Genomic DNA, 121,288 nt, shown 5'->3' on the forward strand with positions numbered 1-121,288 from the left:
CCCGTACTTTTAAGGAATAGAACAACCTTCCTGATGAAACTGTATCTATTACTGACATAAATAACTTTCGCAAAGCTTTGGCTGGTGTCGTATAAACTCTGACGATTTTGTTCTGCACTAATGTATTTTTGTCTTGGCTAACATTGTATACACGGGATTAATCGTTTATGTACCCGTTTCCTTTTTCTCCATTCTTCGTTGTATATTTTCTGCCCACTCCCCTCTGCAATGACTGCAAGGCCCTGAGGGTAAAATAAAATAAATAAATAAATAAAAAAGTTGCCTGGAGATGCCCTGATGGCCCTCTCAAGCCTCTTTAATCCTCGTTAAAATATGACTGTTTCATCCATGTTTCCTGAAGTCATAAAACGGGCATGAAGAATGCAGCCTAGTTCGTTCCGTATTCTCAGCGGAGTTCGCATAGCGTTTCGTCAACCTATACACCCGATTCCACAAACAACAATCCCAGCGCTGTGCAACGTGCAGGCATTTCTTTGCAGCTACTCACAAAAATTGAGTGCGCAGCGCCGGCAGCAATAAAGCGCCAATTCTGCTAAGCGGAAGGCCCCTGCCGGCGGTAACGGCTGCCACATTGTGAAAGGCAACAAGCTACGCGAAAGCGTCTTACTGTGGCAGGTCGGGCAGATTTTTTTTTATCTGTCTTCCTTGTCCACTCTACTATTTGCGGCCGCACTACGGTGTTAGCTGGAAATGTTTTCATCAAGAAACTCTCGGAAGAAAAGTAAATACCAACTCGAGAGTCAAAGTTAAGCGGAAAGCGGTGATTATGATCTAATTTTCGGCGTTTGAGGAACAAATAGCTCAAAGCATAAAACGCAGAGGGGCTTCTGGAAGAGCGGATCCGTTTTTCAGGCAGGTTGCGCTAAGAGCGTGCCAAACGTTACATGAGGAGGATAACTTCTCGCGGCGGCCAGAACGCAAGCGGAACGGGCAGAACGAAAAGGAAAATGACGTAAGCCCCAGCCAACCAAGAGAGAGCACGAGACGGTGGAGACAGGAAGGCGAAGAGAGGAAGACGTGATCTTTCCTCACGTATACACTGAAACAGGAGCTTGATGCTTTTTAAGACAATTTCTTTTGGTTTATTTCGTTTTCGTGAGCACTGTTGTCGTCCGTGCAAGTGTTCGCCATGGTGGCCTGTATAAAGGAGGCTCGTATCGCTACCGAGCAGGAAGGAAAACAGACAAACTGAGGGGAGGAACAAAGAGAGAGAGAGAACGAGGAGAAAAAGAGAAATGAAAACTCTCGTGGGTCCTAAGCCGAGGCGCCTCTGTGTCGGCACAACGCGCAGGAAGCCGCGTTGGTGGAAGTAAATGCTCCGAAAACTTGCGGCAGAGAAGGGGCTGTGGTGGCAAATATTTTCTTTCGGAATTAGTGGCGTGTATTAGGGCGCTCAAGGGGCTCTCGAGGCGACGCCCGTGTGGCGGCGCTCGGCAAACACGGCTACGTCGTCACCGGTCTGCACATGCGCGTGTACTTGATCGACGACGCGGAAAGCTTTCGGCGAGCTCCCTGTGTGGTTCTCCACCAGCGTTGCCTCTCTCCGTTCTGTCGTGGTCCTTGATATCCTGAGTCCCGAAGCCTGGCTCTCTTTGGGTTTCCCGCGCTCAAATATCGGTCCATTGTTCCATACAGAGCTGCCCATGCAAGTGCGACCAAGACGCCGGCAGCTGGCTTCCTTCCCCTCCCTCCCATCTATTCATTCTCTTTCCCCACTTCACCGAGTTTGCGCGGTGCGCCCTGGAAATAAAACGACGGTTGTTAAATAAACGATGAAAAGTTGCGAGAACACTTTGTTAAGTAAAGTGTTGAGAGGGGAAGCCGAGGACACTATGCCGTGACGACCCCCGGTGGATGTGACGTCACACCGTTCTTGTGGCTACATTGATACCCAAATTATACATCTTTCGAGGATCTTAAGTGTTAATTACGCTTAATTACACATTTCTCCATCTAATTTGACACAAATCCGACGGTTTTCCGACCATTCTGCGAGAATTTTTACTATGCCGTGACGACTTCCGGTGGATCGAACGTCACACTGGTCTCGTGGCTATATCGACGTCCGCGCTATTTCGACGCAATATCGACATTTTTGCCTATAAATAATTACCTAATTAATCTACAGTCATCAACCTTGGCTTCTAAATTCATTTTTTTCTCCTCTATCTAAAGGTGCCATTGGTTTTCGTCTATCTTTTTTAGTTTCCGAGTTGAACGCGTGGGATACGCTTTGTTAACGTACGACAGTATGAGCCATTAAAGGCTTTCGCCTTAATAAGAACTTTATTTTCTTCATCATTACGTGATGCAGGAAGCGTGCAGAACGAATAGACAACACTCTAAGGGATTTTTCGTCTTTTAGGGAGTAACTACGAACGTTACTTTCCCGGAGACGACGTGTGGTGAGTTAGTGGTTTTTGAGGCAAGGAAATGGCGCACTAACTTTCTCACTCCGCGGTAGACACCTCAACCGCGCAGTAAGGAAAGGGATAAAAGAGGGAGTGAAAAAGAGAGAGAGGTGCAGTAGTGGAGGGCTCTGGAATAATTTCGGTCACCTGGGGATCTTTAAAGTACACTGACATCGCGCAGCTAACAAAGCGCCTTTTGCGTTTCGCCTCCACCGAAATGCGGCCGCCACGTTTTAATTCGAACTAAGGTACTACCTCTTTCTAATAAACACACACTCATGAGCATACATCAGTAGGCATATTAGACTACGTGATCACCACAAAACGAAAAAGGGTAGCGTGTCTGGGCAGTGCATCCTAAAAACTTATTTAGAAGCCACTGGTCTGACTAGCAACACAAGGGTCATGATCTCAATTTTATTAATAATGACCTATGATCTCAATTTTATTTGCAGTGTAATTATTTTACTTTACATCCTCGCATGCCATAATAAAATTTGTGTCATGCTACGGCATCATTACCATGATCTAACTCAAGTTTCACTTATTTTTATTCCGCAGCTCAATGCCTGACGTCAGAGCCTCTCGGCCAATCAGGATTTTCTCTACATGCGAACGCCAACAACGGTGGTGGTTTAACCGCTCAACGGGAGGTTAACGCCATCGCGTAACAAGGTGACGGAGCGGCACTTCAGATAAGGTTCGATAACGTGGTTTTATCACCAACCATTGTTGTTGCGGCGCTGCGTAGCATTCCACTCAACGCTTCGTAGCATTCCACTCAGCGCTTCGTGCCAGAGCTCTCTGCAGTAACTCTAATTGCTCATCTGTACCAGGTCTGGACGTAGTCCAAGTGTGTACTAGGACTCAGATGTATCCACAGCACTCTTCCTTAATATAAATGCACTGTGACAAGTGTAGGTCGCGGCGATATTGAGGTTTCAAGGCTATATCTGTCATGGAACCATGTTTCATTTCCTTCTGACGCCGCTTGTACACATCCCTCTTGATCAGAACCCAAAATTCTGTTTTGTTTTCTTTTTTTTTACGATCCACGGCACGTAACGTGCGCAAGCAAAATACCGTTTCTGCTAAGACCTGCGCTGGCATGCGTTACGTTCAGCTCCGCAGGTAATGAAGGAAAAAAAAAATAAACCCAGCCGATAAGCAATGCGAGCGTCATCGGCTGACGCGTAACGGGGCGGCACGTTGTGCCTGTTTCGACTTGATAATGTGCGCTGACGTTATCTATGTATATGCCCAGCTCCAAGTCAGCGGGATCCCACAGTGAGGCTCGAGCGACGCCTAACGCCACCGTCGGATCGGTCGAGCGCAGCCTATACACGCACGGCTGAACATGCGTGTGCCCGAGACAACAACAAACAGAAGAGGAGGGGGAAGGAGGGGCGACTTGGGATGAAAATATAACTGGACTAAAACAGTAACGAGTTTACATTTCGGGGTCAACAGTTTCTAGAGCGTTTTGATAAAGTGCACTGCAGTTATCGGCCTAGTCCTACGCAAACAGCAGCCTGTTATTTTGAAATGCGCAATCAGCCATCTGTATTGTCACATATCTGTGACGGAAGTCAATGAAAGACGCTGGGAACTTATTCGGCGAAATTTTGTTTTCTCTCTGAGACTGGGGAGCGCTAGGTTCTAGGTAAGGGAACAACACACACAAAGAAACAACACGAGACACGAGCGCAACACGCAACACGAGTTACACGAGAACCTAGCGCTCCCCAGCCTCAGTATGCTTGACCCACTAGCCCCCTACAAAGCTTTATTGACGTTTATTTTCTCTCTGAGCTCGGCGGTGCCTATAGTAGGAAGTGCACGCGGTGGTAGTCAAAAACCGAGGGCCTTATTATTATGTCTCGATTAATTTTGTGTTCATATTAGTTTTGATCGCCTGCCATTAGTCTAGTCGGCTCTCCCAGTGACGCAGGCCTGCTGCAGGGGTTGGCGTCACGCTGACTGGGACCGGAACACGCCTACGATGTCGCTCACTTGCACAACGTTCCCCGTTCCCATGCTACGCTGGCGGATCGGCGCCGACGCTGACGAATGGTGGAGCACGACGACGTGTCCGACACACCTGACGAGGCTTATCGGAGATAATCCCGTCTGCAGTGGTTGCGCGACCGAGCGGCTGAGCATGCACACTGTGGCTCAGCCGCACTGGATGCAGCGGCAGCCGAGCGGTTAGCGGTGCATGTGATTGATCGTTCGTTACCCCCTCACCGGTCGCCATTGACACGATTGTGAAATAGAACAAAGCGAAAGAAAAATATCAGGCAGTTTAGCACGGCTAAGAGCGTAATACAGTGCAGTAGCACCAGTTACGGTGGGCACTCAAGGTCCTTACGTGTTATAGGCATTTGACATAAAGGCCTTTACCAAGAAGGCCTTCACCAGACGGCTTCCGTTCTAAAGGTCTTCACTCCTAAAGACCTTCACCCTAAAGACCTTCACGATGAAGTCACCTACCTTGAAGGCCTTCACCCAGGTGAAGGGCTGCCAGGTGTACATATATGGCTGGTTGCCCACAACGCCGTTACTCAAAAATTGCAACAAAATTCGGCCCCAGATTTTCCGTTGCACTCTGCCGCGCAATGGGTGAGAACGTTTGCGGTAATGCGCCAAAAACATCGACAGCAATCTCGAACACGATAGAAATTGGTTGCACGTGCTTGCAACCACTCCTGAGAAACTTGGTCGCTCTAACGCGGCAAAGGTGCGTGCCGACGGCGATGTATAAAGAATATGGCCAAATTAAACTATGCAAGAGTTGAAACTTTTATTGTTAAATTAAAATAAAGGCGAAGTCTTCTGCTGCCGGTGTTGTCCCCAGGGCTCCAATGGCCATGGCTATTTTTCTTGCTTGGGACACCAGGTTACGCTGGGTCGTAAAGCAAAGCTTCGCGGCACTAAACATCAGTGATGTCCCGTTCGGGGAATTTTCCCTTTCTTTTATCGAACTCCAGGAGTAAAATTCGGCAAAAAAATAATTTTTTCTGAAGACTGCGGTATTTTAAGAACTTAAGCCGTCTCACTTTTTCCAAGCTGACTGGCAATTTTCGAGCTGCTGGAGGGCAATATGGCCTGAGTTAGATTTTTTTTGTGTAATTGAGTTACTTTTTGGTTATGGCAGTAAGCCGTACTTACGACCATACCGCATTACCGTAGGGCAGGGTTAATTGGACATATATGGGAGAGGCTCTTATCCGGCAGTGGGCGTAGCCAGACTGATGATGATGATTACCGTTCTCAGCTCGTGTATTCATAAGCTGGAATCGTGGATGCGTCGATTTCAATGGAAAGTTATTTGTTAAGTGCAACAGTTTGTCACTTGTTTCCCGAATGATGCTGCAATCAAGTAGTACTGTTAGTTCCAGCCAGGACTGCTTCGAAATGTTCACACTAACCGGTCACGTTGTCAGGTCACCGATCACTACGCGTAAAGTGCTAAAATATGGTTTCTAGTTTCATTCCAAGACTACGTAGCCGGTCACATTCGGGCCTGTTGAGGTTTCGCCGCAGCGGTACTCCCGAGGCTTCCTGGCACGCACACAGAAAGAGCAAAAAGAAAAAAAAACTGTGTTGAGGTTGAAGTCCTCTAAAGAGTGGTATACGATAACGTTAGGTTTCACATTTGCGGGAGCTCCTGTTGCAACGTCTCTTTGCGTTTGAGCCAGTTAGTTCACAATTTTCGGTCCATCAACCACCATGTTCGGACTGCTAGCTGGAGTAGCGGGTCTCCTCGATGCTGTGACAGTGGTGACGTTTGCATATATAACTTTTTTTTCTCTGATTTTTTGGTTTCAATTTTGTACCTGGGTGGCTGTCTAGAAACTAGGTTTCTCGCATGCTGCCACCTGCCACGGTGGGCAGGTTGTGATGACGTCATAAGGTTACATGACCTCTCTCAATCAATCAGAGTGGCGCACCAGGGCAGGTTTTGATGAAGTTACAAGGTCACACGGCCTCTCTCGACCAAAGAGCGAATTTCGTGATACCGAACATCGGCGTGGTTTCGGTGCGACAACTCTCATGCTACGGTACTGATGCAATCGCATGAAAACATTATCGCCTGTCATCGCGGCCCCTGTTGTTTTTTCACGACCCACCAAAGAGACTGGGGCAGGCGAAGAAAGTGTGAGTGCCAGAAACCTGCAGTGCTGAGCATAAATGCATTCGAGTACCACAATAATAAGCGCGACGCCCTTGCTGCAGTTTACGCGGAGAGTGGCTCTCTTCATTGTTAATAAGTGCCATGCGACGTCCGGCACACAAGGGGCAAAGACTCGCCCGTGTCCCCGAGGTACTCGACGTTACCCACGCCGGCCGAGAGAATAGATTCGGGGAGCACTTTCCTCTCGACGGTTATCGGCGTGGAAGGTTTGGTGCGCAAGCCGCGAATGCGTACGTGTTTGCTTTGGCCGCCCCACGCTGAGTGAGGGGGGGTATATCGACTGAGGAGCCTGTCATGGCTGTCCCAGCTGATCCGTCGCTTGGGTTAGCCGCGATGATCGTCGCAGCCACAACAGCGCCCGGAAGCCACTCAGCGCAATAAAAACATGGGAAGGAAGAAAAAGAGAACACGAAAATGCTCGACATCGGCGTCGCCCGGGGGTTCAATATGGCTTCCCTGTTCCTTCAGGCCGCATATGTGTTTTCCGCCTGGCCTGCTCTGTGCGTCGCATGTCAAGTGCAGCGACACTAAAGGGAAATCCTGGCTGGGGATTGCTTCTTACGCTAATATTTAGCATTATTTTTTTCACAACGGCCTTAGTGGTTTGTTTCCAGCGTTCAGGGAGGCAGACCGCCAAGATTCTGCCCGTTCCCTTTCTTCCTTCTGTCTACTACGTTCGAAGCGACCACAACGGATGCTGTATGATTGTTTTGCACGTTCGCACCAGAATCAGTACATGTCCAACTGTGGACCACCTCCAACTCCGCTTTCCTAGCGGAACCTCATGCATCAGTAAAATCTAAACGCACTTTTCCAGCTTACCCGTTTTCTATTTGCAACAAAGATAATAAAACAGATAACAGAAAGAAATGCGCGGAACGGAGGGAAGCAATGGCGAAGCAGTGCAGGTCATTGTGTGGGAGGTGGCGGGTTGGGATCGCCGCCGGAAGCGTTGAAACCAAGTTGGTCTGGCCATTTAGTGCAGCCTGTGCGAGAAGAATCAAGAACAAAACTACTACTACTACTACTACTACTACTACTACTACTACTACTACTACTACTACTACTACTACTACTACTACCACCACCACTACCACCACCACCACTACTACTACTACTACTACTACTACTACTACTACTACTACTACTACTACTACTACTACTACTACTACTACTACTACTACTACTTTGATTGGACCCACCGCTTTTTCTCAGTGGTTATGGTGCTCGGCTGCTGATCCCGGCCGCGGTGACCGAATTTCGATGGAGGCGAAATTCTAGAGGCCCGTGCACTGTGCGATCTCAGTGCACGTTATAGAACCCCGGAGCCCTTCACTACGGCGTCCCTCATAGCCTGAGTCGCTTTGGGACGTTATACACCAATAAATCAACCAAACTTCTTTGATTGGAAGCAAGTCCGGACGCCACTACTGAACTCTAACAAGGCCAATAAACAAAACCTAATTTACTTGTTATGAAAAATTGCTTACCATCGGGCCATATGCGAAGAAATACTTCTTTTGTGTAAAACCGCGGCATCTGGTTTCCAGGAAACTGCCAGTGGGTAAGACAGGCCTTCGGCAAGCTATTCTAGGTAGAGTGCGCTCTCTTCGAACGCACATGGACCAGCGCCCGTCCATGTGTCTTCTTTCAGTCCTCGTCCAAGTTCGCGCTGTTATTCAGGAAAATCTCGTAGCAACTCGCCCAAGCATCCGCTTTAACCTCTTCGAACGGCTCAGTATGCTGCTTGTACTGGTGGCGCTGCGGTAGAGACGCTCTACGCGTAAATCTGCACACAGTAGCGGGTCTAGAGCAAGAGTTGTGGACCAGTTTCCCGACTGCTGCAAAAACCATCAATGAGCGAAATGCATTTGCAGATGGTTAGTTGAGCGCTTGGAGAAAAAATGACTTCACTGCTCGAGGAGGCTGCTGAAGAACGAACGCGGTTTCAAGAAGCCACTGATAGCTTAGTTTATTTTAGAGTCGTCTATGGTTGCATTTAATTGCCTGCTCAATCACAATCACTTTAAACTAAACCCAATGCATTATCTTAAATAACCTTGTAAGGCACTCATCGCGAATACAGAGAGAGAGAGAGAGAGAGAGAAAATGGACGGAAAGGCAGGGAGGTTAACCAGGCGATGCCCAGTTGGCTACCCTACACTTGGGGAGGGGAACAAAGGGCAAAAAAGGAAGAAGAGCAGCATTAACATACTTAATAATTCACTATCCCATCCGCGGTGGTCGCATTTCGATGGAGGTGAAATTCTAGAGGCCCGCGTGCTGTGCGATGTCAGTGCACGTTAGAGAACCACAGGTAAAGGGAATTTCCATAGCGCCTCCACTACGGCGTCTCTGATAGCCGGAGTCGCTTTGGGACGTTAAACGCCATGAACCAACCAATTATTGTCATTTGCAGTTGCTCATTGGAACAAATTATCGGGAGAAATGGGGAAGAGTACATCTGTAGAAATATTTGTCAATAAAATTCCAATATATGCCAATAAAGCGTGTGCCAGTGCAACACACTCAGTAAAATTCACCCCACACTTTACGCACACAGTTGTCCGTGCTGCCATGAAAAACCTACACTGTATCACATAACATGGGAATGTCAAAAAGTCGATGTCGTCCCAGTTACACCAAACCCAAGTGCGGAGCAATGGCAGGGTATGCTCTCCAGCGTCTGCCGCGATGACCAGATCTCTCTGATACGGCGAGCTCAGCTGACGGCAGCATCCAGCGGTGCCCTTGAATAGGGGCAACCGACCGTTGCGCCGATGGACTTATCTGAACCGCATGAAAGAACTTGCGCTTGAGCTAAATAAAGTTATCCTATCCTATCCTATCCTATCCTATCCTATCCTATCCTATCCTATCCTATCCTATCCTATCCTATCCTATCCTATCCAATAAAATTAAAGACTTTGGATGTTCCCAGTTGTGTAATCCGTGACCTTTTGGTTATTTTGTCTTGCAATATGCGGCAGTTTTTTTTTCGCTGCACGCGCGGCATGATAACTTGTTCTGGCTACCAATCAATCTTTTTCATGTGCTTTTCAAGTAATATGTCTGTTTTGTATCTCATTTTTTCTCTGTATCCCTACTTCTGCGTGGGCCCGAGATGGGCCTGCCGTATATAAAATAAAATAAATAAATAAAATAAATAAATAAATACTAATCAAATAACAAATAAATGAGTAAATAAATAAATAAATGGATAATAATTAGACAATAAATAAGTAAATAAATACATAGATAAAACTTTATGCGGAATGCTGACTGACTTGAGAGGTAGCAAAATAAAAGCGCACGATCAACGAATATCACTAGCCCATCCCTGAGCTCTTAAATCAGAGACCAATACGCGAATTCCAAAAGAACGCAATGCATGCGCGTTGCATTCAGTGCTGGCTAAAGTCTATAAGGATAGCTAATAAGGCAGAAAAACGGAATATATCTAGTTGTGCAGCTGGAAAAGCAGCAGCCAGCGTCCTGCACACACTTCAGTGGCTCTTTGGGCGAGATAAGAAACAAACAAGAGCACTTTGAGCAGACGACGCCTGCACACGCAGAATTTAAGGATGCTACACATGTCGCAGAGGCTGTGTATAAAGAAATGCAAACAGAAGAGGAAAAATGGCGAGATGAGCAAGACGGTCTCGTTTCCCCGCATAGGCGTTTGTATCACAAGTGCGGCCGCACAGAACGAAGCATTCCGCCACCGGCGACGGAAGACCGCAACGCAGGCTGGCTTCGCGGCATGCGCGAGTCTCATCGTTCCGAACCGGAACAAATCGCGACGGTATTTTTCTCTCGGGTCGGCTTCCCAGCGTCGCCAGAACCCGCGCGCAGCTCGGCGCCGGCAGCGGCGACGCATGTATAATAACAGCGCGACGACGCTCCGCAGCGGGCGTGTTTGCAGATTAACGAATCGCTGCTTTGCATAGGCGCTGACGCAGAGATTCGCGTGCGCGGATATCGTCGCGCGCCCTCAAGCACGCGCCGCTTCTTCACCGCTGCGCCGCCGCCTCTGTTTCTGCACGCGCATTTGCTTTTTCGCCTCTTTCTTTTTGTTTGTTTCTCGACACGGTCGCGGGCGCTTACCACAGCGCTGCTTCTTGGTTTTCTCAATCTGCTCCCGAAGCTCGTGGGTACGGGCTTGCTCGCTTTTCCTATTTTTTTTTTCGAAACGCGACAACTCCCGAAAATGCTGATTTCCAAAAGCTGCGTCCTTCATTTCTGTGATGACGGTGCGCACCGTGCGCAAACTGGGTAATGGGGATTTGCCTCTTTATGGCTCAAAAGCTGTTCGTGCGCTTACTGGGAGATCGTCGTCTGCTTTGCCTTTGCGATCGGATTCCCATGCTCTGTGAGCTCCGGGTTAAGCGCCTCCGCTACGAACTGCTGAACACGCGTGACCCAATTGTACAGTTCAGTGGGCCGCTCGGAAGCTTGTTGCGTCTCTGTATACGAAACAGCGTCGGAGGTATGCAAGTGTTGGTGGTAAAGAGGACTAGAATAAATGGGAGCGATACGAATGCCTTGTTTTCTTTTTTTTGTGCCGCATACTTTTGTAAGCTAGAAGAACATTATATGCATTAGGCTGTGATTCGTAAATGCGAAGTAGTATCACGTTACAGGGGCTCTAAAAGGGGCTTTGAATAAAGGTTTGGAATTCCTGATACTTTAAAGGACGCTGCTTCACGAATATCCTCCAGTATGAATTTTGTTAATGTGTTTTATAGAAGCTGAGTTAAACGAATTCAGAATTTGAATTTCAGCGACTTCGCGCTTTTCCCTCTCCTCTCGTCACTTTTTGCAGGCGCTGTTCCGCCGGCGCCACCGCCGACGCACGCGGGAATTCCCCGGTGGGCGGACCGTCCTGACCCGCCGGAGCAACGCTGCTGACCGACCGCAGCCTTGGCAGCTGTGTGACGCCTGAAAATGTCTAACCAATAGCCATCTCTGAACAAATTACGCAGGTACATGCAACGGAGGATAGCGCGAGCATGAAAAAGTCACCGGAAAGGAGCCGCCAACTTTCATGCGCGATTATGGGTTCGGTGCTGCGTGTAGAAATGTATTCTTTGGCTCAGGTGTTGATGACAACACAATATAGTGGTTGAGCGAGTAATGTACAGTGATGTACTCTCGTCAGAAGGTGTTTCAGAGCCCTTTTAATAGTCCAGGGTTGACTAAAATGAAAAAAAAAAGAGATCAATTTTTAGTTTTCTACCAATCTCGAATGCCGAAACCATCGTGAACTCTATGCAGCAAATCGCACTGTTTTCAGGCTATCAGTAAAGCTACAACAGCCCAGCTTTCAAAACCAAACGGAGCGCGTGAACGCCCGATTTCTTTAGTTTTCACTCAGCAGAATTTCTGTAATGAAGAATGATATCGATAGCAATAGTAAGAGATTTTCTAAGCTCAACTGTCTCTTTAACCGTAACAGCAGCTTGGGCTTGTTGGTTCTTAATCTTCAAGTAACAGCGCAAAAAACATGGACGGGACACATCGAACAAGAACACAGAACGGGCGCTGCTCGTTGTGTCTTCTCGTTCTATGTGTCCCGTCTGTGTTTTTTGCGCTGTTACTTGAAGATGACTATTTAACAGCCGTCAGGCAAACGAAAAAGAGTGTTTATTTATTCAGATACCTAAGGGCCCGTGCGAGCATTACATAGGAGGAGGGGGGGACAACAGTGGAAAAAATAAAGCAGTACAAAATTGCAGTAAATACAAAGGCCTTAGCTGTAGACACCATAATGAAATACACATCAAACACGCACAATATAAAGGCAGATAGCAAACATTCATGTTCATCCGAGTGCATTGCTTCTAGAAAAAGATATAGAAAAATGGAAGGGTCAAGGTAACAACTCGAGGTAACGTTACAAACTGGTTTCAAATTTATCTTGATCGTTGGCTCGTGCAATGATGCCAGAGAGCTGATTCCATCGACAGATGGCGAGGAGGAGAGGCGAGCGAAAAAAGAAAGTAGTTCGAGCAAAGGTAGATTCGAATTTCAGTTGGTGATCAATGCTCGGAAAAACGTGACGGCCCGGCGTGATAAGGCACATAGCAAAGGAATAATGAATAGGATGTAATTTCTGGAAAAATGAACAGAATGGAAGACATTCTCCGCCTTACGAGCAAAGGTAAGTTGAGATGTTTTTTATCTCCATTACGCTCGATGTTCGTGAGTAAGTCTTGGATATAAAACGGGTGGCATTATTATGCAAGGACTCCAGCTTCGTTACGAAGTATGTTTGATGTGGGCTCCAAATCAAGGAAGCATATGTTAATAAACGCATCTGTGCGGCTGTTTCACGAAAGATTGGATGCTAAGCGAAGCCCTAAATAGCTGATGGTAGGTACTGATTCAATGTTCACATTGTTCAGAGTGTAATGGCATGGTACTGGGCTAGAAGTTGTGGTAAATGTAAATCCTTTTGTTTTTGAGGTGTTAATTTCCATTTCTCATTGTGTGCACAAGTTATTAATCATGTTAAGGTCTGACTGTAAATGATTTGTGTCGGAAGGATCTCCTATTTGTCTGTATATCACGCAGACATCTGCAAATCATGTTACTGTAGACTTTAGGTTATTACTTTAGTCATTAATATAAACTAAATATAAAATAGGTCCGAGTACAGACCCCTGCGGGACTTCGGATTTAACGTGGGATAGGGACGATGGATGACTATTTACAAAGACTGATTGGAGGCGATTAGTCAAGAAACTTCTTAGCGTCAGGATAACCTTCGACTTTATGTTAAGATTATCAAGAGTTTGGTTAAACGTATATGAGAGACTTTATCGAATGCTTTCATGAAATATATAAATACGGCGTCTATTTTAGAATGAGCATGAACAGCATAATGGAATACAGTAACTAAGTCGGACAGTTGAGTCTCGCAAGATTGAAGGTTTAGGAAACCGTGCTTACTGGTAAAAAAAAAAAAAAGGGGTCTTGCTTCACCAGATGGCCCCTTATAGCAGATGAAATTATATGTTCTAGTAATATGCAGGTAGTGTTTTTATCGGGATGGGTCTGTAATTTGATGGACTAGAAGCAGATTTAAAAACCGGTATGACACGATCAATTTTCCAATCGTTTGCGACACAACCCGCATCAATTGACTGCTGAAAAAAAAAAGCGGCTAGGATGGGGCATATTACAGGCTTTGTTACTTTCAGTAGTTCAGGGCGTATTCCATCGAGGTCGGGCGCCGAGTTAGCGAGAAGACAGTCGATGGCTGCGGAGGATACGCCTTCTGGAGTGACAGGTACGTCAGGAATTCTTCAATGCAGCTTTGGGAATTGCAGGTGAAACGGTGAAGTGCTCTTATCAGTGAACACTGAGCAGAAAAAATGATTCAATTTTACCTCAGGTGGCAAGGAGCTTCCCTTCTTTAGTCATTGGTGCTAAGGGCTGTGTACTTTATTCTGGAATAACAACCCGCCAAAATTATTGGGTTGTTTTTTAACATATTTGAAAGGTCAGCATTGTAAAACTTATCTTTCGCGGTTTCAGTTTCCATTTTGCAAATCTGCGCATGGGTGCCGTGTTTATTAAAGTATTTTTCAGATGCTGAAAGTTTAGCTTTAGCGAACAACAGCTTCTTTTTATTTATGCATCGTTTAATGGTCCTCGTGAACCATGCGCTTTCTGTAGATGTGGGGATGCTGAATTTAGGCGCATACTTGTCTTTTACAAAGTTCACGAATAAGACGCCAGTTTTCATTTGCATTCCGCGATGTAAATGAAAAAGTGTATGGTACGTTTTATTAAATTAAGGCACGTTTTACTGCCTGCTGTCCCTGGCTCGTGTGAAGCGTTCCATTTCTCCGCCAGTGTGAAGTTAGTTTAATTTTGATTTTGACTGGGCAGTTCGAAAACATACCTACGGCTATTTGTGCCCTGACAACGACCACTGTCCCGGACTCTGTTCAAAAGAAAGATGACACTTGGTGTGCGGACTTTCGCCAGACAAAGAAAGCGCCTTTTTTTTTTCCACAAATGCACGCCCAAATCAGTTCCTAACACCCTAAAGCTTGTTTTCTAGCAACTAGCTCAGCCAGAGCTTCTGATGAATTCTCACCACGGGCAAACCCAAAAGGCTGACCAGAAGGATGCCTTCCTTAGCATGCACATCTCCGAATTACCACCTTAGATGCAAATCTCACATCTGATATGATGGCAGCATAGTTCGAGTTAAGGTCCTGAAGGCATCTTCAGGAACATCACCAATCTGCTGCATCTTGATACGTTGTTTTATGAATTGGATCGTTGTCGAAGGTATACTTCACTTGATCACAAAAAAGTCCATGGAGTCGAAGCGACTATCAAATCAGAGTAAAACAAGAATCATTCAATAGCACTGGTAAAACGGACACTGGCAGTGCGCGCAACGCTTGTGACTGCTAAATAAGTGTTTCAGTTCATGTTGTTTCTGTGGAAACATTCAAACTGAGCGAACCTACCTTATTAAGGGGATCCACGAGCCATGGTATCACCCGACGAGTAACGCACCACAAGTAGCAAGCACGGCAGCGTTTATTGCGGGCTAAGAAAACAGCACGCCGGTGGGTGGTGATCCTCCATACCTTCTTTCTTTTCCCTCTCCCCTACTAGTTAACCTGCCAACTTGCACCTTCCTATTATTTTTTTAAAGATGAAACAAGCATCCAATGGAATGGCTAAGAAAAACTAAAAACAAATACAAATCACCTCACACAACGAATCGCATCCAAGAGCTTTCGCGCAAATTAAAGGAAGCAGTAAAAAAGGCGAAACACAATTATTTAAAAGTCACTCTGAACAATTTTATCAAGACAACACCGAACCAATTCTGAAACTATTTGAACAAAAGGAAGTGCCAGTGTAGTAACCTGGCCCCCGGCGATGCTTTGAAACAGGCCAGCAATTTCAGCGAATACTTCAAATCAGTTTTCGCACTTGACAATCATGCTACACCAGTCTCAGAAACGTTCGTTACCGGTGAGGTGAAAAAGCTTGATGGTATTGCACTTTCAGAATCGGGGATATTTTCATTATTGCTAAATCTTGACTTTAAAAAAAAGTCCTGTGGTCCTGATAATATTTCTGAAGCGATAGGCCGAATGGGTTTTGAAATATTCACTGCTCATTTACACAAAATCTTTAAGACAGATACCGAACGATTGCAAAATCGCCAAAGTTGTCCCTGTGTACGAATCAGGCGATCGCTCTAACCCCTCAATATTTCGCCTGATATCACTCACATGCACTGCATGCAAAATGCTTGAGCACATCGTTCTTGAGCATATTGTGACCTTTATCGAAGAATGCAACATATTGACTGCCAACCAACACGGCTTTAGGAAGGGTCTGTCTACTACTACACAACTACTGGAAACTATTCATGACCTGACATCAATTATCGACAAAAGTGAGCAAGTAGACAAAATTGCTCGTCCTATCTAAAGCTTTTGATTGGGTACCTCATCCTAAATTAATACATAAACTTAATCACTTTCTGGGCATAAGTGCAAGTACAAACTCGATGCATTCATATCTCTCAGGCCGACTTCAATTTGTCCAGTATGAAGGTCAATCTTCGAAACATGTTAAGGATAACTTGGGGGCACCCCAGTGTACTGTTCCGGCACCTCTACTTTTCCTTTCATACATAAATGATACATCGCACAACAGGGACACCACGGTTGGCATGTTTGCAGATGTCTGCATTATTTATAAAGAAATTAAGGACCACAACGATCGTATCCTTCTAAGCAGCGAATTGATTAATATAGCAGACTGGTGTCAAGCCTTGCAGAGGACCATTAATTTTGAGCGAACAGTGGCAATGTCACTGAATAGGAAGAAAAGAACCTAAAAAATTCTCTTATAGAATTGATCAAACCGAATTAAAACCGGTGGATGAATATAAATACATTGGTGTTGTGCTGTCTTCCGACCTAAATTGGAGCAACATATCTCTTAACATAACATAACATAACATAACATAACATAACATAACATAACATAACATAACATAACATAACATAACATAACGTAACGTAACGTAACATAACATAACATAACATAACATAACATAACATAACATAACATAACATAACGTAACGTAACGTAACGTAACGTAACATAACACAACATAACATAACATAGCATAACATAACAAATAACGCTCTTACTGCGCTTTCCTCCCTCAAACGTTCTATTCCGCCTACATACCCTGTTACTAAGTTACTCGCTTACACATCCTTGATTCATTCTATAGTTGAATACAACATTTTCTGTTGGTTCCCTTACACAGAACAATTAATAGCGAAACTAGAGGGCTCCTAGAGGAGGGCAGGTCATTATATCTATAATTAGAATAAATATAGAAGAAACGACTCTCCAAGCGATCGCCTTTATCAAGCGTGTCTTCCCACCATCAGCAGGTGAGCCCGTTTGTTACGCCTGAACGTTCTTTACCAAGTTTTGAGTGGATCCCTTAACGTAGACGTAGACCAATGCCTGCCTCCTTCATTATCAAGAAACACGCGCACAAAACATTCTAAGCATTTCACAGAATTTAGGTTTCATTGTGACACATTTCGGTATTCTTATTTCCCGCAGGCAGTCAGGGAAAGGAGTGCACCAAGAAATGAAATATCAAGCAGCCCGTCACTAAATGAATTTCTATGGACGTAAAGTACAGCCCATACTTCTTGACCCTTGTCATGTATTATTTCTTATAGCATTTTCATTAGTGTTATCTTTATTGTTTGAATATTTTCCAGAAAACACCTCTTTTTGTTTCGCAGTTTGCCTTGTGGAATAGTGGTATTGTACTATCGGCGACAAAAGTGGTATACTCCACGCAGCGGGAGCTGGAGCAACGGAAAACTGCGTTGCAACGCCATCTACAGGCGGCATCTGGTATCAAGACACCCAATGCGTGACCTTTATTATCAGTAGGCATGTCGCTTGTCTCGCTTCAATGTTTCGTGCTTTTGCTCGCCAAAATTTCCGCAGTTTTCCGTTGCTCAGTGTGGAGTATACCACTTTTGTCCCCGATAGTACATTGTTATTTAATACATGAATGCTGCCTAGAATGTATTGTCGGCATGGCACACGAAATAGTGCCTTGTTGTGTGGCTTTGTTTCTTAAGTTCCTATGCCTGCATTTGTTCCTGCATTTTTTGCGCGTCGATTTCGCCCTTCCCTCTAACAGCCTCTAATGGGGCTAACAGTATGATCAAAATAAATAAATAAATAAATACTATTTCCTCCCAGAGTCGACAGCATTTGTCCTTTAGCATATTCTTCGTCGAGTCTCCCTTTCTGTGGCACTTTATAAGCGCCCACGCGTCGGTGGATACGGCCCCGTGAAGACCCTGTCTCACTCGTCTGAAGCTTTGTTTGCACAGTTGGAAAAACAGGGAGCCCTGTCTGGCAACAGTTGTTATCCTAGTACGGTGTTCGTTTCTCTGCGCCCGCTGTGGTCCTCGCGGCTGCACATATTCAGACATTGTCTCGAGACGAACTACACGGCGAAGAATCGCATTCTTTGCTCCACATCTATAACACTTGGATGCGCGGGGCACGTTTGGTTTGGCCTGCATCAGTTGCCTTCATCTGCACTGCAGTTGCACTGCTTTACGCACCGCATGGTAACATCGTGTTTCCCAAATGCACTGCAAGATTCGCGGCTGTGCCTTCCAATAGCTGCCGGGAAAAACCTTGCACAATTCCTCTCGCGAAGTCCCTTCCGGTTTGCTTTCACGAGTATATATGTATATATCCTGGGTCGAATATCATCTTTCGCGATCCGAATGGCCACGCACAAGCCTTCACGGTGTTGCTGGTCTTGTGCCTGTATTGTTGGGATACCCATGAACGTTGCTTTGCTTCACGCCAAGTGTGATCGCCATTCGCGGCCGGCTCCAGTTAAGTCGCGACGAACCGAGTAAATGAAGAGAGCGGCTCACAGGGCGCTGCACTGAACGGCAGGAAGAAGGGGGACTGCCGGCGCCTCTGGCGGACGATGATTGAGTCGCCGGCGAGCCGCTTTTCATGGGGCGTCGTCCCCTTGCTCTCCTTTCAATGGCGCGTCGCGCTTTTATTCGCGGCCGAGGCGACGAACACTCGCGCGTCGCTGTGTGTATGCCTCGGTGCCTTATTAATCTTCGCGTTTCTTCCACGTCGCGAATGATGCGCTCCTTCCGCAGTTGCCCCTTTTGTTGCGGGTGCGGTTGTTAGCTATGTCGATTTCTGATGCGACAGGGGGCTCAATTGATATGTACGGTGGGCGACGAAGGAGAACTCAGGATTACCTAGGCAATCAGACTTGCGCTAACAAAATTGATGGACCCTTGGTATGGGGCTGACGGCAGTTGCAACTTCACATTTAGGCGGAGGGCGCATGAAAGGAAGAAATTAAGAAAAGAAGAAAGAGAGAAGGAAGGTAAGAGAGAGAAAGAAAGGAGGAAGGAGAGAAAGAAAGAAAGAAAGAGGTAAAGAAAGAAAGATATAAAGAAAGAAAGAAAGAAAGAAAGAAAGAAAGAAAGAAAGAAAGAAAGAAAGAAAGAAAGAAAGAAAGAAAGAAAGAAAGAAAGAAAGAAAGAAAGGAACAAGCAAGTAAACAGCGGAAGAACGTACAGCTTTTGTCAAAAGTGACCAGGCTGCACGTTTTTCTTCTCAGTCGTATATTAAAGCTATTATGTAAGCCCTCAAGCTCTAAGTCTCTGTATGGTAAGAAGAACCCCTGTTCTCACCTTCAAATAACTTTTCCGTCTTTAGGGAAGCCGTGCGGGCTCTGTTATACGAATGAGAAGCAAACCTTGGAGCCTGGTTACTTTTGACAAAGACTGTACGTACGTACGGACGGACATACAAGCAGGCAGGCAGGTAGACATACAAGCAAGGAAGTGAGCAGGCAGATAGCATGTTTGCAAGTTACATGAGAGAGTAACTATTGCAGGAAGCGCACATAAACGAATACTGGAACGACCAATTAGGGAGCCATAAACACTGGGATGGCATTGCAGTATATAGACGGAGAACACTCCGTGCACAGGTCTTGCTCACCTCCTGGGGAGTTCTGGCTGACCTCCGGCACTTCTAGATGACACACACAAACCTGAACTCTCAAGAAATCAATGTCATGCGCATGTTCCGGCTGCTAACCAAGCACGGGAGCGGGGCCCGACAACTTTGAAGGGAGGCGAAAGCTTGCCCATGTCGAAGTCTGAAAGCTGTCCCAGCGGACATTTCATTTTGTTATTGTAAGGCCTCGCGTGGGCGGTATTGCATAAGAGAACATTTACTTCTTTTTCATTTATCGAATTGGCGTTAAGAATGGCAAAGCTTTGATGGTCTGGCACCCTCTCTCTTTCTTTTATGTTTTTTACCTTTTCTGAGAGGACCAATAAAAGGGTTAAAAGGGGTAAAGGCAGAGGCCAGCGCTCTCCGTCCAGGGTCATGCAGGTCACTCGCGCCTCCCAGGATGCGGGACCAGGGTTGGGAATAGAGGAAGCGCCCAGTGGATTCGGAACCCGCCCATAGAATGTGGAAGAAGGTGCGTAGAGTCTCCCATTAGAGCAGTGGGCGGTAGCGGCTGGTTTACCGTGTGGGGAACTGTGGCGTGCCATGAGCAAGTTTCGGTAGGGGTCAGTTCGGAGTCGCCGCCAAGGGGCGACAAGGCAAAACAAAATAGTAAAGACAAACGTGCGCTGCTTTGTCGGATTTCACTCCAGACCTGTGTGCCTGGAATCAGGAGGTTTCAAGATATGCTTTATTACCCCTCTCCTTCGTCCAGTAATCTGCTTCACTGATGGTGCAATAGCTCTCTGTTGTCCCGGTAAAAACAGAGAGAGAGAGAGAGAGAGAGAGAGAGCGTAATTAGATTTTTGCCACTGTGGGTGGTTTCCTAATTCAGAAGCCTAGCGCTGGCGCGATATCCTGTGCGCGGTGCGCTGTACGAGCAGACGCTGGGCTTTAACCCATCGGCAGAATTTTTTTATTATAGCTGAAAGCATGATTTCACCACAGCTCTCTTCCAAAGCCAGGTTTCGTATAATTACGTTTTTGTCACACGTCCTCATTAGGTACGGTAAAGCGCAAGCTCATTCTCTAACTTACTAGGCGGCATTTCTTGATCAAAAGACAGCAACAACCGCAGCATGCAGTAGGGACGAATTTCTAAAGTGAAACTGCATGACAGCCAGTTTAGCAAATGGAATCGATGCACAACCCGCGACACTCCAAACGTGCAGTCACAATAACAGATGACGGCGCTCTGGCGAGACAAATATTGCTCCATCTCACACTCCCGGTGACTGCATGATCACGCACATAACGGCAGCGCGAGCGCCCAGCTCTGATCGTCCCGCCAAGTACTCGCGCGCTCCCTCCGTGTCGGCTTGGTGCGAGCGAGGACGGCAACAGCATCATACTTTACAAGCGCCCAGCGTGACAGCCGGCAGCAGCACGGGCCTTGCAGAACAGCGGGGCGCCGGACCGCACGACCCGTGACATCGTTGGCGCAGGCAGCGACATCGTGGGCTTTGCCGGAGCAACACCGGGCGCGCTGTTTCCGTGTCGAATATTAACGAGCTGCAGCGCCGTGTTTACAAACGGCCTTGCACGCGCGCTAAGCAGCTTTGCTCCGGCGGCCGCGCTCCGCTCAGCTGATTGGTAAGCGACGGCTGAGTGACAAGGCTGCACGAACGGGAAGATAAGCGCCGCACAGCATCACCAGCGTGAACTACGCGCGGGAGTGAAGAAGAGAACAAATGCGACTGCCTGAGATACATACCTGGGGTATGCAGGAGGGATGTCACATACGTAAGGACACTTAGCAGCGTAAACCCACCACTGCAGACTTTTTTCCCCACGTGGCCACCGTTGATCATCTCTCCTTCCCGCCACCGTGCAGTCGCTGCTCGCAGGTTGGACTGGAGCCCCAGTGCCGCACCCAATCGTTTCCCTGCAGGTATCCGAGACGGAGAAACTGGTATATTGAGAATACGCTAATGCGGGCTGCGAAACTTGCGAAATAAGGAAGAGCACTTACTTACAACATTCCCTAAGGAGTGCAGGGCGGTGCTGGGCTGTTCGTCTTGGCCCCTTCAGGCCGGCAACCATCTGTTGGAACGCTGAGGCTGCTTGCACTCGGGCAGATAAAATGACCTCAACATGCTCGGGAGAAAAAGCTGGCAGACAGTAGCTTGCTCACTGGTCAATAGTAGCAGTTTAGTTTTTCTGTTGGCATATACATATCTGCCGTTACCTCTTAAACCTGGCGTACTGTAATAACGCCACAAAAAAGGCGTGATAAAAAGTGCATGGGGATCATAAAACGTGATGCAACAAATCTGGGTTAGTATTGGTTGTACGTTTCGATCAGTCAGCGAGTTGCCGACGATGCTAGCATATCAGCAAGCTGCTGACGAGCATACTGGCTTCTTCGTTTAGCGGACATCGCGACCTGCCGAAACGAAGAAAGCTCCTGTAATACTCCTTTTGACAGTTTAGACCCTCTGGCAATACACTTGCTCCAAATTTATGACCGGAGGAACGGCTAGACCTCGATACCGTACGAGAGAGCACCGTGCCTGCGACCTCCTTGGTTCCACCGTAACCACCCACGTTTCGGAGAAAAGAGAAAACCGCGCGGACACCTGCCGCGGGACAGTAGCCCCGAAGGGAAGAGGAGGAACCCCACGCGATTGGGGCGAAGAAGTACGTTGAAAGGAGCGGGGAGTCAATGAGTCGAGCTTGGTACGAGCGGACGCCGCGCAGCGGCTTAGTGGACGGACATTAACCTAAATTTAACCGTTTATCAAGCGACCTCAATGAATAACTTTTATTACAGACAAATAGCATTTACTAACAGCTTTTACACTGATCACCTTCTCACTTTCTTTGAATGTGCTTTCACCGTGGCCTTCAAGTAAGTAAGTCTCCTGGAAGGTGGACACTAGTAGGTTGGAGATGCATCTCTAGCCTACGGGAGCATTCACTTGAGGGTGCCCCGGAGGAGTCAGCTTCCGAGCCCGGATGGTGCTCGGAAGGTGGAGATTTCACGGAAATACACAGACCGCAGGGTTGCGCCGCTACAGGACAATAATGCTAACGCAGAAAAAAAAATTCAGGGGGCACTTTGACTGTCTAAAGTGGGTAGAGGCGGAAGCGTTTCCCCCACCACCTTCGCTGCTTCTGTGGCACTGGTGGCGTCACATATAATTGAGTACTAATTACTAAGTGATGCCAAATCACTGATTAATTGTTAATTACTAATTAATGCCTGAATACTAATTAACTGATAATTAATGTCGCTTAAGCTCCGCCTTTAGGAGTGGAACGCGACAGCGCGTTGTAGCGCTGCCAGGGAGTCCACCTAACGCCACCACCCGTTCGGCGCGATGCCTTGCCCTTTGAACGCAACGCTTTTTGAGGAAAGGAAATGGCGCAGTAATTCTCTGTCATCTCAGTGGACACCTGAACCGCACCGTAGAGGAAGGGAGGAAGTGGGAGTGAAAGAAGATAGATAAAGAGGAGCCGTAATGAAGAAAATGAAAATTGTATTTGAGGAAAGGAAATTACGCAGTAACTGTCTCACATATCTCGGTGGACACCCGTCAAAATTCAGGGGGGTACTTTTTTTACCTAAAGTGTGGTCACTGATGTGTGGTTAAGATGTTAAGCTTCGCCCCTAAGAGTGGAACGCGACAGCGTTTTGCAGCGCTGCCAAGGAGTCCATAGAACGCCATCGCCGATTCGGTTCTACGCCTCGCTCGTCGGTAAATCGGTTTTTGAGGAAAGGAAATGTATCTGTCTCTCATTTGTCGGTGGACACCTAAACCTCGCCGGAAGGGAATGGAGGAGGATGAGAGTGAGTGAAGACACGTATTCACTAGACGCGCCTTTGTTCATTCCAAACCATCGAGCTGGCATGGCGGAGTTCCCTTTTCCAGAATCTATCCCAACTGAAGAAGTTGGAATGGTCGCTGGAAGCGAGGAGTGCTATAGCCATGTAAATAGTCACATATGTTGTAATTCACTGTATTCCCACGCCTTTGAAGGCAATAAAGAAAAAAAAAAAGCTGGCATGGCGGAGTGGATAGCATGCTCGTCTCTCACGCCGAAGACCGGGGTTCGATTCCTGAGCTCGACCAATTTCTTAATCGGTTTTATTTATTTATATGGCCTGACTAGTAAAGCTAATTATGCTAATTGGGTAATTAAGCAATTAGCTAAGCTCAGTCCCACTTACTTGGAGCATCACTATACGATCCCTTCAATTGGTTGCATGGTCACTAGCCAAAGTGCAATTGGCCCCGTTTGATATTCGCGCACTGTGACGTCACGACCGTTTCCACGAATTGAAAAGCGTGACATTTTCTGTCGACAACTGCTGCTTACAACGATGAGACATTAAAGGCTTCCGCCTTAAAAAGATGATGCAGCAATCAGGAAACTTGATACGAAAAAGCTGCGGTGCCGTTCAAATTCTCCCCGGTGATTGCTTTGACGCTTTTATCTAAGCCGAGGCTTCGCACACATGACAGAATTTTTCTGGGTGGGCGAAGGTGGGTGGCTTTTCTGGAGGGAGCAGGTCAGTGGGACGGAGAGGTGGATCAAGGGTGTCGATGGGCGGGTGGGCATCTCTCTAGTCAAGGGGTGGTGGCAGTTCGGTGGGGCTCATGGAGGGTGAATGCTTTGCAGACAGATGCTTCACAGATATAACGCCTGCATTTTCGTCAAGTGCTGCGGTTCGCTGCCACCGCAGTAAAATAAAATCTGCCCAACTTTTAATCATCCTCTTCCGGGCGTAGGAGTAATAGTAGTAGTTGAAGTCCTGTCGGTGACACCAGACCCCTTTTTCGGGGCATGTGGTTTGTTTCTCTAGCCAGAAAGTTTGTTCGGAGACGTTGGGAGGCGAGCTGAAGAGGCGTGAGGAGATAACTGTGCCGTTAGTTATGGCGTGACAACATCGAGTTTGGAACAGGTAGGAGAGGGAGAGGCGGCTGCTCGGTTACTCAAGCTGCCCTACCCTCTCGTCTCGCTACGCTCGAGCAGATACAGTCAGGTATGCGTGGTCTACAACAGCAAATTACCTTGCTCGTTCACTGGTATACCCCACACAAGAAGAACACATCATTACAGGTTCCTTGCACGGAGATGCTGGAACTGGGGCGCCTCTGAACCACCTTTCTTATTCTAGCCCTGAGGATGTCAGTCCCATTTTAAGACAGCAATGCAATTCGCGCGTGTCTACGGCGTGCGTGTTCATGCGTGCATGTTAGGGCGCGGTGCGACTCCCCACTCACCTTCTCACGCAGGTTCTTTTGTAGCGCTGCTCTGCGTCTACTGTTGTTCGACTTCTCTACTGCCAGTTTGTCGATGGGTTAAAATTTCTTTTTCATCTCCAGCATACACGGACACTGCTGTGGCAATACGCAGTAACTCGGCTGTGGCAAAAATAGCCACCTCTGCCACTCTGGGACGGTGGTGCACTCATCCTCCCCTTTCTTTCTTTCTGTTCGCGCGAGCTCCCCCGTGCATACACTTAGGGCTGCAAGTTGTCTTGACGTGGCGGGATGCTACGCACTGTGTATTCTTTTGTTGTCAGCCTAGCAACTCGCTCCGTATCCCTGCCTGTCGCTTTGGCTGTCTGAATGCGAGCGCGCATTTAGATACACGGAGGCGAGCTATTGAGGCGGCCTCTGGCGTATCTTTTCGGCCATCAGTCATCGCTGCGTCGATACCAACCCCTGGTGTGCGTTGTTCCCCTTTACTTCGCAAACACTTCGGCACTTCTCTTGCGAGCCTTGCCGTTTACTTTGCAGGCCAGCCTGCAGACTCAGGACACCGACCCTTTCCACTTGATTTTTTTCCGACCTGGTCAATGCATCCCTCTCTCTATCGCGAGCCCCTTCGATGCGTCAGGACGCTCTCCAGAGAGAGAGAGAGAGAGAGAGAGAGAAATAAACAGGAAAGCTCAACACGCCCACAGCGAATAAAGGCAGAGCAGCTGACAAATGTGTTACGCGTGGAGTGCCTGCTCGTGAAACGGGAGCAGAAGGCATCCACCCGTAACGTCTTGATTGCGAGGCCAGGAAAACAAAAAAATCAGGCGAGCAACGCTACTAGGCAAGCAAAAACCGGGAGTAAATTCGCGGAATGAAGAAATCGGAGCGCCGTCTGGCCGTTGCTGATGAATGAGTGCGCTTTAGCAGCGGGCCGCGCCCCAAGCTTGCGCGCTGCGGAGAGATATCGCGGAGCTCCGAGAAAAAGAACTTCGCGGCGGGGCAAACAGCGCGGCGCCGCTGAAACACGAGCATCGCGAGGAGGCTGCCCGAGCGGGCACGTATTCGAGCGGGGCGATTGATGGCTGCGCTGCGCGGAGCGATCATTCAAGATTCCATGACGGGCGCTTATTATAGCGCCGGCTTGAAATTAGGTGCCCGGAAGGCGCCGACTGGTCACCGCGGTGCAGCTCCGAGGGATGCGCGAGCGGAAGCTGATGGCGATGCCGGAAGTGACGCTTTTCCAGACCTGCGCCGATCACTTGCGCACTGCGCGGTGATCGACGTTTGTTTGTTTATTGTGCTTAAGACAGTACAGAAATAGTGCCAAGGGGCCGGGGCAAAAGGCGATAGCAATGAACGCCTGACTGGGCCAATGTCCCTACAAAACTTGCAGCACAAATAGCACACACATAGGAATGACTGCAATTATAGCAAACTTGCACATGAACAGAGGCAATCTGTCGATTACAGAGGAAATTAGAAAGAGCAGGATTGAAGCCAACACTAAGTAGTCAAATTATACAATTGTGTAACCTAAGCATAAAATAAATTGACAGGATGTTGAAGCCAACACTAAGTAGTCAAATTATACAACTGTGTAAACTAAGCATAAAATAAATTGACAGAATGAGTTGAATAATAAAATACAGAACCAGTCAGGGGGAATCTGAATCTTATTCGCATGTGAAGACGAACAGTCGGCGCCTCTTTGAAGAGTCACCTGCCTGAGCCCACGTCACCAAAGGCTTTTCTGTTCAGTAATCGTGAAATATTAGCCATATCCTTGCAGCAAGACCCAAGATTCCCAACTATCATTTTTACTTTACCTTTTTGGTATTCTTCTTTATCTGCCAACCAGGAGCGCCATACTGATGTCCGGCCCTCTCATCATGTTTATTATTTCTCTTAATTTTCATCAGTTAAGCCATCCCAGAAAAAAAAAAGTTATTATTTACCTTCATACTACTGTCACGTTGTAGTGACGGCAGTCCAGCGGTCAGGAAGGCCCCAACAAGTCTTGCAAACGAAACTCTTTATTTGGCTTGACTTGTGCCCGCAAAAGAACTAAACAGCACGGCAGCGGCGTAAGCAACAAACGTGCTCGTCAGTTGTCGAACTACGAAAGCCCGCCGCTCGCCGCATCGTTCAATTCAAAGCCGGCAAGGAAACTTCAAGATGACAGGTCAAAAGTAACTAAAGTAATCTGGAAAACTTAGATGCAGTTATTAATGGTTGTGATCAATCGAGATTAGTCCGGTCGCTTCTCGCGTCACGAACAGAAATGATAACGCCCCTTTCCTGCGGCCTTGAGCGCGAACGAACGGACACTACAATGATACGTGGCAATACAATAACTCTCCTTAGCAGCGGTTCCAATGGCTTCTGCTCTAAAGTACAAATAATATTTCTGTGTTTATTTTTCTTTTCTTTCCTGGAATGGAAGATCCTTATTATTATTATTTTTTATTTTTCTACTTCGTATTGTATTAAGCACACAATGCTTAGTGGCGCAGGCGCGGACACCTTTTTTTTCAATTCTTTTTTCTTAGTCCCACCAAAGTATTAGCATTGTACGAGGCAGTGTTGTGGGAAGGGGCCTACTCTCAGGGTCATATAGCTTGCTATGCGTACTGTACGAGGTATTACGAGATGCAAGTACTATGTAGAAAGCCATGACGTCATACCTGGATTGGGGGAAGGTCGGGCGGAGTTGTTTTTAATGTGACCATACAGTCCTACCCCACTACTATGACCCCAGTTAATATGGACGACTCTAATTATGGACATTTTTTCCGGGGTCAAAATTTTTCAGTGTATTTTCGCCTCGTTCATATAGAAACTTGCTGTCCGGACAATGGACATGGTGCAAATCCACAGAGGACACTGGTGGCCATGTTATTATGGACTGCGAAGAAAGCAATACCTTGATTTTCCCAACCAGAGCTTTCTTTTCAAGTACATTTTTTTTTTCAATTCAATTATTCAATCATTTTATTTTGCTTTACCACAAGGAGGGAGCAGCCACAAAAAGCTACCGTTCTCGGTTCCTTGACGTGGTGGCTGCCCCTACAGGTGATGGCAGCAGCAGTACATACGCCGAGATGCAGTACAAAGAAACGTGTACATAGTGTTCATGTATACATACCACATACATAGCTTGCCTTATACACAGTGGTTAAGAAAAATCAAATGAGGACTTGGTATACATATGTAAAGATATATAAGCAGACAAATGGGAAGCATCATGTATAAAATATCATGAAGCGAAAAGAAAACACGCACTTGAAACAATAACATTCAAACAAAAATATTTCTAACGTCTTTCTTCGACCTATTGGTAATGTCAATTTTGTTCAGTTCAAAATTATTTAGCATTGATGGAAGGGTGGGTGTCAAGGACTACAGAGAGTAGTTGTTACGGGGTAAAGGAATGTGCCACTACTCGGGATGGTGGGTATTGTAGAGCGATGGGAGAGGCCTTTGCCCTGCAGTGGGTGTAGTCAGGCTGATGATGATGATGATGATGTGTTTAGCGCAAATTTGGATAGATCAGCAAAGAAGGGGTATTTGCTTTAGTGGAAGTCCGGTATGAGTCAGCTAAGCGATATTGTAAAAATAATCCATTTTGATTACATTCAGACAGTGAAACAACTCAGCAGAGGGAAAGTCAAAAGGTACATATGCAGTTATTATCAAGGCCCTTTCCTGCAAAATGAGCAGTCTGCTTGCATTCGGTTTGGTTGTAGTGGCCCAAACCAATTGCCCATAGTTTACCGTTGACAAAATTAGGCATTTATGAATCAGCAGCTCTATTCGTTCTGGTATTGCGAATCTGCTTTTTTAAGGAGCTTAATGATTTTACGTTCATTTTTATGCATTTCAGCTACTTGCTAGTTCCAACTTAAATTACTGGAGAAATGAACCCCAAGTGTTCTTATGCACTGAGCAACATCAAAGGAAGTGGCATCAAGATCTATTTTGGGCAAATCAATAGTTTTATTCTTTGGCCAGAATAGTACCGCTTTTGTTTTTGTAATGTTTTCAAGTATGTGATTTTTATTCATGCAGTCCAAAACAAAGTTAAGGATTTTGTTAGCGGTTTTTTCAACGTCTTGTGCGTTTTTGCCCGTGATAAGGAACTAGTGCGGTATCACCTGCATAACATATGAGGGTGTCAAGGGGATCGCAGATAGTATCTTGGAGATCATTATTAGCATACAGACAGAACAACAGAGGTAACAAAACGCTTCCCTGCGCTTGATGGATGTGTTTAAACTCTGAGGAATATTAACCCAATGCACGGCCGGGCTAGAGGGGTGACGCGCGCGCTCTCCCTTCTAGCCCGGCCGTGCCCAATGTAACATACTGATTGCGATGGCTTAAATAAGATTAGAATAGATTGTGTTCAATGCCCCGTACACCTTAACAAAAAAGTTATGAAAAAAGGTATGAAATGCTTCGATATATCCATGTAAATTCGTAATGTTAACAGATTCTTTGAAAAATTGTTTAGAATTAACACTTTTTGTATTAATAGCACTGATTCGGTTGAACAGTTTCTCCGGAAACCATGCTGGAAACTATTTAGTAATCAATATTTCGACAAAAATCTGGCCTGTCTGCTGTGTATAAGTTTTTTAAGCGGCTTAGAAAAGACTGGGTGGATTGAAATGTGCCTGTAGTTTTTTAACACATTTTTATCGCCACCTTTCTATATTACTGTCAGTTTAGCGACTTTCATCATTTCTGGAAATACTCCCATTAAAAAAGTTAAGTTAAACACATATGTCAAATGTGATGCTATAAACTCGACTGCATACTTTTTTGGAAACCGCCGTGGTGGCTCAGGGGTTATGACCCTCGGCTGCTGACCCGAAAGACGCGGGTTCGATCCCGGCCGCGGTGGTCGAATTTCGATGAAGGCGAAATTCTAGAAGAGGCTCGTGCACTGTGCGATGTCAGTGCTCGTTGAAGAACCCGTGGTGGTCGAAATTTCCGGAGCCCTTCACTACGGCGTCCCTCATAGCCGGAGTCGTTTTGGGAAATTGAACTACATAAACCAAATCAAATCAAACATACATTATTTGTTTAACCTGCAGGTTTTCTGCGTCTAAAGCGCTACTGTTGTTCAAGTCCAAAAGGGTGAACTCTATTTCGCTCTCGTCAGCCGGGGATGAAAAAGAGAATTTGCTTTCGTCAATACTCGCGGCTCATTCTTACGATCGCTTTCCCGCACAGCTTGGAATTGATTTATATAAAAGTCATTGGAGTGGTTTGCCAGGCGAGCTCTGGAAAACGTTTCGCCGGCATGAGAAATTGTTTGTATTTCGCCCTTTCCTTGGCCACGACCGGGTACTGAGTTGAGGTTTTTCCCTATTATATCTGATCGGTTTACATTTAGATAAAATAGATCAAGGTAACAGGCTGCTCTTGCCTTCCCCAATATGGCAACAAGTTTGCTCCGCAGACATTTAAATTGGGAACAAACATCTTGAGCTTTAGTTTCAATGAACGAGCGCAAGAGACCAATGAAAGGCAAGGCGAAAGTGAAAATGCCTAAATAATAACCATTTTTTTTTTTCATACAGTGCTTTGTCGCTTTACTGCGCCAAGGGGCTCAGTCAAGGTGTCTTGTGATTTGTGATACTGCACTAATGGCAGTGAAATAAAACTCTTCTGCAGCTTTTGCTGCGTTGAAAGCTGCAGCCAGTAGCTGTCGGCCGACTGAGTACAGTTATAAATGTACATACTAGCAGTCCGAGGTATGTGGACACCCGTAGTAGGAAATATGTCTTCTCGGCAAAGCGGCGCCACGCATCTCATAGATCTAGGCGAATCAAACTGCACCACAACATAATACCGACTAAAACAATGTACTTCTAGATCACAAGGTTTTGCCAAATTTCAACTTTACTGCTCACCATGTATATACAGAAGCAGACGTTAATTATAAGTTGTCTTTTCGTAACGCGCTTTTTTTTTTCTTTCATGGTTCGTAATCACAGACGACTCGCTTTGTGGACAGTTTTGCTCGAACACCAACCAAAGTGTCTATATCAACGAGGCACAACTGTACTGCGTTTCACATTTGCCTTGCAGCGATCTGGAAACTGCGCTATAGTAGTGTGCTTGCAGAAGCACACCGCTCTGCCGCGTATCACACGCCCACTCCGACATACTAGACATTGCAAATCACGGCATTTATACTTTCTCACAGCGAAAGACACCTGCTTTGCGAAGGAAGACAGGCGTTTTGAGTTACTGAATCTTATTCTGATCAAGCTTTTCACTGATGCCGAGCTGGTTTTTCGGCGAGAAAGAAGCCCGCGCAAAAAGCCGTTGAATCTTTGACAACATTGCACGCAAAGCCTGAAACGGAGTACAGTGAGTATATTAAGTATCATCTCCGCCAACAGGATTTAAACCACGCACAACTAAACAATTGGCGATTAGTGTAACATTAAGAGACAGAAAGAGGGCAGAATGGGTAAGGGAACAAAAGCGAGTCAATGACACTCTCGTCGAAATAAAAACGAAGATATGGGCATGGACAGGTCATATAATACAGAAGTTAGGTAACCGAAAGCCGTTAAGGGTAACTAACCAGAGTCCAACCGAAGCCAAGCATTGTAGAGGTAGAAGAAAATTAGTTGGCCGGAATGTATTAGGAAGTCTGCAGGGATCAAGTACCCCCAGGTGGCACAGGACCCGGTTAATTTGGAGAAATATGAGCGAGGAGGCATTTGCCTGCAGTGAGCGTAGTTAGGCTGATGATCATTTAATCATTTACCGCACACCTGCGTCACCTAGGGGGGATTATCACATGGGAGACCGTTTTGTAACGTTGCGGTAATATTTCACAACACTAAGCAGCAGAGTACATAAAACAGGGTTAAAATCAAGGTAAAACAAAACAATTAATTCGCATTATCACAGGATACAGAATGTTCAAACAAAATGATTTCAATAATACACTCTCACAAATACAATAGAGAATAAAAATCATGACTCTCAGTGACTGAAACATTTCCTTCTCTAAGATCAGGAATGGCAGGTTATCAACATCCCAGAAGAAAAAGTATATAACAGCTGTATCTTACCGGTAATCATCTAGGGAGCAAGAACGTGGGGCTAATGACGGTGAACTCCACCACGCTGGTAGACCTAAGCTTACATCTAGCGGTTATGTGAGCCGCCTTGCGGAGAAGCAACGTGTGCTCGGGGTCGCTGCTCATATAATAGTCACGTGCATTGGAACCGGTGCAGCTTATCGGGCTTAGCGATGGCCAAGGTTGGCACGCCTTGGGTAGTGAAGGGCTCCACATTACGTCACTTGCACGGTCATCAGAGGAAACGCGGCTTTTTGCACGAAGCCATGTACTGCACGTTTTAACTAGCAGGCTTTGAAAGTTCGGAAATTTGACGTGCATATCCAGAACAGGCAGACAAATTTTAACGCACCTACGGAGTAGTAAAGACGGTAAAGTGAGAGTGCTGCTAATTGGCTTACACTAAAAGGCAGGAGTTTGCGAATAGTACTTTTTCGAAGCCGAATCGAATACAAATAGTCGTGTTTTGCTACTGAATCGAATACGAATAGTGCAGTACAAAACAGAATCCAGTACCAATCGAATTGCGCAAGTAAAGAATCGAATTCCAAACAAATATTTTTTGTGATGATTTCCTACTGGTCTGGATATTCCTACAAAAGGAATATTCAAGTGAAAAAGCAAAGCACTAGCGGTAGCGTTATAAATCACGTAATTAAAGCTGTAGCCTTCGGAGGACGTTACACTGCTCTGGGCTAGGAGCACACGCAGCAGGAAATTAGTATAACAAATGTATGACCGACATGTCATGCGAAGAGGGCTACCTTTTGCAACTGATGGTGACACCAAACGAATTATCGCCAGATCTTAATTGACAACTGGGACGAGAGTTCGAGCCACGGCCTCCGACATGGGCGTCCGGAGGGGGGGGGCAAGGGGGGGCGGTTGCACCCCCCTGGAAAATCACTCACTCGAACCGTGAGTGATGGCCGCACACCAGGGGCGGTGGTGCGCTCAGTCAAAAGGGTAAAAGCAGCCCCGCATGGTCACATCTGCGAAATGCCGCGTCCGGGCGTGCGTCGTTCCGCCGTTTTCAAACCACGCCATCGTTAGCTCTACTGAAGGGCGACCTGTTCCAGACATACAGCGGCACCGGCGAGCATGTGTTTCGAGCCGCCTTGAGATGGGTGTCTGTTTCTTTGATCTCTAGAGAGATAGCGACACGGAGGCAGACAGTGCACGGGGCATCTTGTTTTCGCCTATGTCGTTACGCCGGTCACCGATGAATTCTTAAGGAGGGAAGGACAAATCAGCCGTGTCTACCCCCGCTTTGTCGGGCTGCTCAGGGGCAAGCGGGCGATGAGTTGGCGCCGCCGCCGCTCGCTGTCTCCTCCGATCCACGTGTAGCGCAGTTCGGTAGAAGCGCCGCTTTCAGAATCTCCGGCAAAGGGGATTAGCTGCTTTTGTTCACGGCGACGCAGTCTCCCGAAGCGCCCCCACACCAGCGTTCTTTGCGTCTTCTGTGAAAACCAGCGCCTTTGGTCAACGCAGCCCGATGGCGCCTACCAGGCTCGCCTGTCACCTCTGGCTGGGCCTCAAATCACAACAGCGCCCATGTACTGTGCGTGTCAGTGCATGGTAAAGAGACCCAGGTGGTCGACATTACCCGGAACTCTGTACTACTCCATCCCTCATAGCCTGAGTCGTTTTGGGGCTCTGAACCCCATAAAAACACAAAAACAAATTTTCCGACCGGAGTGGCGAGTGTCCCTTCCCCTCGGAAGTTGCGCGGCGTTCCTTTCACCCCCAAAGTGCGCATTCGGGGATACTGCGGCAAGTAAGCCCTCGCACGTGTGCGCGCCTCTGTGTTTGTGCTTGGGTGTTTTTAGTGGCCGGTTGTCAGCGAAGCTGAGAACAACCAAGACAGCGGACGAGAAAACGACGAGCGGCGAGCAGTGTGTGTGGGGTTGCTCCACTGTGCGGATGCGCAAGCAAGATGGAGCGAGGTGTATGAAGCTGCGAGCGTGCATTTATCTTGTAAATAAGTTTTCGTTGTATATACCGGGTGTCCCAGCTAACTTGAACCAAGGGTTTAAAAATGAAATATTGGAGTCAGGAGAGTGAAACTACCTGCATATTGGTGATAGGCATTTGGCGCACCACGGGAAATTTTTTGTATCGCAATTACTTAACTAGTAATTAAGATAATTTTTTTAAATTTTTTAATATTGACTTTAGACACTAAATGTGATTCGCAAAGTTGGAGAGCACTTTCAGAAACCCGCATTCCATTATTCGCCATAAAGAAAACCTTACGTGTACCTCTTTTTCCGAGCTCGAAAGAAAGCCCGCGAAATACAAAAAAAATCACGTGACGAGCACATTTGCGCGTCGCGATCGTGCTGCTCTCAACCGTGCTTTCAGTGAACGAAATCAGCTCCGGCCTTTATTCGACGGCCCCGTTGCAGCGGCAGGCCGATATCTTGGCGGGGGTTTTTCGTCCGCGTCAGCTAGTTGGCACCCGGCGACGACGACTTAGTCCCAATCTGATAAGATACTGAGATGGCGAGTCTGCTTTGTCACTCAGAAGCAAAAGAGAAATACAGGGAATAATGTTTCGCCGCGAGGTGTTGGCGGCTGTGTGTTGCAGTTTCCTAATGAGGATTTTGAAAGCTGGAAGCAGCGGTGAAGCACAGTTTGTCGTGTGCTCTTCTTATGCCACTCTCATGCGAGACTGAATCTTTGGTGTAGTGATTACTAGCACTGCAGACATGCCGTTTACAAATGAAGAGAAAGCAGACATGGTTCTGGCTCTAGGTGCATGTCATGGGAACAGAAGGCGCGCTGCAGACCTTATGCAACAATGGCACCCAGGCAGGCGGCCAAGTTCAGTAACGATCCTGCGTGCCTTCGAGACGCTGCGACGGATGGGCAGTTTTACGTCCACACGACACAGAGCACCTGTTTTTGACGAGGACTTCGAGACGCATATTTTATCGCTGTTCGCTCTGGAACCCCAAGCAAGCGTGCGCAGCGTGAGCGAGGATACCGGAGTCTCCAGGTCATCAGTTTGGCGAATACTGCGCAAACACCGCCTGCATCCGTACCACGTACAGCTTCATCAAAATCTGTTGCCACGGGACTTCCAAAACAGGACCGATTTTGCTAATTGGATTCTGATAAAGATGCAGGACGACCCGGATTTTTTGAACAAAGTGATATGGAGTGACGAAGCTAGTTTTTCGCGCAATTCACAGGTGAACCTGCACAATGCTCATTACTGGAGCGATTCAAATCCCTACTGGGTTTTACAGACGCAGCACCAGTACCAGTGGTCATTTAGTGTTTGGTGTGGACTTTTCGACGGTAGTTTGATCGGGCCTGTGTTTTTCGACCAGACGCTGACAGCAGATCGCTACACCAATGATATCCTCAGAGGACCCGTTGACGACTTCCTTTCGGATCTACCGCTCGCCAGGGCCACAAATGTGTGGTTTCAACACGATGGCGCCCCCGCGCACAGCAGCGCCAAGGCTCGGACCTGGCTCGACGCAGCGTTCCCGCAGAAATGGATAGGACGACTAGGTCCCGTGAACTGGCCAGCCAGGTCTCCTGATATGACACCTCTGGACTACTTTTTGTGGGGTCATATCAAGGACAAGGTGTACAGCACACCAACTTCCACACCGCAAGACCTTAAAGACAAAATAACGGAAGTCTGTTTAAACATGCCTGAGGCTGTCATACGAAATGCAACGGCTGATTTGGTTACAAGATGCCATAGCTGTATCGTCGCACAAGGTGACCTATTCGAGCACTTTTTATAATTGGTAAGAAACCGAAATGAAATGGAGTCAGGACAACCGCATGCCACGGCTGTCATCGCCGCACAGCCAAGCCATAAACCGCCACTTTTATTTTCTTTGCAACTGGCAAATAAAACTCCTCTCATTTGAAAACTTCGAGCTTGGCAGTCTTTATCGCGACTGCAAAGCGCAGCGCACTCGCTGCAATTTACACCGTCACGCGCGAACTGGCTGACACGGCCGAAGAAACCACCACCAAGATATCGGCCTGCCTCTGAAACGGGGCCGCCGAATGAATACCGGAGCTGATTTCGTTCACTGAAAGCACGGTTGAGAGCAGCACGATCGCGGCGCGCGAATGCGCTCGTCACGTGGTTTTTTTTGTATTTCGCGGGCTTTCTTTCGAGCTCGAAAAAAGAGGTACACGTAAGGTTTTCTTTATGGCGAATAATGGAATGGGGGTTTCTGAAAGTGCTCTCCAACTTTGCGAATCACACTTAGTGTCTAAAGTCAATATTAAAAATTTTAAAAAAATTATTTTAGTTACTAGTTAAGTAATTGCAATACAAAAAATTTCCTGTGGTGCGCCAAATGCCTGTCACCAATATGCAGGTAGTTTCACTCTCCTGACCCCAATATTTCATTTTTAAACCCTTGGTTCAAGTTAGCTGGGACACCCGGTATAGTCATCTTTTGTTTTCAACGTACGCGTTCAACAGTTTTTCCAATCAATGTGTATGATGAGTGTGCACCGAGAGCGTGTAATGAAGCACAGAAGTGAATTTATCACACGTGTAATTACGCAATTCGCCCAGAAAAATCCGAGGCGCCTACAGTTGCTGTTCAAGGAAGACTGACTGAGTGACTGTAGTTGCGTGTTTGCGAACATATTGTGCTGTGTGCTGGTCATCAATCCGGGTGAGTCGAGAACCCGTATGCAGGAAGACTGAGCACTCTTCTCCACGAAGTGATATAGCATCTTTTTGCATTTTTTATTAATTTTAGTTGTTTCTTCGTTGATAAACTCCAATGTACCTCTCCTAGCCGCGCTTTAATTTGCTGTTTGTAATTTTTCTTTCATGTGTGCATTTTGTTTAATTTTTATTTATATATAAATAAATAAATTTACTCCGCAAATAGCGCCTTTTTGCTACGAACATACCCCTCCCCCCCCCCCCCCCCCCCCCGGGGCACCAACGGGGCCCCCCCCTGCAAAAAATTCTGCGGACGCCCTTGGCCTCCGATACTGAAATTGAAGTTGATTTATTGATTTCTCGTACATGCGAGAGGAGGCAGGGTCTAAAGCCCACGAGAAAGCCTGAGAGGGGTCCCAAACCCCAACACTGGTTCTGCGTCCTGTAAGCTCAAAATCCAAGCGTGCCTTAGTAGCAGCTCTTAATTACAAACACTTTTAGGATAAAAATACAAGTGCAGGCGATCATATATGAATGCAATAAATTATACCGCATACATAATTATGCAAAGAAAATTTCAACTGATCAATCTTATATTCACACAAAATATTTCCACCCACTCACAAAAATTTTGGAAAAGAAAAATCATCAGTATGTCTGTATGTCTCGCTGATATATTCATTATGTTTATTATTTATGCTAACTAGATTTGAACAGTTAACATAAATAATTAAACATAATGAATATATCATTGAGTCATACTAATTATTTACTGATAGAAACAACTCAATGCTTCGGCTTGAGTTTCCAGAAAACGAACATAGTATCGACTGACGTGAGAGATAAATAAAGAATCTCAGTATCTGCTCAGTTCCAAAATACAAGTTTTCCCGCATTAATGTGCTTGTCTGGTTTTGAGTTCGTGCTGAAAGCAACTGATATCTACTAATTCTTCTACCTTATTTAGTATTTGAATCGCTCGGAACTGAAACGGCTGTTTTCAGTTACTGGTTCGTATCTTGGGGACGCTTTTTGCTGAGGGAACGCAGCATTTTCAAAAGAATATTATACTTACTCTGCTCTTAGAATGACGTAATGACTGAAAAAAGAGGCTGTTGCCAAGTTCGCATTAGTGGACACGAAAATCATGCGAATTACCTACTCGAAAACTTGACAATACAACACGTACTATTTGATTCGTTGAGCGAGTTAAAAATTTCGGATGTTCGCGCGCACCTAATAAATGAGTTTCACGGAGAATACACGTCTGCAGAGATTAGAGCATTTTAGGCTTTTGTAGGCCGTCAAGATGCTCACAACTGCGGGCAATGTACCGACGCAAGCAAGAAGGATGCTTATAGCAAACGGCTCTTAGAGTTTTCATAAACGTTCTTCTAAGAACTCTGCTTCGACGTTATGACGTAGTTTGGGAAAACAAATCCGAATAGTTGGTTTTTGTTTATTGGGGTTTAACGTCCCAAAGCGACTCAGGCTATGAGGGACGCCGCAGTGAAGGGCTCCGGAAATTTCGACCGCTTGGGGTTCTTTAACGTGCACTGACATCGCTCAGTATACATGCCTCTAGAATTTCGCCTCCATCGAAATTCAGCCGCCGCAGCCGGGATGGAACCCACGTCTTTCGGGCCAGCAGCCGAGCGCCGTAACCATTGAGACACCGCGGCGGGGCCAAATACGAATAGTATAGAACGATGCCACAAATTCTTTTAGTGAGTAAGCACTAATCCAGTGGTTCTGACCCGAGCAAAATCGTCTAATGTCCGTCCGTCCGTCCGTCCGTCCGTCCGTCCGTCCGTCCGTCCGTCTGTCCGTCCGTCCATCCGTCCATCCGTCCGTCCGTCCATCCATCCATCCATCCATCCATCCATCCATCCATCCATCCATCCATCCATCCATCCATCCATCCATCCATCCATCCATCCATCCATCCATCCATCCATCCATCCATCCATCCATCCATCCATCCATCCATCCATCCATCCATCCATCCATCCATCCATCCAGAATGGAGGTCCAGCTGGTACAAAGTCAGAGTGTTCATCCAACACCTCTTTTCACGACCGCAGCAGCAACGCAGTTCCGTCCGTCTAACTGTCTGTCTGTCTGTCTGTCTGTCTGTCTGTCTGTCTGTCTGTCTGTCTGTCTGTCTGTCTGTCCGCCGTCCGTCCGTCCGTCCGTCCGTCCATCCGTCCGTCCGTCCGTCCGTCCGTCCGTCCGTCCGTCCGTCCGTCCGTCCGTCCGTCCGTCCGTCCGTCCGTCCGTCCGTCCGTCTGTCTGTCTGTCTGTCTGTCTGTCTGTCTGTCTGTCTGTCTGTCTGTCTGTCCGTCCGTCCGTCCGTCCGTCCGTCCGTCCGTCCGTCCGTCCGTCCGTCCGTCTGTCTGTCATTCTGTCTGTCGGTCCGTCTGTGTCCGTCCGTCCTTCCGACCGTCCGCCCGTCCGTCTTTCCGAGCCCCAACCTGGACTGCCCAAATTCCACCGGTGGCAGCCCCTGCCATCTTACGCTGTGCTTTCGGACTCTATACGAATGTGTAAGCACTCTTTTCCCTTTTTCCTTACATTCCATATACACGCACGTAGACAGTGTCGTGCAATTCTTCATCTTGGTGTCCGCACAGTATCGCATCTTGACCTGGATTACTCCGATCAGGTCGCACACCGAACCTTTTTTTTTTTTCTGCTGCATCGGCCTCAGGCAAGTACCCCTGATTCGTTTCGTATTTCGACAGAGGAGGTAATATCAAATGTCGAATTTCTCTTCCCTAGCTTGATTTCATAAAACGTCCCCTGTGTTTCATAAAAAGAAACTTAGCGTCGAGGCTTGTATCCACTGTGTATATAAATTCCCCGCTTCGCTAAGAACTTGAGGCGTCCGGAGAGAGCCTCATAAATTCGCCGCGCCGCTAGCGCGGGCACAAAAGGAACGCCGCTATTGCAGCCGCCGGAAGAGGCACGATTCGTTTCCTATTTACGAAAAGCCAAGGACGTCAGGCACCGCGCGCGCCGCTTCGAGAAGGTCGCGGTAAAAAATGGCCAATCGATGGAGCCGGGGAACGCCCCCGTTTGCGGCGTCCGGGCGTCGCCGCAGCCACCGCCGCTACCAGAGCCTCGAGTCTCGGAGGCCTCGGCCGACGCGTGCGAGGTCTATATATGTATATGTGCACACGTATGGGGGAAGACATTACAACGACTGTTCCAGAGCGCGAAGCAGCAGGGGTACGAGAGCGTCGATATTTATTATAACGGAAGACGCCGTTTGTTCTCTTTATTTTTCGTGGCGCAGCCGTGGCGTTTTTTTTTTTGTTTTCTTAGGTCTGTCTGTGGGCTTCTTGTGCTGTTCACCGGAGGAGAGCGCATGGAGACAGTTATTGGCGACCCTTATTTGCTTATGTTTTTTTTTTAGTACGCGCTATTGATCCTCGCTTACCCGGAAACAATTCTCCTCCGGATAGCAACGCGCGGCGGCGATGCGTCCCCACCGAAGTGTCGATATAACTGCGGGCGGTTTGCGTCGCTGTGGGTGAAGAAAAGAGGCGACTGCTTGTGTCGTTGACGCAGCTACTCCTCGTCACTCTGTCTTTTCCTTTCTTTTTTTTATGCCCTTTCGTGTTGCTCGTTTCGGCGAACAATGGGCCCGAGGCGCGCGAAATTGCTTTGAGAATGCGACGATTGAAGTTGGACGTGTTGTCACGCAGGAGGCAAACTAACCGCGCGATGAAATTCCGCTATCGTTGGCGCCCCGAACAGCAAAAATATCCTTCTATGAAGCGTGTACGACTCCTCTATGACTAGGACTATACCGCACTTTTCCTGCACGTGTGTTACTGCAACTACAATGGTGTTCTTCTTTTAGAACCGATGCGAAATTTATTGTCCTTAAGTAAGGCGAAACAAAGAAAAGATATCACCAGTCAGCACTATTATCTCTACATGATGCAGTTATGCTAATATTTATGTTTAGATAAACAGAGCCAGGTCTGCGTGCCTGTGTGATCCTGCGCCAAAGCATCGTGAAGGCAGGCACTCATCTGGGATTTTTTCTTCGGTCTCAACACACTTATGCAAGGTGTAAGCTTTCATAATCTGTAATGAGATTCCATATCAGCAGAGCGAGTTTCTTCCCTGAAGAAACATTCGAAGAAACGGGAGAAACATTCGCCCTAATAAGACTGTAAAGTGTGCCTCCCATCTTGGGAGTAATGAGTCGTCGTCGGGTTGGCTTGTATTAGCGCGATGGTATTAGAGCGCTCATTCGGCGGCAACGCTGTAGCGTGAAAACGAAATTTCTATTGGTTAATAACATTGAGACGTCACAGGATCTGGACCAATTAACGAGGAGCATGACGACACAAGATTGAAAAGGAAATAAATAAAAATAGTAGAAAATGTAAAAGATAAAAATATCAATAAATTAAATATAAATATATGACATAACATGTAGAAAAGCTTAGGAATAAAAAAGAGCAAAGGGTAACAATAAAAATAATGAATAGAAACAAAATAAAATAAAGAACAGTGTCCGTGTCTGCGCCGTGATACTCAAACAAGAACGCATGCTACGGAAGGGACCCTGTGACGCGATCCCATCATGCTCTTAAGGCAAAGCTTAAGTGTTCCTCGAATTTTTTTCCCTCATAGATTTCATTGCCTTAAAATGTCGCACTCTTCGTGTGCGAAAAACTCCTTTCGGCGCTGAAAAACTTTACTAGAGTTCATTTAACTCAGCAGTAACCAGTCTTTTCCACCGAGTTACTCAGTTCTGCTGCTTGACCTGAAAAACAAAGAGAAGAAAAAAAATGACTGTGAGTCCCAAATCTGTGTCGTCGGTTCAGGTGTGTGTGTTGAGGCCGCAACTTGGCACGATCTGGTGAGTACTGAACTAAGAGAAACTAAAATAGCCTAAAAGGTGTGGAAACGTCCTATACCTATCTCAAATGTATATGCAATTGTTTACTGTCTCACTTACCATGGGCACAAGAAGAAGGAAAGTGTAGCAGGGGACGGCAGAAAGTTAATGCGTGGGCGGATGAGATTAAGAAGTTTGCGGGGATACAATGGCCGCAGCTGGCAAAGGACAGGGTTAAATAGAGAGACATGGGAGAGGCCTTTGCCCTGCAGTGGGTGTAGTCAAGCTGATGTTGATGATGTTACCATGGACGGTCTATATTTATTTTATTAAAGCTTTGCAAGCCAGCAAACAATAGTTTTCAGAGCTCGAATATGATGAATCGTTTGGTAGGTGTATACATTTAATTGACAATAGTTGCTGACAAAGTAGCCCTACAAAGCATAAAGAAGAGGCGGGAGCACTAGAAGTCAATCTTGTGAAGATTTGTCTACTTCTTATCGTTCAAAATGGCACATTAATTGTAAATAATGGCGTCGTTTGATGACAGTGTTTAGGAAGTATGCTGCATACACCCCACTATAAGGCAAAAGAGAAATGTTTCTATTGTCTCTTAGCTTGTTCAAGTACATTGCAATTAATCCATAAACTTTCTTTCCGGGGACATTGGCCGCTCACATGCATCATGCTTCCTTGCACGAGAACTATTTACCCCAGGATCTTCTCCTGCTGCAGGATTGCTGCGTGCATGTTGGCCAGCTTTTTCGTTTCCGGGTGGGAGGTGTGGCTGCTGGTGCCGTGTCTGGCTTTCGGTCCCTGGTGTCAGGGTCCTTGTGTCCCAGTTCCATTTCCTGATGGGACTGATGTGCTGGCCAAACTTATCTTATCGCTGCTTTATACTTGCACATTCTGCATGCGAAGTGTTGCCTGCGTGAGAAGTGGGACCAATATTAGGCGAAGAAAGCACTGAATACATATGCTTGCAGAGCTGCCTTGTACAAACCGGCGCTAGTTGGCAGGACCTATAATAAGTTGACATATCAGCTTCATACAGGCGTCCGCCCTCCCGCCTTATTTTCCTTAAAAGTAACACGCGAACAACAGTGAGGTGTCGGACTAGTTGGTACTGGACAACGAACAAAACGATTAGACGCTAGTTCGTTCGCTAACACGTGCACGTGATTATACTGCCATGACTATACCTGAAATGCAAACTGCTCTGCGTCCGTTCTCACTACGACCATTGAAGCCTTGCTATGTTAAGCTTACTGCCATTTGCTATATGAGAAGCATGTAGACTCTCTCCATTGAGGGACCCGGTAAAATCGGTCGGAGTGCAGCATAATTTCCGCCTACACCTCCTTCAGGACAGGTATTGACAAGAATTTCTGCCAAAACAGACGTTTCGCAGCATTCACGCTAGAACAAACATTCGCAAAACATGAATTCAGAAATTTTGAATTTTCATTATCACTTGCCCTACCATGCATGCTGCGCTACAGTATCGGCTGTTACTGCATGGAGGAAATGCTGCTATTGTTTTTCTGCCTCCATGTCACTTTCCTGCACCGTCGGTGGATCATTCGCCGGCAGTGAATCAAGAAACTTGTGCATGTGCCAAAAGTGCTTCCACGGAAAGGTCTCAACCTTTATAGTTCTCTTTCAATTGTCCCAATCTGAATGAAGCTTCCGCGCGAAGAGGCCTGAGGAAAGAACAAAGAAAAGTGATTCTATGAAAACTTGTGATTTTTTGCCGCACTTAACTAGTGCGAGTGAAATGGAGGTGGATTTTGAGCAAACCATGCTCACAAGCTGAACTACTGCAACGAAAATGCGTTTGGCTTGCAGTTACGTTAAATTAACTGTCGCGTGAAGAAAGCAGTGTTCGCCGCCTTTTACGAGTTACGTCAGTGACTTAACGGCCGCAAGACTGACAGCGAGCTGTTAAAGCAACATAATGTATAATTTATTTTGCACTCTCAAGTAGTTTTGATTTTCCGGAAGTTGTTCATAGGCGATATCTATCGTTACACCAAAGTGAAGTCACAAGTAGCTCCTTCGAGAAATAACGACTTAGTAGCAACATATATAGGATGATAATAATAGATTCTGAAACCGAAGTTTAAGACAAAAAGTTCAGTTCTTAAACGGCCTTTAAGATTCACATTTCTGAACAAACGTATTCGCTAACTCCACTTCGATGTTTTGTAGCGCTCGTTATTTAGCTCAATAGGTACAGAAGCAATGTATGTTAACAGAACAGCTTTGTTTGGGACGAGGGCATAAAGAAGTGACGGCATGCTACAGAGACAAAACCGACATCGGTGTATAGCTTTGACCTGTACGCATTAGAATGCGGTTATATTTTAAGGCGGAAGCCTTTAATGCCTCATCGTTGTAAGCAGCAGTTGTCGACAGAAATGTCACGCTTTTCAATTGGTCGAAGTGGTCGTGACGTCACAGTGCGCGAATTTCAAACGGGCCCATTGTACTTTGGCTAGTAACCATGCAACCAATAAATGGGATGGTATAGTGATGCTCCGAGTAAGTGGGACTGAGTTTAGTTAGTTAGTTAATTAACCAATTAGGCTAATTAATCTTTCTAGTCCGACCAGATAAATAAATAAAACCTGGTAGGAAATTGGTCGACTTGGGGAATCGAACCAGGGTCTCCGGAGTGCGAGACGAGCATACTAGCCTCGAGATCTCCGCCGTGCCAGCTCGATAGTTTGGAATAAACAAAGGCGCGTCTAGTGAATACCGTGCATTCGTTAACTCCCATCTTCCTCCCTTCTCTTATGGCGAGGTTGAGGTGTCCACCGAGATATGTGAGACAGATACATTTTCTTTCCTCAAAAACCAATTTACCGACGAGCAAGGCGTAGAGCCGAACGGGCGATGGCGTTCTGTGGACTCCCTGGCAGCGTTGCAAGACGCTGTCGCGTTCCACTCCCAGAGGCGAAGCTTAACATCTTAGCCACATATCAGTGACACAACGGCAACACCGCCCTTAAGGCTTCCGCCTCACTGCACTTTAGGTCAACAAAGTGCCCCCCTGAATTTTTTTCGCGCAGTGCATTGTATAAACCTCTCGCGGGGTGCCTCGGTGAAGTGTACCCGAAGAGAGTATTTTCATTCGTACAGAAAGTTTGTGTAGGACTGCAGAACAAATGGAGAACTCATTGGCTAGCCTCCATGAAGGCGAAAATGCGAAGAGTTTTGTTCCCTTTGAAACAGCGAACTAGAGTTGGGAACTGATCAAGCGTTATCTGTTACCAGTGGCGCTCCGGACGCGAGTTTGCTGTAACTCACTGCACCCCCCTCCCCCCCTTCTTTCCGATAGAGGCTTCTAGCCTTTACCGGAAAGAACGGGGGGGGGGGGGGGGGGGGGGCAGCAAGAAAGGGCGACATCGTGCAATCCCTCTTCTTATATCCCTAATTCCTCGCTTTTATTTTGATTTGCTCTTGAAGCACGGTCGTTACTTAATGCCTTTTCTGCATTGGCTTGAAAAGTTGTCTGGGCCATAGAGCGGGTTGTCTGGCACGTAGGCTACCCTTACCGCTTTCACTTTTCCCCGTTTCATTCTCGTTTCATCAGGACCCGAGAGGCAGGCGACCCCCCGATGATTTCTTTTCTTCCAGATCCTTTACCCCTACCCCGGTGCAATTAATTAAGCGGACCGGGCACCACCGTTCGAACCGGCGGGGATCACCGAGCTCACTGCCAGTCGCGGGCCTGTCCGCTGTCAGTCCGGCCGCCGGTCGCCCCCTTCTCCGCAGGAGGAAGCCTGCGCAATCTACTTCTCTGCATAGCACGCGAGCTCTGGTGTGCTACCCCTCTTAAGGCTGGGAACCAGAGAGGACAGGGCGAGGGTGGGGAGGATGGGACATTTTGTGAGGAAAGTTCTCTGACAGTTTGTCCGGTGAGGAACAGGACACAGCGGCAGCTAATTGCCCCGACGAGCACCGGTCTCTCTGAGTTCTTGTCAAAAGCACAAAAAAGTTAAAAGCGAGAAGAAACATGCATCGCGTATGTGTGCGAGCTGAGCTGAAAGATATTAAGTGTACACTAGTGAGATGCAGCTCCCCAAATTCCGCATTTAAACACGTAAGACAGGAAGTTAATGAGAAGAGGAACTCTGACGACAGAAACAGCTACTTGTCCATATACCAGCTACTTGTCCATATACGGACCTCCCACCTACATCGATCGCCATACCGAAAAGCTTCGCGTGACTTCAAACACGTATACCCGCCGACGCCTACCGGCTGCGACATGTTGTTTACAGTGTGAACGAACAGCACGCACTTTCGCCCGAAATGCGGTCTTGGGTACAGTGCATCGCGACTGCTGTCCTTTTGCAGCCCAATGAAGGCCGCATCAGCGATGACGATGATATGTGATATCCTCCGAAACTCAGGCGATCAGTATCCGCTGATGGATGACGATCTCTCTCACAACACAAAGATAACGTAAAGATCTGACTAAATGAGCACGAAACCAAACTCTTGTTTGTGTGGTAACTTCAAAACAAGCCGCGCTAGCATCTCTACTTTTCCAAAGGTCGCGAAGAGCAGACACTTCATTGAAGTCGAAAGAAAAGGGAAATTATTGTTTTCTGCTACCCGAAAAGGTTTATAAGTCCCGTCAACTCCGTTTGAGTGTCCCAACACAGAGCACAACGCGCGAGAGACAACGCAGGACTGGCATTAGTTTGTGGCTTCAGCAGCCACAAAAGTAGTTAGAACAGCAAGCTGTTCACATGGACACGAAAACAAATTCACATAATGAGGCGTAAACTTTAAACTGGCATGAAAGGGATAAGATGCGATAAACAGTTATTGTTCGATAATTAGCGCCCAAATTTCCGCATAAGTATTGTTACGTGGCGGCCTTCCGAATTACAAGACGTTGTGACCAATGGCAATGGCATTATTTAAAGGCTGCTGACCTAGACCGAGCGCTCCGGCCTGCGCCAATGCCAGCTTCGTCTTCCTCGTGACACTGCCCGGGGCCACCGATCGATCGTCCCGATCGTTGACCAAGAGATGCGCGAAATAGTGGTGTGCTTGAGATGATTGCTTTGTTTTGGTTTTGTGGAGTTTAACGTCCCAAAGCCGGTCGGGCTATGAGGGACGCCGCAGTGAAGGGCTCCGAAAATTTCGACCACCTGGGACTCTTTAAAGTGCACTGACATTGCACAGTACACATGCTACAGCAGATAATGCTACAGCAGAGATGGCGAGGTGGTGCAGTGCTGGCCGCCACGATGAAAGAGATGGGCGAATGAGTCCTGGTACATGAAGCTTCCAGACCGCAGGAGTCGAATGCCGAGGCCCTTTGACTCGCCGAACGACACGGGCAAGGAGGAGGTGTCCTCACATGCGGGCGTCTCGGGTCGGTGGGGTCGGTTGGTCGGGTCACTGAGTCGGCTGCAGTTCGCCGTGTCAGGTGGTCGGGGCGGGGTACGGGGCGGGAGAGCAATGCCGAGGCTGGTTTGTGTCTGGCAGGCTGGGGCACAGCCGGACGACGCGGACCAGGAGCCCGCAGCCGACGGAGGAAGGCTGACACAGGGCTCCGAAGCTCGATGACCAGGAGGATGAGAGTTGAGCGGTACCCCACACCTCCATCAAATGTTACGTGGCGGCCAGCCGAAGATTGGGACATGATGACCGATGGCAAACAGATGTCTTAATGATGATGATATCCTCAGGCTTAATGACACATACCCACGGCGGGGGATTGGCCAGGGTGTATAGCGGATGCAAACGCACACATGTACAAGGAATGGAGTATTTTGATAATTTTGGGACGTAGAGCTAGAATTGTAATGGCTGCTGTCCTAGCGCGAGGGCTCCGTCCCGCGCCATACCAGCTTCGTCTCCTTTGTGACATTATGTGCATTCAAGAAAATTGCCCATCATGGTCTCTATGAGGACAGCAGCGATTTGAACACTCGACCCCATGCTGGCAACAAATACACCTGGCTAGAGCTTATCTGCCACAATCACCTCGTCTTCCTATTGTGATATTGGATGCAAGAATTACTTTTGACAGATATTGTGAGTAATATTTAATTAAATAGGTGCAAGAAACACGCCTTAGATGGTTTTATTGACAACGGTTTTCTATCACTCTCTGAAAAGCTCCCCTCTTCTTCCCGAAACCTGAGTGTAGTGAAGGACTTCTTGCGGTTGTAAGAAAAAAAAACAAAAAAAAAACCATAACGAACAAGGATTAACGAGTAAGATAGCTTTGGGACGGCCTGTAGTAATGCAGTGTTTAGTGATCCGTGCGTAATAACCATTTAAAACTGGCTCAATCACCAGCCCAATTTAGCATAAAAACACGTTCAGCACGTTTAGTTCCATCTGGCCATTTAAGAGGAAAAGCAACCTTGAGCATAATGGTATGTTTCGTTTCTGTTGTTTCCAGGTCTTTCCGAGCAGCGAGTTAATGTATACATGTCTATTATGTTTACCGTTTAAAGAGCAGTTCGAGGCGGAGGAGGAGGAGGACTAAGAGGAAAGGCAGGGAGGTTAACCGGAAGTTTAATCGGTTTGCTACCCTACATGGCGGGGAAAGGAGTGAGGAGATAAAAAATGAAAGAGAAAGGAGAGTTGCAGAAAATTGAAGTCACTATGAAAACTCAGTGTTCGTTTAAGTCACAGCCTATCGTGTAGGCAGGAAGTTCGCAAGAAGCGGAGCAGTGCCTTTGAGGCCTTCACTGCCGACGATCGCCGCGGCCAGTGGCCGAGAATCTTCATTTCCGTCAGTGGGCGTGGATCCAGACGCTCCAGCGCACGGCTGAGAGATTGCCTTTCGGCGCTGCAGGCAGGGCAGTCACTTTCAATTTCAAAGACCTTTATGTATTTCTCCCTGTTGCGGCCATTCCACAACAAGTTTTCTACGTCACAGGCTAACAGATCCCTCTGGAACGATCATGATCGGGCACAGCAGCTTCTGCAATCTTCAGGAATCTTCGCTATGGTTTGGGCGCGTCACTTGAAACTTTCTCAGTCATCTCCAGTGCAGCAACAGGCCTGTGGTGATCCTGATTTCCTCCAGCCTCGAGCGTACTTGTTGCAACCGCTGCCGTTGGTTGAGTGTTCTTCCATTTTTTGTGGCACAGAACTTCACCCAGCAAAGCGTTAGTATCCAGGGTTATGCCAACCTGCCCGTATATGGTTTTCGTATGCTCTGCGTTTCCATATCGTCATCGACACGTGAAAATATCGCTGCTTGGAGGCTGGCCAAGACTTCTGAAGCGATTTGGCGCTACTAACACTGTGCTGCAGAGCATCGCGGTGAAGCTCGACCTGAATCTTCTCGTTTCTTTTTTTTCTTTCTCTATTTATATAAATGCGTCTTAAAGCGTGCGTGACCCAGCGTGAAGACGGGTGGCTTTATTTCTTTTTTTTTTAGCTTCTTGTTATGCGCACTAGCGGTCGCTCCCCGTTGCTTCTTTGGTGGATTCCGCCGCAAGCCAAGCGAGCGAGAACCCGAATTTGGGCGTGCGCGCCCCGTTCACACAGAAAAAAAGGCAAGGCGCCTCTTTTGGCGGTCGTGCCGCTTTTATGTAAACGAGGCGAACCGTGTAAACGCAAGCGAGCGAATGAGCCACGCCCGCCGCGTATGTCTTCCCGTGCGAAGCAAGGAAGCGGGCAAACTTAGGACGCGAGAGGCCCTTGACACTCGTTCGGGGCGGCCTTCGCGGGCAGCGCTCGTTTTCTGTGTTTTTGTTTTATTATTAAGTCACGTTCATCCTTCTTTCTCTTTAGCATTACCAGGCGCACCTGGGCACGGCGGAAGAAAAGCTGGTTTGCGCCGAGTTTGCATTTAAAGCGTGTTCGTGTTTGGCTTCCCTGTTTAACTCTGTTATTTTTTATAGGGACTAGGACGATGCACGCCTCTGCAATCTAGCCCGCGGCGGCAGATCGTTATCGAGAAACGAAGCCATTCTTTTGGGGCGAAATAGGCCGTTCCCCATCTGCCCGACGAGCGCCAAGCTTGAAGATGGTATTCACGCTACTGGAACAAACCAAGGGCCAGCAGCAGCAACGAATCAGCGGAGCAACAATCATTCACGAACAAAGCGGAAGGAGTTCTCTGACCGGGTTGCATGATTGGAAGCCGTTCCGTGTAACGGCAGCATTCAAAAGCGGCCACTAATTTTTTTTTTCTGCGCCCGCCATTCGTCGCAATTACGCGTCGAAAAATGTTCGCTCGATCGATAATTGGAACGACGTGAACTCCGTGCATCGCGCACGTTTCTAATCGCAGCTCTTACCAATCAAATAAAAACGACTGTCTGCGACTTTAGTTTCGAAGGTAAAAAGAGAAATAACGAGACGAAAGTACAGCTGAAGTTGTTCTTTGTGGGGAAAAAGCAATGGACAGTTTAGTCAGGTGGGGCTGTCACAGCGAGGTTCGCGCTATTCAAGCGAGATATTAGTGGAAGGTTTTACGAAAATGTGAATACACAATGGCGTACTCTTTTATGAGCCTCTCCGTATTTTCTTAGGGCGAGGGAATTTCGCACTGCTCATGTGAAAATTAAACCTGATGCAAAATCAAGCAGTCAGCTGTATAAATTGACCCAAAGTTTGAAAGACGAAGGCATGTTATTTATTACTGGAACACTTTTAACCTTTGTACAAAGTTTGTCAGCCTCAATAGAAGTTTAAACATTTTCCCGTTTCTATTGACCTTGTGGGCATGAAGTATTGGGAGATCTTTATTTATAGTGTACGCAGGGGTTAATTTCGCGCGAGAAAATAGGCCGCTGCAATTAACCCTGTCCTTTGCCAGTTGCGCCCATCGTGCCCCCAATCTCATAATCTCATCCACCCGCCTAACTTTCTGCCGCCCCCTGCCGCGCTTGCCTTCTCTTGGAATTCCTTCCGTTACCCTTATGGACCAGCGGTTATCTTGCCTTCGCATTACATGCCCTGCTCACGCCAATTTCTTCCACTTGATTTCGACTAGAATGTCATTAACCCGCGTTTGTTCCCTAACCCACTACTCCCGCTTCCGGTCTCTTAACGTCACACCTATCGTTTTTCTTTCCATAGCTTGCTGTGTTGTACAGCGGTTGTTTTTCGGTGACCTTTGCCGCTCAGTCGCATGACCTCCTGCGTGAGTTCTGAGGCGAATACTGTTTCTGACTGAGTTGAAACAATCATGAGTGCGCCGTGATAAAGCACTATGTTTCCAATGAAGAAGGTCGTAATTTCAGAACACGGCACCATTTGAAAGAGCCCTGGTCTCACAGTACCGGCTGAGATAGTCGATGGCGACCAGAATGTAACGGTTACTCAGCGAGGACTCAGGAAATGGGCCAAGTAAGTTCATGCGGACTTGATGGAATGGGACTTGTGGCTGATTCATCAATAAGCTGCAGTAGTCCGGTTGCTTTAGTCTGCGGCGTCATGCGACGTTGGCACTCGCGGAAAGTTCTGATGTAACGCTGCACAACTACGGAAACACTGGGCTAGTAGTATTTTCGGCGTGTCCGCGCCAACGTACGAGCAAATCAAGGTGACCAGAAGAAGGGTCATCGTGGCACACCTGCGGGACTTTGTCAAGAAAGACCGTAGGTGCGACAAGCAGGCAGACAGCTTTGGTCGGGCCATAGTTTTTCTTATACAGAACTCCTTCTCGCAAACAGAACGACGGTAGTCCACGCGAGAAGGCTCGAGGGGGAGACTGAGCGCTTCCATCAAGATACTCAATGAGGCTCCGTAGCTCGCTGTGGTCACGTTGTTGATGAGTGAGAATGGACATGGAGATAGCGCCAATTTACTCAATGAGGGGCCGTATTTCGCTGTCGTCACGCTGTTGGTGAGTGAGAATAGACATAAAAGTAGTGCCAAGACACTCAACGAGGGGCCGTATTTCGCTGTGGTCACGTCGTTGATTAGTGAGAAGGGACATGGAGATTGCGCCAAGATGCACAATGAGGGGCCATAGTTCGCTGTAGTCACGTTGCTGATGTGTGAGAATGTACAGCCTTTGTCAAAAAGTTTAGAGCCCAGGGGGTCTGATTTTGGGCCACATTGCTTTGCTCGTAATGCGTCCTCAGCGTCCCAAATCGCCTGAGAGTAATATTTTTGGTCCTGCTCCCTCCGATGCGTACGACTTCCGTTAGTGCTACAGGAGCGCCACAATAGTGCTTAGAAGCAAACCCCCTGGACTCTGAACTTTTGACAAAGGCTGTACGTAAAGATAGCGCGAAGAAAAGAGAACAATCTTCGGAATCAGCTCGGTGGCCTTGGATAGGAGCACCGGACAGACAATCAGCATCACTCTGCTTCTTCCCTAACATATAGACGATGGCCACATCTAATTCTTGCAGTCGAAGACACCAGCGTGCAAGCCGCGCTGAGGGACCTTTGAGGTTGCCCAGCCAACACGGCAAGTGGTGGTCGCTGGCGACTATGAAAGGGTGGCGATGCAATTACGAGCAAATTTTCGTCACCGCCCACATAATGGCTAATAATTTTTTTTTGGTGGTGCAATAACTCGCATCGGATCAGTACAAGGTGCGGCTGTCATAAGCGATTACGCGTTCAAGGCCGTCCTGCCGCTGCACAAGGACCGCACCGAGGCCGACTTCACTTGCGTCGGCGTGCAGTTCTGTGTCGGCTGACTCGTCGAAGTGACCAAGTATGAGCGCACTTTGGAGACGATTTCGGATTTCTGCGAACGACCGTTGTCGCTCGCAGCCCCAAAAGAACATGCTGTATTTTTCGTGAGGCAGTTTAGGGACTCGGCTATCTGGCGGAAGTTCCGAATGCGCCGATAATAGGCCCAGAAAGTGGCGCACGCTTCGCTTATTGACTGGGATTAGGAAAGCAGCGCTAATCTAACAATTCAACCAAATTCTGTTTGTCCACAATGTCCGTTTAAACGGTGCACGATTAGCTGCGCGAACGCAGCCTATCAAGGGCGATTATTTGGCGTTTGTGTCCCAACCGCATAACATGACACACGAGGATGCAATAAGGCGTCGAATTCGAATCCTAATGGCAAGCGCTGTTGGAGCAAACCGCACCGAATGGCGGACGTCAAAGCGATGACAGGCATGACATACAGTGCCTGCAACCACGCCTGGAAAGTCCGGCAGATAACGAGCAACCGCAGAGTTAGGGACACGGGTACTCGTTGCCCACAAGGCCGAACTTCTTGCCACGTTTATATACGACCTAGAGCACTGTGGGCGCTTACGCGCGCTACCCAGTTTATCTAATGCTGTGAAGTTTGCCACGGTTTTTTGAAGGGTCCTTTGCATACGACTGAGCAAGCTTACGAAGTTTACTCTTTAGCGATTAAGGCGTATTTCAACTTGTTTTGGCTCTGGCGTCAGATACCGTTTCAGACCCCACGAGCAGATCGATTTCTTCCCAAAGCGCATATTTTGGACTAGTTGGCCATTTATCACCTCAGGTACCTTGCCCATAGCGCAAAAGTACAAGGACGTAGCGGAGAAGGACAGCACTATCATTTGTCCCGTCCTTCTCCTCTGTGACTTTCTACTTTTGTGGGGTCAAGATGTCTCAGATCGGTTTCTTCTTTTCTATTTCCGCTGTGTGCTGACGCAAAAGAGTTCAGCCGACTCTTGCTTCTGGCGTTACGCAAACGAAGCATTTCAGGTTCTGAAATCTGCGTGCTAATCTCTCACAAGGTTGGCAGAAGACACACCAGCTGCGCAGAGTGTGACGCATAGGCACACGGCCGCACGGAAAACAACCGGCTGCTGCGCGCCTCTCTTGCCCCGCGCATGCCTTGCCTGTTTGCCTTCACCGAGCGCCGAGGCGGGGATCGAAGCCGCGACACGTAACGCCAGTTTGCGACAGTTCCGGTCCCGACGACAAACCGGGCGACAAGGAGCAGCGCTGGCGGCGGCCGCCGCCGCTGCTCCACTCATGAATATAGATGGAACAAGCGATACGCACTCGTTCGAATCGGAAGCTTATGGGGACGAGCAGTGGAGCCAGCCGACTGTGGCGACACCGGGCCGCGTCCTTGCTGCTCCGCTAGCGGCGGCGGGAAGACATTGCACCGGGCCACGGACGTCGTCGTAATGTATCATTAATGGCACTGCTCTACTGGGCGTCCTCCTTTTCTAGAAGCCTAGCGGGCAAAGAACGTATCTTGTTTATGAACTCGACACTGGTAGCGTGTTGCAAATATTCTCCAGCGTCAGCGTCGTGAACTTTTCGTGCTGGCATGGCCACGGTCTTGTGTACGCTTGGCGCTGCGCGTTGAGCAACGCTGCAAAAGAAAATCGGGATTATAGCACTCTGAATAACACAATGTTATTACCATTACAATAACGACAGAGGGGATGTGAGCTGCAGATTAAGCACTGACTGGGTCATAACGGTAATGCCAGTACACTGCCAGTTCTCTGAGGTTCTATCCCAATCAAGGTGTGTTTCTTGTCTTGCCTTGTCAGTGCTCTGTACTGTTGGGATCGGATAGCGTGGCCGGGTTGGAGATGGGACGAGGAAGGCCGGAGTAGGGGTCATGAGGAGGAAACAAGGAGAAACTTTATTCCGACTATTTACATGATCTACAAGTAAGAGCAACTGAGAGTGCCTCTCAGTAGAAGGGAGCTTCTTCGCCAACGGGAGTCTCTCAGCCTCGCTCGCTGCTGAGTTTTACATGCTGTTCATTCCCTAAAATCCCTGGATGGAGGCCGGGCCTGCCGAGGAAGGTGTGTCCCGAATCGTATTCTCGGCACTCATCACGCACTCTCTTACCCCTGGACACTGCCCCGTCATGTGATGACCTTGAGGATGAGGGGTATGCCATCTATGTCGCGCAGGCAGCGCGAGTGGCGTTCCCACGATGTGCAGGTGGATGCACGAGGGACTTGCGTTCCCATGGTCTGCAGGTGGTCTCACTTGTTCCTCATCAGTGCAAGACCAAGAATACGTGCAGGGCCACGCTGGGTTGGGAAATCACGCGCCAGCTTCTTTGAAGACGGATGACATGAGGTGTCTGACACACCAGTCTTTTCGGGAGCGTCAGTCACGGCTGTCCTCGGGAATCTTCGCCATGCACTGTTCTCGCAGGGGCTTGCTGTCGCCGCCGCCAGTCTGGTTACCCCGGTCGACGGAGTCAGCGTGCTAATCCACTTAGGTTGGGGGGCACCCCGATCATAACAGTACCTTTGTTTTATAGCGAAATCTGATTATGGTGCGTAAACGTGGGTCTTTCCATGACGCCACCGGTCCGCACTGGTCCGCACGTCACACACCAGGGGCACTGGTGCTGTACGACTTTGTCGTTTTGGCACTGGATGATGTTGCGCGCAATCACACCGGAGCATGCTCTGCCCGCGTGCACTGCACAGTCTGTAGATTAATTTCTAGACTGCAGGTTAATTTTCGACCGGTTTTACGCTAGCATTAGAACCGCCATGCTGGAAACAAATGTGCGTCATTCTGAAGCTTGTTCTCTGAAGAACCGCCGGTCACCTGCCACGGTCGGCAGGTGGCAAAGTGTAGAGAGGGAAATCAATGCCACGGGAAAAACCCCGAGGGTGGCGACCGTGCACGGAGGAGGTAGAGGGTGGCTGCCACGGGAAGAAACCGGCGGGTGGCTAACCGTAGAAGGTGGAGGGTGGGGAGGAAAGGGAGCCGAGAAGGGGAACGGAGATTGCAGAGCGGGGCGCGTGCGCCGAATGCCAGTTTTTCATTGAAGTGGTTGTGTGCGAGCTACCTGAGTAACTGAGGGTCTATCAATGCCGGAGTCCAGATATGGACTCAAAGACCAAATGTATTCGAGCAGGGTTTTCTGGCGGGCTAGTTGATGCTTATAGTTGGTGCGTGACGACAAGCACCAACTAGCCCGCCAGAAAACCCTCCTTGAATATATTTATCCTACTCTGGGCTCTATTCTGTGTTCTTCTGCGCTCTATGTGTGTACGTGTTTTCTGTCTCTGTCCGTGTTTTTTCGCGCAGTTTGGTTTGGTTTGGTTTATTGGGGTTTAACGTACCAAAGCAACTCAGGCTATGAGAGACGCCGTAATGAATGGCTCCGGAAATTTCGACCACCCGGGGTTCTTTAACGTGCACTGACATCGCACAGAACACGGGCCTCTAGAAGTTCGACTTCATCGAAATTCAGCCGCCGCGGCCGGGATCTAACCCGCGTCATTCGGGACAGCAGCCGAGCGCCGTAACCACTGAGCCACCGCGGCGGATATACGTTTTTTTTTTAAATCTGTTTTTCCTGTCGGTTCTACAGGCGTTTTTCTTGATAATCTCCCCCCTCCCCCCATCACTCCCACCGTTCTTTCGCTTTCTGGCGTACACAGTTATTTCTAGTTTATTGCCTCAAGTTCTTTCTTCACAACCAAAGCTATACTGTACGGCCAGTAAGGAGAGGCTATTATCACAACGCTAAAGCAAAGTGGAAAGGAGAGAGCGGACGTCGCATGTCGCCGTTCTGTCCTCTGTCTGCGTCTTTCACGCCGTAGTAATTATCGACCGAAACCAACTCGCCGATTTCTCTGTCCGCTTGCTAGAGTAGCAAATGCAGAGTAGCAAATACGCAGTGCGGATGAAATCAAACGCTGAAAGTGAAGATTTCTAAACAAGAATACAATGCTATTACGGCGTAGCGTTACTAGATTTCGCAGCACACGAATTATATATTGTTAAACACCACAAATACCTAAAGAGTTTGCTGTTCACAATAAACAGGTTTCTCAATGTCTTTGAAAGATGCCCCTCGTGGTGGAGAAGCTTGTGCACATATTCGTTCAGGTTATGGCGCTGTTTGAATACCGCGCATGAAGCTATTCCCCGATGAACTGGAACCGCTACTGAGTTAGGAAGTGCCATAAGCATACTGAAGTATTCATAGCCGCAGCCACCCTAAATACAGATATTTCATGCAAAAGAAAAGCGGCAAGCGGAAGTTGATGCAATGGCGACAAAGAAAGCCATTTGTCGCTTTTATTTAGTTAAGTAACAGTACGATTCAAAAATAGAACACCTTTACCTCCTTACAGAATACACTTACGAATAACTGAATTGTCCTTTCCTTGTGGATCCGTTGAAATGTCTCAATAGTGGCTAATGGGCTCGTATTGATGCACCATGAAGTGAGTACTGAAGGCGAAATGAGAGCGTCTTGAGCCTTATGGAAAACTGGCCGTTGTGTTTATATGAACAACATAATGATTTCTAGTTGCATGCCGTTCTGCTGATTATCCATTGAAACGTCGAAATACAATGCATTCATAAGAATTCCACTTCTTGAGGCGCTATTGGGTAAGAAAAAAAAAAGCAGCGCATGCAAAATACACATTGTAACGTGTATGTGTTGTTATGCAATAGCTATTCATAGTTTGACGCATGAATGCCGTGGTAATACTTTCACAAACACCTACGAGGCCAAGAACGCACGCTCAACTTTTGATAGCATGTTTAAATCAAATCTTATTACCAGACCGCCAGATGAGAAAGAAAACAGCTTCTACATTAGCCCTTCAGAAGGAACAAGTCAACAAGACAAGGTCGAAGCTTGGACATGTTGGTGTGTGCAATTCATCAACATGTCGAAAAGACGAGTCTTCAAGAAATAAATTTCGAAATTCTACAGTGACCCACTCACCCAGCTCTTCACCTTTATGTTTTTAAACTGTCTATGAAATGCGTACCAACAAGTGTGGGTGATGGGTTATAAATAGGCGCAGATTTCTAATATAATTTTGGTGAGTTGTTGCAGTTCAAGTGCATCTTTACTTTACGAGCTGTAGGGAAAAATAAAATGCAGTCTCTAAGTGGATGCTAAAATTTGAAATGTTTTTCTGGAAACTTTCTTTTTTTAGTTCGAAACAATATTTTAATGCGTCAAGCCTGAGCGCCGTCTGGCATTATTCGATAATTTTTGCGTATTCATTCTACCTTTAACACTCATGTTCAGCTTTGTCTGGAATGCCTCAGCCAATGGCAAAGCGTTCCGTATTCACTGATGCATACTGCCACTCGGCGGTATGCATTCAACAATCATATAATGCCATCTACGCAATTTGCTACCCCTGTATTGACCATTAGGCAAATATATTTCATTGAATTAGTATTCAATGCTTTGAATAGCGTTTCGGTACCATTGAATTTAATGTGATTCAATGAGAAAGTAATATGACGTTCACAGAAACGCAAAACAGAAAACAAAGATTGGTTTATTTGGGTTTAATGTCCCAAAGCGACCCAGGCTACGAGTGACGCCGTAGTGGAGGGCTCCCGAACTTTCGACCACCTGGGGATATCACTGACATCGCACAGGACACGGGCCTCTAGAATTTCGCCTCCATCGATATTCGACCGCTGCGGCCGAGATCGAACCCGCGTCTTTCGGGTCAGCAGCCGAGCGCCACAACCACTGAGCCGCCGCGGCGGCTAGAAAACAAAGAAGTGATACCATTGCGATTTATTCATCCCTGTAGGGGCCCATAGCAAATAAAAGCAAACTTCACACAAAAAACTAAAATGAAACACTAAGTGCAGTGCAATAATTCGGTGTGAAGCGCATGCTTAACTGTTCGAAACTTAATTGCGAGCATCGGAAGAGAAATCTCCTTTGTGAACTTCAGAAAAAAAAAAAAAGTGTCGTAGAGATGAACATTGAGCCTTGTGTTTTCTGCTCGGCCGAACACCTGAATGTCTGCCTGACACATCACATACTGAGCTTTTACTGTTCAAGATCGAAGAAACACGATGTTTCTTTGCTTATAGGTATCACACTCAAATTCCCAGCATATCTTTTGAAACATGCTGCACAGAAAGAAAGGGCAGGACCACAACATTGGCATATCAATCACATTCCGTTTTTATCATTATATAGCATTTTGCTGATCGCTCTACCTTGAAGATTTCGCTTTTGAGATCAGAAATTAATTGCCGGAGATTGCCGCACAGCTTTATAGTGTTTATTTCTTTATGTTCAAAGCCGCCGGCATGCGGCTTTATTACTTTGTTTATGACGCGATATGTGACTAGATTTATCTCGAATTATCGCATTTGTGTGCAGCTGATTCTCTGTTGTTCGAGATTGTAGCGGTTGCTTTGAGTGCCGTATCTAATAAGTACTTTGTCAGCTGACTGCGCCCCAGAGCGGCGGTGATTCTGTTCGACGACCACCAAGCACGTTTGTTGCTATAACCGCCACCGAGTATTTTAGTTCTCTGCGGGTGCAAGGCAGCCCCAATAAACAGCTTGCTTCAGTGACACCTGTCTACTCGTCTGTTGCCCCGGGCGTTGTCGCCGTCACTTGAGGAGTTGAACGTTCAGTCCTCCTATTCCTGTCCATAGGAAACCGCTAGCAGGGGATCAGTTAAGGAAAAAGACAAGGTGAACGTACGCATACCGTCAAGAACTACGTCATGAGAAGTAATTGTGCATTCGTAACTGAAGCGACTACTGCACTGCAAGAAAGCGGAGTTTGCTTACTTTGGTGTACCTGTTCTTGGCGGTCTGGGATATTTTACACAGTTATTTTGTATTTCTGAAACTTTTCAGCCGCACTCAAGTATTTGTTCTTCCTGCATTAAAACTCGGTTCCAAGTGCCAGGGCTGTTCCTTTTTCTCGCGATTAGTGCTAGATGGGTGGTTTATATCTGTGTAGTATCAGCGTCAATGAAACGCGAACACGAGAATGAAAACGGAAACTGAAAAAGGTTAGCTAGAGTTTAACAACTCTGATACCCAAAGGTCGAGTGATAGCATTATAGCAATGGCCCGGGTCAAATTTGGACGTCGCCGCAGTGTTGGGCACGCCCAGTTATGATTTTACATTGCTTTTGATCTAAATCAGCCAGGGTGAAATTTTTTCGATTTTGGTCCAAATCGATGAAGGCCAAATTTCGGATGTGGGGTGGGCTAAATTTGGCATATGGGATGGGCTACATTTTGGAAACGACCCGTGTCTAAGTTGGAGACACCATCACATTGGCCATAGTCAAAGTACGCTTCGGTATCTGACTTAAGGCTGTTTCCATGAGATCGCTAAGTCCGAAGGGGACTTCAATGTCATTACGCACACTGGACTGAAACTAGAGTTTTGCATTGAGTACAGTTATGGCTCTAAAACTTGAAGATAGTAAAGAAGAGAGGCAGAAAACTATGACGGTTCAGTTTCGCATCGAAGCCATAAAGGCCACACTTTGGAAGCGTTTAACAGGCGACGCCTGCATTTCCTCTGCAGCCGCTAATATTTTTGGTTGTTTCAGTTCTTTAGTTCGCGTTTCATTACACGCTGGTAGCACGATTCATTCGCATTCTGTGCGAGGATAAATTGACTAAATCTGATGTAATACCATAAATGCTTCTCATGTTTCAAGGACACGTCCGCAAAGCCACGCTCTATTGAATAATTACTAGATATGTACACCCATTAGCGAACACCACCACGACGTGTCATCTCCTGGCGAAGCTACCGGAGATTGCGTGAAACGACGTTCTGAATTTCATCCAATACTCACGCAGAATTCTGTTCAAGCGCACTTTCTTGCGGCACGAATACCTGACAGCATGTCTATACTGACAGCCATGTTTTGTCATGCGAGAAGAACGCCCCATTGCTTTACCCTTCCTACCCGTAACCTTCGAACTGGCCGGATGGCTCTGAATCGGGATCAAGCGTATAGGCTGCAACCTTAATTCCTCCATTTCCTTTTTTCGCTTCCTCGCTTGTTTACGGAAGAGGTCCGGCGTACGCGGCTGAAACGATGCGTACGGGCAAAAGAGCGACAGCCTGCACGCGCGTTTAGTTGAAGAACGGGCACCGGCAAGTCGTACATAATCCGCTGCCAGGATATGCGAATACGACGGCGCAGGCGTAAAAGGCGGCCCCGCGCGGGGTCCCAAGCCGAGGCTAACGACCTGTAAGCGCCCGGGAGAGCCGCGGGTGCAGGCGCGCTCCTCTTGTCGATAAGCGTCGACCGTCTACTGTCCCTCGGCGACGTCTTTACACGCGGCAGTAAAACTTTACAGCTCTCGTCCGTCGCAGCAGCGGAGGGTGCTGCCAGCGTTGGTGTATTGCAGCCGCTGGAAAACTTTGCACCCGGCTCCGCGATGCGCAGCGTGCAGTGCTCACTTCAACCCTCGTGACGCGCAGACATGGCGAGATTCGCTCGATCATTTTGGGTCAGCAGTTCTGCCGCAGTCTTCCCGTTTAAGAGCTTCTTGAATTATGATGACAAATGCATCCTACGCCGACCTTGTACCTTATGGTAAACTGCGAGACACCTCCACCAGACGCAAGCCCCCTGCCAACCTTGAAGAAGGGGCCGAGACTGCTCCCAAAAGTCAGGATTTTGAAATTAAAAAATGTTTGCTTGGATTTGTCTTGCAGTTTGTTGGTTATTAGACCCAACCGGACAATCTGACGAAATGTTTAGTTTTCAGGCCTCTATACCAATGCGTGGCGGCTAAAGGCGGAATGGATGTGTGTATGGATGGAAGTTAGGAGCGTCCTCTTTGTAACGGGGTGGTGACAACTGCCACCATGCTCGACTTTTTTTCTTCCTTTTTTATTTCTTTTGAGCAAAGCGTCAAACTAAATGGTATTATGAGTAACCGTTTTGATGAACGTTGTGGGTTTCTAAGTGGACACAGGCCACCATCCACCGCGGGTTCGAGCTTCGCGCGAGCCAAGGGCCCCGATCAGCCGTCACCACACACACACTGGGACACCGATGCGGTGCACTCAACCTCCGCTGGGAGGAGAGCGATTCACCGCAAAGAAATAGGCCTCCAAGTTCACAAAGGAGACGTTTATTCACGTCGTCCTTCAGCAGTACACACACACTCAATAGTCACCCCGTCCCGGGGGCGCGCGAGGAGCAAGGCTCCGCTGCGCGCACGAAGCGACTCGAGCAATGCGCGCCGCTAGCACGCCGCTGCAGGAGAATGTCCCCGCGGCAGTGCTGTGATCTCTCTCTCGTGTCGACCGTTGGGCCGGTTGCGAGAGAGAGTGGGCAATAAACGCAAGGTACGCCTGTCGGAGGTCGCTGGACCCCGCTGGACAGGCTCGAGCCGCTGCAGGTCAGAGGACACGTGCGGGCGAGCTCGAGTATATGCACTGGTCCGAACGGCAAAGGCCGGCACGGACAAAACAGTAGCGTACGCACCTTACGCTGTCTCCGAGGGATCTCTCTCTCTGGGCCCCGCTCGGACGGTCGCGCAGTGCGCGGCCGCCCGTAGCGGGTCCCGAATTCCCGCCAAAAGGCGCCAATGGCAAAGGCCGTTGGGGAGCCGGGGCGGAGCTGTGGCCAAATGACAGTGATTAGTCACCTAGCCGCCTCTCCACCGCCTGAGGCGGGAACAAGGGAAAGAGGAGAAACAACGCGGGAAGCCGGCACGGCCGCGCAAAGGCAACGGCGGAAAGCCAGGATTCCCACAACGTCTTTATCCCAGGAAAGCCTGGCCCTAAGCGCGTGATCCTCCGAACAAATGCCAGTGATTGCGATGATTACACACAGGTGAAAGAAGTAGAAGTTTGTGGAACGCGCTCACACAAATTCTCCCGGTAGGGAAGCGGAATTCCTTGTGCATGAGTGCATTTGTATCTGCTATGCACCCTGGCCAATCCCCCGCCGTGGGTATGTGCCATTAAGCCTGAGGACATCATCAAAGCGACCGCGCTGGCCGCAGTTCAGATGCTAGATGGGCGACGGGCGTATGGCTTCATGCATGACCGGTGAACGACCTATTCTGAGCGTCGGCGACGATCTCCACTGGTGCGCGGGAAGGCAACACGGTAGTTGACGGCAGATTGTTGTAATGCCGTGTAAAGCCCAATAAAGCGATGAAGAAATTTCTCGCACAAGCCAGGGATGCGGACAGGTGTCCAAAGGAGAACTTCATCACTGGGTTGGAAGGAGACAGTATGGTGGTGCTGGTCGTAGCGGCGTTTTCGTTCTTGCTGGGTGACTTCAGTGTTGACGCGCGCAAGGTGACGACAGTGGGCCATACGGGAAGCATACTGTTCACCCAGTGACGCGGACGGAGAGACTCGGGCGGAGAAGAAGGTGGTGTAGAATACAAAGGAAGGTTGGCGGCCGTAAACCAAGGAAGAAAGGGCTGTAGCCAGTGGTACGCTGAATTGCGGAATCATATGCAAATGTGACGAAGGGCAAAATTTTGTCCCTGTTCCTGTAGTCGGGACTGGTTTGGTTTGGTTTATGGGGTTTAACGTCCCAAAGCGACTAAGACTATGAGAGACGCCGTAGTGGAGGGCTCCGGAAATTTCGACCACCTGGGGTTCTTTAACGTGCACTGACATCGCACAGTACACGGGCCTCTAGAATTTCTCCTCCAAAGAAATTCTAGCCGCCGCGGCCGGGATCGAACCCGCGTCTTTCGGGTCAGCAGCCGAGCACCATAACCGCTGAGCCACCGCGGCGGCTGTAGTCGGGACTGATGTACATTAAAGGGACTATGCAGTACATTAATTGAGACTACATGAAGCAGACGAGAGATAGGCATTCCATCACTCGTCACCTACGCGAAAGAATTTTTGAGCTAGCATCAGTAACAACGAAGTTATAGATGATTAAAAATGACGCTCCTCCTCTCCCCCCTCAACTCGAACACGCGGGGCGCCAGAAAAAAGATACAGAAAACAGCTCTGGGACTGGGCCGCACCCATGAACACGTCATTCGCTGACGTTCGGTTTGCGACTTCCGGTTGTCGCACCCAGCACTACCAGCACCCCGCAGCAGCGTCGGCAGCGTCTCTCCGGTCTCTCTCCGCCTTCCTGGATTGCGGCGCGCGTTGAATTCTTCGCTTGTCACTGCGACAAAGTCACTGCGAGTGGCTCCCGGATTCCCGACAGAAATAGGCGGCAGAGGTAAACTGAAACCATATGCACAAAGGCAATGCCCTGACTCGAGCTTGCCCGAGGGGGTCGCGCGGCGGCACGAGCAGACGATTTTCACGGCTACCGGAAGTATGCCCGTGACTATCGTGACGTCGTGGCTGCCGTGGCTCCAGCGAATGACAGTGTGTGGTGGCCTGCCGACGTCACGGGACTAGTGCGTCTATTTTCCCGATTTGAGTTTCAAAATCGGTCACTACGAAAACAACAATCGACCCGCGAATTTAAAAAAAAAACACGGGATTTAAAAATTCATAATAATTTGCCGGCTCAGTTCCGAAGACTCATACCTGGTGGGATTGCATCTTAGCATCATTTCTGTGCATTGAAAACATTTACAAGCGGCTTTTAAATCTTTGCATAGTCCCTTTAATATCATGTCGGACTACGCCCGGTTAAAGCACTCGATTCGGCCATTGGTTTGAGGGTGAAAGCTGGAGGATGTCTTGTGGTTGGAGTTGAGTGCGCGAAGTACTTCCTCAAGTTCTTTCCACGGTCTATAACCAGGATACGGGGGTGCTCCCCGCGCAAGATGGCGCAAGATGATCGCGCGTAGGAAGAAGTTGGCGACTTCAGAAGCGGCACAGAGTCGCTGAGCGGCTGTTTCAGCGTACCGTATCAGATGATCAATGGCGGTGACAACCCAACAGTGGCCGGCTAGCGTGGAGGGCCAAACAAGTCAATGGCGACAGAGTCAAAAGGCACAGATGGGCAAGAAAGAGGTTACAGGGGGTCAGCAGGAGTAGATGTTGACGGCTTACGTTGCTTTCAAGAGAGACGGGAAGAGATGTACTTGGCGACGGTTGTAGAAAGGCCTGGCCGGAAGCAGCGGCTCTTTATACGGTCGTACGTTTTGTGGTGACCTAAATGACGGGCAATGGCGTCGTCGTGGTAAGCCTCCAAAACTCGACGACGAAGGGAGCGAGGACCAACGGGTACTCACCGGTGACCCGTAGGGTGATAAGTGTAGCGGTAAAGTATTCCTTGCTGGAATCGGAACTGGCAGAGCTGACGTCGCAAGCGACTTTTAGATGCCGCTGATTGACCGCGGAGACGAGCGATAATTGTACGGCTGTATGTACTATTAGCTAGCTGCATGGACGGGAAATCAGTGTGGATATCCACCAGAGCTACAGCGATGGGCGCAGCATCCAGATGATCAGCGGAAGGCGGACGTAAAGGGCAGTGTGTAGAGGAGGTCGCAGGTGGAAGTGCAGGAGTAGAAGGCAATGGCATCGAGATAGGGAGCCACCATCGAGGAGTTTTCTGCCGGATTTGTAGGTGAAGGTAAACGTGTACTCTTGAAGGCGGAGCAACCAGCGATCCAGGCGACTGGATAAATTCTTTAACGATGACCGCCAACACAGTGCGTGGCGATCAGTAACTATGCTGAAATGGCGACCATACAAGTAGGAGCGGAATTTTTGGACAGACCAAAAAACAGAGAGACATTCTTGTTCTGCAGTTACGCTCGGCTGCAGTAAGGGAACGGCTGGCTTATGCCAAAACTTGCTTTTCAGGCGTAGTGGAGCGTTGCAAAAGAAGCGCGCGATGCATGGCACACTACGGACAGTGAAGGACGGTGGACGCTCCCTCATGAAAGTGGCGGACCACGGGAGGCGAAGTCAACACCTGCTTGAGGGCATGGAAGGGCTCTTCACACGCAGGGGACAACCCATAAAGGGTTTCAGAAGTAAAAATTTTGTGTAATGGGGCCGCAAGGGAGGAAGAGTGACGTATAAAAAAGTGGAAATACGACGCCAAACCAAGGAAGCTGCGGAATTCTTTCTGGCATTGGGGCCGAGGAAAATTTACTACAACTGAAATTTTATCGTGGCCGGGTTGGCCTAGAACTTTGATGGCCGTCTGGCAAAGTGACACTTCTTAGTATTGAGCTGCAGACCGGCTTGTGCGAAGGACAGAAGAACTTCGTTGCGACGGTGTAAGGCTGAGCGAAGTCTGCCAAAAATACGATGATATCGTCGCGATAGCAGATGCATGTCTTCCATTTCATTCCCCATAGCACGATGTCGATCATGCGCTAAAAGTGGCAGGAGCATTGCACAATTCGAAACGCATCACGTTGAACTCAGAGACCATCCGGGGTAGCGGCAGTCTTCTGCTTGCCGCATTCGTGCACGGGAATTAGCCAGTATCTCGAGCGGAGGTCGATACTGGAGAAATGTTAATCTCCTTGGGGGCAGTCCAATGCGTTGTCGATGCGAGGCAGCGGGTAAAAATCTTCACGGGTTATCAATTTATCTGCGATGGCTTCCCGATGGCATCAAAGCCTTTTTCACATGCCGGCCATGCCGGCGTTCTCGGGAACGAGCTCGCCGACGTGGTTGCGTCCTGCTCCAGCCGTTCGCCGCGGGTCCGGACTGCCTTGCGCTCAAGGGCTACTGTGCTTATGGAGTAGTCACGTTGCGCAGGCGTGAACAGGGTGATATGTATTAAGGCGAAAGCCTTTAATGGCTCATGCTCGCGATGTCCGTCAATGCTCGCGGTGTATAGCGGTGTGCGTTCGTGCACTGGAATTGTGCTAACTGTGGCCTCTCCTCAGCGCTGCGGCGCAACCTTCTTCCTTTTTTTTGCAAGCGGCGCGCCAGTAGGGGGCGCAGCTGTGCACAACAACCGTGACGTCACACAGTAGCGGTAGAACGAGCGCACGCGCGTCGGCGGTGGCAGCTACACCGCCGCTCCTTCGCCGCACGTCTCGTTGCAGTCGAGTGAGTGAGACGCATGGCTCCGAAGCGGCCCAGTGGTTCCGCGCCAAGCGGTTCGGGGAAGCGGCAATGGGTTGACCACAAGGCTTTCGTCAAGCACACTTTAGAATTTCCAAAGTGTCTTCGGTAATTTTTGCTATGCTACACCGAATTATTGGGCGCCTCCTGCGCGGACGCAGTAATGGGGCTACCCTGGCAATACGTTTCCGCCATGCTAAAACTATACTGTTTTGTGCGGTCTCTGCGGACCGCATCGCTTTTGCCTCTGAAAATAGCGCGTAGTTTACCAGCTGTTTTCGTTCACTGAGCGGTACAGAGCGTTCTCGCACGTCGCGCGTTTCGTTCTTGCGGGCCGGCTTCCCGCTACCCGGCCAGTATCTCAAAACCCATTCGCGAAAACCTATTCGCGGGAGCCCCGCTGCCGAGCGGAGAAGGCTTTGGTGTTTACGCGAATGCGCGCCAAGAAAACATCGCACAGAGAGGGAAAAACGTCTTTTCTCCTCCGGGAAGGCTCAAGTTCTGCATAGGAGGAAGACGGGGCGAAAAGGAAACACTCCCGGATAGTTCTGTCACACGAGGACCGGCGGCTGAGAGAGGGCCCTCCTCGATTCCTTTCTTTCCGACACATCGAGATTCGCACGTTGTGCGCCTGTCAGGCCCTCAAGAATCGATAGCGCGCCGCACTTGTAGCGCGAACTTTTCTTCCCGCACGCACGTACGGACGACCACTTTTGTTAAGCCTACACAGTTGGGGCGCGTCGAGCGCCGCCCTGGCGGTCGTGCGAGTTGTGTTTGCGTCCGTTCGAGCAGTGGACCGTTATTCTTCTCCGCCCGGAACCGACACCCCGCACGGGCGAGCGATAGAGCGCGGAAACGTTTCGGTATTTGCTGTCTCTCTGGCCCCCGGGTGCTTATGAATCGACGCTCTTTCTGCTGGCTGAGAGGTTGCGAGGCGCTGTTTTCATTGCCAGATCACTACTTGCTTGTCACTTGCCCTTCCCTGTGATTCGCTTTGCCCCCTGACGTCCTTGTGTTAGATGAGTAGCAGTGAGTTTTTGTGCCTTTGTTATTTGATGCAACCAATTGCGGACGCTTTCATTTTCTTTGTTTATTTTCATGCGATAACTGCGATCAGGAGCTCGTCGAACTTTGACCGGCGGGTTCGCGCGAACATCGCGGCTCGGGATTGGATTTCTGCTTGAATGTTAACTTCAGTTAACGTTCGCCTGAGCAGAGACACGTGACTGGAAAGGAAGTTGTACAACTGCTCGAGTCATCATATTTGTGAAAGTTCGTTAGAAACAAACATATTCGGCAGAGTCACCCTAACGGACCGAGAGGATGACAATCTGAATTTAAATTTTTTACCATTACATCTCCGGCCTGCCACTTGCTAATTATTACAAGTAGTGCTACAGATCAATAAGATTATTATGATTTGAGGGATCGACCAATACGATTACTTGGTCCTTCGACTCACTATTTAATGTCGATGACGCTTTTTAGTGCGCCAGCACTTATAGTGTCTATTCCCTGCATTTGGCCGTTGTGTGTTTGTATCTTTGTTTTCCTGTCTGTCTGTATGTCTGAAGACAGTTTTGTGGCTGGCTGCTCGCCTGGCCACCTCGTGGTGGGCAGGTGTGCTGCCTGCCCACCGTGTCAGGCGGCAGCTTAATTAATTCACGACAGGCTGCTCGGGAAGAGAGCTTGGATCGCAACCACGCATCCGAAGTCGCACCGATAGCAGCACCTGTCGTAAAAGGGCAGTGGCGCACCGCTTGACCCCTGCATCACTGCGCCAGCAGAGGCATAAAGGCTCTCGGGGATCCATGAATGGAGAGGATGACCAGTTTCGCACATATGGACACTATATCGCAATCCGAACAATTGCCATCCGTGAACACTGGATTTGAACACCGGAACCGAAGGGAAAACAGAACTGCTAGCGCACCTAATTGGCATTTGGACTAACTGCGCTAATTGAATTTAATTTTTTTTTACCTAGACGCACGAATTGATTCATGGTTGTAGTCGCTGAGGTGATGACGCAGCACAGTTATTTATTTGTTTATTACAGTGACCTGCAGCGCCTGAAGGCATTATTGCAGGGGGGGGGGGGGGGGACACAGTAGCTTCTGCTTGTTTGGCCGAAAGTACCACAGGATAACAAAAATACAATTACACAGCTAATAATAGATGAGGAAGAGCATGCTCTCAAGGAGGACTGAAGGAGGAGTTATTTATAAGGCTTCCCAATATTACCTAGAGGGAAAGCTGGCGCCACCGTCTATGCTAGTTCCTATAAAAAGCCCTTCATCCACAGCGGGAATTCTGGAAAGACGAGAATTATTATTTGACTAGGCTAGTGTTGGGCTGAAAACGATCAATCTGCGTCTGGACCGACAGTTCCCTCCCTCAACGCTCTCTTCTGCGTGCGGACGGAATTATTTAAATAGTGCATTTTTCACTTCTTCAATAAATTTACAAGGATTAGGCTCGTATGAAAACTTTCACACGATTTCTTCGAGATTTGCCGCGAGTACAGCCGTATTGTTATGGCTGAATCCACGTTTCATGTCGAACAATAGCCAGACCAAATACGAAATCTCATCTTCTTGCCATTCTTGCGCCTCTCCATGGTGGATGAAGTGCAGCTCTGCCTGCTTTCCCTGTAGTCAATATTGAGAAACTCTGTAGAGTTAGTCACACATAGCGTCTTCCAGGACTCACCCTCTGTTCGTGCCCTCCTTGTCGGTGAGCAATGTCGTCGGCGGATCAGGCTGTCTGTAAAGGGAAGGACTTACGCTTGCCTGAAGAATTTACGAACGTAGTTTGAAGTTTGAAGTTTATTTTGACAACGATACAGTTGTCAAGGAGGTTGGCAAAAAGGCAACAGCATGCCTGACTAGGCGCCAACCTCCTGCAACGTGTGACCCATCATACATTATCACATCACATCATAGTGTTGAATCTGTGCATTTCATTTTTCAAATGAGTCCTGGAATTTGCACTAACACCTTGTTTTCGGCTCATTCTCATCAGACATTTCTCTGACTTTCCTTGGAAGGCTATAAACTGATTTGCGTGGGCGCTGGCATCTCTTGATGCCGGTGAGGCTTGTTGAAGTCAACGGCTGAGATAGCGATCCAGCATTCATACGGCTCTTGGACGACGGAACTCCATCGGCCCCGTGCGCCGCTCGCACGTAGAAGCCATGCTGCTACTGTCTTTTGATTCCAGGATGCCTCCGTTGACGACTCTTTTCTCGAGCATTTCTTTTCACTTTTGTCAAATTGACTCATCGTGGAGCGTTCCTTCGTAGATGCATCTGATTGCTGCGCGTTGCTTAAAAGTGACAGCAGCCTCAACTTGGAGGCTTCAGGGTTCAGAAGCAGCCAATGTGGATTTGAGGATAGTAGAATTAAGTATGTGCTGTAACGTTTCTCCGTTGGTTTGTGGAACAGCACCTTCGTCTAGCAACACTGGACCCTTTCTCTCTCACGCGAACTCTTTCACCTTCCCATCACGTAGTTTATGCTACTCTGGATACTTTCGCTCCTATCAGAGCGGCACCATGATTTTGCAGTCGCTAAAATGCACATAGAAGTTTCAATTTGGTTGTGTTTTTGCGATCTGTCGTCTGCCTATTGAGTGGCCGCAGGCCAAGCGCATGCGATGGATTCGGAGCAAGTAAGAAAAGGTTGGAGGATCGGCAGAGGAAGATTGAAAAATACACCACAAAGTCAAAGAATGTCACTAACATGATGTAACAACATGACCTCTGAATATGTCGTTGTATTTTCTTAACAATAACAATGAAATCAGCAAATTTTATTTCTGCCTCCAAAAAGCACAGCGACAGAAGAGCTTGAGAAAATGTCAGGAGCTGCTTGAGTGGGCCACATTTCCTTTATAGCAAGCAGCAACAGGAACAAACAAAATTATACACGCATGACGACCTCATGTTTAAAAAAAAATGAACTGAAATAGCCAAATTGATAACCAAAATATAAAAATCCAAACAAATGTTTTATGTACTTCAAACAATTTAAACAAATCATACGTGCCGTTCTGTACATAGAAGACAAATTTCGTATTCATCATAGCATGATTACACTTATTCAAGAGCTTCTTGATTAAAATAAGACCACATGAAAAAACCAGCGCAAGCACTATGGTCACCTTTTAGTCAATTATCATTCTGGTAAAAAAACGATTACACTACGCGCTTCCCATTGATCAGCAATAGAAATAATAATAACTGAACATTCCCGTACGCATACGCTTTACTTGGTTGCACTGACTGTTGGCTTCCGTTACACTATGCATGTCATAATCAGCCTCACTGTCACGGCCGTCACGAAGCAGCTAGGGTACGTCGCGGCAAAACGCGAGGAGTGCCGCCGAAGGAGAGCAATGGAAGGCGTCGACAAGGAAGGAAATACTCTCAAAACAACGCAGCGCGTGAGTTTCATGTTCCACGGCCGAAGCATGTGAGCAATGGTTTGCTTTTCGAAGTCTGTCCGAAACACGAGACGACGACAGAACGGTTCGGGTAGACCCCGACAGTGTGTTTATATTGACCGGCTAGCTAGCCAGAGCGGCTAACAGGAAACATGTGTTTGGTACTGTGTCCTTTACTTTTTCGTTATGACATCCAAAGTCTGAAAGATTGCGGGAGAATCATCTATTGGCTAAAAGAGTAAGTTTTGGCTGTAGAATTGTGTCATGGCTGAGGATGGAGCTTTCGTGGGAATGCAACGTGATGGGCGCGCGCGATGGAGAGCGCGAGAGGTGGGTTCTGTGGCAGCCGGTCAGATCGGTCGTGTGCGGCCGGTCGTGGTCCTGGGGCCGTGGAGTTGGAGACGCGAGTTCCTTGAGCGGCGGTCGGACAGGTTGACCGTGCTGAGGCAGGCGATGTTCCTGAGTCTTAGAAGTTCTAGGTCCTTTGATTAGAGCGGAGAGACCATGCTGTTTTGGCACGTGTAAGTAATTTTGATTAATATTGTAATAAATGACTTCTCGAGAAAAGTATTTCAACTCTCTTCGTCATAAGATCTGCACACTCATCTGAACTCACCACACGCGAAACACGTTCCCAGGGTTCCTCACGGGACCCACCCTCTACCACTTCACGCCAGCCTCAGGATCTAACAGCATCGAGCAGAGGGAAAAGTCGTCACTCTCACAATCCTCTGTCCTTGTCTGTTTGACAACCTTTAAAAATAAATGCTCACCGTTATAAGATGACTGCAGTTGCACTGCTCTGCTGAAAGGCGCAGCCTGCATCTGTTTCCAGGCGAGCTGTGCCAGGTTCTTGTGAAGCCTGGCGCACCGGAATATGGCTCACCAAACAATAAGCGTGACAGAGAACCAAGAAAGCCAAGGCGGAAAAAAATTAGGCAGTGGTTTAGCTCTGCAGTGGCTTAGCAGTGGCTTAGCACAACTGCAGCGAAAAGTTGCAGTTGGACTTCGTTTGACGTCATGGCTGTCGCAGTTGGCGCACAATGCACTGGGAGGCGTTCGGTCGTCCACACACTGCCTGTACGGAGGCGGAGGAGGAGATGCGCGTGTAGTGAATACGGTGCTCTCTTAGAAGGTTGCTTTAGAGACATGTACTGTGCTGTCCATTCCTTTCGGGTGTACACCAAGATATGAGAAACAGGAATTTCCTTTCCTTAAAAGAAATTTTCATTTCATTTCATTTTCCTTAAGGCCCTTACGGCACGGTTCGGGTATCCGCCTAGATATGAGAGAAAGACGGGCCTCGTTTCCGTTCCTTAAAACCAATTTTCTTTTCATTTTCCTTCCCTTACGGCGCGGTTCGGGTGTCCACCGAGATATGAGAGGTTCCTGGCCAATACCTCCTAGAAAGACTTCTAGGAGGTATTGTCCTGGCGCACTGTTTGTCTTCTATTTATTTTTTTATTTGTGCCGCGTGTGACGTCGTTCGGTCTCGCGCATGCGCAGTTTTGGCAAATCTTGGCTCCGACGGCTCACGCAAAGTTCTGCTGTGGTGCGGGTAGTGAAGCTTTTCGCTTCAAAAAAGAGGGCGGGAGCCGAATGCAAGCGCAAAGAAAGCATAACAAAAAACACGACTGAAACAGGGGCACACGAAAAGCGAAATTGAAAAGGGTACTCCTCAAAAGGCCCCTTTCACAACCGAGATTGCGGGTCGCCTGGCGGGTAAGATGGAACTGATAAAAAGAAATTGATAAGCTCAAATGGAAGACAGAGAGAGGGAGAGAGAGAAGGAAGAAAAGCTCCTATGTGGGTAGGAACCTCCAAAGTCTCCGGGCCCATCACAGATGGATTGGCGGCAAAACAAAAACGAGAGCCGAGCCGCCGCGGTAAAAGGGTGGATGGCCACGCCCCCAGTTCCCCGCTTTTCTCTTTTCTGCCTCCCATTCTGTGCGAGAAACGAAAGGGGGCGGCATGGCGTCTGCACGCGGCGGGACTAAGCGCTCAAAAATTTCGCCGGCCCACTCTCGACGCTTTTGACCGGGGGGGAAATCGGCGCCGGCGCGGCCGCTCCCGACGCCGCCGATGCCATCTCGCGGTGCCGACAAAGGGCTACGAAACGTAAAAACAATAAGCCAGGAATCACACCCGCCCTGCTGTAGAGAGAAGGAGGTAGGAAGAAAAGAAAGAGAACACACGCAGGGAAACAAAGCGTGCGAACAAAGTGCAACTGCGTGTAAAAGGCAGGCCGTGCACCCGGAGTTGAAGAAAATGCAAAGCAAATCGGCAGAGAGGGTGGCGGAATCGAACGCGCGGGCGCCCCGACTAGCGGAGATCTCGGCGCCGAGGAGGATTGGCAGACTGTCGCCGCAGACGTCACGGCTGATGGTGGTGCCGACGTCTGTAGAGGCGTCGGACAGCGCGGACTCGGCACGTCTGCTGCACCGCGCATGCGCGGCATCAACACGTAGCGCTGTGCTGAATTGCTCACAACGACCACTTCACTAGCACTCCCGCATCAGCAGATAACTACTGTACATCAGTGCTGATTCTGTCCTCTTTCTCTTGTTTCCGGGTCTGTGCTGTTTCTCGGTGTCCAGCCATTCAACCTCTGCTGCACGACAGTTGGCGGCCCCGAACGAAGCAAGTGCATCTGCGGTATTCTCTCTTTGATGGCGCAGGAAAGAGGCGGAGAAATCGCATTTTTGTTGGACACGGGGACAAGGCATGTCTATATGTAGGGGTTGCACTTTGAGGCTTACATTTTTTGAAACTTCGGGATGGCTTTTTCCTGTTTTTTTTTTTGGGTGGGGGGGGGGGGACGCAGGTTTAGGTTTTTTTCAGCGAATATTAGTTTCGATGAATGGAATACTGTCTCTTTTCGGTGATTTAATGAAGAAATTCTATGTAGGTAAACATAACATCTATCTCGATGTTTTTGTCATCCTGAACACTTTATTAACCGGTAATCAACTTGCAAATGGTGGTACTTGGAGCTGCGCTTGTAGAGGAAATTACTGTCGTCTTTGAAAGAGGAATTCAAGTTAAATGAGATAGCTGGTAGACAAAAACGGAAGAGGGGAAGCTTACTACTAAGAACTAGGTTGACGTGTTGTCGATGGATTTTCGCGCCGAGTTGAGCCCGAGGGCTAAGTAACACGTGGCCTGTGTGTTGATGGCAGCGGTGGAACTGCCGCTTTATCGTCGCAGTAGCCAGAACGCATGCGCGTTTTAGTGTCAGTGTGCTACGCGCAGTTCGTTAACCTAGTTAACCGACTAGCTGCTCTAAGCAGGTGGTGATATCGAACAAACAGTCCTTAGCTAGAAGGCGGCGAAGACGTGATGTTTCCTTGTCTGCACAGGTGTGTAAACTAGCGGAGTAGTAGCAGTAGCAGCAGTGGCAGCGGGCACAGCACTTGCGCTGTATACCTGACCCATTCACTCTGCACATCGCAGGTTGTTTGGATTCCTGATAGCGAAGCATCACCGTATCACGGAACTATCCCACGGAACGCCGACTGTTTCTGCCCGTGGCCAGCGGTAGCTCTCAACCGTCCTGCGGCGCTGCCAGCCGGCAGCTGAAACGCCCATTGGCCCTTGCAGTGGGTGGCATCTTGGACTACCGCTATATAACCGGAAAATCTACCGTCAACGCTTCTTAGCAGCAGTGGCAGCGGGCACAGCACTTGCGCTGTATACCTGACCCATTCACTCTGCACATCGCAGGTTGTTTGGATTCCTGATAGCGAAGCATCACCGTATCACGGAACTATCCCACGGAACGCCGACTGTTTCTGCCCGTGGCCAGCGGTAGCTCTCAACCGTCCTGCGGCGCTGCCAGCCGGCAGCTGAAACGCCCATTGGCCCTTGCAGTGGGTGGCATCTTGGACTACCGCTATATAACCGGAAAATCTACCGTCAACGCTTCTTAGCAGCAGTGGCAGCGGGCACAGCACTTGCGCTGTATACCTGACCCATTCACTCTGCACATCGCAGGTTGTTTGGATTCCTGATAGCGAAGCATCACCGTATCACGGAACTATCCCACGGAACGCCGACTGTTTCTGCCCGTGGCCAGCGGTAGCTCTCAACCGTCCTGCGGCGCTGCCAGCCGGCAGCTGAAACGCCCATTGGCCCTTGCAGTGGGTGGCATCTTGGACTACCGCTATATAACCGGAAAATCTACCGTCAACGCTTCTTAGCAGCAGTGGCAGCGGGCACAGCACTTGCGCTGTATACCTGACCCATTCACTCTGCACATCGCAGGTTGTTTGGATTCCTGATAGCGAAGCATCACCGTATCACGGAACTATCCCACGGAACGCCGACTGTTTCTGCCCGTGGCCAGCGGTAGCTCTCAACCGTCCTGCGGCGCTGCCAGCCGGCAGCTGAAACGCCCATTGGCCCTTGCAGTGGGTGGCATCTTGGACTACCGCTATATAACCGGAAAATCTACCGTCAACGCTTCTTAGCAGCAGTGGCAGCGGGCACAGCACTTGCGCTGTATACCTGACCCATTCACTCTGCACATCGCAGGTTGTTTGGATTCCTGATAGCGAAGCATCACCGTATCACGGAACTATCCCACGGAACGCCGACTGTTTCTGCCCGTGGCCAGCGGTAGCTCTCAACCGTCCTGCGGCGCTGCCAGCCGGCAGCTGAAACGCCCATTGGCCCTTGCAGTGGGTGGCATCTTGGACTACCGCTATATAACCGGAAAATCTACCGTCAACGCTTCTTAGCAGCAGTGGCAGCGGGCACAGCACTTGCGCTGTATACCTGACCCATTCACTCTGCACATCGCAGGTTGTTTGGATTCCTGATAGCGAAGCATCACCGTATCACGGAACTATCCCACGGAACGCCGACTGTTTCTGCCCGTGGCCAGCGGTAGCTCTCAACCGTCCTGCGGCGCTGCCAGCCGGCAGCTGAAACGCCCATTGGCCCTTGCAGTGGGTGGCATCTTGGACTACCGCTATATAACCGGAAAATCTACCGTCAACGCTTCTTAGCAGCAGTGGCAGCGGGCACAGCACTTGCGCTGTATACCTGACCCATTCACTCTGCACATCGCAGGTTGTTTGGATTCCTGATAGCGAAGCATCACCGTATCACGGAACTATCCCACGGAACGCCGACTGTTTCTGCCCGTGGCCAGCGGTAGCTCTCAACCGTCCTGCGGCGCTGCCAGCCGGCAGCTGAAACGCCCATTGGCCCTTGCAGTGGGTGGCATCTTGGACTACCGCTATATAACCGGAAAATCTACCGTCAACGCTTCTTAGCAGCAGTGGCAGCGGGCACAGCACTTGCGCTGTATACCTGACCCATTCACTCTGCACATCGCAGGTTGTTTGGATTCCTGATAGCGAAGCATCACCGTATCACGGAACTATCCCACGGAACGCCGACTGTTTCTGCCCGTGGCCAGCGGTAGCTCTCAACCGTCCTGCGGCGCTGCCAGCCGGCAGCTGAAACGCCCATTGGCCCTTGCAGTGGGTGGCATCTTGGACTACCGCTATATAACCGGAAAATCTACCGTCAACGCTTCTTAGCAGCAGTGGCAGCGGGCACAGCACTTGCGCTGTATACCTGACCCATTCACTCTGCACATCGCAGGTTTGTGACCTTATATTTACTCTGTCTGTTTTAGTGCACCTTCGCCACTGCTGCTGCTGCTGCTGCTGCTGCTGCTGCCTGATTGTGCTTCCCTGTTACTTTCTGTGCATAGCCATTAGCAGCCTCCCCGCACATCAAACTCTTGACAGTGTTGTGTGAAACTTTCTTACCTGCTGTAGACCTCTAATATGTCGAAGGCTGCTATTGCAGAGTTAAGGCTTGAATTCGAGGAAAACCTTGCACAGTGTAAACAGGAAATGGAAGATAAAATAGCGGAGCTTAAAGCAACAGTGGAATTCCTCAGTGAAAAGTACGAGGAAAGTAAAACATTGCTGGAGTCTACGCAAGCAGAAAACGAAAAACTGCGAGAAGAAAATCAATCCCTGAACGCAAAGCATGAGGCCTTCGAAACGAAACTGGAAACTGATGAGGACAGGCTGACTGAGTGTGAGCAATACTCCCGAAATTGCAACTTAGATATCAAAGGTGTCCCTGTGCGACAATGGGAAAATCTTGCAGACATTCTCGGCAAGATTGGCGAAAAGGCCGGCGAGCCAATCGATGCATCAGACATCGAAATTGTGCACCGTGTGCCAGTTGCCAAAAAGTCTAGCCATGAAAACATTGTTGTCCAGTTTGTACACCGCAAGAAACGTGACGCAGTCTTGGAAAAGGCTCGTAAAGCTAACATTGTGGGAACTGACCTTGGTCTAGACACTACTGACACCGTCTATGTCAATGAGCATCTGTGTCCTCAGCTGAAAAGGCTCCTCGGAAGCGCGGTGGCGCGAAAACGCGAGGTTGGATGGAAATTTGTTTGGGTTCGAAACGGCCGCATTTTTGCACGAAAAGCTGAAAACTCGCCATTGCTTAAAATTTTTCGTATGTCTGACCTGTCCAAGATCATTTAAACAACTTCCGGGTGCCACAAAGCGATTTCAGAGTTCAGTCTTATCAGTCATGGAAACATTTCTGCGCGATTATGCTGCCGTGTTTTCGGAATTTTCTTGTTACCCTTGTTATCATGGTCTCATGACGGGAAGGCCACTTCTTGTCCGAAGAGCAGATACAGTTATCACTCCCAAAGTTACATGCGCAAGCCCGTCCGGCAACGTCACTCTTTTGATTCATGAATACCATTCAGCCCATCCTAATCATTCAGGCTTTCACTCAATAGAAGCCATTTTTGGCAACCTGAATACGCCCCCCAAAATTGATCACAGGATGAAAAGTGTTCGTGTGCCCGATATTCCTACCACCGTATATCTGTTCTTTCTCGCGGCAACAAAACGTGCATTATTCCTAAGCCCGCCATGATTGAACCACATGACGTTGTTTTTCCCCAGGTAGGGGGGAACTTTGGTTTTTTCTATTGTAATGTACAATCAGCAAGGAATAAGCACGATGAAATATCGCAATTTCTTAATGAATTCTCTTTTAAATTTCAGATTGGAATGTTAACTGAAACTTGGTTTACAACTGAATATGATGTCTTGACCCTACCTGGGTACACTACCTATTATTTAAATAGGCAAAGCAAACGCGGTGGAGGAGTACTACAACTAGTGGAAGCCGGCTTGCCCGCAAGCTTACTATCAGATTTTTCAATCTCAAATGAAAATTATGAGGCACTTTCTGTCGTTTGTGGCTGCAATATGTTTACAGTTATATACCGCCCACCTTCTGGAAATCTAGATGCCTTTTACCAGTTCCTGGAAAACATGTTCTCTTTTGTCAATAGCAACCAATTAAAACTAGTTATAGGTGGTGACCTAAATATTAATCTCCTTAAACACAGTACGGCATCACAGGATTTCACATTACTCCTTGAGTCACACGACTTCAAGAACTTCATTACAGAGCCAACACGCATCACAGTAGAATCAGAATCACTAGTAGATATGTTCATCACCCAACGTTACATAGACGATATAAAGGCTGGTGTTATTGCGACTAGTATAAGCGACCACTTGCCAATATATATGTTTTGGAATGCTAATACTCAGAATAAAAGAAAAGCTATTCTAGAAATGTTCACAGTTGAGGACATATCTCCTAAGGCGCTTGATAATTTTCGGACTCAAATTTCCTTTACAAACTGGGACGCCGTGTTCGAATCTCGCCAAGCAAATGAGGCATACGATATTTTCCTCGATATTTTCAAACGCGTTTACAGGGATTGCTTCAAAATTAAAAATGTTAAAAAACCTAAAAAAGTACGGAAGCCTTGCATTACGGCCGAATGCCTTGCTATGATCCGTAAGAAGACGTCCATGTATGCGCAATTCATAAAAAATAGGAACCCAGCAGACCTCGCTAATTTTAAAAAGTACAGAAATTTCGTGACGCGCTTTCTTCGAAATGCAAAACAGGCTTATTTTAACAGCTTACTTGGCAGGGCAAATAATCGCACCAATGAGCTATGGCGCGCTCTAAATACCATCATGAACCGCAATAAATCGAGAAATGACGATATTCAAGTAACACAAAACGGAAAAACTCTCGAGGGCTTTCAACTCGCAGACGCATTTAACTCCTATTTTGTTAACTTAGTAAAAAGTGGTCATGATGAACGTGTGACGAGCTACTTGCGTAATCGTAACGAACATACCGCTTTTTTTTATCCAACATCTGAGAATGAAATACGTTCGGTCTTTACATCACTAAGCAATAGCAACACAAGAGATATTGATGGTCTTAGAATTACACCGATCAAGTTTGTCTTAGACTACATTTTGCCTGTGCTCAATCACATATACAACTTATGTTTGTCATCAGGTGTATTTCCCGATAGCATGAAACGTGCTAAAGTGACTGTTATTTATAAATCAGGCGATAAAAATGCATTTTCAAACTATCGCCCCATATCTGTCCTTCCCGTTCTCTCAAAACCGCTTGAGAAGTTAGTATTGCTGAGGCTGGACTCATTCTGCAATAAGCATTCATTAATTTCCCCTTTCCAGTTTGGCTTCCGAAAAGGTATGTCCACAGAGTTAGCCTTACTAACACAAAAAGAAATCATCCTTAATTCATTTTTGGATAACAAATTAATAATGGGCATTTTCATAGATTTCACAAAAGCGTTCGACAGTTTAAATCACCAAACGCTGATAGCAAAATTAGAATTTTATGGGTTTCGAGGCATTGCCTTGGAATTTCTCAAATCATATCTTTCAAACCGAAAACAGTGCGTTGCTATAAATAACAATTTTTCTTCTCTTATGAACTTGAATGCAGGCGTTCCTCAGGGCAGCATATTGGGGCCACAGCTTTTTAACTTGTATATAAATGATATAGGGAATATAGCCGAGGAATCACAACTTATTGTTTATGCCGATGACACAAGTATTTTTGTTCAATCAGATAATCCCAGTGATTTCTGCAGTAACGTAAATTTGACACTACAAAACCTATACGAATGGAGCAATAGAAATTCCCTGCAGATCAACAGTGCAAAAACCAAAGCTGTCCTGTTTACACCCTATCAAAAGCCAATTATCTACAACTTTAACATTCATATCGGCAAGAATCCTATTGAAGTGGTTTCAGAAGCAAAGACACTTGGTGTGACATTTCATCAGCACTTATCTTGGAACTCACACGTGCAGCATATATTAACCAATCTTGCCAAAATATCAGGAGTACTCTGGAGGCTTCGTTATATTTTACCACTGAAATTTAAGCTATTAATATATAACGCGTTGTTCTATGCTCAGCTAAATTACTGCGGACTTGTATGGGGCACAACATCAAAAGAAAACATAAATAAGATTTTTTCTCTGCAGAAGAAAGCCCTTCGTCACGTAGTCAACATTCCAAGTGAAAGCCCATTACATAATACCTATTATGAATACAAAATTATACCTTTTCCAACATTATATGACTTTAACCTGTCGATGAGATATAAACATAGCTTAAAAACTAATAACAATGCATTTTTGTCTTTATGTAGTTTAAAAAGCCTTCCTGACAGGGGGTATGTATTTCGGAATAAAGGAACATGGCACGTGCCATTCACCAGGCTAACACACGGGCTAGATAGCGTCGAAAATCGCCTTCCGAGATTATTGAACAAATTATTAATGATGGAAATCGACCTGCAAACAGCCACTAAATGTAATATAAAACTTCATTTCATCAACCAGTTTCATGGCGTTTAACAGTGTCAACCATCTTCATAACCAAAAACAGAGCTTTTGTATCACGTCATTTCATCCCAGAGTACTGTAGTTGTGTCCATTTGTCTTTACTATTTCTTTTACCTTATATTCAGGCGAGTTTGTTTATTAACATTGTCATTTTTCAGGTCTGCTATCACGCGAGTGTTTGTTGCATTTTGTTGTAGTTTTTATATTGTAAAATACTGCATTTGTAACATTATTCATTTCCTGCGCGAAAATCGCATGTGCTGTAATGGGGTGGGGACCCAGTCAAGCTTGCCTCAGAGCAGCTTTTTGTCCCCACTCCTTGCATTTTTATCTGTACTAAAAATGCAAAAATAAAGATTGATTGATTGATTGAAATCGCACAGCCTCTCTGCTTATGAATGTAACCTTGCATTCAGCAGCCAGCCAGCTATGCCTTGCACGCCAAGAATATTGGCATTTTTAAGGTAAAAGCTGAATTTCCGAAACTGATTTTGGGGTACTTTAATCGCTTTTTAATACTAAAGCATTACTAGTCCAATTACGAGAAAAGCCGGCAGCGTGTGTTTGTGCGCATACTCGCAGATGATACAGAATATCCTATAGATGGCAAGAAAAATAGGATGGCGTCATCTAGCGGCCGCACGCCGCAGCCGAGCACCGCGATTTCAGACAATCATATGGATTCTTTTGTCATATGTCTGGTGTTTCAGGGAAGGTGATCACCAATTTTTAAAAACAAGGTTTTTGACGCCAAGAGAACCTTTTTGCGGTGCGTCAGTAAGGAGGCGATTCATGTTAACTACTAAAGAAAGCGACTGGCTGAATTCTAATAGTTAACTTTTTAACTATTACCGGTAAGCATCTGATTGTAATTAGAGATTTGTAGCCAGCCGTTACTAATAGAGATATCAGTTTTTAGAATTTCGAAAACGAGATTGCCCTCGCTGTTGTGGCTCAACAAAATTCGGCTACATCGTGTCAAAACACATGAGCTTTGGAAAAGCATGCAGGCAAAGCAACCTTTCTAGTGCACGTAACTAGTCAAAAAAGCCTAATTTTGTCGAGCACAGTATCGAGGGCAATCGCGTTTTCGAAATTCTAAAAGCTGATATGGCTATTACTGACGGCCGGCTACAAACCTCTAGTTGCAATCAGGTGTGTATCGGTAATAGTTAAGAAGTTTACTAGAATTTTGTTGATCACATTACTAGTTAACAGGATTCGAATGTTCTTAGACGTCCACCAACACTGATGTTACTTTCCTGATGTCAACAGCGCAGAACGTAGGGGGGACACGAGAAGAGAAGCCCACACAACGAGCGCATACTTTCAACAACGTTTAATAGGAAAGGACACATCTTCTTATATTCGCAAGGACAGCACACGGGTCACAGACACGTCATTTTACACCATGATACACACGTCGTCCTGCACACTCAGGGCAAGCTTACTGCACGCACAACAGCTGAAGTTCCTTTTTTGTAAACAATATGGAAGGCTTGCTTACGCACTGGTCCCTTCGTTTGGCTACCTCGGCGGCCTCATTAATCTCGCCCACCAACTGGTCAGTGTGTTTATTCAACACTTTACATTGTTTCAAATTCCGCGGCACATGTCCTGAAAGGGCGAATGAATCCCTAAATGCCGGCAGGCATGATCAACGTTAATCATGGGCTCCTTCAGGCTCTCGTTCGTGCACCTGCCCGTCTGCCCAGCATAATGTTTCCCACATTTTAAAGGCATTGAATACAACACGGCATCCGCGCATTCCAGGAAGCCGTTTGGTTTACTGTGCATCCTTGGGGCCTTTTTGACTGACCTGCACTCACACGCCGGCAGAGGCATTCATTTTGCGGCTCTCGCACAGGAAAAATTAGGAGGCAGCATGGTATTCTTGCTTTCTATGTTAATATAGTCCGCTCTGCGGCCAATCCTATCTACTAAGTTGGTTTTTCTATCAAATGTTTAGAGTTTGAAAGTGTGCTAGTCCCTGTTTACCGCAATTTCTTTTGGCGTCTTGTCCGCACCCCAAACTTTTGCATGTGATTTCCCACAAACTTGGTTTTTCTGAGTAATAAAATGTCTCCACTGAGAAGAAGTATACTTTACGCCGAGACAGGGTACAGTATTAACCAGTCTAAAAGCACAACGTAGTGAACGACAAGAAAACACGATGAATTAGGTTGGTTTATTGGTTTATTGGGGTTTAACGTCCCAAAGTGACTGAGGCTATGAGAGACGCCGTAGTGGAGGGCTCCGGAAATTTCGACCACCTGGTGTTCTTTAACGTGCACTGACATCGCACAGCACACGGGCCTCTAGAATTTCGCCTTTAAGAAATTCAGCCGCCGCGATGAATTAGTTCGACTCTGTACGCCAGTGCTGTTTATGCGGGGACCGAACCTCTTTGGAAGACTCGTCGCGTTCCAACAATACTTTCTTTTTTTTTTATTTCAATCCTATTCTGTTATCTTTTCACCGCTATAACCTATTTCATATGTTGTAAGCTATATATTATTTTGATCTCTGTGGCGCTTTGTGCAAGTTCTTCGTCCTGCTTTCTCGTCACCAATACTCCATTCTTCATTTGCTCGTCTGTGAAGCTGAGATGAAAATTTTGCTTTCACTATCCTGAAAACCTTAAGTACTGGAGGGCTCAGCATGCCTTCTTTGATATCTAAGTGCCTTATGTTAAATAGAACGTGTTTAATATTTTATGTACTGCTCCTGCAGTCTATACAAATGTCATCTTCCTGTTCATACTTGCTTCTTCTATATTGTTTCGGTTCTAAGATACCCTGATCTAGCCTCGAATGACCACCTGTCTTCAAATTGACAGTGCCCTCTTGCGATAACCACTGGTGTTATAGACGGATGACACTTGAGCACTGCAAAGCCGTGTCTGGATATCAAAATTGGGTGAATTTTGGCGGTGCTCAGCATGACTAAAAATCTCGCTTGTTCATTGAAAATCTGTGGGTTCGTATCACGTACGGGTCATCACTGCACGAAAATAGAATCAGCGTGGTAGCATTTGGAACTGAACTACCCGTGCCGTGCTTGCGAACACAGCATGCGCCGCTCATCTTTATTTTCGTCTTTATCCCAGCGGCTGCGATCTCTGGTCTCAACGCCTCTGCGGTACGGCGGTGGTGGTGGTGAAAACATTTATTACGAATTAACAGGAGCAATGTTTGGATCAGCCCGTAAGGGACCGATCCTTACAAACACTAGGTGGAGGTCCCTAGTATGGGACCCCAGTGGCGGTTGCCGCCGCCCGGGCGCGCCCGACTAAGGCTTGTTGGTCCTGTAAGTCGTGGCAGCCGAGCAGGGTCGCCTCCCAGTCCTCCCGGGTTGGGTTGGGGATGGGGGGAATAGCGGGGTTGGAGGGGCAGGCCCACACCATGTGATAGGTGTCAGAAGGCACTGCACTACAGTGTGGGCAGCTGCCGCTAAAGGAGGGGTCAAAATGTTTTAGCGCTGCCGGGCACAGCAATGTATTGGTGAGAAGGCGGAGAAGGAGCCGCTCATCCGCCTTCTTCAGGCCTTTACATGGGCTAGGGTAAAGGCGATGACAATTTTGATAATATGTTGTAATATCTTTGAATGTATAGATCGGATTAAAATCGGGTTCCTGATCGGATGGGGAGGAGAAAACAGCCCGGTGAGAGAGCGCGCGGGCGGCTGCGTCTGCTGCCTCGTTTCCTGCCAACCCCTGATGAGCAGGGGCCGATATGAGGTAACGGTGTGCGGGGTCCGTATCCCGTATACAATTTTGGTATATTCGATAGGCTAGGAAGGGAGTGCAGCCTTGTTCGACGTTCCGACAGGCCCCTCGCGAGTCGGTGATTATGTATTTTGAATTGGAATGTGAGGCCGCGAGAGCAATCGCGACCTCTTCTGCTTATGTTGCACTGCGGGCTCTGAAAGTTAGGCCGTTAACTGTGTTGCTGTTGTGAACTACCGCGGCCGTGTACCATCCCCCGTGGTGATGGCCGGAGGCGTCCACGTAGTATACACCTGTTTTAAGGCGGAAGCCTTTAATGCCTCATCGTTGTAAGCAGGAGTTGTCGACAGAAAATGTCACGCTTTTCAGTTGGTCGAAATGCTCGTGACGTCACAGTGCGCGAATTTCAAATGGGGCCAATTGTACTTTGGCTAGTAACCATGCAACCAATCAAAGGGATCGTATAGTGATGCTGCAACTAAGCTGGACTGAGTTTAGTTAATTGCTTAATTAATCAATTAGCCTAATTAATATAGAGAAGAATGAAGAGGTCAGAAGAAAAGAAAACAAAAGAAAGACGCGCGCCGCAGCGACAACAGCGTCCGCGGAAGGAGACGCTGCTGAAAAAAGCAGATAAGTACGAAGCCGCGTTCCCTCCACCACCACGCACTTCCCCACTCAGTAAGACGTTGCTCGTTTCATATACGTTGTGTCGAACATCCTAGACAGTTCCAACAATTGGCAGGTTAATGACAGAACACGATGGATAGAAATACAATAATATAAATATGAAATAGCCTAATTAACCTTTCTAGTTAGACCGCATAAATCAATAAAACCGAGAACGAAATTGGTCGAGTTGGGGAATTGAACCAGGGTCTCCGGAGTGCGATACGAGCACGCTAGCCACTCCGTAATGCCAGCTGAATGGTTTGGAATGAACAAAGGCGCGTCTAGCTAATACGGCGTCTTCGTTCACTCCCATCTTCCCTCTTTCCCTTACGGCGAGGTGCAGGTGTCCACCCAGATATGCGAGAGAGATACATTTCCTTTCCTCAAAAAATAAATTTACCGTCCAGCAAGGCGTACAGCCGAATTGGCGATGGCGTTCTGTGGACTCCCTGGCAGCGTTGCAAGACGCTGTCGCGTTCCACTCTTACAGGCGAAGCTTAACATGTTAACCACACATCAGTAACACACGCAGACAGCCAATGGACGCGTCATTCACTGGCAGCACTTGATTCATCATTCACAACCACATTCGTGACAGAATGCTGTACTAAGGCTTTCGCCTTGCACCACTTTAGTCGCCAAAGTGACTCCTAATTTTTGTTGCCATAATATCGGGCTAGCGCTTCCGCTCGTGCCAGGCGCCGACCATTATGGTCTTCATGTGACATGTTTGCTGGAAGAGGCCGCACGTGGAGGGCACGTCTCCACAGTTCCGGGATGCGAAACCTGTCTTCCATTGGAGGGGTGTGTTGGATATGGAGTCGAGCAAGAAGGCGGCGACCCGACTCTGTTAGCGACAAGCGCGTGTACTGGTTTGTAAGGTGCGCCTCCCGGAGCTCCCGGAAAGTATTCACCACCCCAAGAGCCATAAGCCGGCTGTTTGAAGTAGTGATGGGGAGGTCAAGGGCACGTTTAACAATTTTGCGAAGGATGACCTCAAGGGCGTCCTCCTCTTGTTTCCGTAGGTGGAGATAAGGAGTCGAATAGAGAATTCGACTAGTTACGAAGGCGTTTGCCAGCCGCAAGGCATCTTTACTTCGTAACCCTCCGCGTTTGTTGGAAACCCGGCGGACCATGCGGCCCACCTGGTCCCCCACCTTACGGAGTTTGGCCAATGTAGTGTCTGGCCGCCTGTGTTTGTGGATGTAGAGTCCTAGTACCCGTATCTCATCACTTTCGCGTATGGGACCACTCTCAAGAGAGAGAGATATTTTAGTTGTGCACTTCTGTGAGGGGCGGAGGTGCACAAATTCGGATTTTTGAGGGGAACATTGAAGACCGCAGCGGCGGGCGTAGCGGTCTACTATCGTCGCCGCTGTTTGCAGGCTGGTTTCAATGTCTCCTGTGCTGCCCTGCGTGGCCCACAGAGTGATGTCATCGGCGTACAGGGCGTGCTGCACGCCGGCGACACCACCCAGCTGGGCCGGCAGGTGCATCATGGCCAGATTGAAGAGCAGCGGGGAAAGTACCGCGCCTTGAGGGGTTCCCCGCGTGCCGAGTAGGTAAGGACCATGGTCTCTATCTTGAATTCGAATGTAGGATTGACGATCCATTAAAAATTGGCTTATGTATTGGAATGTGTTGAGGCCACAGTCGGTGTGGCTTAGGTTAGTGAGTATGATCTCATGTGTCACATTGTCAAATGCCCCTTTAAGATCCAAGGCGAGTACTACCCGGTCATTATGGGGGCATTCGAGGGGGTCAAGGACTTCCAGATTGAGTTGCAGGAGGACATCCTGTGCGGATCTGTGTGGGCGGAATCCGAACATGGTGTTCGCAAAGACCTGTTTGTGTTCAAGATATGTAGATAACCGATCCCGCACCATCGTCTCCATTAGTTTGCCCACACATGAGGTGAGAGAGATGGGGCGGAGGTTATCTGTGTCAATTGGTTTGCCAGCTTTAGGAATAAAAGTGACCAAAGCCGTTTTCCATTCCATTGGCAGGGGGGTGTCCCCGCGCCAAATCGCATTGACGTATTCCAGGAGGGACTGGTATGCCAAGTCGGGCAGGTTCGTCAAAAGCTTGACGGTGACCTTATCCCGTCCTGGCGCAGTGCCCCGTTTCATTTTGGCGAGAGCCGCCCGCAGATCATGGAGCTGGAAAGGTTGATCCAGCTCCGTGTTCTCTCTGCCTGCATAAGAGTACGCAGATTCACGGGGGTCTTGGGCTGTACACAGATACTGGTCCCGAAGTTTCTGTGCCAGTTGAGTCGTGTTGCCAGGAAAAGCGTGCATGGCTCGCTGCAAATGTTTTTGTGTTTCGGTTCGTGTTTGGGTTGGGTCGATTAGGGCTCGAAAGAGACGCCACGTGTTTCGGCTGGACATTTGTCGCGCGGCCGTGTTGCATCTATCTACCCAGTTGGAGTCGGCGAGTTGGGCCGCGTACTCTGCCGCTTTCTGGGTAAGCTCGGCAATTCGAGCTTTAAGCTTTCTATTGTGTTTCTGGCGTCGCCAACGGCGGACGAGGCTGCGACGGGCTTCCCAGAGGTGTAGAAGGTGGTTATCCACGTCCGTGACCGCCTCTGAGAGCTGGATGTGTTTTTCATGCGAGGAAAGGTGTGCCAGCAGCTGTTGGGACCATGCTGTGTAGCCTTGTGCGGAAATGGGTGTATTATCAAGTGAGTCAAAATTTTGCCTGAATTTCGTCCAATCTGGGATATGGGCTTGTGTTCTGGGACGCTTGAGGGGGCGTGTGCGTAGTGTTGTGTTAATGATGCAGTGGTCGCTACCGAGGGTCTCCTCGGTGTTGAGCCAGTCTGCGTGTCGTATGTTGCGAGTGAAGGTTAAGTCCGGACACGTATCCGTGTCACGGAATTTCCTAGCCGGGTTGGGTGGACAGGGTCCGTGTGGAGGGTGAGGCCCAACGTGGACGCAAGCTCCGCCAGCTTACGCCCGCGCGACTCCTCCTTGCGATACCCCCACTGCTGACTGGGAGCGTTAAAGTCGCCCACAATCAGCAGGGGATCGCGGCCCGCTACTCTTAGCGCTCGGCTAAAGAGGTTCGCAAAAGTCACTCGCTTTAGTTTGGGAGAGCAGTACACGTTGAGTATATGCAACGGTGGGTCCCTGCGGCGGACTGGTAGGAGGGTCACCATTACATAAGAGTACTCTAGTTGGAGGTCGAGATCCACTAGGTTGGCTGTGTAGTCTTTGTGAACGAGAAGACAAGACGCGGGATCCTGTTGGAACGTCGTGTAATTTGAAATTGTGGCGCCCAGGCCTGGCTCTTGGAGGGCAACCACGGCTGGTAAGGACTCGAAAGTTTCAAGGTAGAGGCGGAAATTGGCCCGCTTAGTGCGGTCCTTAAAGCCTCTACAGTTCCACTGTGTTATTGAAGTTGACATGGCCGAATTGGAGATGGCGGAACTCCTTTGATTAAGGTGTCTCGCCATGATTTAAAATTTTTGGGGGGGAGGAGGAGGGATTGGCTGCCTCAGAGCCAGCTACTTGCGCCATCAAGGGGATGATGACGGAAGGAGCGGGGCAGCTGTCCTCATTGTCCGAATCAATAATCAGACGGTTGAATTTTGAAGGGCGGGATACGTCCCTAATGGGTCCCGTCCGACGGAGGAGGCGGGGGTTGTCCGAGATGTGTTTTTAGACCACCGCGGGGACGGCAGATTTGACCTTTGTCAAGATCTGGTCCATGGCGGTCTCGATCATATATCGCAATTTAGAGGTTAAGCGCTCCTCCATCGCAGAGATGGCTGTCACAAGGGCAGGCGAGATCTCCGCGTCGCTCTCCATTGCGTCCGAGTTCTGCGGACTCGGTGCGGCGGACGCCAATTTTGACGCTAAATTTTGAATTTTGTTGAGCAAAAGCTCATTCTGTGCCCGGAGCACTTCTATCTGTTTTTTGTATTCCGCGTCGAGTGCGGAGACGGTTACGGGGGAGGGTGAGGGATGGGAGGAAGAGGAGGCGATCTCAGCCCAGCTGCTCACCTGTTTCTCGTTTTGAGGCGCTGATGCCCAGGCGTCGGCAGCGCCAATTGTCTTGAGGGCCGGGAAGTGGCCAGTGTCTCTGCCGCTGGGCGGTGGAGGCGCCGTCTTTTTCCCGGGCGCTGGCTTCACCGACGGTGAAGAAGGTGACGATGTCTTGTGGTCGGTGCCGTGAGCACCACGCGGCGTTCCGCCACCGGCACCTGGTTTTGGATGACTTGGCTGCTTGCCAGGTCGCTGGTTTTTTGGCACCTCTGGGCGTTTAGCCTTGGGGCCATACACCTTGAGCTGCCGGAATTTTCCCGTGCAGTCGCGGGAGTTGGTAGCGTGGGCTTGCCCACAGACTGCACAGGACAGAGTACATTCATGCGGCGCCTTGACTCCGTCGACGGTCGGCGCCGTTTGGCCACACAGGCCGCACTTTTCATCCGGGCAGGGGCAGGTGTCTGCTCGGTGACCCACAGTGCCGCACCGCATGCAGGCCGGAATGGTTCTCTTGTACGCACGCACAAGGGTCACCTCGGAGTTGTAATGCACATATCGCGGCACCACTTTTCCCACGAAGGTGAGCGACGCGACGTCGGATTTGCCAAGCTTGCGGATATCGGCAAGCTCTCCAGCACGCCACTGGATCTTGTTTTGGAGGGACTCACTGGTCTCGTGCTTGGCCACGGTGATGACGCCGCGGCACACGTCTCCAGTGAGTTTCAACTGGCCGTACATGGAGAGCTGGCCCTTCGGTGATGTTAGTTGAAAATCCCGCAGAAGCTTGTCCGCGACGTGCGGCTCTCTGGTGCCTGCGACGATCAAGTTTTGCTCCCATGTGGGGAGCAGGCTGAGGGATGCTGCGGCCTTGGCGCCCAGGTAGGCCGCGAACGCTGCTCCCAGCTCGCCATGTTGGTATACATCCCTGAGAGCGACGGTCACCCGGGGCTTCAGGATGATGACGATGTCTTCTGGATGAAGACGCGGCAGTGGCTTGGGTTTCCAAGAGGGTCCGGTCTTAGACTGGGCCCCTCCGTGAAGCGCTGCAGCGCGCGCAGCAGCGTCGTGCCGTGTTGAGCGGCCTGCCGACGTGGCGTCCGCTTTCTTGGAGGCGGCGTCCCGCTTGCGGGAGCGGCGTTCCACTAGTTTGAAGAGCCTCGGGTTCTCGATGGGCGCAGAATCCGGACTCTCAGGCGTTGGAGCTGAAGGAACCTCGGACCAGGCCATGGCGTCCGGGTCGTAGCCGCGTTGTACTTTTTGGGCAGCCATCTTGACACGGGTGGGCGACTCACTCACGGCCGAGTGTCGGCGTAGGCGTAAGGCCTAGCGCCGTCGCCACGAAACGCAAGTGAGGATCGGCCCTAAAATGCGTAAATGTTGCCCCACCTGTGTGTGAGTGGTGTCCACAGGTAGCTGTCGACTTCGTGAAGACAGACGCGGCTGTGTTGACGGGGTTCCGGCCGAGGAACCGTGGCTCCAGCCAAAAGTTGGCGGAGACGATGCGCTGTACGTCCACTCGCTCCGCGCGCTCACAGCGCCCCGGTACGGCGCAAATGGGTGCTAAATGAATCAGAAGAGTACTTAAGAGAGGAAAGGGCACGCTGACAGTTCCGAGATGTGCATATTGCATATAAGAAGATCCTGAAAACTGCGACCTGCGTTAACCCCCAGTAAGTTCCAGCCTATATACAATCTGCCGTATTATAGTCGCTGCATACTATATATGAGCGCGGAACGTCCAGTCCAGCATAATGCAGAACCGATACGGAAGCAGAAGCAATAGCTTGGAATTTATGAACAAGACCTGCAACAGTTGCATCACTTGTCTGAAAATGGCATCGAAGCATGTGGTTGGAGACCTGGTTTCTTCAGTTTACTAATGAAGACATTGACGCACCAAAAGAAAAAGCATGAAGCTTTTCACCCAAACTACCGAGCATACAAGCCACTTTCGCATCGTACCACTTTGTGAGCGAGCTGTATTTCACGTTCACAAGCCCGGGTGTCGTTATCGCACGCAAGAGCGAAAAGTGCGCTGTTGACTAATTAAGTCCTGAACTAACGAATATTATTAGCTTAACAATCCAATTAAGACAGAGGCGCCCTGGTGCAGCACTCACTCGTGAAACGTTGTCATTTTACCTTTTATTTTTATTTCGTTTTTCTCTAATGAGTAAACAAATTCAGAATAATTAATTTATAAATTGCTTCAATGGTCCCGATATCCTTCTGGTCGCTTGCGGCACTCTTCTACACGTTACATCGATGGAGCGTTGAGAGAGCGGGAGACCTATAGAGAGAGAGAGATACATAGATACGCTGTTTCCGAAGAACACTGAGGTGGCCGTCTGGGACGCGATGTCCCTTCGTTAACTGGACGCCCGCGCTTCGCTCCTGGTTCGCCGGGCACCAGGCATTATCTTCGTCTCTCTTTCTGTCATTCGCCGCGCGATATCATCCGGGCTTAATTCGGCTGAACGGCGCTCATGCCGCTTTAGTCTGTTTGCGTGTTCGCGAGGCGCTAGTTCAACTTGTCGTCATTACCGCGCGATCGCTGCATTGCAAATGAGATCAGCGAGCAAAGAGCCGGCATAAAGCGCCCTTTTGAAAAGAATTAAAAAAAAAAACAACAGACGTGGAGGCACTTTGGCTCGTTAAAGCCGAACGCTTGGCGCTACTCTGCGAGGGAACAGCCATCCGGCGCTAACGCTCCCCTGCGTCTCAACCCCCGGACTTTCGTCGCCTGTTTGGGAATGCTTCTGCGCATCGACGCAGGGTTGGAACGCACAAGCGAGCGTGAAGGAGATCAAATTAAAAGCTGTGAATTGAACTTATCGATTGCTATTCCTGGCTTGTTGTTGCGACACTGGTATTTATTATTTATTTATTTATTACAGGTACAGCCCCCGTCAAAAGAATATAGCCCAAGGGGTTTGCTTGAGAGGCCTTCAGAGCGTCTTGTTATGCATACTCAGTGACCCTAATCTCTTGAACAATAAATGGCTTTGAGTCCTCAATCTTCCGAAGCTTTGGATTGCTAGATACTCTAGGGAGCCCCGCTAAACATCTTAGAAGCGAACCCTCAAGGGTCCTCGGGTGAGGGCTTTACATGAGGGGTGGTCTAGCAACCTGGCGTTAATACAACCTTGTTTCGATGGCTTTCTAGAAATGATCCGGGTTTGTATGAAGGATGGTAGTTGGGGGAAGACTGTTCCAGTCACGCGCTGTTTGGATGAAGAAGGAATGAAGATCGGTCACGGTGCGAGCATGAGGTGGGTAAACGGCCTTGCGGTGGCTTGTGCGGGCTTGAACGATGAGCAGGCTGGACAGGACAATTGTAAGAAAAGTTGTGATACATTTTGCGACACAAGCATGGCCTTGCAACTGTACGACCGCACCTGTACGATATCGGGTGCTGGGGCCGCTGCAAGAACTTATGGGGCCAAATTCTGATGCTACTACGTTTTCATGGGCAGTGAGGGTTGTGACAAGGCCGGCTACCGCGATCCGAACAGCCATCACAAGCAAAAAAAAAAAAGACCTAGAAGACATGTACAAGCGCAAAAAACACGGACAGAGAAAGACTTGGACAACACGAGCGACAACAAAGCGCTCGTGTTGCCCAAGTCTTTCTCTGCCTGTGTTTTTTGCGCTTGTACGTGTCTGCTATGCACGAACTAGCCCTTGGATGACAGCCACCTAGAAGGTGATTGTCATCTCTGGCCCGTCATGTGGCCTATAAGGCGATAGCTACCAACGCGCCGAATAACGGCAAGGGGAAGCAAATGTGAAACCGCTGGGGGCATCGCTTCTTTTGTTTCGGCTTTTGATAGATTATCCCCCATGGTGTGACACTGGCGGTCCCTTATGGTTTGACCCGCCCTCCAGTAACCATAGTCCCTGGTTTTATTGTGCTTTGTTTGCCTACTGCGTTCATTTCTCTTGAAAAGGCAATATACTACTGGCTATCTGAACACGCGCGAATGATAAAGGAGGTTGTGGTATTAAGTTTCCCGTCATATGGCGCAGCGAGCTGTGGAAAGGAAGATGATAGGTGCTACGTGAGTAGACAGGAAGGTAACAGAGTGGGTCAGGGAACGAATGCCGGTTAATGACATCCTAGTCGAAATCAAGAGGAAGAAATGGGCTTGGGCAGGACATGTAATGCGAAGGCAAGACAAACGGTGATCCTTAAGGGTAACAGACTGGATTCTAAGAGAAGGCAAGCGTAGCAGGGGGTGGCAGGAAATTAGGTGGGCGGATGAGATTAAGAGGTGTGCGGGGATAGGGTGACCTCAGGTAGCACAGGACCGGGTCAACTGGAGAGATATGCAGGATTTTTCCTTGCAGTACGGCTGACGACGCTGATGATGGTGACAGCCCATTATGTCGCAAAACACTAATAAACACTTTGAAACCTGCGTTCGTGGCACAATTTTCGTTTCTGGATTCGCCCTCGTCCGCGCAGTTCTGCACCTCATGCGGACGAGGCGACAAAATCGAGACGCCTCGTCCGCTGTCATCGGCATCGATTTAAACGCCGAAATAAACCAGGATTCCCCGCAAATTGACCATGGACATGCACAAGAAAAAGAAAAAGAAAATATAAGCAACTAAACCTTGTTCTAAAGCGAACGTGTGCACGTCATTTTTGTACACGTCCGCACTGTGTACGCAGGACATTTCTAATTTAGCGCCCAGCGGCTCGACGACCCCGGAGAGGAACGCCTGCGGTCGGCGGCCGCCACTCGAGAGAGAGCGGGGCACAAATTGAATCGGCCTTTGGGAGCCATCGATCAGGGCGAAGCTCCGCGCCGTCGGCTGGAATCCGCGGACACCAAACTGCACTCCGCAGCGCGGCGGCAGCAGGAGGAAGAAGAAGCGGCGTGGTCTTCTGTTCCAATTTGTTCCATTTCATTTTTTTCACCCCTCGTATCATTGTTCCTGTTTTCATCCTCGGGCAACTTTATTTCAGAAAATGGCGTCGAGCAAAGTGAAGACTATACGACAGGAGGGCTACGCACCCAAGCGGAGCAGAAGCCCAGATGAAGACGGACGAGCCGAATATCCCTCAGTGGACGCGGGGAAGGTGCGAAACGCTTCTTCTCTTCTCGTCCGGATTTTCCTCCAATACCGGATCCGAAGTGGGCTCCGAAGAGGGTGAAGAATTTGCGGGACGATGTCCAGTGTCGACCGCTGTTGCACAACACGGTGATGTGATTTGCGAGAATCGAGCGCGTATGCGTGTAACGAGCGAACGTGAGCGCCCGAAGCGGAACGGAGGAACGCTCTCCGAACGCGCGGAGCTAACAGTTTGGAGAAATCGATGGTGGCGTCATTAGTGGGCAGTCAATAAGTGGCCGCACAAGTTGGACCAACTGGTGTGTTTGCTAGGGGCACAGTTGGGCGACGAGACAAGAAAGAACGAGAGCAGCTTTGATAAATTAGGCTCACGCTCCAAAAGCACACGAGAAAATTAACATGCACGTGGGGACTACGACGTGAAGGCCTTTGACTTCGGATTCGTTGAGCATACGTCGGTGTTGTTTCTTTTGATAACGTCCGCGCAATCGATAGGTAATCTGTTTATCTCCCTCGCACTTTGAACTTGCTGCTTTTATTTATTTATTTTTATTTACAGGATACTGCCAGCCTCAGTTTGAGGCCTTAGGCAGGAGTGGGCATATCAATAATACATCAGAAAACTAACATAACAAAAAAAAAACAAAAAAAAACATCGCAAGAATTTAAGTGAGAATAAGAGACGAGATCCAGCAGTAATAATAGTAAGGAAAAGTAAAGCGCGACAAAAACAACAAGGCGTGTACACAGCAGCATGACACAACCACGCATGCTCAGTCACTTGAGCAAGAAACGAAATGTACAAACAATGAAAACAATCATGCATATGAAGCACTCAAGGCATTGCGCATAACGACACGATAGTAATTCTATTTTGATTCAATACTGTTAAGCATGATGACAGTCTCGAGATACGGTTCGCTGTGGCTAATTAATATCGAACAGCCCTCCACGGACCCCGTCATGTAGTGCAGAGAGACAAATTAAGGGCAAAAAAAAAATACTGGCCTGCAGTTTTTTGAAGTAAAATAAAATCACAAGAAAGGACCTACATTTGGCAAAATATGATTGGTATAACAAGTGCAGTGGCTGAAGCTTGGATTTCGAAATTCTATACTCTCGAGATTCGTGACAGCTTCACCGATGTCAAGAGAGCACGCTAGCACACGACGCACCTGCACGATCGAACCAAGATGGCAACCGGCAGCTACGAGGGCGATGTTGCCAGACCTCGAAGCAGTTTCGCATATCGTATATTGCGGAGACATCGGGACAAATCACCTAATCTCGAGGAGGCCCACATCCTGTTAGGCGTTCCGGTTATGGTTCCTGGCCTTGTTAGCTTATCCTCGGCCAGCAGGCAAACGTTACAGTTTTTGACTGTGACATACTACGACGTCGCATGCGCTCGCGTCAGAGAATGTTCCGTAAGCAGCTATCGCCTAAAGAAAGAAAATAAGGAAAGAATCGTGCGAAATATGCAGCGTAAATCTGGGTCCCCGTGCCTGCTGGTAAAATTGGTAAATTGGTTTTTGAGGAAAGGAAATGGCGCAGTATCGGTCTTGCATAACTTGGCGGACACCTGAACCGCGCCGTAAGGGAAGGGAGGAAGGTGGGAGTGAAAGAAGAAAGAGGTGCCGTTGTGGAGGTCTTCGGAATAATTTCGACCACCTGGGGATCTTTAACGTGCACTGATATCGCAGGGGAGCGAGCGCGGCTTCGGCCGCTTAGCTGTTTTTTCAGCCAGCGTCCGCTTCGGCGGACGCGGTTGTTGCGACGCGCGTCTTTTTCTCTCTCTTTGTATCTTTTCTCATATCTTTCAACTCTCTTCTATCTGCACGTGGCAGCGGTGGTGGCTTAGCTTGAGCCAGTAGGCAGGCCCGTGCACTTTCCTTTTCATTCTTCTCTCAGTCGCAACCAACCGCAAATGACATCGCGTAGTACACGGGCGCCTCTTGCGTTTCACCTCCATCGAAAAGCGGCCGCCGCGGTCGGGTTCGAACCCGGGTACTCCGGCTCGGTAGACGAGCGCCTTACCACTGAGCCACCGCGGCGGGTGAGGTCATTAGACGGGTTTGGAGTGTTAGCTGCTACGGGAAATCCGTGCTTGCGGGGACAAACATCCACGCAAGCCATCCACAACACTTGTCCTTCCGTCTGTTCTTGTTCCCTGCCCTCGGTCGCAGCGCTGGTATAAGTTTCGAACATGAACCAACTAGCTCAAATTTCCGTGTTACTGCCATCCTCACGTATTGTCGCCTGGTGTTCGCGGCTTTTGCACCTTCACCACTACAAGCTTTCTTCGTACATTTCGCTGGATTTTGATTCATTTGTGTCGAGCGCACCGCCATGACGGCGGGTCTTAGCGATACTAATCGGAGAGGCTTGAGGCCATGGAACAGGGACGAAAGCAACAAGTCGCATACATAGGGTGACAGTAGCCTTGGTCTAAAACAAGCCACGATAAAGAACGAACTGTGGTATGGTTCTACCGACCGCTTCCTGTATAGACACTGAGAACTTGGCCTCGAAAGAGCTAACCGGAATGTCTGCAAGCCGCGTTGCGCCCTTCCAGAGTGGACAGCGCTGAAGTCTCAGATACACGCATGTGTGATCCTTTTCTCGCCTTTGGTGAACGCTAGCAGTAGCTGTTGAGCAGTACTGGTTGTCGCAGCGCGTGAAGACAGCCCAACGAGACGCAAATAGAAACGCGGATACTGGAAGCAACGGTCACGAAAGAGGCAGGGCGCAGCAGAAGTGAGACGCGAACGGCGAGAAGGAAGCGTCAGCCCGTGTCTCGTCCCCGTGCGGTCGTCGCCGGCTCGCAAAGAAGCGGCGGGGAGCAAATGTCACCCCAGTGCGGGAGAGATGAGAGAGTGAGGGAGGTGGTGTGTGTGTGCTCGCCGTGTGGTCCAGCCGGCCGGCTTCTCCGCTTGAGTCGGCCGAGAAAAGACCAAGAAAGAAAGGACCGCGAGACCGGCCCCGCAGACGCTCTGGCGGGTTCTGCCGGCGCAGAATGCAAGGCAGCACGCGAGCACTGAGACGAGTCCTGCCGGTCCGCCGCACAATACGCGCAAATTGTCCTCCCCTCTTTAACAAAAGACGCGCCGTTCCGCCACCCGCAGCAAAGGGAGCTGCGGTGTCCCGCACGATGGACAGAAGAGAGAGAAGAACGCGGAGACGACGACGTCCGTGGTTTGTTCTCTCGTCTTCTTCTTTCGGGGCCCGAGTAAACAGCCGGCACGTGACGTCATTAGGTGCGGCAGAGCGAGCGCGTCTGCCGCGTTCGACAGACGCCACGGATCAGCGGGGACGCATGTAGGCAGATGATGGCGGTGGCACCGTCGCGGTCAGCAAACCCGGACGCAACAACGAACACCCCCTTCTCTTTTCGTGTGTCTTCATATTATTTTCCCTCCTTGCTCGCGCGTCGGGCACGCGACCGAAACCGAGCCAAGGTCAGGGTTAAAGATTGCGCCGGCGTTCTCGCAACTAGGCTCCGCTTCGCTCCAAAACGCGGAAACAAGGCAACGTCGCAACCGAGGGCGACTTGTGCCAGTTCTTCCGTGCTGCAACTTTAAAGTAGTCCGGAACAAGAGGGAGGTCAAGGGAGAAAAATGAAACACACTTTGGCCCGAGAAGCAGCGCTGTTTTTCTAGCGTTTTTTGCTGCGACCGATTCTTGACGGCGTTCCCGCTCTTTTCTGGTCTTGCCCCGTGGTGCGAAAACAGTGCTAAGCTGTTCGATGCGAGCAACTGTCGCAAAGAGCCTGGAACGCTTTCCTCACAAGGCCCTCGCGAAATATTTACTGTCGTGCTGCCAACCGCTTGGAAAAACTCTTTTCACGAAGAATATTTATTCCACATGACGATTCAGAGCCCCCTGGGTCCGAGTTGTAAGAAGCACTATACTGCAAGGATTACGCGTGAAATGTTTAAAACTCGATCAGTGCTCTTCTCGAGAAAAATCTCGGCGGCGAGAATCCGCAAGATGTTTCCTTCATCATCACGTGACCCTAAGTCCTCTGAGGCTGTGATCCCCAAGGCCATTGGAAGTGGCTGTTTATCCACTTTTCCGCTTCATACTCAAACGCTGCGTCGTCAAGCATTCTCTAAGTGGGCAGAGTGGCAGTACACGTTGGCGATCTTTCATTATTTTATTTATCTATTTGCTACGTACTGTGGCCGCAGAAAGACGAACAACAATTTCATTTTTAGTGGCATGAAAAGAGTGCCTATGCTCTTGCACTATCCGTGCATGAGCCACCCTAGATGGATTGCACGGGCCTGGAACTGCCTCCGGTGTGCTCTTCATATGATGTGCGCGGTGATGTGCATTTTATGTGCTTCTCAGGTTACAACGTGGACAGATGTGTCCTACCGACTTCCCTTGAGAGGGTAGATGCGCCACACGGTTCACTTCAAGGCATTGTCTATCCGCGCGGGCACCAGTTATATAGGCAGGAGGCGTCCAGCCTTTTTATCAGGATTGCAGGTGATGACAGCAGTTGATGACTGTTATGGGGAATTGTGTGCATGACGATGTAGACCTGGCAGGTCGCACATCTGCGCCTCAAGTTCCCGGCCTTAATTAACATTCAAGTGTGGCTACGGTGGAGAAATCTCGGACAGAATAACAGGTAGGCTAATTCCACAAGTGGCTTACAAAACTGCATATATTTAAACAATACTTAAATAAGCTAGTGCTTGAGCGCTTAAGAAAAAGCAACAGATGACTTTACCCCTGTTGGTTTAGTAAATTATAGTGAGCAGGCAGTGGGATGACATGAACTAGTGAATAGCGTTCATCACAAAATATGCTGCCTAAGTTGTTTGCTTCTGAGACGAACAGTCGGACTCTAGAACACACCAAAAAATCATCACCTTTGGAAGGCTGATGACGAGAGTTCTTTCCACCTTCGAAAGATTTGGAACGCTGGCGAATGATAACATTGACCAGATGGAAATTTCGTGGGCTGCATATTTTTGACAAAATCTTGCCGTTACGAAGACGCAAACAAGCTCGCTGGCATATTTCGTTTTTTTTTTTCTCGGTAAACAGAAGAAAATAATGAAAACAACAATGGTCCACCCACAACTCACCTCGTTGCGTCTGATTTAAATACAATTATTCTTTGTTACTTCCAATTTCCTTACTTGCGACGGCATCTGCCATTATAAAAATGGCCTATAGACAGTCTATAGACTTCTTATTGACTCTATTGACTTCCTATGGATATTGCTTTTTGTCTATTCATAGTCTATGGACTGTCTATAGACAAAAGTCTACTAAAAGTGTATTGGCATAATTCTATAGAATGTCTTTAGACTGTCTATTGCATTTGTATTGCCTATAAACTGTTCTATAGGATTTGTCTATAGAAAGACAGAAGTTTATAGACACTCTGTAGACTACAATTTTTTTGCAAGGGTGGCCTGAGTGGAGGGGGACGAGGCTGTCTTAAAAGAAAGGGTGCTTTAACTGCATCGCTCTTGGAAGACTGAGAGGGGGACCGTGAGTGCTGTGAGAGAGGGATACGGGGTGTTGGAATGGCACGACTTGGAGTGAAAAGCAACAGTTTTTGCGTACTAAAGCGCCGGCTCTTATAGAGCGCATCGAGTTTCAGAACATCCAGGGATGTATAGCGATCTTTGTTTCTTCGCCCCCTCTTCGAGTTCTCTCGTGCTTTATTTTCTAATTTTCCCTATTATGGGTTGCCTGGTGGCGTTTTCAAACGCGTAGCCAGGACCGCCCACGACTGAACTGCTGTCAGTGGCAGTGCAAGTGTCGCGAAACAACAGACGTGTGAAAGCGCTGTTGATCCGTATTCAGCAAGACGTAGTAGCGCGTGAGCAGCTATTTACATGTCCGTCGGGCTGCTTGAACACGATCGTGTTACATTTTCCTTTTGCGATTCATTTCTCATGAACGGAATCACGGCGCTGAACTGCTCCATTGCCACGTCACAGGGTGACCCTTCGCCGTTAGGTTAGCTACAATACGCACTGGCAAGGTTCATTTTCCATGCGGTTCTTTATTACCTCTCATTGTCCTGTAACTAAACCGCACAAACCGCTATGCTTGCAAGTTTCTAACGACATGTGTATATTTTTAGGCCTGGTACCGAAGAGCTAAATCAGGAGCCCAGAATGTTTAAAACGCTAGAGTTGCGAGGCCAGGTGTTGAGAGAGCGGGTAAAAGGTTGACTAATTTCAGATTTGTATCGTTCTGATCCCCAAAATGTTAATTTCCCTTCGGTAGTATGTATCGGCATACAAATGCACAGTGTGAAATAAAAACTCACAAAACGATTACTATTGCGTAACGCGAGATTCAGCGATAGCTGTTTACGGTGATGGTCAATATAATATTGTTTATTGATTGCTGTTTGTCTTCTTCTCTTGCAGAGTGTGCGTGACGTTACAGGGCCACCACGCCATCGTGATTTGTCAGCATGGAGGGAGCGGTCGCTGCAAGATGACCAATCAGAGAGGCACGACGCTTTTGCCTGTCTCCCCCTTTTCCTCCTTTCGTGTACGCCGACGCCGTAGAGCGTGCGAAAGGGGCTCATAACAGCTGGTGCTGTAAGAGTAAGGGGCTGTTTTTATGACGTGACTAAAAATGCCCGCTGGTGCTTCAAGAAGCGCAGTCCTTCCCATGAGGTGCTCGGTGTGCGTGTCACTACCATCGCTGCTGAGCGGTCGGAGGTGCTGTTTTCGATGTCTTCTGCAAGTCCGCCTGTCGGTCACTAGAGCCACACGACTATTCGATGGATGATGGAATGGCCTCCACCATGGCGTGCATGAATTCATGTGCATTTTCGGGGCAGTTAAAGATAGTGGTGGTGGTGGTGTGACAGTTTTATTAGAACATCCTTTCTATTAGGCGTTCAGTACGTCCTCGGCCAAGGCGACGAGGGCACGTTGCAGCCTCAGATCCAGGGAGGCGAGCCAGATGGGCCACGGTGGGGATGGGGGGAAAGGGTAGGCAGGGGACTGGAAGGCTGCGTGGCACTGTGTAAGGCAGTGTTCTATGTCTGCATGTGTTTGTCGACAGTTTGGGCACTGAGGTGTGGAAGTGTATCGGTATACGAGTAGATAATGTTTGGCTGGTGTATGTAGGAGATTAAACTGTTCGGCGAAGAATGCGAGCTTCACTGCTCGATACGAATGGGGTGTGGAGGTGGTAAATCAGCTAAGTCCAATTTTAGCGGCAATTAAAGATAAGAACTGCTTCTTTTGCACACAGAAGCACTTCTGCTGTGTCCACATGCCTATGATTACGTCAGTGAAACGGGGCTAGTTTGAGATAGGAGATTTGGGCTTAGCGCGAAAGCGGCGACAACCTCAAGGACACAAGTAGACAGGAGACACAGCACGATGACACCTGCTGTGATCACAAAGGGTAAGAATGACAACCGTTTTTGGCTTTCGTCAATCAAGTTTATATTGTGAATTACGGAGCACAAAGGAGGGAGAAGAGTGGGAAAGGAGTGGGACGAACCTCGAAGAGAGGGTGTGCGTGCGTGAAAGTGAGTCGCCCATGCAGCGGCGGCTGCCGCCGCGGGTCGCCGCCTCTTCCGTCTGCTCAGGGATCCGAGAACCCTTTCAAGAAAGTTTTAGACAGTCTATAGAGTGTCTATAGATTTCTGTCTATAAGGGCGATAGACTGTCTATAGACAAATCCTCGAGAACAGTCTATAAGCAATACAAATGACATAGACAGTCTACAGACAATCTATAGATCTATGGCCATTAACATTTAGTAGACTTTTGTCTATAAACAGTCTACAGACTATGAATAGACAAAAAGCAATATCTATAGGAAGTCAATAGAGTCAATAAGAACTCTATAGACTGTCTATAGACCATTTTTATAAGGGAAGTTGGCGACGACGATTCCCCGCGCATGGGCGACTGCATGCGATGAAGACGGTAGAAGTCTGACGTCCCTTCTCGCAGCCTCCCCAGCGAAATAATGCCGGAAAGATAAAAAAAAATAAATGGCAGAAAGAAAAGGCTTCGGAGTCTGCCGAATAAGCATAATGGGAGTCACTGACATCGGGTTGGAAGGCGAAGCAGGGAAACGCTGACGCAAGCAGTAACCGATCAGACAAGCAGCGCATAGCCCGGAGCAGTATGGGGGAGCAAAAACGCGGGCGGCTGCTGGTATCGCTTCCTCGTTACTCGCTCTTTGCGCTTTTACGTTAATTCGTTGCGAGGAACCGAAGGAAGGAAAGAAGAGAGCAGTGCGACAACCACTCGGCCCCGCATGCGCCGGGGAGCGACTGACCTGATTAGGAGTCAGGGGCCGCTGGTAACTCGATCACACTGAGAGGGACCACGAGACCCGCTTCTGTCGATCTGGCATGTGCATTATGCCCCACTCCCAACACGCGATCGCGAGAGCACCCAACATTTCCGGCTTGCAAAATGCGACCCAAAGTGAAATCTCGCGTTCTTTGCTGCGCCTCATCACTGTGTTACCTTCCCCATTGTGCAGGTACCGCTCGGAAGGGCCGAAATTACGTTACTACTCGTCTCTGTACTACCTTCCTTTCGCGTGTCAAACATGATATTATATTCAGGGAAGGGTCCCCGTCATCGCTCCAATGTCTTGAACCAGTTTTTTTTTTGTTTTTGTTTGAGGGAAACGAGGCCGGGAGCCTCTTAGTTTCCACAGATGCAACGTGTACGACACTCAGTATGACAATGTTTTGGCGAATAATGGTAGCTCGCCCGCTCACAACGGCTACTTTTATCAACCTATAGTGGCCCCTTATAAAACTTCGTAGCTGCCGTCAGTTACACTGTATCACAGGAATGTCAGTGAGGCTTTTAGCCTGCGACAAATTTTATTAGTCATCCCCTGCATGGGTTTATGCTTTTTCATTTTATTTTAATTTCTGGTACGCTTAAATCACCCGAGCTTGCGCTTCTCAGAAAAGGAGCGGGCAATTGAGTAAGGGCAAGGAATCACAGGTTCAGGACAGTCAACAACTATTTAGGTCCCGTGTGTCCAAAGCTTCTCCGGCAGGCATTCTTTTTTCCCCAAGAATTGCGTTACGCCGCCTTTCACTACACCACTAGGCGGAGGTTTGCACGTAGATAAGATGATGGAGACGCCTCTTGGTGAGCGGTATTTATCGTGCGACAAAATTTCAATAACGGCATCCTTTGGCTCGTTCAGCTGCGCCCATGAACTGTTGGAATGATATCGGCTCTCTTTACGAGCCGTTACTACGGGGTTTCAATTAAAGCATAATAATTAAAGGCCAGCGTTTTTGGGGCAGAAACGTGGAGGCTAAAAGAGGGTTCAGCTTAAGCTAAGGACAACGCAGCGAGCTATGGAAAGAAAAATGATAGGTGTAACGTTAAGAGATCGGAAGCGGGTGGAGTGGGTGAGAGAACAAACGCGACTTAATGACATCCTGTTGAAATCAAGAGGAAGAAGTGGGCTTGGGCAGGGCATGTAATGCAAAGGCAAGATAACCGCTGTTCCTCAAGGTTAACGGAGTGGATTTCAAGAGTAGGCAAGCATAGCAGGGGGCGGTAGAAAGTTAGGTGGGCGGATGAGATTAAGAAATTTGCGGGAATACGGTGGCCGCAACTTGAGAAGGACAGTGTTAATTGGAAAAATATGGGAGAGGCCTTTGCCCTGCAGTGGGTGTAGTCATGCTGCTGCTGCTGCTGCTGCTGATGATGATGATGATGTGAAAGCACAGCAGAAAAAAAACTTTTCACTGCTGCCCTGCCTGAAAGTACGCGGGCGGCTCCATACTTCTGAAATGAAAGTCTCGGCTCGGTCAGAGGCGGAGCTGTCTTCGGCACTTGCAGTACGTCGCAGGCTGCATGCCACAGCGTCCGTTCACTGAGATTTTGGGAAAGGTTAACAAACCTCTGATGGTCCAAATGCATCTGAGATAGCCACTCGCAACGCTGTCTCCTCCCAAGCCTTGAGCCGCCTCAGAACGTAAGACATGTTATTCTTTTTCACGACCCTGTCCGCCGCTTCGGTGTAGTCGGATTCAGAGGTTCCCTTAAAGGGGGCATTTTCGCAACTACAACACTCAAGCGGGACATCCATTGTGGCGCCAAGACGAAGACGCGTTTTTAAGCACGGCCTAGTCCTGCACCAACCTCAATGAGCCGGTGGCCAGCTCTGGAGGCAGTGCGGCACAAAGGGTGCCTAAACGCTGCTTACGGGCGGATAACAGCTCTCCGCGAAAAGAAGGAAACAACAAAGTGGGAGCGCAACGAGACGAGCCCCCACAAACGGCGCAAAGACCCGGAGACGAGCGGAGCGAGCGGTCCTTTAGAAATGCCACGTCTCGGCGACAGGCGGTATTTACTAGGCCTCCCTAAAGATCGGTGCGCGCAGGCACCCAAACAAGCACGCTTCACGGTGGTGCGGCGAGCGTCTCGGTATCCCTATTCAACCCTGTAATCAGTCTTCATCCGAAGGGGCCGCGGCGCGAGGCAGCCGCTTTCAGGACGGGAGGCGAGAGACGGATCTGCGGGGCAGCAGCAGCGGCGGAGGAGGCGGATTCTCGGAGCACGTCAGATGGAGAGGACCGCTTCAGTCTTTGGGGCCGCATCCGTCGATTGAAGTTCCCCGGCCTTCGATACTCCGCGCATTTTTGTTACGCGTCAGAACAGAGAGAGAAGTTTGAGCCGGAAAAATTTAAACCGCGAAAGAGGTTATAGGCACTCTCGCGCTGTTTCCGGGCACAAAAGATACAAGGTTATTGTTTGTATTGATTAGCAAACGGAATGCGGCGGCGGGAGCTCAAGGGCTGTGTTCCTTCCGCGGCGTAAAGGAAAGGATTCCTCTTGGCTGGTGGCAACTGCGGCAGCTTTTGCGAATACACTGGCAGAATTTACGAGTGTTGTGGACGGGCATTAGAGCAGCTCGTTCCGGATTTATCCTCAGTGGTAGTATTTTTGGTTTCTCGCTTCGAGGCTTGACGCGTGGTTAGTTCTCGTATCGTTGTTGCATCCGTCCACACACACGGTTGTTGTTGTGAAATATTAGCGGTACAAAGGGCTGTGTGATTTGTATGTACTTGGACGATCGAGCTCTAAACCGCCACACGAGCAATCTGCTATGCTTCAGGTGCACACGAAATTCTGTGAAAGCACTCGGTCCGTCTATGTGGCGCTGTTAATAAATTGCGGGTAAAAGGTATTCTCTTTACGTTCTCTCAAAAAAAGAAATATAGTCTGATTTAAATACTTCATTGCAGAAATTATGCCGAGTTCTTGATGTGCTTTGTGTTCAGTTAATATTTTGGACCAGCTACTGAATTTAAATCGTGCTAATAAATCTGGATTCCCCTGTGCGGCCGGACAGTAACACTCAGGCTCCCAGCTGTTAGGCTTCGACGGGCGCGTTAAGTGTAGTATCGTTCCCGCGATAAATAAGGGTATCATTTCTTGACTGAATAAAAACCGGATTCCGTCAGCCGTTAGGATCGTGCATGAACGCTTTCGAAAGCAAGCGCGTAATGAGATAATGGATCTCATTCAATCATTGAAAGTTTCCGGAGATCATTACGGTAGAAAAAAAAAGTTCTTGCATTTACGACGTAATGAAGAAAAAGGTGTGGCAGCTGTTTCTCCTCACTACGGGCAGATTTACTTCGTATTCAGAAAGTAGTAGTTTGATACTTTAAGCTCTGCTGCTAGTTTTTCCTTTCTAGCAACGAAGAAGGACACTGACTCCCCCCCCCCCCCCCCCCCCTCCCAACATTTTTATGGTTTGTTGACCTTTGTGAACTTTCCTTTCCTGCTCCTTATTCTGTGGTTCTTTTTTTCTTTTTTTAATTGCTTTCAATTGTTGCTTGAAGTGCGTCTTTTGTTCCGAGCATTTTTTACTCCTGTTTGTTTCTCTTTCTTTATTTCTTTACTCGTTACGGCTTCCTGGTGTCTTTTATTTTGCACTGGACCGTTTCATTCCCAGCACGGCTAACGGTCAAAATATTTTTTGTGTACTGCCTCGTATATGTTCAAGAATGAAGAATGCCTTGACTTTGACTTTGAAAAGGCTTCAGTAAAACAAGCATATTGCTGTGTTGAGTTTGTTGTGCATAATTCGAATTTCTTTTTTTTTTTTTTGCGCAGCGTGGGCAGGACATTCATTGTGTTATTTTGGCCCGTGTCTATAGCGCTAAAGTTGTCCCATTTGTTAAAAGACGTTCAGTGCCGCTTCCACAAAAAAGCCGAGCATTTTTTCCCTTGAAAGCCTAGAATTCGCGCACTTTATATTCGCATGCACGATGAAATGCTCCCGAAAGACGGCGGTGTCTAAACTATGTGACGATGGTAGAACATGAATGTGAAGACCTTTCCCGTGACTGGAGTCGGCACTGTCGAGCTCACTGTCTCCCTTACAAAAAAAGTTTTAGACAGTCTATAGAGTGTCTATAGACTTCTGTCTATAAAGTCTATAGACTGTCCATAGACAAATCCTGAGAGAACAGCCTTTAGGCAATACAAATGCCATAGACAGTCTACAAACAATCTATAGATTTATGGCAATACACTTTTAATAGACTTTTGTCCATAGACAGTCTATAGACTATGATTAGACTAAAAGCAATATCGCCCCGCCGCGGTGGCTCAGTGGTTACGGCGCTCAGCTGCTGACCCGAAAACGAGGGTTCGATCCCGGCCGCGGCGACCGAATATCGATGAAGGCGAAATTCTAGAGGCCCGTGTGCTGTGCGATGCCAGTGCGCGTTAAAGAACCCCAGGTGGTCGAAATTTCCGGAGCCCTTCACTACGACGTCTCTCATAGCCTGAGTTGCTTTGGGACGTTAAACCCCCAAAAACTGAATCAAACCAAAAGCAATACCTATAAGAAGTCAATAGAGTCAATAAGAAGTCTATAGACTGTCTATAGACCATTTTTATAAGGGAGCTGGTAACTGATATAAACTCAACTGTACCAGAACTAAATCTGTGATTAGGACCTCTGGCAGTGTTGATGCTTATTGTTATAAATGATTATACTTGAATGATGAACATTACATTTGATTTCAATGCAACTGCGTGGAAAATATAAAGACATTATAAAGAAACGAAAATCGTGAGCGATTGCAGTCGGTAAACAGATTCTTTTCTGATAGTGAAACCGAGTCCGCGTTCACGCAACTGTCGCCGTCTCTGCCTATCCTGTAGGCCTCATAACGATCCTAGTTCCCTTATTTGGGCTTCGGGCTAAAGGTGTACGCTTATCCTAGTCTGCAACGCAGATGCGCAATGCGTAATGGGTAGCGAGATATCTCTACGTCCATCTTTATAACATCTTTGGAGCAGCGACGTGTTAACACTTTATGCATACCATTCCACAGAAAAATGCATTTGGCAGGTAACTGATTGATTGCCACCAGACACTGCACAAGCATTTCTTTGAGACCTGCGGGGCCAAGAGGCGACTTCCGAACTTCGGAATGAGTACTGCCTCGACAGAGGTCCTGGGCCGGAGAAAAAAAGAAAGAAAGAAACTTTAATGGGCCGGGTGAAGATGGTTTTGGATTCGACGAGCTTCAAACTGTCAAATGTGTGAAAGTTGCTGACAAAGCTAGCGAAGTATTTGCGTGCCGATATTTGAGATGAAGCAATCACCGAATAAATCCGCAACGGTTTTCAGGCTCCTCCGCAGCGCAAAAAGCTGGTTGGGTTTGGGGTCACACGATGACGTCACCCACGGGGGCGGTCCTACAAAGTAGAAACGCTTGCTTTGAAAGAAGAGAGCCGGAATCGCGTAACGCCAAGCTAGCGGAGCGTCGTTTGGCGGCATCCGAAACGCACAGTAGGGTGTGGGCGAAGGTAGGGGCAGTTTGAAATTTCATCGCGCGTGGCGTCTTCGCACTTCTCTGGCGCTGTGAGGAGAACCTTAAACCTGATTCGGCGATTACGTCGCAATTTTAAATGCTAGCAAAGAAAACCTTGAGTTGGTTTGCCTAGAGGCTTCGTACATTTAAATATCGTGGAATGGTCAAAAACCGGTACCGCTTCTCTTTACCGACGTCCCGATCGGCGACTTTAATGGCATTCCGCAAAATGGGAACAGCATGTCGAATGAACGCCAAAGAAAAAGTGGCGTGAGGTAGGGTTTCGTTCAACTGTCAGAAAAACAGATAGACATTTTAGATTTTACCAGTTACTGTTGTGTATGACTTCCTCGCCTGTGTTGTGCATGAAGGGTCCACCGCTCTGGGGCTACACAGGGGCTATGACAGAAACTTGTCACTCTTTTATCGTTCACTGACATCGCGCAGCCCATGGACCTTTTTCACCTCCATCGAAACTCATACGCCTCACCTCGGCTGGGATTCGAACCCATGACCTTTGGCTCAGCAGCCAAACGCCATAGCCACTAATGCACAGCGGGGTGTTTGTCTAGTGTATGCTCCATTCCCTGCAGTTCAAATAAAAGTTTTCAGTGTGTTTTTTTGGCGTTTCATTAACTATGTGCTTTCCCTTCCCTGCTATGCGTAGCCATTTTTTTTGTTTTGGTCTGCGTTTTATAATCAACGCAATCAGCCCTTTAGTTAATTCTGGTAACGTTAATATTTTCTGCACATTTCTGGATCCAATCACACACACATAAACAATGGCTGCGCATGGCACACGCCAAGAAAAGTAAGCGGATCCAGCCCTCTTCTAGTGTACTTCGAACGCCAAAGCTCTCGGGGTGTTTACCATCGGCCAGGAATTAACGACTAGCACTAGTCACTTCATCGTTTACATATGTGCACTTGCCACCACGGTGGCTCAGTGGTTGTGGCGCTCGGCTGCTGAATCCAAAGACGTGGGTTCGATCCCGACCGCAGCGTTTGCCTTCCGATCGAAGCGATGCTAGACACCCGTATACGTTAAAGAACCCCATGGGGTCGGAATTCTCCCAAGTCCTCCATTAGGGTGTCCCTCATAGTCTGAGTTGTGGGTCGGAACATTAAACCTCATTAACCAAACCAAATCTGTCCACCTGCGCAGGCATGCATCACACGTGCCCTAAACATATGGATAACGTCCAGCGTTCAACAATTCACTGTCCTGACCACTTCTATTCACCGAATGCACTGTTTTTGCAATAGAGCTTCTCGGCCTTGTTCCTCTGTCTTAATGGAAGCAATAAAGAAAAGTAACAAACACGTAAAACATAACAATTTCCCTATCCGCAGCTCTTTCCGGCGCGGCAGAAATCGAGAAGTGCTTCTCCTGATCATTGCTTGTCAGTAAAGCCAGCTGCTTCGCGGCACTGCGGTGACGCTTCTAAATTTAGCAGGGCTTTAAAGAAAAGAAAAAAAAATGTCTGTTGTCTTCTGGACACAAAATGTAACCAAGGCGACGAGGCTGTATGTGCGCTTACAACGCATTTAAAGAATACAAAGAAATACTTGCGGCTGGGGATCAAGAGCGCTGCACATCGATTACTGCTTCGACCAGCGGGCGCTCAATCAATGTAGCTGCGAGGCATGCCTTTCCTATATGCTGCTGTCCCCGCATGGGAGGAAAAGAAAGATTTGCATAGCAGGCTTGGCGAACGGCCCTCTCCACTCTGCGGGTTTACCTCCCGAACAAGGAACAAAACCAGTGTTCTAATTCATTCTAGACTGTACCTCTTTCGAGTGCGATGGTATCCCACTTGTTCGAACTGCCCATACTCCTTTAGCAACGGCCTTTTCGGTGTACCATCGCGCTTCAGTCTCCCTCGATTCCCCGCCAATCATACCCCTAACATGCTTGGAGCACTTGGCTTGGGTCACAACGCCTGAAAAACCAGCTATATTTCAAAACTTTTACCAGCGCTGCAACGGGGGACAGGGAACAAGAGAAGGAAGGACAAGCGCTACTAACAACTGCAAGCTCAAATCTCCGTGTTATCAGATATATACTTGTTCCATCAGACCCCTGGTATCATCACTGCGGGCCCTTTAATTTAGGCATATAATTAAGGGATTTACTCCAACGTTGAAACAACTGTGCTACCCATGTGCTCGCACATTTGTATGAATGAATTCCATGAACAGGCACGCCAGACGCCCCGTCAACGTCTGAATCGGTACGGGGCGCGACACTCCTGCGGCAGAGTTCCAGATTTTCCGCCACCTGCCAAGCTGATTGCAACCCTTCAGGCAACGCCGATTCCCGAGCAAAGACATGTGATCTACAATCATCCGAGAGAAATATGGATATCTGGCATAACAATCAAAACGATAAGGCGCTTGGAGGTGACTTTGTACAAGTAACGTGAAAGAAACTCACAGAACGGTTAACAGTGTATAACGCGGGATTCGGCGATAGCTGTCGGAGTATTTTTTATTTCGCGATATATATTGAGCTATATATTTCCTGATATATAAAAGTAGATACATATATGTACAGTTATAGACAAACTCTTCATTTTTCAAATGTACTCTCTGTTCAAGTCGGGCACTTCTTGAGCAGTCCTTGATAGTCATTAAGAAAGGCTTGTGATCTGAGGAGTGGCGCGAGATGTGTTCAACGTACAGGTCCTCTGCCGTCATTTCTGGACGTCAGAGCAACCCTCCTCTCTTCAATGTAACCGTGGATACCACCCTTCCTTCAATTACGCCGGCTATTACTACTACTACCACTAAGACGACGACCATCAACTCAAGGATTGGGCTTTAACAGCCATCACAGGAAAGCAAACATTACTAAAGTTGTTTGCAATTTATTTATTTAGCCTCGAAAGTTTTTATAATAAGAGGAAATAAAAAGGATACGCATATATGTAATGGTAACAATCAGCTGTTTATGAGATAGTGAAAAAAAAAATGAGGAAACGCATGCTAAGAACACGCTAGCTGCAAGTCGTAGAATCTAAATATTCCGTTACATGCATAGCACGAGTAGTGCCAGAAGTATACCCGACAATTCTGTAGGAAAGAAGTTTTGAGCGGGAAACCGTTTATGACGCAATTTTTCCATATATCGTAAGATATCACTATAGCAATCAACATATCCGCAGACCACCCGACGGCAGTCTTGTATTTTTTTTATTAACGTTTTGCTTCCGTCACAAGAGTTCCCCATTGGTTTCCTACGGAAGTCTTAACTGTTCGATGCGATCGATGCAAAAACTGTAAAATAATGATTTTGGGTACACATCATAAGAATGACCCATTACCTCATATATTTCCACAGCAGTGTCTTACAATTTTCCAAATTTAAAATTTTTGTCAGAGAATGTTGGACATTGTAAGTTCTAAATTTCTATAGTGTGCGAAACGAAAACCGCATTTGAACACGTAAGTACGAGGATTAAAAAGTAAAGTGTTAAATTCGTCGTAGCTTCATAGTGGTGAAGTCTTCAAAAATTTTAAATGGCAGTCAGGGGACTGAAATAGCGCACAGTTAATTAACGTGTGCAAGACGTTAACTATTCAGTACGACGACGTGAGGAAAGCGGAGTGAGCTCAATATCAGACAGACGAGAAGGCGAGAAATATTGTGGTGCTGGTGAAATACAAAACGGACAACCTATTTTTGAACCGATTTCAATTGTTTAACGTCCACAAGTGTCTGGGGAATCCGAAACGACACAGCCATACTTTATGCGTTTCAGTTTTTTTCTTCCTGCTACAAAAACATGTAAATTTTGATTAATAACTAGTTATTGCCAGGGCCAGCGAAGACGTGTGTCTTCGAAGACACGAAAAAATACGAAGCGTACGATAAAATAAAATACGATAAAAATACGATAAAATACGAAGCAAGCGTGCGAAGATTGTCCCTGGTGGCGAGCACGACACCCGAAAGCAGGACGACATCCTGTTGCCATGGGTGTAGAGGAATGTTGCGCAGGAAAATCGAAAATTTACTTGTTGAATTTAAAGTCCCATTTGGAGAATGAAATGTATACAGAGTGTAGATCTAGGGCACAGGTATACATCAGCTACATCAGGAATACTCAGCTGCCAACTTTAAACTTCGCGCACATGCTGCGAATTCCTGCCCCTTCAAGCGAACAGTGGATTGTGCTTAGCTCCTTTGCGCTCCTACTATTGATCAAATGTCTGGTCTTAAGTCTCAAGAAAAAAAAAATGCAGGCCCAGGGGAGGGTGACACAAAACGCGACAGAAATTTGCTTGGTTTAGGTTTGGTTTATTAGGGTTTAATGTCCCAAAGCGACTCAGGCTATGACGGACGCCGCCGTGAAGGGCTCCGAAAATTTCGACCACATAAGGTTCGTTAACGTGCACTGACACCGCACAGTACACGGGCCTCTAGAATTTCGCCGCCATCGAAATTCAGCCGCCGCGGCCGAGGTAGAAATTTGCAAATTGTCTTTATTATCTTTTATTCACAGATACAAAAAAAAAATTAAAACTACCGAATTATTCCCTACCGTCCACACATCACGCTCACCAAGTACGAAAAAACCAGCTCAATAGAAACATAGTAATACTTAGCGAAATCTAAAGCTTAAAAATGTCTCATTTTGCCTCATGATGTAGGGCAAAATGAGATAGTTCTCGTAGCAAGTTCTCCAAAATAACCCTATTACTCATCCTTGTAATGGATGCCCACAAAGTTGGCTGCATGGTCATCTGATAGTCCTTGCAAGCCTATTCGAATGGGAGAGACTCTACTAAATCCGAACCAAGCAGTGTTTTGTTCCATGGTCCACCGTAGTATCTACGCAATTTTAACGCCGTGTTGTGCGTGTAGCCTGGCAACTCGATGTTCTTGAATTTCCTGCCTTCATCGCAACTTTCCTCTCTTTTAGCGTCGCTGTTGCTCTTTCGCTCAACCGTGATGGTCGGACAGGCGATCTAGTACGACTTGTAGAGCGTGAACACGAGGTTTTTCGTGTGATTATAGACCACACCGAACAGATCTCGCTGCAATGTTTGAATATGTTGTAAACATCATGCCCGTCGGTCAATGTGCGACGTTTACGTTCGCAAGCTTTGTTGTACAATTCCTGCTGTTAATATTGCCTCATTTTCTTTGCTTTTTTATGTTGGGCGCACTTGGAAACACCAACACGCTTGATGGCACAGGCGCAGCTTGCGTCTCTCCAGCGCTTTCATTACGTTTTGTGCTCGCTAGTCACCATTGATTTTCTCTTCCATTTTTTTTTTTACGTTCAAACCTTCCTAGAAAGCCGCAAATCATGCGCAGAGCATTAGAGCATGCAATAAAATCATTGCATGCACTTTAGTTCTTTCAGAACATCATAAAGTTGCGTTTTGCCTCACCTGTAGCCTGCTGCTAAAATAATGCTATCTAAATTACCTGAGCAGAAAAAATGTTCAAACTTTGCATAAGAAAAGACCAATTATTTGTAAAAACCAATTATATTTTCAATAACTAACACGTGTTAACCTAGGCTGCCAGGTTGATGGAGGTGCACAGCTTTGAAAAATCTGGCGGGCAGAACTTCGTGCCTTTTCGACCCGTTTCTCGTTCACCAAGGCTCACTTCGCGATTTTTTTTCGTGTTACGAAGGTCGAACCTTCCAACCCTTCTGAACTGGAGCGGACATGCGGCCGGTGGTAGCTCATAAATATCAAGTTAGCATGGTGGACCATTTAAAGGTTAGGGGGCGCTCAGTAACAAAATGTCGCGCTTGGTCCCATGTCGTTTTGCCCCCCTCTCCCCAAGTTTATTTCTAGAAAAATCGATATTAACCGAATGAAGTGAGTACAGCAAAGGAAAGTTTGTGAAGCTGGCGAGAGCCGAGAAGGATAGAGAGAGAGAAAAAACTGACAGGACGATCTTGGAACGTGATGCTAGAAAGCGGCGTTCGCAGCTGGGCTATGAATACTTTGATGGTTTTACTGTAATGAAGGCTTTTCTCCTTACCCTTTAATCTTTTTACTTTTACTCTAATCAATGTTACTTTAATGACTGAAGAAACTGCGGCACGGAAAGGATCAATATATGTGTGCATATAAGGGTAGACACTACATACCTGACAACGGGGTGGACAGGACGGTAGAGTATGTGCACTGTAAACACAAATAAGCCCAAATAGGAGTATAAATGGCTAGTGTCCGCTTTTAAACTCCTTTTTGAAAATTTCGCAATCGACTTTAAGTTGTAAAAAAGAGGAAATCCTCCTTTTTTACTGCCGTCGCGAAATCGAGGAGTAAAATAAAGTATTTACATGATTTTACTACTTTTCCAAGCAGGAGTATGTCGGCTTCAATACTCCTTCAGGCCCTTTATGCACTCCTTAGTGTCTGCCCGCCGCCTAGTGGCAGCTGCCGGTGCGCTGCACTTGCAGGTGACGACGCCGGCTCTGTCGTCGCTGCCTGCTCGCCTCTGCTTTTGCTGCTTCACGCACGTTTGTCATGTTACAAGACACCGGATCGCCGCAACCTCGCGACAGTGCCGCAGACAGTGCCTGTGAAGCCCCCAGTGTATTCGGAGAACGCTTGGTGTTGCATCGCCTGCGACGGCAGTCTGCGAGAGGCTTAGCCAGCCGAGCTCAGCCGAGCCAACATGGCGGTGTGTGACGCGTCGACCTCCCCGAAGCCGCCAGTTTGCCACCCGCTCCTTTGCGCGCTCTTGTCGTGACGTAAGACTGGACATCATCGACCTTAGCAGCAACGTGCTGCAATGAACGTCTCACTCAAGCCAGCAATATGTGCAGAAGCAGCGGCTAGTCATTCATTGTCTACGCAGCATACAAGTGTTGGCTGCTGCCGTTTCGCCGCGCCGACATGGCGATGTGTGTGTGACGCACCAGTTTTCTCGACATCGTCGGCCCCTCGTTCTTTCGCTGTATTGCAAGAATACTAAAGACTGGATTATCATCGTCGTGTGTTCTGGTAAGCAGTATTAAACTCTCCTTTGATGCCATAGACGCGCATGCACTTAACGCCGCTCCCTTTTCAGTGTGCGTAGACTTGCTGTGAACCACGGGTGCGCCGAGATGAAAGGCTTAACGAGAACAGCAAAACAGCAAAGGCTTCATTGTGGTCCGGTGGAGCCAACTCACACAGCAGGCATGAAGTAAGTATCTGAGAAATTTGTTGTTGCACGCGGCTGAAAAAAAGAGTGTGGCACTGCAGTCGTGGCTGTTACGCTAACATGTACAGCTGGAAGTACGGTCAGTTCTTCTAGGGACCAAATTTTCTTCATGCGTTCACGCCCCATGAATATGGAAAAGCTGTACAGGCAATGACAGGTGAAAATGCACGGCCTTGGGGTCTGTGAATTTTTGTCACGTTATTACGAACAGTGCTGAGAACCCTGCCCTAATCGGTTGCTTCCTTTCCTGTGTTTTAAGAGGGCCTTGTTATGCAAACAATGCAAGCGATTTTATTCTTTTCAGTCATAGCACAGGACATGACGACGCCTTAGCGCTCACGGAGATTAGCTAAACTGTTACATTTTCCGAGTTGGTGGCATCTTAACGTCGCAGCGATTTTCGGCAGCGGACATGAGGTTTCAACCATACTGAACGCTGCCTTTTCTGGATGGTTAGGCGTCTAGTTCCAAAATGTGGTACCTTGTAAGCTCTTCGCATTTGAAAAATGTTAAAAGAAGTTTCCACTTCGCGTGCAGTTTCCGAACACATTCCATTATGTGAAACTCGTGGAGGCAAGCGTTCCGGTTCAGACTGCTGATCCCAGGAAGGCAGCGAAAGAAAAAGAATAAAGCAGACGCCAGTGTACAAGATCCCCTGCTCGTGCTGGACGTAGTACATTGGCGAAAGCAAGCATTTCCCAGAAAAACTGAAGCAGCACAAAGCGGATGCCAAACAAATGAACAAGGAAGGAAGCGCGGGTTGACAAGACTGACTTCGAGGGAACTATCCTTGCATCAACTGTCTACGATCAGTGACCCGGCGGATGGCTAACCGAAGGCTTAAAAAAAGGCAAGCTGTGACTCACTCGCAGTCACACCTGCTGAAAGAAACCAGTCACACAAGACGACGGACAAGAAGAGTGTACACACCACCGTCGTCTTGTGTGACTGGTTTTTTTCCGTTTACAATGTACCAACTGGCCCGCATTTCAACCCTTCTGGTGAAAGAACCAAGAAGATTCCGAAACATGTTTTTTTTTTTTCATTGGCGTTCTTTCCCGAAAGTATATTCCTTTCCCAGCCAGATAGGCCTGTGTAGAATGTTTTCTTTTGAACCCTGGCCACGAATGTGAGGGCAAAGCTTAACAGAAGACAGGTGGCGGCGGGAGGGTGGGTCTGTTGGTAGCTTTCTATTCCTAACAATGCCTGCTATGTCAGTCACCCTTGCCCTGCCTTTGACCTATACACAGAATGACGACGTCCTGAAAATGCGTAGCTGCGGGCTCTCCCATCAAGGAAATTGCATGTAAGCTTCCGCTGCGTGTATGCAAAGCGCTGTCTTTTGTTTGCATGTTTTGATTTCAGTAATTGGTTCTGATATGGTGCCTGAAAAGCATGAGGAACCTCTGACAAGTAAAAAAAAAATTATATCTCGAGGCCTCTTTCGGTGCAGGAACGCAGCCAAAGGCAGCGCGAATGCGCAGGTGCCTCAGTAAGACCATTTTATTTTTTTAAGTTTTATGCTTTGTGGAAAAAATGTTCCCTATCGATGCTGCTTCCCATTCGCCGTATTGCCTTAATGTTTACGAAAGCGGCTCTCTGGAATTTGTGATTCCCTGAAAACCGCGTTTAGCCGCTGTCATCCGACAGGATACAGGTATGTATTAGCTAGTTGATTACCTACTATGTTCTACTAGCTAATCTTTAGTCATGAAAAACGTTTAAACTTCAATAATACCTACTTTAAAAGTGCACTCTGAACGGCTTTGGGACGTTGACTTCTACACTTGAAGCACGTCATACTTCAAGCTTAGAGGTGCAATTCCTCTGATGCATTTTTTTTTTCTAATCTTTCTTTCAGAAGGAGCCCGTATGTTGACAGCGAAGCATTTCAAGGTTCCCTCCTTGCTTTCAAGTGTGGCATCTCTATTTTCATTCCTTTGGGTATTTAAATTATGTACCCAAAGACAGCGTGGGTTAAGGCACTCTTCTTTTCTACAGGGGCCAAGACGTAGGTTCTCTGTAACCGTCGAAAGCAAGCTGCCGAACACATGTCTCAAATGTTTTGTACCCAATAAAATATTGTTTGAAATAAATCACTGTAAGTTCATCGACGCATTTATCCTGGAATATCAAGCTCTAAAATGAGCCTTCCATACGAATACTTTATTTCAAATCGGCTTCCGCATCAAGTGAAGTAATATACTCGTCTGGGAATCATAAATGTAACCCTATAGTAAGAAAAATTTCTCGAAAAATTTCCTGCCAGAACTACTTAAAAGGAACAGGCACGTACTCCTGAAATGTACTATAAAAGTAGCTGCAAAGGAGTATATAATACTTCTATTAATTGCCATGCTAACTCCTTTGTGATCACAACTTTACTCCTAAATAAACTCCCGTCTGCAGAGCGGTAACACTTTACTCCTTCTAGCACTCCGAAAGTACCCCTTCAAGCAGAGGAGTAGACGATATACTCCTATTCTGAGGAGTATAAAAACCCCTTTTCGGGAGTGCGCTACGCGATGAGCCATTTACTCCTATCCGGGTGTTTTTCGGTTTGCAGTGTGGTGGTTGTAGCGGTTGCAAGGCAGAAAATTTTACCCATATGCATTTATTTTCTCTTGTCCGATGTAAGTAGCTTCGCGGCGAGTGAGGTCGGCGGTAAGGGTAGAAAGGAGGTGGCGGGGGTGTCGTAGTCCTTCGAGCATTTCGTTTAGGACTTCGCGGTGCATAGCTCGCGCATAATTGGGATTGTAATCATCCGGCTAAAGGAAAAAGTTGTTCGGGGACGTGTCGACAGTCAGGGTATTAGCTAGTTTACTGTCTTATATTCCTTGGCCACCGGGATGCCATTGTGGAAAGACGTGCGGGTGTGGATGCTAGTGGATGTTGGTGTTCAGACGTGCGCGCATATATCCCTGGACCCTGTTAGTAAGGAAGTCATGGAGGCGCTCTGGCTTTTACATGCGCATGTTGATGACGTTAGTTTCGTGAGGGTGGTGAAGAGTGGCTTTGGTGATCGCTTGCCTTTCAGCTAATTTGCCATGAACACCATTGTGATTCATAGAGGTGGGAAGGGAGGGGGGCGGGGTGCTACAGAAGGCGTCGCAACTTTGGAGTCTGGAGAAGGTTGCGTCTGTTCACTAGATCATGCGCTTGGGTCTTGAGATGGCAAGATCTGCATTCTCAATGTGTGGGATACCTCTCTAAGTGCATGTTTCGGTCCAAGGTAGAATGATGACGCGGGATAGATTGCTCCATGGTGGTACAGAGTCGAGGTTTGGTTAGGAGGAGGTGCTGTATCCAATACTTTGCAGTGTGGCACAGCCTTAACGGCAGGGGATCAGGTGGTGATGCCGAGCTTCATGATTTGCTTCGAGTTTATCCTCTAGTACGGTATGCAAGGCGACCTGTTGAATGATATGGTTTGCGGCGTTCAACAGGTAACCTAGTTTCGTATGTAAACATTTGCCGGTGGTGATTTCACTTGTGTTGAACATAGTTTTTGGCAACTCTAATAGAATCATGCCTAATTTTCACTTTGTTAACTGGCAGTTTGTGCTGCGGGTCACGTGTGGAGAACTTCCCAACCTCAGGAAGTGAATGTGGCATTACTTAGAAGCGTTCTTAACTGCAGAGAAACTTAAATAGCGAAAATAGACGGTATACGAGGGGGGAGAGAGGTACAAGCTAAAGTTCTCAGGAGCAATGGATGCGGTGCACGATAGTCTTCACACTTTGGTGCTTTTATACCTGATGTAGTATTTTTATGCTGCTACTCTGGCTGCTTCTTCCAAATGAACATGGCTTCGCCTGCATAACTAGCGAAACTGATGGATAAAATCGGCTCGAGGCATAGTAAGTGAGCTCACCAAGCTTGTTAAATTGAATTCAGCGCAAAAATACAGACAAGGGACAAAGAGAGACACACTGAGACGTTCACGAGCGCTAACTACCAACTGTTTATTCATGCTGAAGTACAGGGGATATATAGGAAGGGAATGAAGAGCATGCGCGTAGCGAGGTACAGATAATGCACATCCGTCAAGCAAACGAGTTAATCAAAAAACGAATCTAAAAAAGCACATTCAGATGAGTGTATGTGTACCGACGTGTCACTGACACAACGTTCGGACAGCTTTCTGATATAATAAGCTTCTAAAACGAGCCTTGCCTTATCATTACCGCTCTTGCCAAGAATCGTGGTCTTCTCTAATCCCGCCCTACATTTACACGAAGCAAGGTGCCGCACAAGATTCACATTCGTGTCGTTATTTTCTATGTTTTTGGCATGCTCCCGTAGCCGGTCATTAATACAGCGGCCACTTTGGCCAACGTATGAAGCCCCACATGAGAGGGGAATGCAGTACACCACACCTATTGCACATTTGGCGTAGGCGAACCCATGTTTTTTGTTGCAGCCCCTGCCGGCACAGCCAGTAATGCGAGGGCATAGCTTGGACAGCTTGTTTGGAGCTTGGACAGCTTGTTTAACATGCTTCACCAACTAGCCCGGCAGCTTGCTCTCCTGATCACCAAGCTTGCGGCATTATTTTTCGTAAACACACGCTGAAGCTGCAAACCTCGGGTGATGACAATGCACCAAAAACACTTAACTTGGTGATGTCATCATCATCAGAGTGACTACGTCCACTTTAACTATCTGATCCATATTGCTAATGACACCAAATTTTTGAATGACATGGTCGAGAAACTTCGAAACGAAAATTCCCTTCTAGCCTCTGTGACTAAGTAACTGAAATAAGAGAACGCGGCGTTCCAGAATGGAAGCAATGGGTGTTTTTCACGTCCTATAGGGGATGCAAGTAATTTAGTAAAGCTAAAGCCCCTAGTGAGGCTATAGGGTGCCTTGGTGGAAAGGCGTGGGCATCAAGGAACCACAAGTACGCCAGATTTACGGGCAGCCGATAAGGCTTCTGTTGGCAGTCTGTTTAGGGTAGAATCGCTGTTGTCTTAACATTTTACTGTAAACTTGTGCTTCTTTGTCCATAGTGGAAACTTCGCGCGTGCCAGTCTCTGTTTTGTCGAGGGTGTAAAGAAATAAACAAACGCAAGGGAGATAACGCTCTCTGGCATTTGGAGGTTACCCACGTGAAAACGGAGCGGTATACGCAGTCGACGTGCACTTTAGAGGCAACCTACTGTATAATCACAATGACACTCAGGATGAAGGCTCTTGTACAACGGGTGAATAACAAAACTGGACAGCGCAATTTCCTGCATTTAGCACTACAGGTAAGAAACCTTTAGCACTTTTCATACTGCTCGTGATTGTTCGGGCTGTGAACACAATATCTTTGCATGCAAAATCTATGGTTAATTTGGCATGACTGCAGTGCACGAATTCCCGAGTTCATTCCACTTCCGGGTTTGTTTCGAGCTCTGCGAACCGCACTGCACGATTCGGTCTGCCGCAACGCAATGAAGCGTGTGCGCGGTAGTTCGAGCAGAGTGCGCGTGGGAGTGTCACCGTTCCCAGCACGGCTTAAACGCGTGCTTTTATATATCGCCAGGACCTGCACCGAGCGCAGCACCACCCAAGTTTTTAATAGTAATAACAAATGGGGAACTGCCAAAGCAAAATTAAAAAAAGAAGAATAGATGTTTCATTGTGAACAAAGGTGATACACGGGCCCCAAAGCGACCATTCTTTATTCGTTTTTTTTTCAACGCGGTTATCCTTCTCCTTCGCTAACACGGTTTCTGTCAAACACGGCGTGATTTTTTACCGGGTGAGGTAAATATGCCTTAAGGGAAGATAACTGTCTCTGAAGTTTAACTGTCATTGTTTGCCAGCGGGGAAACATATTAGCCTAAGCGCGCTGTTGTCGCTCTCGTCGGATTGCCGTCGTCGCAGGGTCCATGGTACGGGGTGGCCGGTTTGGCGTAGAATCAAATGGGAGGTGCAGTGGCCGGAAATTTGTAAAGTTTGATGGAAAACGGGATTTAAACCGGGGCTTACATTGCGACACATTTGACGGCGTAGCGGTCTGTATGCGGGGTTGCTTTAATATACGAGGTCTGTTAGAAAAGTATCCGACCTTTTGCCGAAGAAAAAAAACTGGCATAACTGGAGCGTTGGAAACCTAATCACCTTCAAAGTAGTCTACTTGGGACTCGACATGCTTCTCCCAGCGGTGCTGCCATTGTTGGAAGTATTCCGAAAAGGCCCCTTTCGGAATGGAGTTTAGCTCAGCTGTCGTTGCAGCCATAATGTCCTCTCTTGTCTGAAATCGCGCTCCTTTCAGTGTCCTCTTGATTTTGGGAAACATCCAGAAGTCACAGGAGGCCATATCAGGAGAGTAAGGAGTCTGCTGAACTACAGCAGTCTGGTTTTTCGCGAAAAA

The 121,288-nt window shown here is 48.0% G+C and overlaps 1 protein-coding gene and 1 long non-coding RNA gene across 2 annotated transcripts; one reads left to right on the forward strand and one right to left on the reverse strand.

Moving 5' to 3' along the window:
- Positions 1–42,309: 42,309 nt before the first annotated feature.
- On the reverse strand, positions 42,310–90,348 carry LOC149338464 (uncharacterized). Its single transcript, XM_089547708.1, has 2 exons — positions 88,834–90,348; positions 42,310–42,504 (listed from the first exon to the last, which is right to left on the reverse strand). The coding sequence occupies exons 1-2, from the start codon at positions 90,082–90,084 to the stop codon at positions 42,472–42,474; spliced, it is 1,284 nt and encodes a 427-aa protein (XP_089403834.1). The 5' UTR covers positions 90,085–90,348; the 3' UTR covers positions 42,310–42,471.
- A 23,687-nt stretch (positions 90,349–114,035) lies between these two features.
- LOC149338465 (uncharacterized) lies at positions 114,036–117,013 on the forward strand. The gene is made up of 3 exons (XR_016283448.1): positions 114,036–114,715; positions 114,783–114,899; positions 116,779–117,013. It is a non-coding gene; the product is annotated as an uncharacterized LOC149338465 (long non-coding RNA).
- Positions 117,014–121,288: the final 4,275 nt, after the last annotated feature.

The sequence above is a fragment of the Amblyomma mixtum genome, chromosome 6 (assembly GCF_055824585.1).
Source record: "Amblyomma mixtum isolate Tamu chromosome 6, ASM5582458v1, whole genome shotgun sequence".
Lineage (NCBI taxonomy): Eukaryota > Metazoa > Arthropoda > Arachnida > Ixodida > Ixodidae > Amblyomma > Amblyomma mixtum.

Coding starts and splice junctions, on each gene's coding strand:
- LOC149338464 (XM_089547708.1), bottom strand. CDS start 90,084: ATGGCTGCCCAAAAAGTACAACGCGGCTACGACCCGGACGCCATGGCC. Junction 42,505..88,833: donor CGCCTCAAAACGAGAAACAG/GTGAGCAGCTGG, acceptor CTTCTCACGCAG/GCAACACTTCGCATGCAGAA.